The following is a 144,179-nucleotide window of genomic DNA, read 5'->3' as shown; positions in this document are numbered from 1 at the left end:
ACTAGGCTACTTATTTCTGTGACTCCACTTTCCTTAGCAGAAGAAAGAAAATGATTGCCACAGTTATGCCCAGCTCACATGGAGAACAAATGGCCTCTAAAAAGACTTCTTTAGTTGGAATTCAATTCCCCGGAAATATTATAAACCATTAATGTGGAGAAATTATCAACCATTAATGTGGTTTCATAGGCTCTGTTTGTGTGAGTTGCTTATGACACTGATCTAGCAAAGCTGTTCCTTCAAATGCAAAATTTTATTAGAGGGAATAAAATATCCATTGCTGAAAATCATGTGATATAACTTAGGAGAATGACATTTTCTAGTGAGTTTGCAATTCTTCTGTCACCCTGATGTCTCTAACTCCATGTCTCCAGCACGCTGGCAGCACTGGTTCCCAGTGCACCCCCTCCTCTGCTGTCTGCAGGACTTGAAGGACACCCAGGCTTGAAGGTGCCAAGTCCTGGAGTTGGGTAATTGTGTCATTGTAAGTCTTATTAGAGAATAATTCTTTTTTTATTTTATTTCTCCTGCTGTATCTCCAATTGCTCTTTTGGCGCGTCCCTCAGAAGATCCGAATCTCCTCCCTGCAGTGTTTACTGGGGCTTCCACTGGTTCTGTTCTCAGCACCACAGCCATCCTTAACGACAATTTGTTGTCCCTCTTTGTCACATCACTTACGAAGCCTAACTATGGGTGGGTGCCTGAAAGTTGGGATCAGGAGACAATGCCTGACACTGGCTCTTATTTATTCCATTTTCTTATTGAATGGTCTATATTTGAGTGCTGTCCTTTCTTTCATACTGAGACAACAAGCCCCTTGAGTCAGTGGCCAGCTTCCTCTCCTCTGTGGTGCAATGGACGGGTGACTCCAGGCTGCAGCTCCTGAGTCCTGTTACAAAAATGATAGCTGAGAACATTAATAGCAGCAGTGGTCACCTCTCTACGAGATTTTTCTTAAAGGGAGATGTGTGTGCCCCTGTGCCTCCTCAAAGGTGGTGGCAGGAGTGAGGAAAACTTACTGCTTTTCATGAGGATGATGAAGGGATCTGTGCTGCTGCTGTCCTTTTTCTCTGGTAGGGAGTAACCTGCCACCACTACTCCTCATACTGGAAAGTACGAGATGAATGCATGGGCTTGTGTCATAGTACGCCCAGAGATCCAAATTATTTATTTTTATTTGCATGCTTATAACATCTAGAGCCCACATCGAAGACTCCTGTAATCAGGAATTGTAGTTCTGGGCTCTGAGTACTGAACATGCAGAAAAAGGTAATCCTTTCCCCAAGAAACTATCTATCCCTCATGTGACCTCACTTGTGAGACTGGATATATTCCAGCACAGGAGAGACCTTTGAGTCTAAAATGTATATAAACAGAAGTACACAAATCCAGTAGTAATACAGATCTTAACAACCATCAGGACATTGTCTTTACAAGAATAGTTCAAGCACAGGACAGTTTGCTATGGCTGCTCTGCCTAATATGGGGAGCGGTGAGCAAAAGCAGCCCTTGGTAGGCGGCAGCATGACTCGCTGGAGCCGTGTGATGGAGAGCAGGGTGACTGCCACTTTGTGCCTCTTACCCGATAGAGCTTGTTTGCACATATATTTGTTTTTTCAAGTGGGAGATATGGTGTCTTATTTGTGATAGTGAAAGCTCCTCTGGCCTTCCGAAACACCACTACCGCCTCTGCCCTGAGAGGCATCAAGCAAGGTATTGCTCAATGCCTTGGGATGGATTAAATATAAACATCTTCTGACATGTCTGCTACCATGAGGACTCCAACCTGGCTTGTACCTGGAGTTCTTATATGCCCCAAAAGAAAAGCTTCCTCAGCCTTCAGCAATGCATTTGTGTGGTATCAAACAGGAGGTAAAAAATTAACACTTAGAACTGAGAATATTTCCTATATTTTTAACTGATCTTATTAATTGACGTATCTTCTGGATTGTAAAATGCACCAAACAGTCTCCATTTGAAAAATGATGTAGATAATGGGTGAACTAGCACTAAACATACCTTGTTATGCTTGAGAAAACCTAGAAATGACTGAAAGAACAGTCAAGAAAAGATGAGAAATGACTACCACAACTGATATAAAGATATGATAAGGCATATCTAAAACTGATTGCAACTGGAAGACACTTCTCATGGTTTTGATGTGTTGCCAAAAGGAGTAAAAGACCTAACTAAGGAAATACAAAAGCAATGATTAGTTTAATATATCTTCATGATTATTTTTCTGGAAATAAAATCAAATGAAATAATAATTCAAAATAAAAAGAAAATTGTACTTTGATTTGAATATTATTGCATGGAGAGAAAGGAAAGGGAAATTACTTTTTTCATACATGTTAGGGTTATCGATTACATAATTCAAAATTGTTTGATTAAAATCATGTAATGAAAATTAAAAATGGCTACAAAATTTGAGACTAGGGACTTGAAAACAAATACATTAAAGGAAATCGATTTATCTGACGGTGGCATAGATGAATGACACTTGGAATTCTAGCTTAATTTCTTGGCTGTTCAGCTTCACCTTTTCCAACATTCACTTATTTTTTCAAAAAAATTTTTGATTTTTTTGCTTATCCAGATGGGATTGTTCTATCCTGATTTTGTGGAGAGTGTTCTTTTGCTAGAATATGGTTAGTATTCCTTATGCTCATTAATTAGTTTCCTTGCACTCAGAGAACAAATGATAGCACTCCTATAAATAATTTTGTGAAATTCATTTTCTACTACCTGAACAGGCGTATCTAATACATATTTATTTGTTGTCTTCCGCTTCTTTTCACACTAGACACGAGAATCTCACAGCAGGGCCCTGCTCCTGTTGCCTGATGTCTAGATCTGTTACTGGAACATAACTAATATCAGGCTGTCGGGGTGGTAGACTGGCTGTCATCGGTCTTGCTTGGCAGTACTTCTGCAGATATTTTCCAGGTCGTCTTTCAGTATGCACGGAATTTTAAAACATGGCTATTGGTAAATCAGATTATTCTTTGCTGCAGAATAGGTTCACATGGTGTTTGAAGTCTCTGACCTAAGCCGAGAGAGCGGTCAGCTGCAGCGAGGGGCAGGAGAGCAGGTCAGGTATATTTCTGGTGTCTGCTGAGGACCAGTTGTGCGCCCAGGCTCAGGTTTAGCCCTGATCCAAGGCAGCTGGCCTTCAGGTCGTAGGGTGCTTGCTGGGGAACTGTGCCAGGGTGTGACACCTCCAGGCCAGGAGGATTTTAAGAGCACAGGGACCATGTGCTGCAATCCATACGCAGAAGCTTGGTGCATGCTCATGTGAGGGACCTCTACAGGGATATTTGTGTCACGTGTGAGGGGAAAATAGTGCACTTTTGTCTACCCTTCTAGGCACTTTGAAAGAAAATGGAAGGTGTAGTCTTCAGAAATGTTCCTAATTTCACTCATTTAAGTCCTTATGTAAAATTTCCATATTATTTGCATTTCTAGTAATGGCATCGGACATTTTTTCTGAAAGAAAATTAAATAATACCTGGAAAAGGAAGATTGTCCTCTCTTCCTCTTCGAAAGTCCTCCTTTGATTTACTACCTCCTGTAGTCCTGAATGTAAATAGTGTCACAGCAAATAAGTGTTTAGTGTCTGTGTAGTTTATTCTATTGGTCTATTTAGGTTCTTAACTCTGAGTTATAATGCATATAAATTAGTGGCCAGTGAGTGTTGTTTAATTATCTAGAAGCCTTGTCATTGACAAGGTGACCTGTGCTGGCTTTCTTGCCAGGAAGAGCTGAAGCTGTTATACTAAACTCTGGACAATTTGATGTAAATATTTACCCACCCAATAAAGAGGTGCTAAAACTAATTCAGCCTCAGGATGTTAACTCCTGAAGATCATACAGTTTTTCACAGGAAGCCAAGCTCGTGCTACACAGGGAAGCCTCAGATCTTGCTATAGTAAATGAACAGTTACTCTGACAAGGTGATGATAAAGAGAAGTTTGGACTTGATCATAAGCATGCCTGAGGAAAAATTATATACATGCAGAGAGGGATCCTCCTCTCTGCCTGTGCTCCCATATGGTGCCTGTCACTGTGTGCTGTGGTGTGGTGTTTTCAGTTTGGAGAGGGAAGGTCAATGCAAAGACAGATCTTGATGCCTACAGTCATCTAGTGCTATCTGAGATGCCCTCAAGCATCTTGCCTGGCTTCCACCTGGAGCTCCAGAAGGTACCATGTGGATGTCTTTATATCGGCTAGGGTTTGTCAAATGGCACAAGATACCTGTGTGTGAGCAATTGAATCAAGCCTGCAGCTTCAGTAAGTCAGAGCTATAACCTGTGCTCAAAGCCTGGCGCTTTTGTCACAATTTCTGTCAAAATTGATGCAGCGCATAGCTGGTGATTTTTGTATTAGCAGTTTGTTTCCGTACTCCTTCTGTGAGAGGCAGACTGCCACAGTACTTGATCAGATGAGTGATTTGTTGCATCTTTTTATACCAAAACCTGGATAGGATGTGTTGCTCAGAACAGTATTGGATTCAGTGGCTTCACATAGCTAAAGGTTGCTGCCAGAGAGCCCAAACCACTGTTTTCATTGCTAGTCATCACTGAACTTACCAAGTTGTGTCTCAGAATGAGGTAGTCAACTACTGGGCAGCAAATTTTTGCATAGGAAAGACTAACTTCATGGCCTTTGGACAGCAGGACATCTATTTCTGGGCTGCGCTCCCACTGCCTCCTGACCCAGGAGTGGCTAGGCATTGCCCTTTGCAAGCTGCCCAGGTCCAGTTCCCGCAGCTCTGCAGCGCGGCGCGCAGCAGCCGAGCACTTGCAAGCCCGCAGGGGCTGCTGTTGGACAAGGCTCTTTGAACTTACACACCATGCGCTTGACTCCCAGGGCCACCAGCTGTGATGTCCCAGGCAACGCTGCTCCGTTCAAGGCAGAAGCCCTACAAAGCTGGGGTCATCCTTGTCCCTCCAGGGAGGAAACAATTGCTACATTTGGTTTCCATCTGCTCCTTGGCCCTGCTGGTCAGTGAACTCCGCAGAGATGTGGCTGCTGCATGTGGCCTCTCCAAAGTTGTTTTCCCACAAACATAGTGTAAAGGATTCCTCCTTTCTCCACGTCGTCGCTCCCCCCGCCGCCACCAAGGGCTGGCTGCGCACTGCTGACTCACGCTTATGAAAATCATTTTATGAATAAGAGGACTACAGCAAGACAGAAACGGAGCAACCGTTCTGTCGGCAGCTTTGGGTAGGCAGCCTGGATGTTCCTCTGTGCTGCCACTCATGCTCCCGCGTAATATCCCAGGACCATAGGACAGCTCGGGTTGGAAGGGACCTCAGGAGGTTGCCAGTTCCAGCCCCATGCTCTGAACAGGGTCAGCTTTGAGGTCAGGCCAGGTTGCTCAGGGCTTTATCCTTTAAGGTCTTGAAATCCTCTCTGGGCAGCATGTTCATCTTCACTTCCACCCGTTATCATCCATGTTTGACAGATTAAAGCCAGTGTGGATACACCTGTCTGCTACACTCACTCCTTTGGCTTGTCCTGAAAGCTCTCATTTTTCAGTTAAATAAATTGAGGAACAGAGAAGTTTTATTGGCCTCCAGTAAGTTGCAAAACTTCTCTGTAAATTTGCTGCTTACTTCAAATCAAGCACCAGCAATGTCAAGATTTTAGAGAGAAGAGCATTTTCTCTTCTTTTTTTGGGGGGGAGCGGGGCGGGGGGGGGGAAACAGAATTAAGGCAGACCTGCTGGGCTTAATCTGCTTCTGACTTCTTCCAAGAGGGGGAGTTTCTAGTTTTAGTTTCCAGTTTAATTTAACCTCTTCCCAAAGTAGTGATAGTTGCAGAGAATTATAGCCAGCCTGTTTCTGGGATTTTTTTTTTTAGAAGCCAGTGCTGATCTGAAAGAAATGATCTGACAATGAATATGCATATTCACAACTGTGAGAATCTGTTGGCATATATTTAAAAGCACTAGGACAAGATGATTACCCCAGAACTGCTGTTTGCTGGGCACAGAGTGCATGTGTGTCTGCTCTAATTTCTGATAAATACAACAAATAGTAATAAAGGAGCAGGGATGGATTTTTTTTATTGCAGTTAGTATATGTTAGGAAAACATACCAGTGCTATTCTTCATTCATTTTTTGCTGATCCTATAGTGGAAGTGAAAGTTAAGGATGAAGCATGTACTCAAAGGTAATTTGCTTTCAGGGATTAACTCTGTTCCTTCATTTTTCACAACATACTATGTACTTTTAAATGACATTAAAATCAGCAACTGGCATCATTAGAGACAAGTTAATTTATATCCACTGAGAATCTGGCTCCACGCGTCTCAGAGTGGAGCTCCCATTCTGCGACTCTCTCTCCTTGTTTCTTTGCTGTTATCTTCCCTTGCTGTCTCGTCTGCTGCAGGAGAGAAACCAATGGCTCCGACCACCCACGGTGCACGCTTAGCCACCGAAAAACCTAGGTGCCAAGATCCAGAGTGCTTTTTTCTCCAGTAGTGGCATCTCCTGTGGCTGGCGTTAAGAACAAGGTCTGATGGCAGCGAGGAAATTTCCTTTAAAATGCAGAAGGAAGATATCCTTGTAATGTTTCCCTTGGTCTGAGTGTTTTCCCCGGGGAGTCTGCTACTCTGTGATACGTATGAAAAGAGGATCTTGGCAGGGTGGGGGGGCATGTTCCTCGTTCAAGGCCCTGATGGCTTGGGTTGAGCGTTCTCAGCACTTTATGGGAAAACAGCCGTGGCCCACCTTGGCTTTTATGGGAGAAGAGGAATGTGAATCAAAAATTAAATTCACATAACTTTGTGGGTGGCCTTCTCTGCTATGCAGAATATCTTTGTGTATGTTCATGTCTGCCATGACTTTGAGAAAAGAGCCTTTTACTTGTATAGCAACAAACTGTCGTAAGTCAGAGTGTTTACGTTCCTAAGTACTATATCATATTTCCTGACTAAGTTAATGAAACAAATTAGCCAAAACTCCACACAGAATCCTGTATTCACAGAAAGCTCTGCAAAATTCTTACAGATTCAGGTTATAGTAGTAGCTCAGTATGCTAAACTTTATCTTCTATTTGTTAGAAAACATAAGCTGACTTGCCTGCTGTTCACTTTTATATCTCAAAGAATAGAGGACCAGTTTATAACATTCTTTACAACTACCTCCTGGTTTTTTTTAACTTGTTCAAAAGTTACAGTTTTTAAAGTAATCTAATCGACCAGTCAAATTCGCTGGAACCTGACCCATATTTTAAGTTAAGAATATGATTGATTACAGAGTACTTTGAATACACGTCTTCCTGACTTGGGTCATTAAGCAAATTAATAATTTTATTCATTTAAGGAAATGCTGTAAAAGCTTAAATATATATATATATATATATATATATATATATATATATATATATATATATATATATATATATATATATATATATATAATGTTTGCCATGCTGGGTTCTTAATATGGTGTCCTCCACAGAGGAGATATCATCAGATCTTGGGAATATTCTGGTTATGGTCAGTAAAATGTGTGCCAGAGAGCTCACTCAGAGTACAACGGGGCTGCACTTCTGCGTTTGTCTTATTTTTCTGATCATCTTGGAAGCACAAGGAAAATAATGAAATACCTGTATCTGCATCTAAACTAAAGTGTTTCCACAAAATACAAGTGGATCTTGAATTTCAAACTGGTTTTGCATACCCATTTAATGTAGCTTTAAAGGTCAGGCTCAATACTGGTTACGTATTCACTTTTTGTGGCAAGGCATTGTGGAAGACACTTCGGCATACAAATGAACGAACGTTATTCAGGAGACATTTATGCGTTTACCCTCCTCAGCTTCTTCAGTAGATAGTTTTTCTAAGAAGGGACCTAAGGAAGTTCTTCACCCATCCAGTTCCCTTGACTCTGTTAGAGTAGGTCATACAAGTAACTGATCCCTGAGTGTAAAGGTGGTTCAGAAGCTGGCTTGCTATCATACTTCTTTAATCATTTAAGAGTTTCAAGTTCATTTTACAGTTGGCAAATTTTTAATCCATATATAAATTAAGAATGTGATATACAGTGTATATAGACTATGAATAATAGGTTATTCTTAAATTCTTAAACACTTTTCTAAATAAATTAAAATCTTGATATTTGGATATTAAAGTAAGGACTTTCAGTTTTTGACTGTGAGCTTTACAATGTCTTATGCCAGCTTTTTCTTGGTTTTTAGTTTTGGAGCTATTCAAGACTTAATTTACTTAGTAAAAGTTGAACTGTGCTGTGTTACTAGTCTTTCTCTAACCCCTCTAATCTTTCTCTAACACATACAATATTGCTGAAAATGTATTGAAAATGCTAACCAATATGTAATGATATCTACTATCATGTCTATTTAAAAAATAGTCCTCCAAATTCAGCACTGCATCTAACATAAAAAGAAACAATTGGATTCCAAACTATGCATACTTTCAAGAGCTTACTCTTGGTATCCATTTTTAGAAATACAGAACAATTCCTCCAGCTTTTTAAATAGCTGAGACTTAATGTGCCATAAAAACATACTGTAAATATTTCTGTTGCTGTAATGGTGTCTCAGTTACCACAAAGAGTTGCTAGGATATTATCTTTGTCAGGAAGTTTGTTGTGCCTTTATGAAGGAAAACCAACAGTCATTTTGATACATTATGCAAATAATATCCTGTTTTCTCAACAGATTCCTTTGGAGCAATCAAAAAAGCTCCCAGTCTCTGAGTATGTAAATTACTGTATTCTGCCGTTAGTATCCTTGGAAGTAACACTTTTCCTCTTTTCTGCAATGATTGCAATAGTAAACAAACTTCTAATTAATTAAATTTAGTGCTAGAGATCATAGTGCAAGCATATCTGTAGAGAGCATTTTCCAATTCAGAAACAGGAAAAATATTTAAAATGTTACAAATAATCATATTTATCATCAAAATAATTTCTAGAAAGAACACTGTTAAACTGCAGTGTCTCTGTTTTTACCTGATGGTTATCAAGTATGATATATTTGATGAAGATGAGGATATGTAGTAAGGTGCTGAAGTTAATAATTGTAAGAGTAAATGTTGCTGTAAAACTTATGCTGACTTCTAGGTATATGACATCTAAAAAGAATCTGATAGAATTTAACATTTTTAGAGTGCTTATAATAAAAAAAGGAAGCTGATTTCCCTTTAGTACACAACATTTCCTCCCGAGTTGCGCTGGAAGTTCCCAAGTCTTTTACTGGATATGCAGCAAATCCCTTTGGGCCTAGTTTAATTTCAAGCAAGCCAGAATGTTGCTGTGCTGCGTTCTGGCACTGAAGAGTGACAACTGGAAAGCGAATTTGAAATAAATGGGAAATGAAGTTGCTTGGCCTTATTGTCTTAAAATCTAGGTAGGTTTCTATAGAAAATGGAATGATTAATTGAAAACAGTAGTGCCGAAATGCTCACCTGGAAATACTAGCAATATTGAGAGGCTTATAATGTCTGGCATGTTTGCATAGGAAAGGCAAGATATGAAGTCGTTAATTTAGGACTGTGCTATTTGCTTTGGTGTTATTCTAAACAATCCCTTTAATTCCTCACTCTTCAATTGTTAGGTCCTCGATTTCAAGCTGTTTGAGTGAGGACCGAATGAAAGTGGAGTAAAGGCATCCACGTTACGGCTGTTGTCCCTTGCTACCAAAGACAGCTAGGTCAGTCTTCGATTAAATGTATATGACCAAACCATGGTCCAGACTTGAACCAGGATGAATTTGACCTTTGTAGAGCGTGGCTAGCCTTTCGGCGGGCGTGGGTTAATCGCCTGCAGGCCTGCATGTCGCTTGGCGCTGGCCAGAAGCGAGGACGAGCACGCGGCGCGGCGTCCCTGCCCGGCGGGGCTCCCCACGTCTGCAGCCTGAATGCCAGGGGAAAGTTATTCCAACAAGTATGAAATGGATGATGCTAGTTCTGCTCAAGCTTCACTCATTACTAATGTGTTTTGTACTGGCAATGTCTGTGTGGATTCAGAAAAATGGAAGGGATGAAAGGAAGCATTTTCCGAGATGATCACAAAGGAACCTGTGGTAAAGCTGTCTTTGTCCAGCCCTGAGAAGTGCCATAACGAATTCATTACATTTGTTCTTTATACTAAGCGAATTATGAAGCAGGATTAGACATCTTTTAGGGCTTTAATGACATTCTTTTCTTTGGATTTATACAGCAGTGATCTAGGAAAACTTTCATAGCTCTATGTCCTAAAGATATGTTTCGTATTTTTTTTTAGCATCAGGTATAGAAAATTATTCCCAAATGTTAGTATCAAACTGACTAATACCAATCGATCAATCTGAATTAGTTGAGTTTTAGTGCCACTGCAGAGGATATGCTTTAGAAATGACAGGAGACCATCGCAGAGTGGCTGTGAGGGCTCTCCCTATCCTTGAAAAACACAACTTCTCTTGACTTTAATAAAACCAACAGCAGGTCATGAAGAAAGCACTTGTCCTGCAGGGGTCTTGAGACTTGATCAAATGGGGGTGAAGTTTGGGTCAAGCCGGGGAAAGGGCTACGTCAAAGCTGGGCTGTGGCTGCAGCACTGCACAGGTAAAAGCCAAGCATGGTTCCCTACCACCTCCTCCCTCTAGCACGTGCTCCCTATCTTTCGAAAGTTATATCTGTTTATCTTCTGCATGCCACCTTCTCTGCAACACAGATTCCCAGATACTGAAGGGATCAATCCCTTGAGCCTGCTTGTGCTCCTGCAGGGCTAAGGCCAAAGCCAGGTGCGCACTGAAAATCCAAAATATCAGGTCCTACTCTGTGGTCGCAGCCACAGCCCACCTGCGTGGGAGGAGTGCTCCGTAGCTCTGTTTGCCCGAGTGGCCTCAGAGGTGTTTTTAAAATGAAGTTGAGGATGAAAAACTAGTCAATTATTATTTCCTCAAAGGAAAATCACTTTAGAAGAATATTTAGCCTGGGAGCTCTTTGTAAAGTGAGCCCCTGAAAGTGCCTGGATTTGGCCTGCCAAGACCAGCAATATTGAGACATGGATGTGTGTGGATACATGTGTGTAGTACCTGTTTGATAAGATGATCTTTGATTCAATACACTGGTTCTGCTTATAGAAAGCTTTGAAAAGGCACAGTTTACTGGCTTTTTTTTTAAGATAAGCATTTCCCTTAAATTTGCATCTTTCTATGACAGTCCATACTATAGAAGCCATCCTGCAAAACTCTCAGCGTACTTTCAGATAGTATTTCATCATAATTATTTGTATTGTGATAGTGGCTAGAGATGGTCCCAATTAGAGAATAAGATTTCTAGAAATTATGGCAATTTAGGCAAAAGTTCTGCTCTTAAGATGTACAGCATATATAATGGGAAGACATGCTGGAAGTATTTATCAGAACTAAATTTGCTTTGCTTCTTTTAAGGATGAGAAATACACCGCATGTATGTATTTAGCATTTTTACCATTAGGTCAATTTATGAAAAATTAAGTATGAAGTATTTACTTAAAATGCATAGGATAGACATGGAGCTGTAATGTGCCCAAACATAAACAAGCATATTTCTTGCCTATTCACAGTGTGTCTAAACTAGTAGTGGGGTGGTAGCAGGATGAGATAAAGTATACATATTGCTGTCTTTACACAACATGAACCCAGTCTAAAGACTTTGCATTATCATGCAGATGTAGAAGCTCGTGTTTCCAGAGAAGCTTGAGTAACGTACATGACAGCAGTGTGTGTTGTTACTGTAGCATAGTTAATATGGTATAGTATTTGAGTCAAGAATATACAGGAACAATGATTTTATAAACCCAAAACATTTTACTCTCTGCATTTTGAAACAGCTACTTAGTGTAAAGGGTGAAAATGATAGTGTAGAGCTATTCGTATGTGAAATAAGGAAAGCAAAAATTTGCCCTTCTGCCAGCCCGCAGGCAGCCAGCATTGCTGCTTGCAGAAACTCAGGAGTTCCTGGGAACCTCAAAGTGTTAAATGAGCTACTTATGCAAGGGAAAGGAGTTAAGCATACTGAGACAAGCTTATCCCTGGTGTGACTCAGCTGAAATCTGTCGTTTTACACCAAAGATGTCTGCAGCATCTGTTTATACCTTCTGCTTTAGTGCATTAGTGCTCTAAAGAGTGAAAATTCACTTGGAGAGCAAAGAGCGTCACCAAATACTTTGTTTGTTTTGTTGTGGTGTCTGCAGCATAGTAAGAAGGACTGCAGCTCATCATCGGATTAAAAAAATTCCAAAACACAGCTATATTCAGTCTTTATAAATTAAGTAGATACACATTCTTACTTCTTTAGGGAAATGCATTTAAAAGGAGGTCACTTTGCAGTGGGAAGTGAAAAGTAATTTCTAAAAGACAGTAAATATATAAAAGAGGGGACAATATACGCCTCCTAAACTTCTAATTTAATATTCCTATACAGCAGTTCTCTACGAGGTTTGCTGAATCCCAGATTCTGCTTCTGAGCAATAGGATTGACTGTGGGATAAATATTTTTGTATTTACAGGATGAATTTCTTAAAAGACACAATGTCAGCATCTCCTTCTGGCTTCGGTGGCACACGTATAACAATGATGATGTCAACTTGAGTTAAGACTGAACAGCAAGGATCAAATACAGAAATCCATACTTGGGCAAAAGCCCCGCCAACACTAATACTTTTTTACTTCGATAAGGATTTCAGGTTTGGGCTTTGGGAATTATTGACTTAGAATAGAAGCACATTTTATCTGTAATTGATGTAAAGTGAAGATCTGAGCTGTGTGAGGTTCTGGTACCAAAATATGAAAATAGATTAAGCTCATCTAGTTTTAGATTTTGTCACTAGCTAAAAAGACTTACCAAAAAGCTTGGGTTAGTGAACCTCGCAAGTAATCTGAACTCAGTTTTGAACTTAACAGCTGATTGGTCTCCCAGGCTTAGAAAACAGTGCGAATCATTGTGGTGTGCATACTAGCTCTTCAACATTGGACAAAATTTGGTTGAACCAGTAGACATAGTGCTAATTTATACGAGCTCAAAAAGAAATGCCCATTGTCCCGTTGTGCTAGATGCTGTAAGTAGGTATGTTCTGAGACATGTCCATGCACTCCAGAATCTAAAATCCAGGCAGGCAAAGGAAGCAAAGCTACTTTGTTTTACAGGTAGGGAATGGAAGCATAGGGAAAGCATAAGACTTGCTTAAATTCACATCAGAACTGCAGTAGAACTAAGAAATGGGCTCAGTTTTACCAAGTCCTGGTCCAAAGCTCTTCGTTTCCCAGCTCTTTATTTTTTTAATTAGTAATAGTTTTATTAAAATATTGTAATGATAATATTCAAATATGATGAGGGTTTCTAGTAAGGTACAATCTAGGCAGACCAAGAATGGGAAAGGGCATAGGCACAGAGATGCCAAAGGTCACACATTATGTGAATAACAGAAACTAGGTCCTCTGAGTACCATCCTGCTCTCCCTTTTCCTGCAAATTTTGCTGTACTTTTGAATCCTTTGAGACTCGAGATATGGAAACTCCCATGGACTAGCACTAAGAGATAAGGATATGAATCTTGAGTGCTCTGTGAACCAAAAAAGGCCAAGTTTCTTAGTTTCATTCTGAATATGATCATATTTTAGAACTACTTCACAGAAATTCATTTTTAAAATTTAGACCTAATTATACCATATGTGTTGTTTCCTGCACTGTGGATGTTTTCAAAGCACAAACCACCTTACATTGATAAAGCTCATGAAAACTAATAAGCAAGTTTTTAATGCCCTTGGTGAAATGTCTCATAAGTCAATCAAGTCCGTAGCTTGGACTGACTTGAAAAACGCTCCTGGACTCTCAAGAGTAGTTCTTACGTAGCAGCGGCTCTAAATAGCATGCAATAACATCTTTGGCTAGAATGAAGCTAGTGGTCCTTCCCTGATGTTATGGAGCTCTCTACAGTAAGGGTAAAATTCACCTTTGCAATCAGGAAAGCTTGCTTGCTCATCAGCCCAAGTTTGTGAAATGATTTCCCATAGAGCTGGTGACCATCCTGAATGTCACAATCTTCCAAGCAAAGTGTGAGGAACGTGTCTTGGATGTCAAACTTTAACTTGCATGCATAGCTGTGTGTCTCCATACACATGCCTGTGAGCATACGTGTGTGTATATTATAAAAATAAATGCCACTGTACACACTTCTCCCACTGGGAAGATGATGAAAGAGCAAATGTGTGGCAGATGTTAATCATGTTGCCTAATCACTACTGAAGGGCACTCAGACAAAGCAGGAATGAATGGGGTAAAAAAACTCTGCAACAGAAGAGTCTGTGTGCTAGATCAGAGTCCAGGAGGGGCTGAACCCACCATTGCCACCAACACTCACTCCCAGGCAGAAGCTCTCCAGAAGGAAAATGAGAAAGAAGAGACCTCAGAAAGAAATGTCAGCGTAGTCATTTTCTCATAGGACTCTTCTTGGCAGCTGGAGGCGGTGATTCTGTAATAACATGTTAAAGTTTTGAAGGGGGATTCCTCCGGAACGGAAATGTCCTTAGAAGGACCATTTCCCTAACTATATTCAAGTCTGTGGGAAACTGTTACCCTATGACGAGTTCTTCTAAACTAGATAGGATTTATATTTATTCTTAAATTATGGTTTATTTTTGGCAGCTCCCCCACTGTGACTTGACATCCCAGAAACAAGACCCTTTGGATTCTCAGAAACCAGAAAACACTGCTTACAAAACTTATTCAGAATTGTCTTTGTCAGTTTACTCACTTAATTTTTTCTTTCCATTCAGCCATTCCTTTCTATACTAATTCTGGAACTGCTGGGGTGTATATCAATATGTTAATAACCACCTTGTCGGAGACACATAATCCAAATCAAGAGAAGCAAGAAAAGGAACTCTCTATCTGCTTAATCTGATTATATTTCTATTTTATGAGGTTTGGATTTTGTAGACTGAGACTTAGAGTTATAGGCAGGTGCTGAGTAAATGATTATCTCGAAAAATATCCCCAAAGCATTCCATTTGTAAATGTGTGTGTGTGATATGAGTTTTGTGGTTCCTGAGTTTTGTGTTTAGAAGGTTTTATTCGCTCCACTAAATTCCAATTGCAATTTTATGCAGCTACAGGACTGTAATAGCTCACATCCCATGGGACTGATTGTTATAGTTCTTTTCCTTTCTCTGCAAACCTTACAATGTTAATCTGAGATCTAAGAATAAGACTGGATTATTTCCTAATTACACATCCTCGCAACAAGCGATAGATTAGCCCATTTGCCATATTATGCCTTCAGTGATATTTCTTGAACTCATTAACCCCTGGAACTCTATTAATATGAAGCATGCTCATGTGCTGATTAATTGTGCTAATTCTGCTGATTATGTGCAATGTAAGGACAGATTATAGTTCAATATTTTAGTGGTACTGGTTCAGACTTGGCAGTAGCAGTGAATGGTGAAAGCTGCTGCTGTTAGATGACGAATGACTCCAAGCACATGCAGCAAGAAGCTGATGCCTTTCCAGCCTTTCAGAGCAGGACCACAATTTAATGTGGTGTTTGGTACTTTCCCTATTACTCTTCCAGTTTTCACACAAGGTTAAGAATTCGGTGCCTCCTCTTGTCACATTTCTCATTGGACTCTTTCGCTACGCACACTAACAGCTCTTTCAAAAGTGAGTTGACAAACCGACAACAGTTGAGGAGCCCTTTTCACTGATGAAGTGAAACCCTCTCCCAAGCAAGGGACCATGCTGCGTTAGGTACCGCTCTGCACCTTTGAGGGCGAGGGAGCACCAGCAGAGAGCTCCTTTGCCAGCTCCTCTGCTGGAGTGACGGGGAATGCTCCCGTCATTACTCCATGGATGAGATGCTCAGATGCCTGCTCTGGAGCAAGCAAGCCAGAGGTTGCAACAACTTTAGACAAGCAATTTGGATTGAACCTTGCATGTAGTGGGCACAAACAAATCCAGAAGAAAATGCTCCTATATTTCAGGGTTTTTTTCGCCTGAAATAATCCTACTGTTATTTGTGTTAGAACTTAGCAAAGGCAGAATTAGCTCTTGTACCATATGTAGTCACACCAAATAATTGCATTTCAGTGACCATAATTTTCAGTAACAAAATGGAAAATCTGCCTCAAATGGTGGCAAGCCAAAAGCTTTAGTGCCTCTCTTTAGCTCAGAATATAGAGGTCAAATTTTGCTAATAACCAGGCAAGCTGGAGGTTCCTGTTAGTACGGGCAGGTTGTCACATGTCAGTAAGTAGGCAAGAAAATTCAAGCAAGTTAAAATCGGTGAACTCCCTTTGTTGTTGGAATTGAATTTGGAAAAACAATGTTGAATTTAATTTTTTTAAAAAGGTAAAGAGTATTTCTAATCTACTTTTAAAGGTGTTACCATTTTTCACAACCATCTTGAATGACTCAATAAGAACACTAGTTCTTATGGAGCCGGGTAACGTCAAGTATTAACAATCCCTTGGTGGACTTGATCCCATACCCAAAACAACAAAACGCCCATGAGTTTCAGGGGAAGAGAATCGGAGCCTTTCAGTCACTCAGTGTGTGCCACAAGGGCTATTCTTTATATGTCGTTTGCAAGATCCCACCTCTCCTGTGAGAAAAGAGGGAGTAAAACTCAGATGCTAGTGCTTTAGTACCAGCATCTCCAACACTTGTGGTTTATATGAACCTTGGCTGAGCGATGTCTTATTGAATGACTTCTGTCTCCTCAAGCTTCCACAATTGTTCCTTTTATTCCATTTTTACATTTAAAACCTGTTTATCATATATAAAGTTATTCATACATGTGTGATTTAACAGCTTGAGAATCCAGACCTGCCACCCAATGCATGGGCAAGCACTGACATGTGTCTTGCGAGATCAGCTCCTTCCCCCTGTATTAATGCCATCAGCGCGCTGGGAAGCTATGTGGTGATTCATGTCTGAATGCTGTAGAGCAGGACAGAGCTCTTAAATGCTACATCTATGTTTAGACATCGATTGCACCAGATAACTAACCTGGAAAATGAGATGCAAAGCAACGTGAAAACTCTTACACAGACTGGATGTCCAGTCACTGAATGTTGCGTAATCGAAGATAAATAGAAATCTTGGTTACAAAGCCTAAAAAACCTCAGGGACGGAATGCTTGTTGAACATAATACTGTCTAACTAATTCCTCCTTTGTCAGCTGTAAAATTCATGTCCTCATTAAAAAAAAGGGTCAAATAAACTGAAGTTTATGAAATGTATGTTTGTATTTAAAACTGTTTTGCTATTCATTTTCAGATGACTTTGGAGACATGGCCTGTGTTATAATACCACTTCTATTAAACATTGGAAGCTCGACTTTTTACAACAAAATTCACACAAACATTCTGCTCTTAATCCAAACATAGGGGTTATGAACTGAACCTTCAAACAGAAACTTTCAATATTTGGCTTCTCAGCTCAGTAGCACCAATATGGTATGCCAACTATCATGTACTGTAATTAATAATTGTTGTAAAAAAAAAAAAAAAAAGAAAAGAAAAGAAAAAAGAAAAGGTCTTTAAGGCAGAATACCCACTGCATATAGCCTGTCTGCTTTTTTTAACCAAATAAGGCAATAGGGCATTACACTGTTTATAATAGCAACATGAAATACGATGTTTCAAACTGTTAAAGAAAACACATTTAAACTTTTCCTGCCCATTTCCAAGTTTCTCTAACTTCTAAAAAACTGGCTATGAGTCTCTGGCAGATTTACAGAAACCTCCATTTTTCACTTTTCAAAACACTTTAACAAAGCTTCAGAGATGAACAACATATCACCCAAGTTCTGGCACTTATATAAGGATTGTACACACAGTTTAGAAAGAGTGAACATGCAAAAATCAATTCCAGGGACTGACAGAAAGCGGAACTAATTAAAGAGGCCTAAGCAGCAGAGATCATTTTCTAAGACAAACATGCCAATATTTGTCCCATAAATAAGGCTGGTGCTATAGTGAATCTGGTGATATTTATAAATATACATTTCACCCCATGATATTTTGGTAATTAGAAAATGAATGCTAATAAAATGAGTGTAAATACTTAAGCCCTACACTAGATGACTCTCAGACTACTGCTTTAGACTCTTATCAAAACTTAAACATTACACTGCCTGACAGCACCGTGAAGCCCTTTAATGACCAAGTGTTTATTACTATTCCCACTTACCCTTGTAACTTTATTGACTTAGCTGGAGTTGCTTTTGATTACACCACTGTAAGATGGATTCAGACTGTGTAGTTCTCATTAAACATTTTCATTCCTACGCTTTTCTTACCCAGCGAATCTGGTAGCTGCTTAACGCAGCTGCCTTAGGCGCTCCTGGTTGCGATGCCAGCCTGCCGCAGCGCTGACTGCCCCCGCGCCTTGCTGGGGGCTTCCTGGCATCAGACCTGGGACAAACCAGACAAGCGCATCCTCCAGACTTTATCCATACTGCTGGTTGGCGTTGTGTGTTGGCGCACAAGTCAGTGGGTTTCCACTCTCCGGAAGCGAGAGCACTGAAGCGTATTTGGGATGGAAAGGGTGTCTTCTTCTATCCTGACAAAAATCACAAGAGGTATAATCATTTTAAAAGCTTTTCACTGCTGAAGGTGATGCTGTATAGTCTGTCCTTTCAGATAGTTCTCGTATGTTAAGTGTTTGTTGTTCTATACTAACAAAGCGATGCTCCACCAGAAACTATCACCAGCACCTTCCTTTTTTTTTTACATCCAGGTGTTGTTCTTTTAAGGCAAGGAATACAAGAGTTTTACTATTTCGTTTTGTTTCTAGCGTGGTGTGCCACTGAAATGGAGCCACTTGAAGAGCTGGCACCCATTACATCTGCCACTGGAGAAGGGACTTCTCCACGCTGATCCCAAACATGAAAGGTGGGAAAGGGCAGGGGGGTGAGTGTATGTATATGTATGTGAGTTTTCCAAGCTCTGTGCATTTCTGCATTCAATTTCATTATCTCTTCCAGATTTCCTGGTATATCTTATTATTCAGTTTATCTGAGACTTTCAATTGCTTCTGAGTTTTGCACGTATCAAATGCATTCAGGAAATACTTTAATTAATTTTAAACTACAGCTCTAGAGCTCATGAATAGTGCAATAAAATTCTGCTCTGCAGAACAAAGTTCCTTTTGTCACCAACACAAATTCAGCATGCAAAACACATGGGAAATCTGCAGCAGACCTGCACAACACCGATGATAAACATTGTGGCTGGAGAGCTTCCCTTTTGCGTGGGAGTTTTCAGGTTTGGCAAGGTTAAGGCCACTGTAGGTACTATAGCAGCATTGCCTTGATATGACAGAGCGCCTCTTTCTATTCTTTCCATTGTCTCAGGTAGAAATTAAAATATAACAGCAAGAAGGCCAGATTGTACTCATCATTTGACTTTATTTCTACTTGCTTGGTTAGTAATAGAATTTCCTGTCTGCAGGAAAGTTCCGTGTTTTGGAAAGAATGCTGTATTTCAGGTTGATTGAAACAATATATGGCATAGTTGACATTTTAATTTATGTTATAAATCAAGGGAATAAAATAAAGTTCAGAAAGTTTGCATTTTTGCCTGAAATGAAATTTTATCAAACCTGACCTCCATAATGTTGGAAGTTTCAGTATTCACGACAGGACAGCTTCTAACTTCTCTGTGCTGCTTCCAGTTCAGGCTCTGGTTCCACATTCAGCAGCATAGTTACTTTGGGTGTCATAAGCAGCCTCCTGCTCTTCCCCCTTCTCAGAGCTGCCTCCTACTCTGGACCATTACCAGCATGTGTCCTGCAATGTTGTGGTTCGAGGAATGGATTCAGTGGGAAACAAAATGAAACAATAATTTTTTTTTCATTCAGTTCAGTTTCCTGACTAGTTTCTCAAAGGCTTGTGAAGCCATAGTGCAGGGGAAGGAGGGAGCGCAGCAGTAAAAGGCCCAGCACGGAGAGACACGATGGCTTAAGCCAGCATTGCTACCAAAAGCTATTCATGTGGAACCATAGTGGCTGTATAATCTCATTTTCACGTATGGGCTACCTTCCTTCCTTAGGATAATGTGTCCCAATCCCCAAAGAGTTGATTAATGTGTCAGAGGGAGATATATTAAGTACCATGCATGGATGAGAAACAGATGTTTTATGTGAATGTTAAAAATTCCACAACAGTTTTTGCAATGATAGGGATTGCTCTGGTGCTCTTGGCTAGTTTCCCTGGTTTTGTCACTAATATTGTATATTGTTTGGATACACTGCAGAGATGGATGCTTCAGTCGTGTTTAATGTAAGGCATCTATTGGAGGCAATGTAAATGAAAGGAAAGGAGAAAATTTTGAATGTTTTTAATGAAGAGAAAAGAGCAGGTAAATATAAAAACAACTGAACAATACATAATGACTCAAGTGAAAAGGAAGCAAAATATGAAGATGTGAGTGGATACCAATTACGGAGGCCCTGAGCAAAAGCATCAGGTGATGTCTTGTATTTGCTGTAATCCTATCCACTTATTCAGCTGTAAACCGAAGTGAATGAGCCCTTCCTGTGAATGAGCTGACTGCGACACAGACCAGCAGCATAAGACAGGAGCAGATTTGCTTGAAGGGAAGACACTGAGCAGCTTAGCACAAGGGAAAATCAAGCTTTTGCAAGTATGGGAATTAACACCGTCACCAGCATTCACAAAGAAATGTCTACATCATAAACACGGTTGGAGACACGTGGCATAACGAAAGCAAAAAACACTACTTTTTTTGGAATTAAGAAAAAGAAAGGGAGAAAGATTTGGCTTAGGCAACAGTTGGACACTCCTAAACGGACTTGCTCCTCACCTTGTCTCCATCTCACCAACTATTTCAGGTTAGGAAAGTGAAGAAAAAGCCCCTGTCACACACCTACAAAGTCTACTAAGCTTCGTTAAGCAAGAGACTTCCCTGGTTTAAGGGACTGATCAGTGCAGTTGGAGGCCATTGCTTTTTAGGTTAGAAAAGCAAGGCTTACATCTCAGGTCTGCAGGAGTGATGGCCTTTTTTTCTAGTAACTGGGCCTGTTGTCAGTAATGTATGAGGTAAACATCTCTAGATGAGAACTAAGGCACAGACAAGTTAGCCAACTCATAGTCACAAGCCGAGTAGTTAAGAGTGTGAAAAGGAGTTGGATCTCTCAACTCTCACTCCTGTGTTTTATCCACAAAACCATTGTGAAGTAACAAGATACTTTTGATTATATGATGAATATAAAGAATACATTACATACTCTCTAACACAGATATATTTACAAGGCCAAAAGAGTTTTCTGCATCTGAGAAACACAAATTTTCTGTTCTACCTACATGAAGGAAATCAAAGGCTAACATGAAGCAATATATTCACATCTGCAAACTGGAGGTTATCTGGACAAAGAAGCTCAACACCTATGATGCCACTGCAGCCAAGGTTGTACTTGCAAGCAATTAATGTGGAGGTAACTCTAGTACCAAGTCCCTTCTCCCCCAGCAGCACCCCTGCCCTGATCCCTGTGACCTGGCCGTCTGTCCCAAAGCCCTTCTGCTTTTCGTTCTGCACAGCCGTCCCTGTCTCTGCTGTTGTGCAGACAGTCAGAAAGTACAGGTTATTCGATCTGCAAGTTTCACGAGTGGACATTCACCAATAAATCCTTCCAAAACTTGGCAGACAGATGAGCATGACAGTGAACAGGCAGTTCATAAGCTATATGGATACAGAGAATGCGGAAAGCAATTCTGTGCAGGCCCAAACATGGTAAATTATCAGGAAAATCTGAACCGAGATCTGTGTCATTGTAGAATGATTTTCCCAAGCAGAATAATAGATGCTTGGAACTGTCAAATTTGGATCATCATCATATGAATGGTATGATTGTCCAATGTATGGTATGACTACACTGCTAACCCATTTTAACTCTATACAGGATTGCGCAGGGCTCAGCTGCCAACTAAACAGCGCAAAAATAGTCTGTCACTTGCGAAAGCTGCATTTCCTTCTTGTAACTGTTGTCTGCTGAACCGGGGTCCCCGTCTAAATGAGCTCTCAGTTAGGGGAGTCCATTTTGAGACCTAAAGTTCACCTGCAGAGTGTTAATTCCTTTGAAAACTGGTTCAAAGAGTGTTTGTGTGGGCTGGGAAGAGGGAAAGGCCAGGCAGATAATTACCTTGAGAACCACAAGAACACACAAAATCCAGGAGGAATGAGAGTGCGCCCAACAAAGCCGGATATGCCTAAGGAGGAAACCCCCAGTGTCTGAAGTCAAAAAGAAAAACGTGAAAGTCAGAAATGAAAGCCATTCTCTGAAGTCCCAAAGGTGACTTGTTTTCATTCATGATGCTACAATGTCGTGATCCTTTGAAAAATGGCTCTTTTATGAGCCACAGTGGGAATACAAAATGAATACTAACTGAACTTTTGCATACGTAACCTCAAAACCTGACAGAGGCTCTCGCAGTGGAACTAGAAAAGCAAAGCAGAAGTTTAGCAGTTAGAAACCTGAGCATTCAGATCTTCGATCGCCGTGTTGTAGCGACAGATCTCAGAGCATCGCAGTCCTGCTCTCAGGATTGAAGTGGTGCGTGAGCCTCGCACTCACTCTGCACTGGGACAAGTCCCGCTTGCTCGTGTGGGCATGTGAACCTATTTTAATGGATCAGATTACACTAAATTAAGAATGTTTACATCTTAATTTGTGTTTCAAGACATCCTTTTCGGCCAACCTTATTAAGGAAATACAAAGAAATTGAAAAGGGAATGCAAATTTGAATAATACAAACACCACAAACATTTCTATATTAAAAATGCTAATGGTCAAAAATGGCAATGGATCTACATTCTTCGGGATTTTCAGTGATTTTTCTTAGAAGCTCTGTCGACTCTCTATAACAGAAAGGCTTCCACCTTCTGAGAGAACCATCAGCAGTCACAAATAATCCCAATTCTAGCTAGTAAAAGGAATGAGGCAGCATAATACATATATGTCAGGAATTTACTTTTCAAATCATATCAGATAAAGAAATGATAAAGCTTTGCATTGCTTCTTTTCTTTATTTTCAACATCTGTCTCATCTGAAAAGACTGTCAACATTTGCAAGTTTCCTCTAACTTGCTATAGGTGAATAGTTTCCATCTTGCTCCACTAGCTTGTTGGTGCCCCCTTGTGTTTGAAAGAACATGATAGCTATCAGTTGTGCTTATAAATCTTCTAAATCATGAGATTCACGGAGAACTCAAATAACTATGGCTCATCAAGACATGAAAATTAAGGCAAAGGAAAAGCTTTTTTTAAGAAATGAAACAGATTTTTAGCTTGTAATTTTTCAAAAATGTTTTAAAATATTTTCAGATGTGACCAAAAACACTAATAAATTAAAGATGTTAATATGCTTACAGTAAACAGATTTTTAAGTGAAAAAAAGCAAATGTGCAAAAAGAACCTTAGGATTTATTCTCTTTATTCTATTCTGTTCCAGTTTATATTGTTCTCGTGCATGCAATCAATGAATTAATTGTAAAAAAAAAAAAGAAAAAAGAAAAAATCTCCAAATCCAGCAAACAGACCAAAACCAAAAGCAAAAACAAACACAAAGTTTCCCAAGGTAATCCCTGTGCTTCAGCAACACTACACTCATGCCTGTATGCAGATAACATGCAACCCCCTTCTTCTGTAGCCCTCCTGTCTCAGTCTCTCTGCTTCTTCCACTATGCTGTTTATTATCAGAGAGTGACAGATATCTGAGGACTTGTCCTCAGGTACCATTGTTTTAAGGTGTGTGGGTTGTCAGGCATGCAGGTTATACATGTGAACGAAAGGGTTGTGGCAGAAATCAGTCGCTGCAAGCTCTGTTACTGTGTCACTAATTCCCGTTCAGACCATGTCCCGTGCACATCACTTAATTTCTATAGCTGTCAGTATCTTCAGCTTCAAAATATGGGCTGGCACCTTTCCATAGGATCTCAACCTACTGTTAAGACATTGCAAAAAACCTGAATATGAGTCTTTTGTTTTTATTTTATCACTGCGAAATGTGATGTAATAGCTCATAGAGAAAAAGGTATGCTGCAGTAATTAATGACAAGATCTTCCCCCTACTCTTGTGCAGGAATACAGGCTGGAAAAAAATATGCTTTTCAGTCCCAGCATGAACAAAGACAGACTTGGATCAGCAGGCATGCTGCCAGGCACATATTTCATGGGGATCCTGGTTTACGGTAGAAAATTGCATCCATCATGTCTGTTGTAAGTTGGGAGCGTAGGACGAAGCATGTCAGCAGTGGAGCAGCTGAAAGAGCCGCCAGACTGTGGCATCAAGTTATGAGAAGAGCAGTCACCAGCCACAGGTTGGGTGGGTGGCAGCCATCCAAGCACAACAGAAGAATCCAGCAAATTTAAGAGCGGTCTTATGTTTTGAAAGGGAATATGCAAAGGTTGATCTTGAAAATATGAATCACCAGGAATGTGTGTGAATGGCTCTGTTTCCCACTATGATCCACATCAGCAACACATGCAGAGCCTCCTAAAACCCCGCAAGTTTAATTTTTACCTGTGGTCAGCAGGAGGCTGCTGTGGTTCGAGTCGGTCCGGAAGGCAACACGCCTCCTCAAAGGAGGGTCCTCAATCTGGCGCCTCTCGGATTGCGGTCCTGGCAAAAGCAGCAGTGAAACACCCTTTCTTCTTTTCCTGTGGGCAGATATCTGTTTGACAGTCTCCAGGGCGACTTACATAAAATTAAGTCCCAAGTGGTGCCATGAAGGGGGTTTGCTAAGGCAGGACAGAGAAGGTGAGATGTAAGCAGAAGAAACGGCCTGCGTGTTCCACCTGCCCCGAGGTGTGGGGAGAGCCGAGCCGAGAAGCCGAGAAGCGCTGCTCAGTTGAGGCACAGGGAGTAAAGGCTTTACAGAGGAGTTTACAGAGGTGTCTTGTTTTCCCTTCTTGTCCAGCCCCTTCCTCTGATCCCACCGTCACCCACTTTTGTGTCACCCCTTCCCGCTCTGCCTGACTTCCCACGCCATCTTACCGGGAACACACGGGACCTGTTGTCACCCTCTTGTTTTTAACATGTCACAGTGCAAGTGACACACTTTGCTGGTGTGTTAGTATACCGGGATGTATTACACGGGTTTGTTATTCCTAGCTATGCAGCTGGGGATAGCCAAGCTAGCTGTATGTATAGATACATTGCTGTGAAGTGTGTGCTGTGTTCACTCTGACTGGGAAACAATCACTGCTGCATTATTTTATTTATATAAATTCAAAGCATAATGTAAAAATGTCCATGTGCTTTCTTGGATGCCTTTGATATTCAAAAATATGTACATGAACATAAACAGGCTAGTCAGGTCTCCAGGATCAACTGAAATGCGTACCGACAACATAGGCAACTAAGCCTAATGATTAGGGCCAGCACTCACCAATAACATGTGATTCTCTGTCCTGCTATGTACCCTGCCCTGGATAAATAATTGCATATTAAAACATTCTTTTCCAATTCTTTTATATATTTATTTCTCTCAGTACCTGTCCTGCAGAGACACTCATATTGGAGGCTGGAAAAGCCAACACAACTGTTTCTTTAATCAGCTTATCATCCTCAAATGTTCTCATGCAGGTCCTTGGATATTCACACTTTGGAAAATCCTGGCGAGTCCATCTGAACTTCCTGTTGACTCCCAGCCCTGAACTGGGTCCTGGGTACTGTGCTGCCTCCTCTCTAGAGAACCTTCACAGAGTCCTGACTGAATTCATGCTTCGTGTGTTTAAACCTCAAAATCTTTCGAGATAAATTGTGAATATTGAAATAGATAATGCAATCAGTTAAAAAGAAAACAACTAGCAAACACCCGTTACTGGCAGTTGTAACTATTTTTAAGTATGAAATTTAACCTATCATTCAGTGATAGTTGCATGTATAATTTCACTCTAATTTTTGATGTCTATAAAAGTGCCTTATAATATTTATATGTTAAATACCTGGGAAATAATTCCTGCATATAGACCAGTGAGACTTGTGCTATAGTTATCTAAATTCTGGAAAAAAATAGCCATACAATAATATATAATACTATCCAAGTGTTAGTACAGCAGCTTCTCTGCTGTTACCCAAGGATCTAGTACTGTCAACACTTCAGTTCTTCACTGGTTCCCGCAAGCCCTGACTTGCTACTCCTTGCAAACTGCCACTATGAAATTATGGTCTTAAATCACCAGCCACCACTGTGTGAAATACACTTGTGAGCGGATCCCAGCAGCCTGGGTGCAGTTAATAAAGGCCCCCACATCTCCCCGGCCGTGGCCAAGCTGCCGCATGGCAGCACCTGGGAGGGACGGGGCAGCCCGGCGGCCGCTCTCCCGGGGGCTGGCCCTGCAGGGAGCCGCGGGGAGGGAGGGATCCCACCGCTGTGGTGGGGCAAGAAAAAGGCTTTTTGCTTCTTCATCTGTCCGTTCATTAGAGGCGTCGCGGTGGAAGCCGGCGCGGGACTCCAGGTGTGATCTCTGCTATTCACGGTGAGTAAGTGCCTCATTTAGGGTGGCGAGAAGGGTCCTGGGTGGTCACGTGGAGGGGCTGGAAGCACCAGCACGTCCTTCTGGAGGTGCCATCAAATTTCTGAGTGTTTCAGGGTCTAATCTCTAGTGGCCAACAAATCTCTAGTGCCAGTCAAACTTCCAGCTGTTTCAGTGGCATATCTGTTGATAAGTAATGAGGGTATGTGAGTATTTAGGTCCTGGCACGTAAACATGCGAAAACTGTTGAGGTTCATGTCAAAACTCTGGTTAGTGTTAATGAAGTATTAAAAAGTTCCTCTCTTTGTGGTCTTTTAGTCCACACAGGCTGCTACAATGCTATTCCTGATGCCTCTTTGCCTTGTAGATGTCGGGAACATTACGTGGGCTGCAGCCTTCCAGTGCCCAAGCCACTCAAAGGATATTAATCATTATTAGTGCTTCTTTGTAAGAAAACATTTTGCTGTTTCCTGCATGAATGGTGCAATAATTTCAGGTTAAAAAGTGAAGTCACAGTGGAGCACCTATACCAAATGCGTGCCTAGGGAGACGCTGGCTTCTATAATTGCAAAGGGTGGCACACCAAGTCCCAGACAAATACTTCACCCCTTTCTTCCCTGTAACATCCAAACAATAGTGAAGCTATAAAAGTCACTTCCAGTAAGTAATTTTTTCTTTGAACTTCATTGCTTAAGACCTAAGATATAGAGGCAGGCCACAGCATGCAGCAGCAGCTTGCAGGCTGCGGACTGATTTTGGCTTTGGACTGTACACCACAAAGTAATAACAAGGTGTATCTAAATCGTTATTTTTTCTAACCTTAGTTACCTGAAGCTTTCGTTCAAGAAGATAGTAATCAATAGCCTCTGCTAAGTTTTAGCCACATTGATCGAAGAGAAGGGAACATACACTTTCACATCTACTGGAAACAGCCATGGACTGATGGACTTGCATGGAAGTAAGGAGGGACTGAGGCTGGATTGAGTTAGACTGGACCCAAAGATGGAGAGCGAAAGCAGATGGAGAGGGCTCTGTGTCACTTCTCCACGGCTCTGCCAGTGCAGCTGGGCGAGCACCGCAGCTGTCATAACTTCCTTGCTCCAGGAGCAAGGGAAGCACAGGAGACTAACCGTGACTCAGACAGGCCTGAGTCAAAACTTCTCTCTTGCCACTCCTGTGAAAGCTTACAGCATCTTCCAATTTAATTCCAAAGTCCTGGCTGGGCTCTTGGGCAGTGTTATTTTCAACGGTAAACTGCAGAAAGGAAGAACTGGGAGGTTCCCCTAACTTCTGTAAGATGATGCGTGGAAACTCTTCACCAGCATTAATGGCAAAACCCTGCGCATATCCACTGTGGCTAAGAGTAACTAGTAAAAGCTTTCCATGGGGAAACTAAGAAAGAGAGTAGTTTTCACATATGCAGGGGCAGGGCGTTTTGTTGTCTTATTGTTTTTACTCTCATGCAGAACTGTATCTTTCATTACTCTTACGTGTCTGAAGTTGTGAAAATCAGGCATCCTATTTCTTTTTTAATTTAGGGAACCCCCAGCCCGTTTCTGTTGCTGGCACAGGCAAAGACCTGCAAAGTAGTGGGGTTTTTTTCAGTATGGACATTGTTTGATTCAGTCCTTAAACTGCATTCAGCTTTGAGCATGTGTTTGGCACACTGGACATTACTGCTTACAAACTTTCATATTTTTCTCACTCAACTTTGGAAAATTTTTAAGCATAAAGAAATCAGCAGGGAGAGTTCACAGAAGTAATATTAAATTTGCAAGCATTTGCAAGAAGCAGTTGCAAGTTTGGGGTACTGAGGAAATAATAAAATGATGTTTTCAGCAGTAGTCACTTACTAATTTCAATACAGAACTGTGCTTGACTTAAATGAGATCTCATAGCAAATAAAAAATTTTGTGCTGTAGGTACATCAGCACTTTATCAATGCTAAGTGCTATATAGCCAAAAGACTTGCCATGCTCTGTCAGGTCTGAGGTCCATCTAGCCCAGGACCCAGTGTCTGTCAGTGGTGAGTAGCAAGGAAAGGAGATAAGAAACAAAACACCTTCCCCACAAATGCCTTTCTAACAACCAGAGGCTTAAGAGCTTACTGAGCTGAAAATTATATCCAGAGTACTTTGTACAATAGACACCACTGGACCTCGTTTTTGTAAATGTTTCATATCTCTCTTTAAAAAAAACCCCTATGCTTCTGACTTTAGTTGTATTGCACGAAAATGTAATGATGCTGTGTACCCACAGTTTTATTACATTTGATAATATATAATAATTACATAATAATATAATATATTCAGTAAGTTACAAGGAAAAAATACGACTTCCTGGCTATCTCAGTATTGCCACCTGCTAATTTCTCTGGGTATGCCTTAGTCTTTATTTCGTGACTAATCGCCTCCTGTTTTCTCTCTTCCACACTGGATGTGGTGTTATGGATCGCCTGTATCTGACCCTCTGCCTCATATATAAGGCAGCTACTAACGTGTCTGTGTGTCTGTGTGTGACTGACAGCCGGGCGCGTCGTGCTGCCGGTGCCAAGCGAGAGGCGGCAGGGGACCCCGGCCTGCCGTGCCGCGGCCAGGCTTTGCTTCACCCTCATGTGACCGCGGCCCAGCAGCACGCGGCGGCTGCCAGGGATGTGGGCTCTTATCTCCGGGCGCCCCTGGCCGCCGGCCCGCTGCGAGGGGAGCGGGAGCGTTGTCCTGCCCGCGGCCGCGCTCGCCTCCCAGGCGCGAGAGCGCTCATAAACGCGGCCGGCCGGTGGGGACGGCGCTGCGCCCCGGCGTTTCCCGCAGCCGAGCCCCGGGCGACGAGCGCGCCGCGTTATTATTGTTATGGACGTACACAGTACATTTTGCAGGAGCAAACTGTAAATATTTCCAGCAAGTGCACTTACTATAGGTGCGGATGCCAAGCAGCACTGTCTCCTTCCTAAGTGTTAAGAAAGCATTTTTGTTTTATTGCACAGACGGGTAGGCTCTCCGTCCCTTTACAATCCTGCTGGGCAAGTATGTGTTGAGATGGCACCCTGGGTTTATCACACGCTAAGGAAGAGCTGCAGTTGGCGTCTCTGTTTCCTATCAGCACAGCAGCCTATTTTAGCCCACGAGGCTCTTGAGAAGACAAATGGCGCTTCCTTCCCCTGGGTGCGCAGTCACAGCCCGACCGGCCCTGCCGCTCAGCGCCGTCGCTGCAGGCGCAGAAGTGGTCCGGGGCTTCGACGCTCGTGGAGCCCAGGCAGTCTCCACAGGCAAAGGCAAAATCACGTGGAGGCGGTATCGCGATGGGGGCAGGGCGGGCTCCGTTTCTGTCATGCTTTTTCCCATCACCTGTATAGCCATTTCCAGCAGTGGGCTTTCCCAAAGCAGCTAAGGGATCTGCTAGATCTCACCTAGAGGAGTGGGAAGGAAATGTGCCCTGCCTGCTAGTACTGCTGGGCGCAGCACAGCTTCCACAACGCGTGCGGAGAAGATTTCCATCTCCACCTACGTCTGGGCCTCCTAAAATAATACTAGGCCTTTAATGTATTTGAATTTTCAGGACACTTTAAGAATACATGATTGCTCATTAACACTCAAACAGCTGGAATGAGGTGGTTCTATCAGGTCAACAGCTTTCTTCTGCTGGGTTGGTGGGGGGTTTTCAGCATGTGGCTGGAACATAAACTTGATTTTTGAAATCCTGCTGGTCAGACTAAAACTTCTAACCCCTCCCTTACAAAACGGTGTCATTCATCAGCTGGCCAGCCTTTGGCTAGGCTTTCTGCAGAGAATTACTTTTGATAAAGGGACACAAAAGGGAACACTTCTGATGAAGGGACACAGCAAGCGCCTGCTGCGGCTCCCCGTGTGTGGGCGTGCATGTGCGCCTGGGCGAGGCTGCTCATCTCTGTCCTCCCAGACTCTCCACGGTTGAGGCGAAAGCCAGCAATTGCAGCCTTGAATGGTGTCTGACCGTACATTGATGGACATGACACCAAGTGCCCTTCCATTTTGTTAAGTGGATACTTTCACACTTGTTTCAGCTTGACATTGACTGTTTCATTAGAAGGGCTTCTGATGAAAATGGGAGGCTGGGCCCTGGCATGCCAGGTTTCCTTGCACGGTCAGACTAGAAGGACCCTAGAAGCGAGGGAGGTGTGGGGGCTGTGGGCTGGATTCTGGTGGTACATAAGTAGTCGTGGCTCGCTCACATGGCTGCTCCTCAGTATGAGATAGGGTGTTGGAGTCCAGCATCGTTTCCAGACTTCGTGTTTCACATTTGTAAAACAAACATATACGTTGGTCCTGTGCCCATATTTGGTTCTGTTGCAAATCTCCATCCAAAATAAATTAATTTTAGGTAAAGGAAGAAGACACCGCTCTGAAGTGCTTCTGATCTAGAGTTAAGCAAGCCTGGTAAGTGGGGGTTTGGCACGTTGCAGCTCTGCAACACAATCTACTAGTCTGCTCTTCTGCTAATAATAAAGTAAATAACATGCATTTTAAAAATAGTCTAAATCCATACTTTCTCAAAAAAACACAAAAGTTAAAAAGGAGTAAAAAGATATTAAATCTAGCCTAAAAGCATCCTGACTCAGTTTCAAAGCCTCTAGGGATTATATTCCATGAAGAAGCAGCCCATAAGCGTAAATTCCCTTGTTTATGTATTTACCCGAATGCATTTTCTATCCATCACATCAAATCTCCAACTCGCCCAGGGAAGACTCTTTTGCCATCTTTAAAGCACAGTCTCACGAAAGCATCAGAACCATAACCTGTTAGGTTTTTGCTAACGAGGCAGATTTGAGAGCGGAATCAGGACTGCCGCCTAGCCGGGAGCGGCCGTGCCCGCCCCAGGCGCGTGGCCGGGCGCTGCGTACCGCGGTGCTCGTCCCCCGGTGCCGCCGTCGCCCGCGGCCCGGCGGCACCCTGCTCTCTGGGCAGGGGGCGAGGAGGGTGCTCTGCCCCATGGGTCTTGGTTCAGCAAGACGTGGTTATGGCTTGGCACAGTCTGCGGGAGGATAAGGGGGCCGCTCGCCCCCACGGCAACGTCCCTCCCGCGCTGGGGCCGGTGCAGGGCAGCGAGGGAGGCGAGGCCTGCGGGTGCCACCGTGCAGCGCGGTGCGGGGAGCTCGCCTGGGACGGCGATTACGCCGTGCCTGTGCGCTACCTGCCCAGAGGTAGGAAACTTTTGCTTCCGCGGCTGGTGGGTGTACCTCCTTCTGGCAGAGCCCTGGAGTCCTCTCCTATCCGCATCTCCATCTTCGGACACATTTATGAGGGTTAAGTTTTTGCTTGAGATCAGAAACAGAAAAAGTGGTCGGTGCAGTTTTTCCTGCCTCCGTTTCTCCAAAGCGGGTTTCCGCACCATGGCCCAGGATCGGGGCGGGGGGGTCTGGAGCAGACCAGGGAGCGCACCTGGGGCACAGGGATAAGCCCAGAGCTGTTCTCCCATCTCCGTGCCAGCGCCGCAGCCAGCTGCCGGTTGAGTGCGGGGCAGCGATTCCTCATCCCGCCCCCACAGCCCCCCAAAACGCGGCGGCACTCTGCGAGGGCCCACGCTTGCCGACGCGCGTGGGGATGTTCAGCGCGTCCCTCCCAGCGCGGCGGGGGCAGCAGCCTCCGAAGCATCCCGGCGGGGCCGGCCGCCCCCAGCAGCGGCAGCCCCGCGGAAGAAAACCCTGCCGAGCAGCAGGGCCCTCGCCGCGGCGCCGGGTGGGCAGAGGCTCGCGTCCTCGCGGCGGCTGCGTGCGGGGCCCCGGGCCGCAGGGAAAGGCCCTACCGCTACCTAGGCAGCGCTCCGGGCCGGGGAAGGTATCACAGGCGGCCCCAAGTTACGGCTTCTCTTGGGCAGAAAACCGAGAGATGCTTTTAAAAATATATATATATAAAATATATATACATAAAACAAAGAGAAAGCCGTGGGAGGACTTAGCACGCACAAAGTAGGGGAAGGGACCAAGGAGGGGGCTGGGCCGGTTCCACCTCAGGGAGCCGCCGGCGGGGCGCGGAGGGACGGGGCAGGCGGCGCCGCGGCGGGGCCCCCGGGCGCGCACCCCGGGCCGCGGGCGCGCAGGGCGCGCTGACCTTCGCCGCGCGGGCGGGCGGGCGGGCGGGCGGAGGCGCTCGCCGCCGCGCAGCTGCCGCCGTCGCTCCGGCCCCGGCAAGGTCAGTGCCGCCGCCGCGGGCGCGCAGGGCCGCGCAGGGCCGCGCGGGGCGGGGTGTGCGCGGGGCCGCCCGGGCCGCGTCACGCGGAGGGCCGGCTCTCCGCGGCCGCGCTGCCCGCGGGCCGGCCCGGCCCCGGCGCCGTTATTTAAAGTCGGTCCGTGCCCGCCCCGCCGCTGGCCGGGGGGCGGCGGGGCGGCGCGTCGTGTCGCGGCGGGGCGCTGCGCTGCGCGGAGCCGTGCGGTGGTGCGCGGAGCCGCTGGCTGCTGCCTGCATGAGAGCGGCCACCGAAGAGACAGGGAAAGAAAGAAGAGGAGGAGGAGGAGGAGGGAGGGATCGCCGCAAGTTCAGGTTTGGTACCAAGTTGGAGCTGGGCTAGCGGGCGTGGATAGGAGATGGATAAGGATGAGATCCACCTGCGCAGGCTGCCGCCCGCAGCGCCCTGGGGACCGCGTAAGTCTTCCGCGGCGGGGAGGGCGCGGGGCGGTGGGTCCGCGCCCGCGGCTCCTTGGCGGGCTGCGAGCGGGCTCCGCGGGCGGCCGGGGCGCTCGCTCCGTGCCCCGAGTGCCGCGGTGGGAACTTATTATTAGCGATTTATCTACTACTTTTAAAAATCCGGGAGCAATCGGCTCAAGTGCCGGCGAAATAAAATAGCTGTCTTGCTCCTCCCCGCCCCCCCCCCCCAAGCAGTGTTAAGGCATTTTTGCCTAAATAAATACAGCAATTAAAAGCTCGTCTAACTCGGGGAGCCGGGCTAATGATGAAGAATTGCTGCGATACAAAGCGCGTGAGATAAACGCTCAGCTGGATGATTGCTGTTAATTCATGCTGCGCCGCGGAAGCCTAGCGGGGAAAAGACTTGCAGGATGAGGCAGGTCTGTGTCTGATTGTCAGTAATGTTTTTACAGAACTGGCTAAATCCTGTATCTCCGTATCATTAACTAATGTGTGCAGCAAGATAAATTATATATATTGGAAAGGGAAAATACATTCCTTGGCTGAGAAGTTACAGACTGTTTAGAGCCAAAGAGTAGATCGTTTAACTGGTAGGGGGTGGGAATTTCCTTGGCTTCCCTCTAGAAATAAATCACAGCTCAGCGTGTGTGCATGCGTGTTCACCCGCATATGCATTTGTATAAAACCTTCAACGCACTGTATATGCAAATTCATGTACACACGCTGCATATAATATCTTCACGCACACACGTTGGAAAACAAATTTTATAAGCACTATGTACTGAACACATTTTTCTACTAGTTTCGAGGCTATAAAACTAGGAACTTAGAAGCTAACCAGGAACATACTGTAACACACTTGATTATCCAGCTGAATTGTATACAAATGAAGTAAATTTAGCATGGCACCATTTATAAATTCCATGCTTTACAATCAAAATTCCAAATCTAACTGTTTGCAGCTAAGAATAGCACGGGGAGCCCTTTTCTTTACTCCTTTTTGGATTCCCACGAAAACTGTTATCCTAGAGCCTGCTCATTAAATGGCCAAATATTTCACTGGAGTTCAGCCCATTTCTAAAAGAAATACTGTATGTTCATAGAACCATAGACTAGCCGGAGTGCTCAGAATGAAAAGAGAACTATGTCTTTAATGTCTGACAGAAAGCAGCTGGGCTTTATATGTAAATAAAATATGTAAATAATGGGGGGACAGGGTTTCTGCATGTCATTCCGTGCGTACTTCTTTATTTTTTTAAAAAATGGGACTTTTCAAAACTCAGCATACCGGTGTACTCTGAAATGGAAAGTGAGTAAAGCATGGGAAGCTGGAAGTGTTATCATAGTACATTAACACATCAGTAAGAGAACTAATTGATAAAATGGCACTAGAAAGCTCTACCATTACTCATGGGGCAGGTGGCTATTTATCATGAGGTAATCACAGTGATAGTTTGGGAGTGCCCTGAGAAGTTGTTTGAGTGGCTCTTTATCTTTGAGAAAGTTTACGTTATATTTTACAATGACATTCTCCATTTAATTTACTGAATCACCCATTAGCGGCATGAACACTGTGTACCAGCCCCATTAATAAATGCAAGGAGCAGCTTTGTTCTCAGAAGCACATCTTTGCATTTCTATTGCTAACCTATATAAAAAACTTGTTTGTAAAAGCTGTTCATACAAAGAAGCTCCTGTCTAATTGCATAACAGATCCATGTATTGCAGTACAATATGATAGTTCTATCCAGTTCTTTGCCAGCTTCTGCTTTTATTGCTGGAGAGGCATGTGGGAACCCATTTTTGATGGTTTTACATCGTCCTTATTCAAATAAAATTTCTGCAGACAACTAAGGAAGGAACTTGCTTGGAACAAGGAGTTAGGGAATGATTAGGGACAGGTAGAGGACAAGAGAAGACAGGAAAGTGAAGGGGAGTCTGTACCTGTGACCTGGGTAAATACTGTGTGTTACCTACCACTTTGCATCTTGCTAGCAAGGGGCTGATCAAAGTGACCTCCATGAATTTTTCTGGTCTCTGCTGGTGGCATGAAAGGACAGGTGTCTGCAGCTACGTCCATGCGCTGAAGACCAGTACTTCAGCGCTGAAGGCTGCCAGATCATCTTGTGTGATTCCTTCTTCGTGTCTTGGAGTAACAGGTGTGTGCAACGAAGAAGTGTCGGGGGCAGAGTTGGGTGGGCTCCAGGGAAAGGTACTTGCATTTAGCTTCTGAAAGCTAAATGTGCTATCTGTGCTATCGTGGTACTTCAGAGAGAGGTCTAGAGGTGCTGGGACAAGTGCACAGGATTAAGATTAAGAGCCATATCTTCATCTCCTACATTTCAGCAATCAAGAATTCCCCAGGTGAGAACCCCCTGACCCTGCTGAAGTCGAGAGTTTTGCCACCACTTTAGATGTTGTCGGAATCCTATCCTAGAAAATGAAATCTGTTTTCCCCTCTTTCTCTGGAAGAGATTGTTCAGCCCTGCACCATGACTTCCAGCACAGCTCCGTAGGTTGCTCAGATGTATTGCACTGCTTCCCATGGTAGCTCTGTAGCTATTTCCGTTAACAAGGAAAATGATGAAGCATATTAAGCTAATAATTAATCAGAGATGACAAAGGACTAATAACTGTATTGATTTAATTAGGACTTCTTTTCCAGCTCTGTAACTTGCAGTCATGCACATCATTAACTTAATATTTTAATTTGTAGTAATGATTTATTAATTTATGTGGATGGGTGCACGCGCAACCGAAGCACGTCTCTGACTTTGTGCTAGACTGCAGGCTTGTGCCTCGGTCCGCTGAGTAGCTGCAGGATGTGTGCCTTGTCCTGTACGAGGCTGACAGCGAGCCTGGCCATCTGGAAGTCACGGAGAGCTCTTCCAGAGCATATAGATGGGGGAGATGTGGCAAGGCAGAGTCAGATGTGGTAAACGTGCTGGGTAAGATGCGTGTAGCTCTATGGCTGCATGCTGTGGCCGTACAGTTGTGACAATGAAATGTGGAAGAAAAGTGGTGTGCCAGAACAGAAGGCAGGAGAGTATCCCTGGGAAGTAGCAGTATTTATTGGCATCAAGAGGGGAAAAAAGTCCCTTTTGACTGTAATTGCACCCTTTGGATTCTGGCAATTTTGAGAAAAGGAAATGCTTGGGGACATGCTGCGGTTGGAAAATGAGGCTAGCTTTAAATTAGAATGGCTTCGGGAAGAAGAAAGAAAGGAAGGAACATGACAAATTTCTGGACTTCAGTGTGTGAAAGGCTAAATTTGCTCATCTGCCCTTTGTTTTGGTGGGGATGCTTAGCACTCGCTGAGGCATGCTTAGCATCTTACGCATGTGGTGGGGCCCTCAACAAGCCGCTCTTTCTGATGCACCCGTGACCAGAGCATGGTCCAGTCAGCGAGGGACAGAGGCACTTCTCACTGCCAAAAGGATTTCTTTCTCCGTATTGAGAGTGAAATGCTAGCTATATGCCTGTATCGTGTTGTACCGGCAAGGTTTGTGGTTCCTCAGGAAGGACTTCCAGTTTGCCTTAGCTTCAAACTAAGCTCAGTAGCTTGTTCTGTTTTATCGAGTTTCTTGTAAATCTTTGCACGGCTCTGTCACAAGGCTGAACGCTCCCTGCTCGCTTCACCCTCCACAGGGCAGTCTGCGCAGTGGTGGGGTCTCTGCGAGCCCGAAGCACAGAGCAGGTTTCAGAGGGGAGCCTCTCCGAAGTACTTGGCATCATCCTTCAGCAAGAGGATGGGGAGTCTGAAGTACTTAAGCTATCAAACTTTCTTTTCACATACAGCTGTTCAGTCACTTCATAGGTAAACCATTAGACTGATAAGCTCCGAAAGCAAAAGCCACCGCTTCTTTTCTTGTTTCCTCTAATCGTTTTCAGGGATTCTGAAAAAGTACTTCTGCATACATCATTATATTTTATTGTGTGGGCCAAGTTATCAATAGTATCGTGAGATAGTTCTGCATACCTTTGGAGATTACAAAAGTGGTTTAGCTAGGGACAAAGCATGCTGGTAAGGGAATATTCGCCTTCCTGGCCTCACCCATGTTTGCTGCAGAACTTCAGATTACGGTAGGACCTGCAGTTCTGTCACAGGTAGGGCAGAACCCCGAGAGTAGTTTTACAGATGACAATTTTTCAGGAGTTATCAGCCTACATGTCTTGTTGGGACACAATCATGCTGTTATTTTCAGTAGTGCTAAGTCAGCTTGTACCAGCTGGTAGATCTAAGCGATATAATGCAGTAATGTGAGTAACAATGTACAATTTTTTTGCTGGACTTTGAAGAGAGAGAGGATAGTGGTGTCTAAATTGTCACTGCAAAGTAATTTATGGTAAATAGAAGCTTTTTAGAAGTAACCACAGTGGCTGACTTGCTTGCAAGGCTCCGAGTATGCAGGAAGTAAAGCTCCGCGTGCTGAACCGCATTAGTCACTACCACTACTTCATATGCTAGCCAACGTACCATCAAGGGACCTTGCTCTGCTGGTGCTGCTAGCCCGTGTGCCGGCATTTTCCCTTTCTTCCATCTCCCACATGTTCACATCTCTTAACCTTCCGCTGGCAGTCTGTCCTTCCGGCTGTTGTGGAAGCTATTTCCGAACTTGCATTGATAAAAAGGCAGTGATAGTGTTAGATCCCTTCTCACTTCTCCACAGTATCTTTGTCTGCCTGCTTTACCTGCTTGCCTTACTTTTTCTTGGCAGCTCTGCATCTATCCTAGAATCTGGTATGTGTTCTTATTCCTATGTGTGGAATAGTAATAATGTATATTAATAATCACTGAAACTGTTAGACCTAGTACAGATTATTTATCTGAGTAGGATCTCTCCTTTCAGACTGCAACTCCATAAAATAGAACATTAAAAAAAAAAAAACCTAATATGAACGCCTGTGACTTTTTGCACACAACTGTAACTGTTCCGAGGGAGTTTTAAAATACAAAATCTATTATGAGAAGGTGAAGTGGTTTACAAGCGTTAATGGCTCTTTTTACATCTTACAAATCATTTAACTCATATCGTGACATCAGTGATTACAGGCTGTGTTTTCCTATCTCCCAGTCCTGCTGTCTTTCTCCTTTTGTCTGCAAGCTGATTGGGATGAAACTTGATGACTCTACGCTAGAAAGAGGAAAAACTTTGTTTTCTAAACACATTGCAAATATTTGTTGCCTCTTTTACATCTTCATTGACATCAGTTGATGTCCCGCTTGCAGAACAAACTTGGAATAGGCAATAGAAATCTGTGTGTTGATAAGTAAGGTTCACTAAGTGAAATTCTGTCCAGAGAGGAAAAAAAAATCAAACATGTTTTGCAGTGCTCAGTTAATAAAAAAGGGAAAAGAATGGCAATTTAATTATGTTTCCAGTGCAGAATAAGGGTGCATTTTTGAAAAGTAAGTAGGGAAAGTGAGCAGATACCGACTTCAGCAGCACTGTAGAGGTAAAAGTAACAAACAGCAAGTCTTTTGCATTTGTTTTAAAAATCTTCTTTTTGACATCAGTCTTTTTCTTCTTTGCTGCCATGGGAGTTTTATGATTGGTCTCAATAAGAAGAGCCAAGGTGGAAGTTGCAGGGCTAAGCATCACTCAAGGTTTAATTTTCTTTTTAGTAATTTTTGAAGTAAGGAAAATGGCAGAAACTTGTCCAGTGCAGTGTTAACAATCAAAGAAAAACCTGTTCTGTATTTACGCGTGATCAGTTGTACAAGGGCGTCTTGGCCGACAACATACTGCAAGATACGTCAATGAATGTGCATTGTGATTCTTCCCGCATTTTGACCCGCAGAGATTCAAAATATGGTATGACTTTATGCTTGTGGTATGAGTGGCCAGAAGAAGTCTACTGCAGACTGAAAAAGATGGAAGCTTTTATGCAAATATCACTAAATTCATGCCAGTGTGTCACAGCACTATTGTCTCAAAAAGGATTTGTACTGATTTACACGTGCTATTTCAGCAATGCAGCAATAGGAGGAAAAAGAAGGGTTGTGTGGGTGTACTGCATTTACTACTCTGTTTCTGGAAGCTGAGCATCCAGATCCATTTTAAAACATATATTTGTTTTTGTTTAGCGTTGGCATGTTCTGCTTATATGGAGGCACCACCGTAGGCCTGGGGCCCTTGGCCCCTGTGTTTAGCTTGGTCGGGACGCTGCCGCTGGAAGGTGCGCGTGTAGCAGTCGGGGAGGTGCGCGAGCGAGGTATCGCTGTGGGGCCGCTGCGAGGATAAGGCTAAGCAGAGCCGGTCAGAGGAGCCGTAGCATGTGCAGCGAGCGGGCTCCTTGCAGAGGCTTGCTAGTGGAAACTACTACATTACTGTCCATATCCTGTGTTCCCTGGCACAGACCCTGAGACTGGGCTGAAGAAGAAAAACGGTTCTCTGTGTGTAGTCTGAATGCTGGTATGTGGTCAGCAAACCTCATCCAGATGCTTGTATCTTGATGCATATTTTTGAATGTTCTTTTTTTGATGAATGGCAAGAACAGGTTTCTAAAAATAAATTAATGGTTTTCCCTTTTTTATTTCCTGTGACTTAATATACTTTATTTATCCATATAGCTACTAGTCATCATCATTCTTCAGCTCACAAGAGTATAAACAGAAATGAGTCTGAGTCAAAAAGTAAGGATGTGGAGCCAGGCTTTTTCCAGGTTTTAAGCCAGGTGTAGAAGTTACGGTCTGGAGCTTGCAGTCTGTTCTTAGGTTCTGGTTCCAGGTTCCCACGCATTAAATAGGCAGAATAAAGGTAAAATGCTCTCTGCTATCCTTTTCCACCTCTTATTCCAAGATGTTGCAAAGAAATGTCTGGGCAAACCATTCAAGAAATTCTGAATGGATTTTTATGGTCAGTTTATCATTAAAATAATAAAACCCCACTGAGATTCCAATTAATTTTTCCTCTAGCACTAGATTGGGCCAACATCCAAAACAACAATTACTTTCATTTAATCAACTTGAGCAACCTGTTTTAACAAATACAGTCTCCTGAGGCATACAGTCAAATCATCATGCTGCTGATAGTGTCTCCCAAAGAAATCATAAATGTGAACCAAACAGATCTGAAAAAATTGTTATTGGGGTTTTTAGGGAAATGGTGTCCTTCCTGTGGTGACTGCCAACTAAAATACAAGGTTCTTCTATACTACAAGAACATAACATGCTATAACTTTGTTCGTTCATGAGAAATGTGTAGTGTCTGACCTGAAACATGCTGAGTGTTGTTTCCGTTCCCAGAACAGAGCTTGGGAGTACCTCTTTGTTGCTAAGCACCACATCTATATGTTATAATGTATGTTAAATGGAAAAGCAAACCTTAAAGTGCATGCTGTACAATATCTGAAGTTGTGCTTGTCTGGAGCTCTGTGTATACAGGTATGGCTAGCAGGACTTACTTTGTGTCCTGTGGGAATAGAGGGCTTGCTAGCAAACAGAATAATGCAGAGAGAATGTCAAAATATTCAACTTTTTTTTAATCAGAATGACTGATTGTATGGAGAACACGAATTGAGTAATTCTTAATTTTCTCTTCAAGTGATTAAATACATTCAGTTCAGCTCTGCTAAAAGTTTGTGCGGTATGCTGGGACATATCATTTGACCTTGTATTGAGTGGAAGATAACATAAGGTTTTCCCCCCTTGACTATGTGCATGCCTTTTCTGAGCTTACCAAGACATAACATTTTTGTATGTACTGTGTATCTGTTTTGCTTGTTATGGGTAGCATTTCCTTGAATGCCCTGTTACTTAGTATACTTTCTTGGGAAGGGGAAATCCTTCTCTTGTTTCTATTCTTGTTATTAACTATATTTGTTTAGCTTTATCCACAGCTATCCTTAAAATTGCTGTTGGATTGTTCGATGAAAGTGAATGTTTCTGAGTACTGTCTTGTAGGATACTCTGAAAGTCTTCTCTGCTTCGCTCTTAACTGTTGTTAATTAAAAGGAACCAAAGCCTCAAAAAACAACAGTCTTCTCCCTGAAGCCATGCTTGCAGTTCCCCTTGGGTTAAGTGAAAGCCTTCTGTAAGTACACAAGGCCAGTATTTAGTCCAGAATCTGTTGCAAGAGGTTACAGGTTCTGGGGTATGGATGCCAGAACTGTACCATACTATATAAATACTGTAGTATTTATAGGCTCCTTGAATTTGTCTGTGAACAGTCTGCTAGGGTTTAATGTTGATGTTGACAGGGACAGAGATCTGAAGTGTTATTTCATCTTTACCTTTGGTGTCAATAATCCATTCGGCAGATAGCTGAGACTAGCTAAAATGCGTGGGAGAACGGCTTAAGGTACGCTGTGAGGATGTGCTTCAACTAACCAGGACAAGGAATTCCATGTTACGAATTTGTATTTCAAGTTCGGTCACTTTATAGAAATATTTCACTCCTGTGTGCCCAGAGACTTAAGAGGACGTTTGAGCCCCCCGAGGAGGAGCGGATCCCATTTCGGAACAGCGGCACTCGAGGACGTGCAGCAGGTTCTCCTTTCGCTCACGTGCTAAGGAGCCAGCTTGAGAGGCAAAGGCTGAACACACAAGTTACTTCCTAACCAAAAAGTGCAAAGTATTTCTTTACTTACTGAAGGACTTTATAGACCTTAGTGAGCTTTCAGGTTATACGGGAGAGTCCATCAACCCCCTTTTCATCATACTCATTTGCTGTTGCAGAACATGTATTGTATGATGAGAAAAATTTACTTTAAAATCTGTTGAATTTACAGGTTTGACAGGTAACAGAAAACAAGACTTGTCATTTCAGTTCACTTCAGAATGGGCTCAGCTGAGAGAAGATAATACTTGTGCAGAGTGCAATAATGTACATTGTGTGCTGAGAGGGGAAGAAATAGAGCAGCATGTATCTGCCCCAGATTAAACAAGGTAAAACTGCTCCAGGTGCTCCTTAGTTAAGAATTGTATTTAAGACTATCAGGCCATGTTTATTCACTTCGCTATTTGCTTTCAAGGGGACTGCTGAGTGTTGATCAAATTGTAAAATCTGGCCTAAATGAAGTAACTTGCTGCTTAAATTGCAGCCTATATGTAGAATGAACCTAGTCTCTCAAACAGGCTAATAATGACAGGTCATCAACTGGAAGAGTTGTGCTTCATCATTACCGTTCTTATGCTGCTATAGTACCACGTCTTTTGTATGTTGTTACAAAGTATTTTAATTAATCTTACCAATTTAAGTCCATCTGACAATATAACTGAATAGTTAGATAATAAGGCCACATACTAATTACCAATCAAAGAGCAGGAAGATGTTTTCGTTTAGATTTTGAACATTTTGTTGTTGTACCAGAGGCATAGAAATTAAATTGAAGCCTTTTAAAGCTAATTGTTTCTAAATGGCAAATTAATGAATTTCACTTTTAAACTTTCTCCTTTTAGCATGTTGCTAACAAACTTTCAGTTAAAAGAGACAGGCTCTTGTTTTCAAAACGCAAGATCTTTGTTGTCTTTATAATACAAATTAATGAAAGCTTCCCTCATTTCTCTCTTCTCTTTTTCTTCAGTATATTTTTCTCAAAATAGTTCATGGGGGCTGTATCTTGCAATTTGCTGTGCACTCTGGCCCTAGTCCAATAAAATACTTGTATATGCAGATAGTCCTAATGACTGGTTTTGGTGGAAAAACAAGGGAGCAAGTGAGTGAGAGACCCTGCTCTATGCCCCAACAGCTTGCATGCCGCTGTGTTTCCGAGGGACTTGCACACCATGCTCACCACTCTGCAGAGGGCTTTCTCCACCAAACATGGCCAGTAATTCACAATATCGTCCTGAGCCTTTATTCATGCATCTAGTCAAGGGGTTTTGAGAACTGTTCAGTCCGAGTAAGATGTGGAGGATCTTCCTTAAAGGTCCAGTGCAGCAAGACGCAGAGCATGTTGCATTTCAGGTAGCTTTTGGTAAATTCTGTTCTGAAATTCAGGGGAGTTTTTGCCGTTCATCTTAATTTTGGAAATGAAGCACATGGCTGATGGTAGTTGAGAGGTTCAGTGTCTCACTAGATATAGCACTAAATCTTTAGAGTAAAATCCAGTGAAAGCAGTTCTGGGGGGTATGAGCCTGCGGTTGACTTCAGTCCTGCAAGTTCTGTGTCAACTGCCTTGAGCACGTGCCTCTGTCAGGAGCAGGAAATCCCCACAGAGACTTGGTGGTGGGAAGCTTTCCTGTTTTTCAGGTGGAAAATAAAACCAGGGACCTCAATTAACATATTTCAACCTTTACATGGACACCCAAATCTTTAAAAACATTTAAATCTCATGGACTGTGTGAAGCATGAATATGTGCTGTCATTTAATAATATAAGTAGGAAAATAATGATTTCTCATAGCCAGATTATTACGCTACATATATTTCCCCTCTGGAGTTTGGATATTGCTATTAGACCAAAACATGGAATTATCATTTTCAGCCTTTACCAAGTTTGATACCATTGCTCTTTTTGTTTCTTTGCACAATGTCTTTTGCAACTACTTTCTTTTCTACTCTCTTTTATTTTAGGATTCTGAAGGGGGAAGAAAGGATGGTATTACAGAAGCAGAGACAGAACTGGGCCAGGGTAGGGAAGGCACCCAAGATATCCACAGAGAGGAAACTCAACCTCCTTTGGAACCTGAATGAGTTCTGGAACCATCTCATTATTTTTATAATTTTATTCCCCTGTTTGGCTATTCTGTCTGCTTTTTCCATGTTATCATCAAAGCGGCCCCAGAAGGGACAGTTGTGAAACAGAAACTATTTGTGACTAGAGGAACAAAAACGGAGCTTTTGTTAAGCGAGAAATGCCTTGGTTTTCACAAAAAAAAAAAAAAATTAATTGTCATAAGTATTTGCAAATGTTGCTGTTCTCTTCTGAAAGTGTGTTAATGGGAGGTGGGGGGAAATAGGCAAAGGCAGAAAGAGGTGCCAGTGATGGTCCTCTTTCCTGGAAATTTAGGTTGAGCCAGTGCACTGATGGTGGTTTCTCCCTCTCCCTACTTTCTGGCCTTGCCTAAATGCAGACAAGTTTGTAGTGGTGAAGCTAAAGGGAAAAATAGTTTCTTCCCCTGGTTCACATGAACTGCTCTGAACTGGAACAGATGTGGATGTACAGAACTGTCTGCTTACAGCAACTGTTCCATTTATAACCACAGACTTTCTATTCAGGTCTCTTTATCATTTTAACTTATTTTGTGCTTCCACATCCTTTTCCACAATAAAATATTCTTAACTAAATGGGTTTTCCGCTCGCATCCAAAACCTTTGGAAGTACTATTCCTTGCATGAACTTACAGTGCTGACGTTATTGTTCAGTGACTTTTTCTAATAATGATGGCCTGTGGAGGCAAGGTCTAATTTGGGTTGTTAGTATTTTTGAGATGGGGTTCAAAATATTGGCTTATTACCAAATTGGGAGTAGAAATCAGAGTCTGATGTAGTGGCGATAAAATCTCACAAAAGGTGGCTTGTAATATCTTACTTCAAAGGACATTTCTATTAAATTTCTGATTTGTTGAGCTGTACATGAATTTGATGTACAAAGTAAATTTGTATTACAACCCTGGCCAAAATTGTTCCAGTGAGTACGGATAAGAGATTCAAATTCAACCACAAAAATTCAGGCAATAGTATTCGTCTTGTTTTGTATTTTTCATGAACTGCTACTTTGGAGTAAGTTCATTTACTGTTTGGCTTGATTAAGTGTTCGGTAATTAATTCTCAAAATGCTCTGTTAAGGAAGAAGGTGAGCACGGTAGTTCCTACTGACGGAGACATGGGGATGTGTCCTGAGATGAAGAAAGATGCCACAGATGAAACCAGCAGTGATGTTTGGTTAGAACTAATCTCCAGCTCTGCGCTCCCTTCAGCAGACCTGTGGCCTTTATTACAAAATTAGGAACTCATTTTTTTAGAACTACTTCGGTTTCTCTGTTCTCTGATTTTCTATGGAAACAGTCAGTTGTTTGTATATTGCAGACTGTGCTCATCAAGCTCTTTGTTTTAGTTCGTTGCTTTTGGCCTTGACACGGAAAACAAGAATTTCATCAAAGTTGTGGTGACAGATAGGATTTTAATCCAAACCGTATTAAAAGTCCAAAGCCTCCATGACCGTGGGGACTCCTAGGGTTCAGGCGTGTGCTGCACCACCTATTCTGACACGAATGCCAGAGAGTTTTCTTAGTAATCTGAAGACGCTTTTCCATTTGATTCAATACCAGCCTTAAAACTGGATTATGCGGTTCTGTAAAGCAATGTTTTGTTAGTGTTTGGGTGCTCTGAAGAGCAGTCCAGGCAGGCAGGGTGTCCCAGTGCCACCAGCTACAGCTTTGGCACAGCAAGAAATGCATTGCTGTTGCCTGGTTACTTTGACTTGCTCAAGCTGCATAAAGATAAATGAAAAGTAGGTATTAGCAATATCTAAAAGAGATACATGCTTAGAAATGCTTCTAAATAACAAATAGATGAAGAAACAAAACAAAAATGTGTGCTTAATCTGTTTGCGCTAAGGTAAAATTGGTAAGATCTTTCTCTTCATTTATTGAGCTGATTAGCTGTGGGCAGTTTTCTAAGGCACAGCCTGCACTTAGGCTCGCTTCAGCTCTGGTGTAACTGCACGTGGGGGCACCTTTTGGCGTGAGGTGTTCCTCTCGCTATTTCTCCCTTTCCATTATCCTTATATTTTTATATCAGTTTATATGTGAACAAACATACATGATAATGAACATCGAAATCAGAAGCTGCGTGGAAGTCAGACTGGCTTTTGGACAGAGACCGAGTGGCAATCGACCCTTGTGGAGCTGGTGGCTGCCCCAGGAATCCTTCTGCTAGGGACTCGGTAAACAACCTTTTTCTGGGATTCAGGATGGAGTGACATCTCCTAGGCTGTCAAGTGAAGTGAGAATTTTGCTTCCATTACTAGTGCCATGATGAAGGCCCTTATAAGGGTGTCCTTATGTAAGCAGAACATGAATCCTGCTTAGTGAGGTTCTGATATAGCACAGGAATGCGGGATCGGGTGATGGGTTGGCTTGTTGCAAAGAAATGGAGAAAGGATTGTGCTGATCTTGCATGCTACCATTTTGTTTGTTCAGGAGAAAGCTAGGCCATTTGTTGTGGTCCCCTCTGTCCATTAGCTGTAGCTCACTTTATTTGCTTGTTTTAATTTTCATTTAAAGTTCCTTCTAAGAAAAAAAACACAAATATTCAACTGCAGATAACTTTTAAATTTTCTTTAAATCTTTACAGTTATGTTACATACTGTGACGGTACAGAAAACCCATCCCACATTACCCCAAGCAGAGCTTTCCTCCTGGATGCTGGTCATGTCCTTGCACTACGCTGCTGAAGCTTTGCTTCTCCCATGAGCACATGCCCAATCCACAACCACATCAAAGCTGTGGCGAAGCCCAGTTTTCCAACAACCCCTGAAGTTGTCCAAATCTGGATGTTCAGTTTTGATTTGCTATGTTATACAGAGACCCTACCTGCAACATTCAGTAAAGGCTGAAGAGTGGACACTGAGCTCCCAAACGCTGATTGCTTTCTGGACTGAGGCAACATCTCGCTTATCCATTCCTGTAACTTCCCCACGAGTTATTTTATCCCCCCCCTTAGTCAAAGCACTGCGTAATTTGTCTGGTTTTAATACTGTCCAGTACTAAGTTTTTAATGTTAAGAATGTGCAGTGAAGGAAAATCCGTTTACAATTATTTGATAGATCAGTTCCACTTTTGTTTGCATTTGCCAGTTTTATTGACTTTATTTTTAAGGACAAATAATTATGTGGAGTCTGGTTTTAGTCGAGAACATTCCTGCTTTATGTGAGGAGCAGACAAAAGACCTGCAGCATCAGAAGAGTAAAATTAGGTGGGGGGAAAAGAGTGTTCTTTCCTTCCAACAAATAAATCAGCTGCTTCCACCCTACAAGAATATATAATGATGTAACAAGTATGGGCACTAAGGATAAGCAGACATATCAACAGAGGGAAATCTCTGACTAGTTTTAGATATGTCCCTTGAACATGGGATGTATCTTTGCAGACAGTCTGTCACTTTTATTCCCTAATAACTTTTGACAAGAGACAGATAATACTGCAGAGTTTATTTTAAGGTAGATTGTTTAATTTCTGTGTCTGTTCTCTTTTTTCTTTTCTTTTCTTTTCTTTTCTTTTCTTTTCTTTTCTTTAATTTTCTTTAATTTTCTTTAATTTTCTTTAATTTTCTTTAATTTTCTTTAATTTTCTTTAATTTTCTTTAATTTTCTTTAATTTTCTTTAATTTTCTTTAATTTTCTTTAATTTTCTTTAATTTTCTTTAATTTTCTTTAATTTTCTTTAATTTTCTTTAATTTTCTTTAATTTTCTTTAATTTTCTTTAATTTTCTTTAATTTTCTTTAATTTTCTTTAATTTTCTTTAATTTTCTTTAATTTTCTTTAATTTTCTTTAATTTTCTTTAATTTTCCTGGATACTTTTCTTTTTCATACAAAAAAAAGTCCCCTGACTATTTGTGAAGTTTGGGGATTTGGGGTAAGTAACGGGTTATATTTGGGAAGGAAGCAATGGATGCAGAGAGCAGCTGGATTATATCCGAAGTGTCAGTTCCTTGGCTTTCGGAGGAGTGCCCTCAGCTCCCATGCTTCCCACGTGCGGCACTCCCGGGACGCCAGTGGGAGTGTGGGGAGCTCGGCGGTGACTGAGCCTCCGTCTGCGGGAAAGGGGTGATATTCCTGAGTTTTCTGAGGTTCAGAAGGAAGAATGCAGATTTACCATCTTTTTTTTCTTTCTTTCTTTTTTTTTCCTTCTGGATGTATGTCACTTTTTGGGCAGGTGAGCACCTGAGAGTATTGGCTAAATCCTTAAGTCCTCCTTCACAGAGCTGTGCTGGTCAGTCGCGGTGCTCTCGTATCTGCCAGCCCCCAGCCTTGAGCAGGCTCCCAAACCGTATCGTAGTTGTACCCTGGATCGGGTGTCTAGATACATCAGTGGAGCAGCGCTCGTGACCCCAGGAGACTGAAAGATGGGGGTCTCTGAAAAGGACAGGCTGGGTTGTCCCCTGGTTTGGTGCCTGCTGAGCATTTGGAGCGCCGGCAGCGTTTCCGCATCTCTGTGTTTCCAGCACGGTTCTCGCAGCCCGTGTGCATCCCATGGCCGAGCGCTCCGGCGAGGAGCCGAGCGCCCTCCGCCCCGGCTGCTCCCCATGCTCGGGGTGCCGGCAGGAGCTGGGAGTCGGAGTCGGCAATAGGCAGCAGCGCAGCCGGCAGCGGGTGGAGGACTGCTCCTGGGCTAAGCGGGGCTGGGAGCACAGGCTCGGAGCAGAGGGAAGGCAGGAGCCCACGTGGGAACAGCACGGGAATATCGGACCCATCTGGGGAGGCTGCACCTGGGAGGAAGGGGGTTTTAAAGCTCTCTGAAAGGAACAAAGTTTTGGTGATGCTGTGTCTCTGCTAGGGTCCCACCTTATGCAGACTGATGTATTACCCATCTGTGGCACAATAGAGCGAAAAGGCATTAGAAAAATTACTCCACAGATTTTGAAGGGCGCAGGAATCGGCTGTGGGAAACTGGCATGTTCTGTTAGGCCAGGAGCTCGTCAAAACCTGCAGCCTGTCCGCAAAAGTGCCCGGCAGCCTCAGTCCAAAAAGCTGCCAGGATTGTTCTCCCAAACAGATGCGGGGTAGTTTGACCCCGAAGAATTTTCTTGCAGGTTCGAAACATCGGAGTTTCGGGTTGTTTGTATGTTTTCAAGTGGTATTTGAAACACTGTTCTTAAAAAGACACATCAAATCCCTGTTCAGATCTGGCAATCTCTTTGCACTGGTTATGTCTTGTAGTGAGAGTTCACCAAAGTTTGTGTGAACAGGTGTGTTAGTTCACATATTCTGTATTTTACTGATGTTTTACAGAAACGGGAGTTTGCAGCGTAGGATCAAGGAACTCAATGTTCGTTAAGAAAGAGGGAAAGATCCATGTTGTCTCACTAAATTTATGAAGTAAAATGATGGATCTGGACCATAAGAGTTATGAACTGTAGCATTTCTAAGCCCTCACATCAGTTAAGTGTTTTTCTGTACATTGTTTGGGGTTTTAGAAGGGGAAATCTTAAAGCAGGACCAGCTTTTGGCTAATCAGAACAACTTTGACCTCCTCTATGCATCAGGCCTCCCGGCGTTTTTGAGGAGATTCTCCTCTGTTCATACAATTCTCTCACTTAAACACCCGTTCAACCATTTATAAGTCTGGCAAATGCAGCCTGCACCTTTTCTTGAACTCGGAAATTATTTCTTTCAACTCTAACTTAAATAATAGCTTTACAGCTTAAAATGACCATCCTGCTATTCCTTATTAGATGCATTTAGAACTTAAACCCAGTGAAAAAATCCCAATCAAAATTAAACGGATGGATGTGTAATAGGCATATACGCAAGGGAAGAACTGCAGAGAGTTTATCTGCTAAGAGACTTCAAATGAGCCAGAAAAAAACAGTGCAGAGAGGTGTTCTAGCTTGTGCAGGGCCTCTCATTTTTGGACCTATTAATTTCTTGCAGTCTCACCAAAATGGAAACACAGGTGCCTTTTCTGATGATACTAACACTTCACTTTTGTCCTTTAGGCCTGTTTCACAGCTGTCTAAATCTCATTTTTATTAAATACCTCCTCTAGTCCATTACTCCATCCAAAAGGTGGAAGACACTACACGAATGTCTAAAATCTATTACTATACTAAACCTAATATTATTTCTATGCTTATGCAAGAGTAGTAAAGATAAGCTTATCATTTGTGCTATCTTTATAATGCTTTACTAGGGAGTAACTTTTAGATGGTTAGCTTCTATTTTTCTGAGGGAGGAAAAAGGTTAAATAAAAATCTCTCTGCAGTAAGTGAAACTGATAGTCACCAAAGTATGTGTTATGGTTTGGAAAATTCAGTGAGAAGCTATCACTGAGAACAAGCCAAAAAGGGAGCCAGAAAAAAAATCAGAAAGAGAGTGGAATGTTATTAAAGTTATAATTATAAATATAGGAGGCAATTTAATATGTTTTTGAAACTCTAATGTGAGCAGGACTTGCAGTCTGAGCATCTGCAGCATAGGGTCAAGGAATTCTGTGTTAAGAAGGGGAAAGACCCATGTTGTTTCACTAGGTGCATGCATTAAAATGATTAATTTGGACCATAAGTGTTATAAATTGTAGGATTTATAAACCCTTATATTGGAGTATTCAACTCATTGGAGTTGTGTTACAGTAAGCAGGTGAATTTTAATTATTCATTTTAAAAAAACAGCCTCCCCCTCTACTGGAAAACTTTTCATTCCTGACCGGTTCTGAAATGAGACTTCCCTTGTTTGCCCCCAGTGTCACGTGGGATGTGAACATGCTCCGTCAGCTGAGATGTGGAGATGAATATTTTGGAAAAGGCTTTAGAAAAGTATTTTTCCACCTCTATTTTCCTTGGTGCCAGCTGCTGTTGCACCCTGAAAAGGAAAATGTGAGTTGATTCCTTTGCCTCTTAAGGAAAGGGCATGTTAAACTAATGTTTATAATGGTATGTGTTCAAATTTCATACACTATTTGTTTGGGTGGCTTCAGAAACATTAAGTTTGGAGATAGGCACCAAAGCTTCAGCAAGGTCAAGGGATGGGCACTAGCTGTAAGCTGTGTATGTGCAGGAAAGGAGCTGAGTTAGCCCTGTGTTCAGGGTGATTGCCACTATCCGTGTCCTTTCGTCTGTAGGAGAGGACTCATGATGTAACTTTAATATTCTGAGGGCTGCTATTGATTGCTCCGATGCAAATGCACCCTTTCCCCAGCAAGAAAAGCTGGGGTGGGGGACACGTCTCAACGTGCAAGTCAAAGCAGCAGTGGGTGCGCAACACTTACGCCATGTAATTAAACACTTGGGCAGTGCCAGTGGGCAGCAGCTGCTTTGCAAATAACATGATGGAAATGTGCAGGGACGTTTTGGTGGCAGCAAGCCCGGACATACTTGCAACTGAGAGCGCCCTGTCTCCTCTTTGATGCCCCACTCGGTGGCCTCGTTTCAAATGTCCTTAAGGTTGGCTGTGTTAAAGAGAGCCAGTGGCTAATTTGCTTAACTATTAAAAGCTGTAGTTTGTCAAGCATGTATATACTTTAAGGCACATGAGTAGTCCCATTCAAAAGACTGGAAGTGCTCACGTGTTGCAGTCATGCTTGGAGCTATTACGGACTCGCCTAGTCGCTGTTCAGCAATGTAATTAAATCTGCTCTTCGTGATGGGCAAGTGAGATGGGCTCTTGTCCATGTTCTGAAGTGTTTAAATTTAATGGCGAGTTTCATAAACAGTCCAATAGAGGCTGGCGCAGGTTATTCCAGCAGAGTAGCCCTGATAGCATGTGCTGCTTTGTAGTCTCAGGTTATAGAGCATTTTTAAGTGTACTCTACATCTTTCTGTTAATTCTTTGTAGAGCTTAGGGATGTGTTGTTCTGGTTGTGCTCCGTGTGTGCCCAGTTGGGGCTTTTGTAGAGATTTTGAACTTAAGAACACAGGAACTGGGGAGATGGAAATGGGGGCAGGAACCAAGATTTAATACCAAGTTGATTTTTAATACTAACTTCAGAATCTGCATGGTATATCAAAGATTCTCTTACGCTTCTGTGTGACGCCAGAGGTTATCAAAGTTACATTAATGTCTCTCTCTTGATAGTGAGAAACTCCTCTCTTAGTGGCCTGGATGCATAGAGTGCCAGTGAAATGTGTAACGTTAACATTATTTTTTGTGTAAATGGGAATGATGGATGTTGCTTTGGAGGGTTTTTTCTTTTCTTTTTCTCTTTCTCTTTTCCTTCCTGTGTTGGCTTTTGTGTTCACTTATCTAGCTCAGTTGCTGTCTTAGAAAAAGTTAGGACATCTTTTTATTTGTGTGTCGAGTGCCTTTCAGGTGAAGGGTGTCATAGAAAAGTGTTTTAGTCCTAGATGGGAATACAAGAACTTGTATGTTTTGGAAAAGCCTGCTGGACTCCAGATCCCTGTCCTTTTGCTTTGAGTTCTGCAACACTGATGCTCCTGGGAATACCTTCGTGGCTTGGTCCTACAAGTTGGTCAGTAACGGGCCAGACCCAACAGAGGGTGTTAACTTCTAGCCTAAGCAATCTTCTGTTAGCATCAACAAGACAAGTTGTCTGCTTAAATATGTACACATTTGTGTTCTTCTCGATCAGAATTGCCGTGCTTTGTCCTAATTTTACTTATTTATTTTCAGTTTCGTTATAAAGAAGGCCTTCCAGCAGGTTCCTGCCAGAGCAGGAACTAGAAGTCTGGTCTGGGTTGTACCCGTGACTCAAATTTCACTGAGTCAGTATGCATCTCTGTCAATCCACACTGCAGACTGAATTATTAAAAATTACTTCAGCAAAATTTTGCATTTTGATTTCATGAAGAAGTGATTTTAAATGCTGCTTGAACACAGGGAGTTCTAACTGAAGGATCTTTTTCATATCCATAAGCGCTTGTTCTGCTCCGCCATGTATTTATTTTAAAATCTGGTTGTGCATCAACACATTCTCAATCTGAAATGTAGATCTCAGACTTAGATGTTTTAAATGTTTGAACTGAATCCAGTTTTTAAGCACCACAGTTATCTAAGAAGTACATCAAAGTTTCCTTCTCAGTATTCATTTCTCATTATTATCTATTCTGGAGTGCTGATTGTTTTTCAGTATAATTAGTGCATGTGTCACCGTAAGTTCTCTTTCTGATCTTCCAACAGATGTGCTCTGGTGTTTACAGAGAAATATCTCATCCCGTATCTATGAAGCTAAGTTTTACTGTGTCGAAAACAAACTTTTGCCCTGGTTCCACAATTTTAGATGTCAGCTCTATGTAGTATCAGGTCACTCAGAAGTACCAGTTCGACTTTCTTTGGGTATGGACACATTCTTTGGATATGGATACCTACACTGCATTACTGTCAAATTAGCCAAAACATACAAACAAGAGTTTATGGTAGCCCTATTTTTTTATGCCAGATTTAGGTTGGCTGTTGTTAATAGATCTGCAGTAAAGCCTGCTGATGCTTAATTACACTAGCAGAAATTTCTTGAAACTTGAACCAATAAAGTGACTGTATTTCCATTTTGTGATTATGGAGTTCTGGATCTGGTACTAGCAGCTGTAAATCTCATTGTTAAGCCACAGACTCATTGTTACTCATCTTCCTGGAAAAGGATGTGCTCCTGTGGCTTGTGGAGAGAACCAAACAAGCGCAAAGTACTCCATTTGGGTAGGAATAATTAGCTGAAAAATTGCAGGATGGGAAAACTGATTAAATTCCTCAGAAAAGACTCTAGGAATTGCAAACTGAACATAAATCCACAATATCCTGTATTGTGGGGGGAAAAGAAGTGATGTGTGCAAGAGATGAAGTAGTTCTGCTCAGGCCTGGAGTACTATATCCAGTTTCCTACATCTTTCTGCAAGAAAACTGTGAATTAAACAGCTTACAGCCCAGAGAAGAGCAAGAAAAATGAAAAGAAATCCACAAAAGTATGTCTTACAAGAAAATAGTGGAAGAATGGCATTTGCCCAATGGGGTTTATCCAGTCTGAAGAAGGGAACATTAAAGAGAACTGTTAATATTGGAATATGCAAATGATACTGCAAAGAGAACTGTTTTCCATGCTTTGTACAGCAGGTTAAAAAGCTGTGCGTTTAGATGGGCAAGGAAGACTTAGACTGAGCATCAGGAAAAAAACTTTCAAGTTTTCTGAATTTGAACATAGTGCCTAAATTGCTGGAAGATTTTAAGGGCAAACGAAGCAGATCTCTCAAGACTTAGGTATAAAGATGTTAAGTTATAGGGCCATCCTGTATACTGGGACTTGTTCACGTTGATGTGTTTTTTAGACTGACAGGTAGATGAAACTTTGTTCTCTGCTTTCTTTATACTGTAATATGCTACAAATTTCCAGTTGGTTTTCTAGGTAGAATTGTAATATGTAGGAGAATATTCACTATCTACTTTCTGTCCTGTAGTGCCTTATGTTAATGTAGGAATCTGTTTGGAAATTGGAGGGAAAAGTCCATTTTTAGGAAGAAAAAGAAACAGTGGGAAACCCTCCGTGTGCGCATGGCCTGAATGCCAGCAGCTTTCAGGAACTCTTGGGTCATCATGTCCAAATCTCTGCTATTTTGGGCAACCACATCACAGAATCCCATTCATAAATTTCTCCAGTACCACTTTAAAAATAGTTGATATTTGTTTTTTTTGCCTCCATTGCTTTGATTCAAACATCATGCTTCTGATTCAGAGCCTCATCTCTAATGACCATCTTTGAGTGTTTTAAATATTGATGTAGTCATGTGCACTTTATCTGTACTTCATTGCCCTTTGACTTCATGATCACCAGAGTTGGGGGGGAGAGAGGACGGTGATGAGAGGGATCCATCCATGAAGGATGGAGTAATTTATCCATGAAGGATGGAGTAATTTAGAGCTAGTTTTCTCACTCAGTATAGTCAAGTTCTTTTATTGTCTTCTGGAAAGACAAGCTTCTCCCTCCAGCGCCACCCCAGTCGTTCTGTATCTGTTTAAATTTGAGTTCATCTTTTCTGAGTAGGGGTGATAAGAACTGTAGTCAATATCCTGGGGAACACTGCTGTTGCTCTTCTGTCTTTACGAGAAATACACCTACATTGTCGTTTGCCTTGTTCTGAGCTATGTCACGTAGAGGGATGGATGTACTGTGATCTGCAAATATATAAAAAGCAGAAGTCCTAACGTATCCTGCAGTGCTAAGGAGAACAACTGTGTGATACCTCTGCAGAAGAACAGCAGAGATTTGAGTAGAAACTACATCCCACTGCATCAAGAGCCCTGATGGACTCGTAAGGGAACTGCGGTCATAGAAAAGATATTTTTGTTGGTGTTTCTTGAAATGGAAGTTCTGTTGCTTTTGGGCATAGGCTGGACAGACAGTAGTCATGTAGTTTGGTTGTAACCGAGGTGTCAGGAGTGGGTTGTTCTGACACTGCTTGAGTATGTGCTATTCTACTTTGAGAGCTCCTCTGCTGCCACTAGTGACTAGATGTTCTCAACATAAAGCATCTCCCAGGAGCAAGGTACATGTGACTGTGGGAGCAGAGGAGCGTTGTGGTGGCACTTTAATACCAGCACATGGAGGCTCAGGCGATCCAACAAACTGAAGTTGGGCCTGGGGTAAAACCAGTTCCTGCTTCATTTGCAAGGCAGGAGAGATTCAGATGGTTTTCCCCTAACTTTTATGTGAGAGAGGAGCTGATGTAGCGGGCAAGGCTTTATAATGGCATCAGGCAGAAGTATAAAGACTCAGAATATTCCCAGCTAACAAACCTCACCAGCTTCAGTGAAGGGAATCACACAATCTGTGTGGATAGTAATTTTGGTTTCTGAGAGGAGGTATTCCTAGCAGGAGTTTAGGCAAAAGACCAGAATTAGAAAACTGCAGCAATGTTTGGTTAGGTGTGGCTTACCTCACACATTATATGTGGCTATATTTCACCCACTCTGAAAATTTTGAGTGATTCACTGTCGTTGAAGCCTGAACAGAAAAAGCCTCCTCTTTGGCACCTATGAAGCAAGGAGAAGGCAGACTTGTCGGTAAAAGGTAGAACCAAATATGTCATTTCACAAGCCAGAAGAGAGGGAATCCAGCTCAAGGACTGTTAATCCAGCAGTCCCTGCTCCCAGGAAGACGCGGTCCTTGGCAGCCTGGCAAGGGGGTGGTGGCGGGGAGGCAGGACAGGCGGGCGGCAGTGCAGGGCTTGGAGAACAGAGCTCGTGGCGACAATGGGGAAATCGGGGCATTTTAAGATATTTCTGCCCCTGTTGTCCCTCATTCCCCATGGCAGAAGAGCAGATTGAGCTGTGCTTCAGACACCCTGGTGCAAAGGCTTAGCATCCCTGCTTAAACTGACAGTAAAGCTTGAACCCGTGAGGACTATGAATGAGTAGTTTGGATGCTGCCAGTGTATCTAGTTTTGTCACATTGCGTCGTTCCTGATGAAGCAACAGGCTCTGTTTAGAAGGGCAGTTTCTGAAAGGTCATTGCTGGATGGAAATTTTTATCTGCAGAATTGAAACAATATTTGGCAATTTGTAAATCTTAAAACTGTTTGACGTGCCCCAGTGATGCAGGTGGATTAATGGAAGAAAAATGAATGTCTACACAGAAAGATCCACCTTTTCCTCCCCCTCTTTTTCCTAAGGCATGCTTTCACTTTGGATGTGCTGCTACTACAGCGTTTCCATATTTAAACAGTACTCCAGATTGTTTATTGAAATGGGTATGTGATACGCCGTCGAAGCCTCTGGGAATCACATCATAAATTGCCCAAATAAATAGGCATAAGGCGAGAAGCCAAACAGGATATGAGTACTAAAAGGCCTCAAGTTTAACAATATATCTCTGTATCTGTCAGACCAGCAAATAATTGTTTTACTATCAAAAATAGCATTTCAGATGTGGATTTTTCTATTATTGGCTGATTTTGGTGCTTAGTTTGTTACATCTTGTTTAAAAGGTCGTAGGCTGAGTCTCTTCTAAGAGCCTGAGGCCTGATTAGCAAGCAAAAACGCAGAGAAACCGCTTGATATTTTCTTGTCCAAAGTTCCTGGTAGGGCACTGCAGGAATTGTTACACAGGCAGGAGTAGGTGCTATGAGGCTTTTTTTCCCTCCTTTCCCTTGGAACATAATGTTCAGTGGTAACAGCATCGGTGTGTGGATACATTCTTCTGTGATAGCTGGCACCCTACGGCTTTGGGGCTGATCAGGTCACGTCTAAGTTTATACTTGCTTCAATTTTCATGACTATTAGAGCATCCAGCCTTCTACAAAATACAATCTTACTATGTATTTTTAGCCTCTGCTGTTCCAGGACATGAATAAAGCAGATTTTTTTGTATGTTTTCTGAAGTTCCCTTGGAGTATATTGTCAGACTACTTAGTCTGGAGTTGAATCTTAGTTTAGTTTCCTTCCCATCTTTGGTCACTAGGGCTTCAAAGACAAGAACAAGCCCTGCAGGTAGGCAATGACTACACAAGATAAACTGATCTCAGTTATAAATACTTCCTGAAGGAACATAATTAGAGACAAATCTTACCAGGAAAGAAATCTCAATTCCATATAAACAAAAATCAGCCTCACATTAAAATTAGGTAAAGAAAGCAGAATCAAACTTTGCATTTACTGTAATGTTGAAATATTTCTTCATTTAATTATGCATAACTATTGACAGAGACGCAGTCACTATCTAGCCCTTTGGGGCAGTAATGTCCCTTATGTATACATTGCTGGTGTGTAAGGTTTGTGGATCCCATCCTCTCTTCGCTGCTGCCCCAGGAACTGCTTGGAAGCTGTTCCTTGTCAAGGATTGTTGACTTGCATTTCTCTAACCAAAACCCCTCCGATTTGCCCCAGTAAATGGTCTGTTATTAGTTATAATGCCAGGGAAGCCAACTGTGCATGCGTTCTGCCCCAAATGCTGCTGCTGCTGCTCTACAATGGCTCATGTGTGGGCAAGAAACAGGTGGGCATCGTTTGGAAAGCATCGTCTTGTTTTTAGACATCTGGCTGTCCTGTAATGCCAAGGAGGCAAAGCGGGGTGGTGGTGGCCGTCCTGCGTGTCCTGGTGCGTGGCATGCAGATCGGCATGGACGCGGGCTGCCGCATGGGCCTGGCCGTGCTGCGAGAAGGGATGGAGGCGTTCACGTGACGCCGCCGGGGGAACGCAGTTGGGCTCGCAGTGCATGACTGCGTCCATGTGTCTTGAGTGTAAAGACGCCTTGATCTTGAGTTGGGCTGAAGAGTGACAGTGTAAAAATAATTATTTAAACCTAACCCCTTAGAAATTTTTTCAACCACTATAAGTGGTTCAAATATTTTAAATATCGTGTGGCTCCCAAATTAACGCAGTGTGCAATAGCTGATCTAGCGTTATGACACCTGTTCACTGTAAGCGCTCTTGCTCTGTCATATCACTTCACAGAATATCTCCAATACCTAGCCAGTTGTAATAAAAAATAGCAACAGCTATGGGTTCCAGAAATCCAGAAGGTTAGTTTGCTAGTAACGTCCTTGAACTGTTTGGTTTACTGTCTCCATTAGACTTGAAATCAGTCAGAATTGCACCACCTTCATTTATATTTATCTAGTTGCCCTCTAATCCTGTAAATACTGGTATTGACATAATTATTGTGGCCAGAGAGAAAGAAGAACTATTTTTTTTCCTTAAGCAACACCAAATTTATTGCAGCTTTAAAAGCCATCGTATCATGGTAATTTCTGGAGAGCAGGAGTAATTTTTTTAATCTAAAAAGCAAATATTCCTGAGAATAGAAACCTAGCTGGCAAAAATGCATCATGCTTTTTGTAAACCAGTTAAACTTACCAACCAACTTAGTGTGTGTTATAAAGAGTGATAAAGTTTGCAGATTGCAGTTTATAATATATTTTTGAAATGTTTATGGAATAACAGATATGCTAAAGGAGAGTGTCCAAATAAATTACTTTTCTAAATATTTTGGTAAAATAAAAACTTTCTTTCATATGGAATATTGTTTTTTCTAAATGTTTCTATGCTTGAAGATAAGCAATATATTAAAGTTTAATTCCATTTTATTCCATTGTTTAGTTTTTTCACTGAACTGATAAACATTTACCAGATAAATGAACAGAACACTTTTCTTTTTGAAAAAAAAAAAAAGAAAAGAAAGAATGACAGCAAGTGAATTGTTTCTCTATTAACCAAAACAGAAAAAAACCAATAAAACTTTGCCTTAAGCTTATAAACTTAATCACACATTGGAGGAAAATAAATTCTTCTTTTAAATGCCAGAATGAAACTTTGGCCCTCTATGAAAAACAAGGCTACAGCATCTTCAATCTCTTCGCCAGGAAATATGAAAACAAATTATGTTTTCTCTCCCTCTTTATATCTGTGTTTTTGTCAAATGCTTGCTCTTGGCTGGAGGTACAGTTTCCTTTCTCACCCGGTGTGTCTTCAGAGGGATCATCACAGCGCTCGTGGCTGTGGTACAGTCTGGTCTGCTTCATGAGTACATCTCCGTGGAGACTGGTGATGGTTAAAATGCCTTTTGACTGTTAATAATTCTGAGTGACACCTTGCTCTCTGTTGGGGAGCAGTAAGTTTTCTGTACACTGTAAACATTGTTTAAACACTTTGTGTCAGAGATGTAGAAATAAAATAAGAGAAAGATGTATTTTGGTGGAGCCTTACGTTGTACCATACAGGAGCTACTGATACCGTTTGTTTGCCGGAGACAAACCGTTCCATAGCGGAACAGTTATAGCTTGGGAATTAACAAAATCTGTGCCTACAAAAGAGATGTACTGTTTGAAATTGAAGGCATCATTTCTAGCTTGTGTTTTGGTGGGTCGTATGTTTATGGTGCCCACAGCTGGTTGTTTTCTTAAGGAAAGATGATTTGCTCATAGTACTAAACAGACAGAATATTGAGAATATGTCATATGAAGACGAATGTCTCCCTGCTGATACTTGTAGTTATGGCTCTGTCTCTATGGATAATTTCTTAAGGAATAATAAGCAAGATAGAAGCAGCTCTCCCTATTGCTATTTATCTTGCACTTTTTTGAGTTAAAATACTGGACAACAGTTACCCTTTATTAGTTCTGGTTTCATTAGCATTCATATAAAGTGTATAAAATGATCATCTTACTGGCTACAACAATTTTCTTTTTTTTGGATGATATCGCTTAGCTTCTGCGCAAAGATGTCCTTGTTTATACCCAGATGTTCTTTCTAAATGTGATGTCTCTCTTATGTTCTGATTATGTGAACTCACAGGGTTTTTTTCTGGGGGCATCTATATGCTGGCCGTGGCCAAAACTGCCTTAATGCAGAAATATGCTTCTTTAAGGGTCATACATTTGGTATGGATTCTGATCTCCTTTTGGGAAAGTGCTGCTGCAGAGCAAACAAATAAGGGCAAGATGAGAACGGAGCCTGGAGATGTGAGATTTTGGTGCAGTTGCCTTTGGCCACCTGCAGCCCCCGCAGAGTCCTCCATGTCCTGCTGGCTCTACTGCTTACAATTTTACTGGGAACTTCATGACAGTTTCCTCTCCTTTACTCTTTTTGGTGTGGGTCAAGTAGCATCCCTATGAATAATCCAGGCCTTTTAGTGAGTTTCTCACTAAGCCTACCAGGACAGCAGTGTACACTTAGACTGGGTCTTGACTGCTCATTTGCTCTAAGGATGTAATACAAAGATTGTCAAAGGCTTGTTAAGGAGGAGACCTGGTGAGTGCAGGCTCGTGTCTGCTGTCACTCTCAGCTACCCTGGCAAAGGTACGAAGAACGTACCTGTCTGCTCAAACATGTCAGGTGTGCCTTTCGCTGGGCATCTCCAAACGCCCTACAGATACGCTGGCCCACTCCTTGCCCTTGCCAGTGCTGAGGGGAAGCTGGCTATGCCGACAGATTTGTTTTCTGCCCCAAGAATTTTGCTGCCCAAGATGGGACCACCAAGGGTGCCAAGCAGGAGTGTCTGGTTTTCCTGCAGTGCGTGCCAGGGTATCCTCTGGGACCGGGCAAGCTCGCGCTCAGCGCAGGGCACCTTCCTGTAGCATCTTGTCTCTGTGGCAGTCAGATATCTCAGCACTGTCTTAAAAGCAAGGAAGAGACAGCCTGGTTGCATAGTCACTTCTTAGGTCTTCTGCCTCCGATGAGCCTAAGCTTAGTCCAGTAAGACTGGAGAATGCAGAGAATGGTCTCGGGCAGAAAGACTTAATAGCACTTTTCACCCTTACTGTTTTATGTTCGCTTCCTCAGTGAGAGATTGTTAGAGATCATTTCAATCACTAGTGAAACTTAAGTTTGTGATCATATAGCAGTGCTGCTCTGCATCCAAGTTAAAACTGCAGGCCAATGGAGAAAACTTACCACAACTTGGGCAGCATAACATGACTACAGCTCTTCCCCATTATAAAAGTGACTTTCAAGCCTTGCTTAGCAGAGGATTTTAGTTTTATTTTCTGTAGAAAGGTACCTCAAATAGCACAGAGCTAGAGACTGCACCAGGACCTGGGTTGAATACCACCTACTGCTGTCTCCCTATCAGATCAGCTCCACCAGTTCTGCACACCCAAAACCCATATATAATGTGCAGCTCAGCCTAGGTGGGGTCAGGTTTTTCTGGCAGGCAGAGGGAGGGCCCTGGCTTTTGCTGTGCAAAGGTGGAAGAGCTGCAGTTCCTGCACATGGTGACTCTAGTCAAAAGTCTCTTCAACAAGTTAACAAAACTTTCCAAGACATTGGGACTCATGAGGAGGTCCAAGGAATTGTAGCATCTCAGGAGATGTCCTGTACAGTAATGATTATCATAAAAGTATCATTTCTGACAAGACGTATTGTCTATTGGTAGGAGTCTTCAGACTTAAGTCTATGCAGTCTGAATGCCTTAGGGACTTTGATGTATGGAAATTTAAGCAGGAGTGCAAACGTTTCAGGATTAGAACTTTAAATTGGAAACCCTTGGATCAGTAACAGCTTTACTGGTCAGTATATGCTATGACTTCAGTCCCAGATTGCAGTTCATGACTAATATTTTAACAGTAAAATTGATGATTTTTGGATCCTCCTTTTCACATGTTCTGCATAAGAGGCTATTTGTAATAGCCTGTTAAAGGAAAATGTATTTATAATTTTAAATGTATTTGGATAGCTTTAAAAAGCAGCTGTGAGAGTTTAGCTATGCATTGCCCCAATGTGTACCTCAAATCTGCTGAAAACAACTTTCCATTACAAATGACCCATTATTTTTTCTTCCTTCCTTCTTACTGCACCCATTAGGAACAACAGCCTTCCCTCGGAGCATACAAACAAAAATAATTAACATCAAAATGTCCTTTATAATGTACCTAACAGGATTCATAGAACGCAGATGCTTCCTTACCTAATCCATCCTCTTGTTCCCACGGTATGTGTATCGGGACCTGACATTACAGAGTATGTTCAAGAAGGTCATCTTTAGCTGTTTTGGAAGTCAAAGGTAACTCACATAAGTCAGAGAATTACAGCCTTCAGTTTCAGTGAATTTCGTGTTGAGACTGCAGTGGTTCTGTTCTCATTATGCTCAATATAAATACAAATAATGTTGCAAGAATTATTCTGTATGTATATCAAAGTAACTAGGAGCAGAATTTGGCTCATTTTTTCTATTTTGCTGTAAGGTACATTCAAGTTATGGAAGTAAAAGAATAATTTATGATACCGTAATCACAGTTTGCAAAGAACAATCTGCCGTGGATTTTAACATGGCTTTAATGCTACTTTGTGTGGAATGGAAAAAGTAGCAAATCTGAAATATTTTCCCAATGTCTGGTGATAGAAGAATGCTTGACTTTCATATTCTACACAGTTACAGTAATTATCTGAAAACAGATGTGCCTAATAAACCATGAAACAGTTGTTGATAATTGGAAGAAATCAAGTGTATTTTGTCTTAGGTGCATGTGGGGGAGTGTTTTTTGTAAAATGTGGGATGTTGCTGAGTTTAGATAAACTGGTAGTATGAGCCCTATTACTTACATGAGAACTTATATTTGCAGGTCCTTTATGTGAATTAATTATCATTAAATATTTTAGGTGAAGTGGCTCTTTGTTTTCAGATTTCACGTTTCACAAGCTGTTGCATCGTATTACAGATGTGTTCAAATCTAGGGCTTTATACTGTAAACAGGGTAAATTAATCTTTGAAAACAAAAATAGAAGGGCAGAAATAGAAATGATATCATAGCTGTGTGTCCTTCTAGCCTTCTTTTAACATGTTGCTGATGATAATAGATCAATAAGTTTAAAGCTGTGGACAGCCTTCCGCGAAAGCTCTGGTCCCACCCTGGAGACCTGCTGTTGATAAGGCAGTACTGAGAAACAGAAGCGAGTAAGCCGACGTTTCAAACAAGCTTGCCAGGAGCTGGATTTTCTCCACCTATGTGACAGGAGTCGGTCTTTCAGGCTCCCAGACGCTGCACGTGGTCTCTGAATGGGCTCTGCCATTTGGTGTAATTTGAAGTGCTAACAAAGCTGTCAGCTTCAGCTATATTAAGATTGTCCTTCATTAAAAATATTTCTGTTCTGTAAAGAAAACTGGCCTTGGAATCCCATTTTATTTCACTGTTCGGTACTTTGTGTAATGGATTGGATCATAACTTCCTTTCTGTTCACTTCATTAAGGTAATACTCTGTACCGGTCTAGGCTACAGCCAAGTTTCTAAAATAGATGAAAAGTTGTGTAATGTCCTGCGCAGCACGGTGCTGCGGAGGATCAAAGGGCCTGGGACCCGAGGCTGCGGGCAGGCGACAGAAGATGTCAGCGCTGCTGGAAGCATTAATGGTGTCTGGGGGTAGGTCTTCTAGTTGTCTTTTACAGCAGTCCTGTGCCTTCCAGGTCAGTTCATGTTATTAGTGCAACCTCCTGCATCTGCCCAAGTAATGCAGCTCGAGGGAACATCTGGCCATTAGCAAATGGGGATGCAAGGGAAAATTTAAATCAAATGATCCAGCTGTGGATCTAATCAGTTCTTAACTTCTGGACTTCTTACAGAACAAAGTTCAGGACATGTCAGAGTGCTCCGAGGGGAGCACTGTAATTCCTGGCCAGGCTGCTGGTCTCAGGCCACGGCCTTGTAAACAGGTGTCAGGGTCCCAAAAAAGATCTCCGAGTTTGCCAGCAGTGGGTATCCTCGCTGGCGTTCTCTGTGCAGAATTTAATGGGTCAGGAGGAATGACCCATAGGTCAGAGAGGAGGCGCGCTGGTGTGACGGGACACCGAGGCTTCCTTGACATTTGCCTTGCCTTATTTTTCTGAGGGCAAAGCAGGGATTTCAGGCTCCAAATCTGACAATCTAGGCCTTTTTATGTTTAATGGAAAACAAAGAGGAGGAAATGAAAGGCGAATCATTTGTGAGAAGGAGGGTTTTTTCTTTTTTCTTTTTTTTTTCCTCTTCAGCCCAAGAATTAAGCTGTAACTTTGAATTTCGAAGATATATAGAAAGTAAAGAAATGGTAAGAATGTGCTAAAGGAGGATTCTGCTGCTAGGGGGCAATATATATTAAGCAAAAACACACCAGAGAGATTTCTCTCAGTGTCTAGCAAAGTTCAAAAAAAAAGAAAAAAAGACATTTTGCTACAGTACTGTTTCTTCTGCAGGAGCACCATAGTTACAAACAAAATATGCAACCTTTGTATGCATATTTACATACGTGTGTGTGTGTGTGTGTGTGTGTGTGTATGTGTATGTGTGTTACAGGCTACCAGTAGCTTTCTTAATATGTTCGCTCCCCATCACACTAGGATCCTAATCAGTTCTGGGGCCTGTGCTCAGCACTTCTCCATGATAACTGTTATGAAGCAAATATCTTAAGTTTTAGGATTCTAAAAAATAAATGCTAGTACTTCAGAAGCCTTTGTGAAGTACAGGTGCTACAACTTCTTTAAAATGAATAACTCATGTAACTAGGAACATCTCTTATACTGCATGATTCTCAAATTTTCCAAGTTCTATCACATTTCATATAAGGCAGAAAGATAATTGTTTGGAGATTTAAAAGTCTTCATTCACATGGTCATCTAAATGTCCTCCTTTTTCCTCGCTGAGAACAACTGGCACATCTAACTCAGATGTCTCTATGACTTTTTTGCTCCAGACGGTTTCTTAAACATAATCCTTAAAAGAAAACAAAGGGAGATAAGAGAAACCAGCTTCAACTAAATTATTGGTTTCAGGTTGAGGAGTGAAATAGCTGTTGGTTTGTTTATGTATACGCATACTGACTTTATGATGCTCATTTTAGCACTGGTGGACATTTCTGTAAAACTGCATTGTTTGAATGCAATTTTCCATTTATTTTAATGAAAAATCCATCACCTGAGAATACTCAGTAGTTATAAGTAATTATGACTATAACATTAATAAGCTGGTTGATCCAGTCTGAGACTAGGGGTCGAAAAAAAAAATACCCAGTTGTAGAGCAGATTCTCAGTGCTTGTTCACATGGTCACTTTCAGACCACCAAAGTCAAATGAAGAAGCATTACTGAAATAAGCAATGGTCACAGCACCATGTGCCAGGTTTCTGTGGTAGAAAAGCTGCTGTTAATTAGTGTTAATTATTGCAAGAGGAGTTTGCCTGAGAATGTTTTACAGCTGCATCTGAAGACTGAACAAAAAACCAGATGTTTGCCCCCCTTTTTTTTTTTTATGAATTGAATCTTGTTTCCCATATTATTCAGAGTGAGAGACATTGGAGCTTCAGGAGGAGAATTAATGGGAGCAAAGACACAAGACATGCACGTGCCCTCCTGCTTAGTATTACAATGCAGTTGTCTCTTCTGATCTTATTCGCCAGTTTTTACCCTCAGGCTCCCACCTTTGTGGTTCATATAAGTTTATCTATTTCAGTTGAATATAGAATTTGCTTTTTTGTGTGTTTTTTGTTTGTTTTCATAGCAACTGGTGGTGGCTTGCTTTTTTTTTTTTTTTTTTTTTTTTTTTTTTTTTTTTTAGTGTTAGTAAGTCCATCATCCCTAACGGAAATCTGAGAGAGCTGATAATTACCTGTGTGGTATTCTTTACAACAGTATGCACCCTACGTTTGCTGTCAAGCTTGGCTGTATGGCAGATTTGGGGGATGATTAGGACATCACATTTTATTTCTTCTCCATCTTTTCCTTTTGAAAGGGGGGTAAAAAAGGAATTAAAAAATAAAAAGAAAGGATGGAGTGCAAGCTCAGTTCTGTTCCACTTTTTATGAGTAATGCAACTTTTCTCCATACATGCTACTCTCTACTGGTAGTCACTTTCCTGAGAACAAGAAATTGCTGGGTTTCCAGAGAATCATAAATTTGCTTCAGGTTAGTGACTAAGGGCTTTTCATGAGGTTAGGATTACTGAAGGATTCTGCTGTTCTTTTTTCTTTTTTCTTTTTCTTTTTTTTTTTCTCCTCCAAACAGGTCAGGATTTGTCACAGTTTATTAAAGTAATTGGGCAGCATCTCTAGAGAGTAAGGTCAGAGTAAGACAGCAGATTATGTTTAATGGCTGGTGCAGGACATTGGCAAGTCCCTCCCCAAGCGAAAGAAACAGAAGAGGAGTTTGCCCAAATGATGTGTCTCACTGCCGGGCGTGAGCTGGCTGTAAGGTCGCTGCCTGGGTGCTGGGCGCAGCACAAAGCTCGTTGCGGCTGAGGCGTCTTGCGGAGAAATCATTTTGGACTGCCTGGGTATCTCTAACTTGTCTGCAGTCTGCAAGGGCATTACGGCTCTTGGGCACCTCTGTGCACTGCACGTGTGCAAAACCCTGTGCTCAGCGCGGTAACCGATGGCTCGGTCTTGTCCATCGCATCCCGCGGTCTGTGGGGAAAAAAGCAGACAGGTAGCTTGAGAGCTCCTACAAAGATCTGTATTTCTGCTTCATCTTTTTCTTGCTGTCTCAAGTTACCTCACTCCTAGCAATAAAGGGACTGCGATCAAAATATGCGTGTGATCCGTTACCCTGTGGAGTGGTTCTTAAACGTAAGGGCTGCCTAAGAGCCTGTCCTTCGCTACTAGGTGTGAAAAACGTGGGGTTGTTGATAGGTATTGGAATTAGCTGGCAATGCTTGACCCAAGGAAGGTGGAAGTTATTCACGTGTGACATTAACCAAATGCTTTCTCAAGCCTAGTTCATCGATACGATTGAAATCGATATCAAATGCTGTTTAGCCATATGCGGATATCAAATGCTGTTTAGCCATATGCGTTCTGCACACATACAGAATTTGTATGCTTCAGGACAGGCAAGGAATACTTTAGAGATTTCATTGTATGTTGCATGCTTGGTGGGTTTTTTGAGATGCATACCAAACTTTAGGGATTAACAAAGCAATAGATAATAAAGTGTAGAAGAAGGATTGGGCGGGTCTGAGTCTACCTTCCATGGGTGTTAGGAACTTCTGCTTTCCTGAAATCTGTGGGTTTCAGAACAACATCAATTGTGAACATAGAGGGGAAACAGCTGGTTGGTTATATGGCCATACTGAGATATGCTGAATACTTCTTTAAGTCTTTGTCTCAGTGTTTTTTGCTAAGCAAATAGAAAAGAGTAGGTTAGCCAAAGGATTTTGTGGCTAGAAGGCAGCAACGCTAGCAGTTTTCACAATATTCCTCCTCTTTTAGCTCCCAGCATAGAGATTAGGATATGTCTGTAGCTGAAATAGCATGTTAAAATGCTCTTTGTGCTCTTCATATTATGTCTACTAACTTTACATAAAGAATTCTGAATATGAATTGCTTTGAGATTAAATTATTTTCATTGTTTAATATGATTAACACAAAATGCAGTTTTACATTTTTAAAGTCTTTAAAATATTCTGTTCCATACCAAAGAAAGATGTTCTGCAACAGAATGACCTTACCTTCTCTGCCAAATCGGCATATGTGAACTAGTTATAATCTCTATGTGTTCGTAATTACCAAAGCGGTTTGGATTGCTTTACTTAGTATTAAGTCCTGAGATCATCTTTAAGTAGAGAAATTACTTCAAACTTGTTGTAATTAAGATGGTATCAATAAAGCTCTCACATTTCACATCTTTTCCAGTAGTCATAATAAGCCAGAGTTTTGTGATTCGTTGCCTACCTTATGTATTTGTTCCTCCAGATATTGCCAGGATACTGATGTGTAAACAGAGATGTAAATATATACTTGCAGATGGGTGATTGTTTGAGCTTGCACAATAGCACTGAATCATTTGAACAGGTCTCCCTGCTCTGTACTGTAGACTTAACAAATGCTGTTTAGAAGTGCAACTCCAGAGCACTCAGCTCTTTTGAATTCACTTAAGCATGTGTTTTTCTGTACTGAAACATTTTCTATCCTAATTGTAATTTTTAAACTAGCACTTTTCAGTTCGCAGGCCCATGATGAGGTATTCAGATTCATGAAGTCAGTAATCAGTGCTTGTCTTCTAATATCCTTCGTAATCCAGTAAAGTAACTAGGGTTTTATTTGATGCATGTGAGAGAGGAGGGGAAGGGAGAGAGGACTTTGATAGCACTTCAGCTATTGTTACTAGAAAGTTATTTCAGGCATTCTTCCAAATCCAAACTTAGGTTGTTATATGCAAGAGGTATAGAAGTTCCAAAAGCTGCTATATGATTATATGAGTGTTTTACAGCTACAGAGTAAAAGCTTGAATACCCTAGGATTCTGCAGCTGATCACACATATATCTATTTCCATGTGTTCAGGGAGTGTGTGTATCCATGTGTGTGTTGGGAGAAAGAGGGTGCATATTCATAGGCAACTGGTACAAACATGCTGATTGTTCCTAAGCTGATCTTCCCATTCAACAGCTGATTTCTGGTTGCATCTCTACCTTTCCACATAAAAAGGTTCTTTAATTATTAGAAGTTATTTGAGTGATTTACTGAGTTTGAGGATCCTGCCCCAAGATCACAAGTGCAGCATCAGTTATGAAATAACCATCTGAGAATTTTAGCGGCAGCCACAGATCTGCAGAGGTGTGGGCATTACATGCTGTGTGCATGTAATACGCAAGGATAATTACAGGGCAGATTTTATGCAAAGGTGGTGGTATGATCTGAACAGGAGATGGAGGGGGAGATTAAAATTCCATGCCTGGTACAAGAGTGATTTGCTAAGGGTATAGAGTTACGCAGGAAATTCACCTGGGCGAAAGGCATCAGATCTTTGAGCACTGACACTCCAAGGGAGCCCAGAAATCATGCCTCAAACTTCTGACGAAAAGTGTAGAGTATGTAGGAAGTAGCTTGAGGCAGCAGATTTCCCAAATACAGGAACTAAAGTCAGGATCCACAAACTCGTGGCACTTCCTAATTCCGAAGAAGCAGGGTAATAGTCTGAGATCTCTGATAAGCGCAAGAAATGTGCGAGGTGTTGGCCACACCTTCCTCCTCTCCTGTTGCAGGCTGTTGTCTATGCTACCTCCTGTGTGTGCTGCAGATTCGTGCCACCCTCTCTGAGCCAAACCTCCGCCTTTAAAGCTGGGTCAGATTGCTGAGGGCCACGTCCAGTGGAGTTCTGGCCATCTCCGGGGATGGAGACTCACAGCTTCTCTGGGCCCTTTTTCCATCATGTAACCACCCTCACTGTTAAAGGCTTTTTTGTTGTTGGGTTTTTTTTAATGTCCAGTCATAATTTCTCCTGTTGCAACTTGTCGATTGCCTCCCATGGTTTTGCTGTGCACCTGTGAGAAGAACCGGGCTCTGTCTTCTCTGTAACTGCTCATTAGATAGTGGAAGACAGAAGCCGGATCCTGTTGTTTGCCTTCTCTTCTTTCGGCTGCATAAGCCCAGTTCTCTCAGCCTCTCCTCATGTGTCGTGTACTCCAGCCCCCTAACCATCTTGGTGGCCCTCCACTGGACTTGCGTGGGTTTGTCAATCTCCTCCTTGTGCTGGGGTCCCAAAAACTGGAGACAGCATTCCAGCTGTGGTCTGACAAGTGCCAAAGAGAGGAGAAGATCGCTTCCCTGGACCTACTGACTTTGCTCTTTACTAATGCAGCCCAGTGTGCAGTTATCCTTCACCACTCACCACTTCATCACTCACTTTCAACTGGTCCCCCAGGACCCTCAAGTCCTTTTCTGCAAAGCTGCTTTCCATCCAGGCAGTGCTCATAGGCTGTCGTGTAAGAGTCCATATACTGTTGCACGGGTTAGTCCATCCCAGTGCAGGACTTTGCCATTGATTTTGTTGAGCTTCATGAGGCTGCTCTCAGCCTGTTTCTCCACCCTGTGGAGATCCCTCTGAGTGGCAGCCTTGCCCTCCAGCGCATCAGCCATTCTCCTCAATTTCATGTCATCTGCAAACTTGCTCGGGAATGAGGTTTTCCCCCTTTCTCCTCCCCATGTCTTCCCCGAAGTTCAGCCGAATCCAGGAGGGTGGTTTAGTGAAGAGGTGTAACATTTGCCTAGGCTAAGACATAGCTGATACCTGTGCTTACCTGAGCATAAGCTTAGCAGCTGCTCTAGCTAGAAGGGAGGTATTTTCCTAATGGGAAAGCTTTGTGCAAGGACTAGGTACATTACATGTAATTTGTTCAATTTCTCCTGATGATCTGCTCCAGAGACAGAGTATTGAACCAGCTGGAGCTGCTATTAGAGTCTGCGTGTTTTTGTTGTTTGTTTTTTGGGGGAGTTATGCATTTAGTAACCATTCAAGGCTAAATCCTGAAAATCTTGCTCTATCTTCATTCTTCAGACAAGCAAATGCTGTTCTGGTTGTATTCTGAGTGGTTTAAAACAGGCATTATACTGCAGCATTTTATTTCAGTGTCAAAATGAACCAAATGTTGGAAAACTTTGCCTCATATTGAGTGCACGAATGCATATGTGCAAACAAGAGTTTGTATTTCCTCAGTCATCCGACTGCTCAGTTTGTAGCGAAATTTCTACATGAAATCCTTTAACTTATCTATATACTTATTGAACTGGAAGTGCAAACAGTAAGGGTGTCTGGCAGGTCAAGAAGGAGGAAAATAGCCTCTGATTTTCAAAAGGCTACTTTAATAAGGAGTAGAATCACATACAGTGGTTCAGTCAGTGCATCATATGCAATACATATGCACTTGAAGGGAAACACAGTATTTAGTTTTCCAGCATGAAAAAGTGAAGCTGCTTGTTGAAGGAGCAAATGCCTGCTATAAAATGGGAGAGCATCATGCTGCCTGTATGCACCGGCTAATTCTGACTGTTTTTCTTTTTTTCCACTCTTTTGCTAAGAAATATGTTCAAATCTTTATGAGGCTAAGAAGTGGCCATTAATTAAATAAATCCTGAGACTGCGTTGTAGAAAAGCTGCTAAGCGCACATCCAGAGGAGAACTAGGTAGCGGTTAAAAGGGTTGTGGGCTCAGTTTGGTGGCAGGAGGGAAAGCGGAGAAGGGCGGTGCGGGCGAGGGGTGGGAGCGCTGCATGAAGGCTCATTGGCAGACGAAGGCAGGAACAGGATATGTTTCAGCTTGGGTGCCTCTGGGAGGAGCAAGTGTTGGGATTAAAGTGTCCTGATGAAACTGCTCCTTTTCTTTGCAGACGCAGACAGTGAGTTTCATGGGGTGGAATTTCTGCCAGAAGGTCTCAGTGGGGCCCCAAACAAGATAGGAATGAGGGTGAACGAAAAATATTCCTGTCTACCCGCCGAGGAGAAGGGGATCCACATTATCAACATCCGAGCTATTGAAGATATTGGATATGTCCAGCATGAAAGTACAGTGAGTAAAGAACTTTCCAGATGTGTAATAGCTGATGTACTGTGCTTTGCTCCATACATTATTTCTATTTGCTTCCACTCCCAGGACTCTCTGAAATCCTCTCCCTCCCTTTTTCAGAGGTAACGAGGAAGACTATCACCCGCCACCGTACGTGCTGATCTAGTGGGTTTTGTTGCTTCATGTATGGGCTGAAGAAGGAAAGCAAGGGCTCTTGTTCAACCTATAGCCAGAATGGGGTTGATTAGTCTCAGATTAGGTAATCTGGCACTAAGACTGTGGCAGCCTTTAAATCTCTTTGTCCATACAGAGTAGAGCCCACATGTCTAAAATTTCATGCAAAAGCTATTGTTAACTTAGATAACATTAAACAAATAGTCTGTAGCATACAATAGAGGTTTTCTTCCCAGATAGATTTTCACTGTTTTCACTGTGCCTTGGTTAAGCACCTTAACAGGAATTTTAAGAAAAGTCAGTGACATGAATATCAACATGATTAGGAGTTGGTTATGTTATAAGCATATAAAAATGAATTTATTCAGGTGAAAGAATTGAGGTGGAGTGGGTTATATAACAAATATTGCTGAGGAAATATGTAGCATAAAGGCAATGCTTTCCTCATTGTAGAAAATGGTGCTTAACTGGAATTGAGTGGGGAGGAATAATGCTGTCAGAACATAAATACTCCTCTTCCTGTTTTAAAACTACAATGTCCTTTCCGTGTCTTTCATTTGCAATCAGAGAGACAGGGGCCTTACATGGTCTAAATCAATGCATCTCTATTCTATAATCTATATTTCTGCATCTATATTTCGGTGCCGCAGCACTGTAAGAAAGGATGTGGCCGGTGAGTACCTTTCAGCATTAATACCACATCCTTAAAAAAAAAAAAAAAACTCACCATTATTTATTTAAAACAGGACTGACAGGCTTCTTTGAACTCTTCATCTGTACTTCTTTAGTTGTGGGATATAACTATTCTCATATATTAATAGATTTATTGAGACTATATCTTTAGCATCCACAGTTTCCTAAATTTTCTCTCCTAAATACTGAGTCCCTTTCAGGGTCAGCTTTTCAACAGGAAAGTCCAGAGAACTGCAAAGACCTTCATTCAGCATCTGTAGTGTAACCTACCCCCTTCCTGGTGGTAGTGGCTCAAAAAAACCCAAGAAACTAAAAATTTTCAATGCTGCTTTTTTCAGCCTCCATCAAAAGAGTGCTCCAGGACAAGAAAAGTTGTGGCCAGAAGGTACTGATCTCTCCTGATCTCCTTGAACAACTATAAACCTCTGGCAAACTTATTGCTGTAATCTTCAAGAGCCATCTTCAGTCCTGTCTGCCTCTGTGATTTATTACTCTCCAGAACAGACATACTAATTGGTGCTGACTGTCCCTCCTGAAGGCAGGCCAAGGAGCATAGGAAGTGCTTGGGGTCTGATTTGTTTACCTGTTTTATCTTCCTGCATTTACCAGAACATCTATCAGTTGATCCCAGTTTTTCAGAAATTGATGTTTAATTAATAAGATCAACACATCTTTAAAGATAACCAGCTGCATTTATTAAAAAAAAAAAAAAAGTGTTCCCATATCTTGTTTACAGCTACTGTGCATTTTGGAGAAGCTTTATATACTGAAAATCCAGTTAGTTTCTATTTCCTAACATTTTGTTTCTATAAAAAATTGCACAACTGAGTTATCTGCCAGAAGGAGGCCGTCAACTTGCTTTAAAAATATTTCTGAATTCACAGGTTCTTGCCATTCATCATGAAGCAGTCAGAGAATAATAAATACTGGTATCTTCTTTGTTGTAGTAATGTGTAAGAATTAAATGGGAAGGTCTGGATACAGTAGAAACACAAGGAGTCTGTGCCTCGTATGTATGTTTGTCTGCCTTGAATGTAGGGTTTTCATGGATAAATAAGGTAGATGTGGAGCACAGGAAAGAGGGGATGGTGTAAAGACTGAACCCTGTGGTGGCAGCAGATGCTGTATTTGTTCCATGATTTTATTATGTATCTATATATTTGGAGTAGAGGGCATAGGTTAAATGGAAAAGAGGGACAGGATCCTGAGGAAAAAAGAGAGAGCGAGGGATACTAAAGGCAGGTACGGGACAAAGGTGAGATCCAGGGGCCGACAGGGACTGAGGAGATGGGACCTAGAGTCCCGCCGGCACTAGGCAGACGCGTCAGGTCAGGCTTCGAGAGCGACGGGTGCTCAGGTGTCCCTGCCTTGGCAGCCGCCGCTCTTGCGCTGCCCGCTAAGCCGCATCTCGGGCTGGTTGCCCCCCGTCGTGCCTTCTGCCGGTGACGTGGCGGGGAGGGAAGGAGAGACACCCTCCTAAAGCCGGAGCCCCCTGTGCAGCAGTTCTCGGCACCAGTGCCACCCTGGGACCTGGCACCGTCTCGCGCGGCCGAGCAGGCCTCGTTGTGGCTGCTGCCGCAGCTTCTCCCCTCGGCCGGCGTCGAGCGATGGAACGGCGTTTACTGCGCTTTCCAGGACGAAGGTGTAATCCTGCCAGTGAGTAAGTGGCACCTTCCCTCAAACTGTTAGCCTTACGCTCTCGCCTGATTGCGCTGGTCTGACTCCTTCTTTAGTGTCCTTCGCCTCTCCTTTCAAGCTGAGGACGGCAGGGTTTGTTGCGTGAAGATAAACCCAGCGGAATTTGTCGTCTGAAGTGAATGCTGCCCGAGTAAAAATCGCTGGAGGTTCGGCCATATGTAGCAGGCAAAACGGCAGAATAGAGTGTCCCTTGAAGGCATCAGTTTATAGTTGTGGTGGTTGGGACACGTCCTCCTCAAAGCAGCATTTAGAGAAGTCTGCCAGGTTTGTGTAACGGCAGGGTGATGTTGCACCACTGCGAGTGGGACCTGCCCACTGGCACCAGGACTCGTTGTGGCTGGAGCGCACAGGACGCACTTTTGAGGAATCGGGTGGAGAGGGCACAGCGACTGCTACTCTGGAAAAGTGTGACGTCTCATTTATCAGAGATCACCTTTTCTTATTATTTTTGTAAGCTCTGAGGATGCTGTTTTGATGAAGTTTCAGGCATGTTGGGTCTGATACGATGTACAGTAAGATCGTAGGTTGCTCTTTTCATCTGGTTTTTAAAAATTGGACTTAGTGGCAGCTGTTTGCAAATAACCTACATTCACAGCTTTAGTTGTGAAACAAACAGAAGGTTTATGCATCCCAAACGGATTTTGACCAGTATGATTTGCAACTGGTAGCCAATTGCTGCTATTTGGAGCCAGAGTCCTTTTCCCTATATAGAGGCTTAAAATTTTTCTGTGAAATTACAAGCCAGATAATGTCTCTGATCTCTGAAAGGTCACTGCTGTGATAAGTATTTAGTGTAAAAACAAGTGCAAATTAGTAGTCAGTTTGCACTCTAAAAATGGTCCATGCATCTTTGAGGGTAGAATTAGGAATTATGAAGGAAAAGTGTTGTCGAAGGCAGAAACCAGTATTAATTGGTATTTTTGTATGTTTCTACAGCTGTCCTGTGTAGTTTTCGGATAAATGCTTGAAAGTGGAGTTGTATTTTAAGCCTTACATTTTTCGCATCTTGCAACACTGCAGAGCAAATTTACACAGCAAAATTCAAGACTGGGATAAAGCCTTTGCCACCATCAGATTGCAAAGAGACATGGTTTTATAAGAGGGGAAGAAAGTGATGAACTCAGTAAGCAGTGAATCCCCTTTCCTGGCTACAGCCCATTTGCGTTTTTGGCTGTGCTTCATGACCAGCTGGCTCCCTTCAGTCTGCATCTAAGATGATCTCTTTCTCAGATGATACAAACATGCAGCTATAGATAAGAGAAGTGAGAAATGCTTGCACATGATATTAATCTCTTTGTCAGAAGTGAAACACAGATGTCGTGGGTGGAAAAGGACAGATGATCTTAGTGGTGATTAACCCACAAAGGAGAAAACCAAATCCACCAAGTAGCTGATTTATGAACTAGCATGCTGGTAATTAGATTAAATCCCAGTCATTCTATCTATTTATTTCTGGCCCATAGAATCCCAGGTGGCTAATCAGCAAAACCGCAGGTGTTAACTTGCAAAATTGTTTTGAGGAAGTAGCACATGGGGGCTCCTCCTGTATGCTTACTGTTTGAAGATGGGTTATTGTGTGCTCGCGGCAAGAAGGAGTACTTAATAGAAATATGTGGTTTGTATGGTGTCCGTCAGCATGTGCACTAATTATTCTTCTCCCCTCTCCTTCTCTCCCTGCATTCCCTGGCTTCTAGCTGTTAAATTCGCTATCCAGAGATCCGGATGCGGACTGCAAATATGGACTCTACTTTAGAGACGGCAAGAGAAAAGTGGATTACATCCTAGTTTATCATTACAAGAAGTCCTCAGCAGGGAGGACACTCGCCAGGCGAATTCATCACAATGATTCAAGTGCCCGAAGCACCAAGCAGGATCAGCCGCTTCCTGGGAAGGGAGTGCACCTGGAGATGGAAAACGAGCCTCACGTGGACTACCACGAGGACGACAAGAGGTTTCGCCGGGAGGAGTACGAAGGAAACCTCATGGAGGCTGGTCTGGAACTGGAACGAGATGAGGATGTAATGAACCATTTCCAATGGTTAAAGATAGGGGAGATAACTGATGGCCAGATCCTGGGAGATGCTGAGCAGGTCCTGTGGACCTGACTCTAACTGAAGTTGCATGGGCTCAACACTGCCAGGATTGCAACCTTGCCCACTGATGAAATTTGCTTCACAGAAATAGGCCCAGTGTTGGTAGTGCCCCAGCGAGGTGAGGTTTCTCACCTGGCAGTCTGCTTGGCTGTAGCAGGTTGTGGCACACAGGTTGTTGACGTGTTACTGTATCTAGAAGCGGGACTTAAATTGCTCTAGACACTAATCTAAGTTTGGTCAGTTTGCAGTATGCTGTGGCTTGGGTCCACCAGTAATTCTAGTTCTGCTGGAAAAAAATCTGATAAAGACACTGAAATTTTTATACCTCAGTATAGCCTTCCAAAGAATGAAACCTGTTCAGAAGGTTTTAGTAAATGCTCTATGGGTCTGTGTTACAATTTGTCTCTCTGTTCTTAGATACCAACAGTACAGCATATAGCTCCTTTCACCTGAACCCCCAAAACAGTGTAGTCTATTAAAAGACCATTGGACTATACAAAAATGGTGCGTGTGAAGTACTGCCAGTGTGCGATTAGTAGAAATAGCCACAGCCATATTAATTTCAAAGAAAGCTATTACACTGAAGTGATCCAACTGATATGCCTGGAATTATTATTGTGAGAGAGGGTAAATGTTTTTGTTAGTTTTATTAAACAGGATCTACAAGTCGAGGTTAAACATCTAGATCTGTGATCAAAATATTTTAAAAAAATAGTGTCTGTTACCTGTTATTCACAAACTACAGGTAAAGCCAATGGTGCAATGTAAAATACTCGTACTTGTCCCCAGGTGTAAATAAGAACTGCTTTCTGTCAAACTTGAAAATTGTTGTAGTAGATTGGAAATCCCCTTGTGCCAAGTCGTAGAGATCTAAAAATATTTACAAGATGGGAGGTCCCCACCTGTGACAAGCAATACGATTTCAAATGATGCAGAAGGCTTCTGAGTTCATGCCAGGACGCCATGACCACCCATCCTAGGGAACACTGTCCTTTCAGTACAAGATATCAAAACAGATCAGAAATGTACGGAGATCAAAGCCCTGGGTATTTGCATCAGCTTCCATGTCCAGCATGTCAGTGTAGGGAAAAAGCCTAACATCAGTTGAGCTTGAAAGGCATGCCATGGAATTGCATTGGAGGCCTTACTCATTGCAAAAAGAGCAACTGTTTCTTAAACAGATGATGTTTAGTAAGTCACTTAAACTCTCTTTGATGAAGTAAATTCAAAAATGGTTTTGAAGATGTGCCACGTTTGAGGGCTGGCAGGTATTTATGGCCTCTGAGTAGGATTTCTAGAAAGAAGGTGCAGAATGTTGGTGTCTGAAAACCAGTTGTTATAACTGCCTGAGTTTGTAGAAGAGCAAGATTAGAAAGTTTCATTAAAGTTTCTTACTCTTCTGTTTGCTGAGTGTTTGCTAGTTTGATATCATTTGTCCAGTGTCTTTGAAATGATTACTCCCACGAGACTGGCAAACAAGTACAGGTGTACTGGAGAGTGCCAGAAGCAAAACCCCAGACCCATGTTTCTGGAGCAGACCTCAGATAAGTCGTAGGATCCAAGCATACTATTAATATTATCATTATTATTTTTTAAAATTCTTCCTACTGATTTTCCAAATGAAAATGCTTAGTGTTTTAACATAGATATTCCTGTCTGCATATGAAGCATCTGTTCTTTTTTTTACTGCAGTTGTGATCCTTTGAGATATGGGCAACTTAGGCAGTAGGGACTTTCTCAACTCCATTAATTACAAAGCACTCAAGAAATCATGGCATTTGGCTGTATGCCTGCGATTCAGATTTAACTGGCTGAGTCTGTATTTGTGTCCATAGACATTAGTCTCTGTTTCCCAAACAGTTTTTATCTTCTCCGTTTAACCTTGTGATAATTGTTTTGGAAGACAATGGTATGTGTGATGGGAGCATTTTATAGCGACTCAGCAAAGAGAGGTGTTCAGTGATTGTCCTGTTGTGAGAAGCTGTAGTTGTCTCAGACAAATGAGATTGGTAGCACTGTCTGCAATAGACCCTTTGTTCCTTAAATATGGATGTAACACAAGGGGGAGAGAGGTATTTAATTGTCTCTTATCAGTAGCATTGTCACCTTTTCTCTTCCTTTTTTTAAGACTAAAATCCATGGGGTTGGATTTGTAAAAATACACGCACCGTGGAATGTGTTGTGTCGGGAGGCAGAATTTCTGAAGCTCAAGATGCCCACAAAAAAGGTGAGTGCTGATTCCACCCCCCTCCCGCCCCCGGGAAAGCACAGTTCAAATGTATGCCTATCTTTGTACACCTAAAAAAAAAAAGTAGACGTTTCTTCCCACAAGCATTTTTAAAATAGTTAACTAATCTTCACAGATGATCTAGCAAGAAGGTCAGTATTCCTCTTGTATTTAACGAGAAAATGAGGTGCAGTTACTAAATTAGCTCAACAGAAAAAATAACTAGAGGGAGGAATGGATATCAAGAATTCTTGGCTCCTGCACTGTCTGTACATGATACAATGATTTTGTACGGTACTTCATGAGTTTTATGTGTGCGTTTTGGTGAATGTTTTTCTCACCCATAAGTCTGGACCTCTGAAAATGAGTGCAAGAGTAATACTTTGTGTGCACTGGGTTTAGGGGACTGTATGCACTGGGTTTAGGGGACTGTTCATATAGTCACATTTGCAGGAATTAGGACTATGCTACCACAAAATAAATTACCTTTCAGAATATTTGAAATATCATTAAAGAAACTGTAGTATATTTTCATCAGAAGCTAAATTCTCAATCATCTGTGATAGATAGCTACCTGTTCGGTGAGCATAGCTTAGAGATGGATTAATATTTAATGACATACTAAGTGCATGTCCCAGACTGCAGAGAGAAGTCTGTAATGGAACAAGAGACAGTCTCAAAGCCCATTGTCATTTATTACAAAACTAAAACTGTGCTTTTGGTTTGGATTTTATATTAATGTCCATTATTAACTCACTTATCACCAATTGTGATCAGAAGCGTAATTAAAGTAAATCGAAAAGGCCTATTGTGCTCATGCAGGTAAAGCTGTTTTGCCACAGAAGAGAAGTTAGGGTGGGCATTTGGTCTGTTTGCAAAGAGGCCACTGGGCCTTTGGGCATAACCCAGGAGAAGCGCGACGTGAGCCTAGTGTTGTGCCTGAGAGCCAGCTCAGACCTAAAGCCTTTCATTGGTTTATTTCCCCACGGTGCAGCTCCCCGCGAGCTGCAGGTAGATTTTGTCACTCAGACTGTGAGGCTCATAGTTTTCTTCTGCAACCTGCTGCCACAATTCCCATGTCTTTGGTATTTGTCTTAGCACTGCAGAACTGCAGTAGACTTAGTGTCTTCACTGTTGTTGAAGGATATGCAAGATATTATCGTTCCTTTGGGGAACCATAATATAGGTTATTAATTTTCACCCATAAGGGGTGAAACTCCTGAAACCTGCCCAATATTCACAAGAAAGCCCCCGATATAGCACGGAGAGGCGACCACTTCTCTTGTTTTGCGTGGGACGTTACTGTAACTCCTTCCTCCCTTTGTCCCAGAAAATACAAAATGCTAGAGGAGCCGGTGTCAAAGGAGCAAATACAGTTTGCCTCTGTGCAGCACCCCGAGCTAGCTGGAAGTGAACAAGGGCCGTACCTTGGCTCTGACAGAATAAATAGACTTCTTGTGTTTGCCTCAGTTTGACTTTTTCAATCCATCTTTGTGTTCCTGAATGTTTTCAAAAAGGTAGGCTACACTTCTTGTTCCTTTGTTGTATTTGTTTAGTTGATCTTTTATTCCTTACAGCTCAGTCTCTCTTATGGATAACTTGAAAGCAATAAAGTTTTATCGTTTTTTTCTGTTTGTTTTTACCCACTCAGATGTATGAGATCAACCAGACCCACGGTCTTCTGAAAAAGATTAATTCTGTGATTCAAAAAATAACAGAACCCATCCAACCAAAAGTAGCAGAACACAAACCGCAGACAGTGAAACGCCTCTCCTACCCATTCTCCAGAGAGAAACAACACCTGTAAGTGAAAGCTTCGTGTAAATATTCATGTCAACAGGTCCTAGCCTTTCTGATATCAACTGAGGCATGAAAAGGTGAAAGAAAAATGAAAGCCAACACTTTGTTAATGATTACTATAAAGAACGTTTCTTCTATTTTGCAATAATTTTTTTTGGCTCACTGGTGAAGAACAAGGTTTTGTAGATCCACTCTGTGAAATCTGTGTGTATTTTAGTCACCATTATGGTATAGCATGGTGTATATTACACACACATATAAGGTATACTTTTAGGCTGCAGAACAGAATTAATAACATAATGTGGTTTACAGTGGTCTTTTTTGGTGTAAAATAAATTTCTCAGTAAAACTTGTAGGCAGAGGTACAGGTTGATAAATTTAAGAAGAATCTCATTCATCTTGTACGAGCACTCACCTGGACATATACTGCAAACCAGGCTTTCTCTTTGTACGTCGTATGAAGTCAGTGGTAGCTTTGTCATTGGTTTCAATGATCAGATCAATAGAATAGCTGTAAATGTGGGTGTAAAACAAAATCCTGAGGCGGGGCACAACCAAAGTTTCGCCTGCTTTGGATTGCTTTGCTGCTGCTTTTCCTTGGATAGCATCCCAGAGGAGAAGCTTTGAAGACTGTGTTTATGTATGTGCCAGCTGGAACAAATAACAGTCCTAAAGCAGGATTTCTTCACTGTACATATGTTCTTTTTTTTTTTTTTTTTTAATAAAGGGACACAGAACACTAATGGAGTTGTGTATTAGATACATGTTAGAGGGGAGAGTCAATGCATGTGATATTTCACATATTCTTAGACTTGCAGGAAATGCGTCTACATGGTTTTTTGCATGTGGGATGTTCCTACAGCAAACCAGCCTGCTGGCTCAGAGAAAGCCCAAATGACGTTCCTTAGCTTAGGCTAGGACGTGCCTTATGCTGTTTCCAGTGCTGGCTGTTTTCGGTGCTGACCCCCTTGGTATTTGCCGAGGGAGGACAGAGGGGCCTCGTGGGGCTGCAGGTGCAGCCCAGGTGACAAGGTCATGAGAAGTCCTAGGCCAGCGGTGGCAGGAGTTCAGCTTAAATGAGCATCAACAGCCTCTTTTGTACAGAAAAACCTGACTATATGAAACCAGTGAAACAGATAAGCAGCCTCTTTAAAATATGAGCGTTGGAATGGACTTTCTTTTTAATGAGGTTTCTACAAGGTATTCTTTAACGTTAACAGTGAGGGTTCCCCAGGAGAGATGAAAATATTGAAGAGGTCAACAAGAGCAGGAAATTACTGGCATTTTTTTTTTAACCTAATGAGCTTCCTTCTAATCTTTTAACAGATTTGATTTGTCTGACAGAGATTCCTTCTTTGACAGCAAAACTAGAAGCACTATAGTAAGTACTGTATATAAATAATTTATGGTGGATAGTGTCTTAATCATGGTGTTAATAGCCCCTTTGCCAGCTTTAGTACAAGCCCATTACAAGTTTGTCTGTCTTTACCAAATGCCAGGAATTGCCTATGACATCAATTATTTAAACGCTAAGAAAGCATTTCCAGCTCTAGCTTATATGACGAATAGTGTTTGATGCAAACAGGTTGCCACCTTTTTGTAAAATAATTTAGATCCTCTTTCTAGTTCAGAGTTAACCTGGGGCATAGTTTCCTAGTAGAGATATCACTAGAAAGGAATAGATTTAGATTCAACCACTGGTTCCGCCAGTAGCTAACTGGAAAAGCAGCTGTAGACCTCTGTGTCTTGGTTACCCTTCTGCAACTATACATTGCTGTTTTTATAAAGTGTTCTGACATCTTCCAACAAAAAGTTCAATGAAACAGCCTGGTATTAATAGAGAATAATATTTATAATTTCAAAGGCAATTCAAGGTAGAGAACAATGTTAATATATTGGGGTTTAAGTGTTAACATCAAAATTTACATTAAGCAAACACAACAAGGACAGGAAAAATGCAGCTTGTTCTGATTAACTGTTTATATATCTGTTAAGTTGTATTACGTTAGCTAGTATGATGTACACATACCCCATACTGAGACTGGGCTGAGCCATTCCTGCCTTCATCTTAGCGGTTCTGTCTGTTTGTTCAATGCTACTACGGGACTTTTACTCTCATAATTAAACTTCTGCAGTTCCCTCACAGGAGTGAAGCCTAGTATAGCAATGCTGTATCACAGACTGCATTTGAATACTTTCTTGTGACTTACAGAACACAAAATAGAGTGGGTTGATCAGGGAGTCTTCCACGTCTCCCGATCAGGTTTAGTTTCCCCTAAAGCTACTGAGGGAGTAATTGTAAAGAAAGCTCATGTGACATCCAGGGCAATTGGAAGGGGTTATGCCAAGTGCTGCAACACTATTGCAAAGTAAAATATGGGCCCTTTGCCCCATTCCTGTGCTGCTGATGGGTGCACAGGAAGGTGACTGTGAGCATGCCATTGTCTTATTATTTAACTTTATTCTTTCGGATGCTAAGTGGTTCTGAGAAGAACTTGTATCACGTTACGGCTGCCTCTTATTCCTTCAGTGATAACGGATGTAAGATTTCTAGCTTTTTCCTTCTTTGAAGCTCCAGCATACAGGCCATCGTGATGTAGCTCCCCTGTAGTTTGAAGTGCAGGTTTTGGCTTGAATGCAGATTATCCTAGCTAGGTGAATTTGGCCAAGGAAGGCAGATTCAGCAGCACAGAAATGGAAGGAAGAAGACAAACATTGAATTGACTTATTTGCAATAAAACATTGCATTTGAGATTGGGAAAAAAGCATAGCTTTTGTTTATAGACTCTTATACACCTAGAAATATAATTTTAAAAACTTGAAGGAGTATGTGCTGGTAAGAAACTTAAGGGAGAAAGTGAAGAGTTAAAATTCGTGAGAACAAGCTGTCTGAGAAAGGCAGCAAGACAAAATGGACAAAGGGATGAGCTACCTAGGCTAACTGGACATGGGGCAGAAACACTGGAGCTAGGAGCAGAGGGCAGGAGGGAGATGAGGGGTTTTGTTTGTTTTTTTAACCACTGAGGACCACTGACACATAACAATAATGTCTAGTATGTTGCTTTGTTGGAAATCCCTGTAGGTAACCTAGTACTAAAAGGCACGTTGAGTGTTTCTCAGTATCGCTTTATTCTGCATGCATTTTTCTTTCTATTCTTGTTTCTTAAAGTTTTCTCCTGCCTTTCCAATATGTATTTTTAAACCACAGTGCAAATATTGACCCTTCCGCCTACTCCAAAATGAACAGGAATCTAGTCACTCCCTGTAAGTCTGTTGAATAGAAACTAAGCCAAAGACCTTTTACTTATTTAAAAAAAAAACCCAAACATTATATAGCTGAAAATATCTCTGTGACAGCCCTTTAACTCACTCAAGGTGGAAGATAACACGAGGCAAGCTGTGAGGGGGCTGGACCTTGGGGACTGCCTAGCAGGCCCTGGCCGCTTCCCCCTGTGCCGCTGGCCCATAGCTGAGTTGCCACCTGGCTGGAGAGGCCAGAGGCATCTCTCATCTGTTCCTCGCCTGCTTGGTCCAAAGCGGCAGGTGTTTTGGATGAGCCAGGCCGAGTAAGCGCACAGATTAATGTGCATCCCAAGCTCTGTGAGTCTCCGGACAGAGGAGACAAAGGGTGGGCCGTGCGCTTGCTCACAGCGAACACCTCTGGTTTTCTTCTGCTCCCACCACGACCCCAGGCTGGTGCAGGCGGCGTTGCCTACGAGCACATCTCTGCAGCAGAGCAGCACAGGGTGAACGTTTAACCACTCAGGCAGTGTGATAAAATGTGCAAAGGTTATTTGACAATAAACGAAATAAATCGTAAGATAAACACATCTGTGTTGCCACCAAGATCATGCAAACTAAGAGATTTTAAGGTCAACTTGTTTTATTTAGTCCAGTTTCTGATAAACTGCTGCATACTTAGAGATATGCATAAACATTATGGGCCCGAACCGCTGGCAATGAGATGTGTTTAGCTCTGTTGAAGTCGGTGGAGTGAAGCCAACTTGCACCATCAGAGGCGAGCCCGTACACCGCTTACGGCTGAACGCCGGATCCTGCTGGAAATGTGGTTCTGGGCTTTGATCGATGTCTTGTCTAACAGGAGTGAAACAGCATTTCTGCTAGTTGAATGGTTAAATGTAATCTTGTTTCTGTCAAACAAATGACAATCAGATATTTTGGTAACTGGCTATTTAGTTAAGCCTTTCTCTCTTGTACAGTGCTGTGCATGGAAATCTTTAAACTCTGCTATCCTGAATGCCATGACTTTTATTAAAGAATGACGACTTCTTCAACATCTTGGTTTTGCCAATACTTGTATTTCAGCTGTACACAGAAAGATTTTGCTTTTTGCTGGCAGTATCTGAAGTAACCCTTTCCTTTCTCTTATTTTATTTGTGTAGGTTTATGAAATATTGAAAAGAACAACGTGTACCAAAGCAAAATATAGCATGGGTAAGGAACTTTATTTAGGTTTAAGACTGATATTTCAGATACTGAAAATAATTACAAGTTCTAACTGGCTGTGGAGTTTAGGGTTTTCCCCTGCTATCTAATTTGATGTATATGGGTATAATTGTTTTATTTACAAATTTAATCTAATTAACGTGGCCAATTGGAATTTTTTTCAAATGTGAATACAGATTCAACTCTAAATCAAATGGTAAGTGAGCACAGGCCCTGCGGATGTTAAGTAGGTCCTTTACAGCAGGACTGGATGATAACATAAAACAGTAAGATATGCCTTAGGAAGCAGATAATATGTGCTTTGCATTGGTTTGGCTTTACACTCACCAAAATGGATCAGAGTATTACCATGGGTTTCAGTAATTGCAATGAAAGCATATATAGGTTGGTCCAGTCCCCTCAGTAGTGTCCTAAAGTTTTAATCACAGGATCTTTTTTCGATCACTTGAGTGAAGGAGTCTTAATAGATGACTGTCCGAAACACTGTTATACCAGGAACTGTGACTAACCCAGTAGAACAGCCCAGGACTGAGGTGTCACTGAAATTCGAGTGACCTCTTAGCCCTCAAAACTGTTGTTGCAGGTCGGTGGATGTGAAGTTCGTGCTGCCATGACCCAGAGTTGCAGGTGTCAGCTTTAGGGCTTGAGTTCTAACAACCGAGCTCGTAATGAGGGCAAACATGACTTGCGAATCAGGTCACCTCAAAGAGTTGCTAGCCATTTCTCCTATTCGGCTGTTCTACAGTTTATTTTAAGCATGTTATGAGTTATAGGTATATATCTGGTTGTGCCACCAAAGTTAACAGATAGTTAATAGTAAAACAAAATATATAAGGTGGAAGGCTGAATTCCCTCGTGTCCAGTCTTAATGACAGACAACCAACAGAAACCAATGTGGATGAGAAAAATGCATGAACGTGAGAGAAAATATTTGATAACTTGGGATTTGCTGAAGTGTTTATTTGCCTACAAGCAGTTAAATAAAACAATGGAAACTTGAATTACAGGTAGTTCTGTTCAATATTGACCCATAAGCTGCTTAGAAATCCATCAAATAATAGAAGAATAATTATGCCAGAAATTAATTCCATGCTTTGACTTTTCTGTTGAAGTAACAACATACAATGTACAATTGTTGAGTCCTTATATACACTAAATTTACTTGGTGTTCAGCCAGTATTAACAGAAGTACTGTTTCCTGTAGCATGGGGAAATCCAAATTCATTTGTGACTTTCAGGACCCTGTTTTGAGTTTGGTGCTGGATCATTTTCATTGGAATTATGTATTTGCACTCTTGAAAGGGGAAGGTCGTAGAGCTCAATCTGAATTCCTGCCTTGGAGTTGGTTACTCACTTTCTTTTTTTTTGGTCCAGAAATGGGGAACAGAGGTCTGCTGAATAGGGCAGAGACTAAAGGAAGGTAAAGCATTAGAATTCCTGGATCATTCTTTTTTCCAGAGTGGCAAGGTCACACAGTATACTTAATAAAAATGTCATTAGGCCATAATGTCCATGTGTGTAGTCAGCATAACTCAATCAGGTCCTTTGTGTTCCAGCGCTGGAATGCTGGGTTACAACCCAACAAAGATTTCAAACAGATCTGAGCAAACACAGATAATGCTGCAACATTTCTATCCAGCAGGAAAAAGGCAGCTACACAGTGAACACTACAGTCTTTGTTATTTATTTTGCAAATTTGTGAAAATGCGACTATATCTTAATCTTTTACAGCTGATATGTAGAAGGGTGTTGCATAGCTCTTTGGTAGCACAGCCCTAGAAAAATAAATTATCTGCTTACCAGTTGGTTCTGTCAGGCATGTAGAAACACTTGTAGACAATTCGTAGTACTGTGTAATCTTAAGTAGGACTTTCAGAACTAATGATACTGCAAGATTCAGAGCACTCCTGGAGCAATTCCACCAGCAGGTGCTTAGTATCTTCAAAATACTAGTGTATTTGAAAAATCCTCCCTTCAGGAATAATCAAAATGTCTTCTGAACCTGCAGTGACCTGTTTCCTGGTTCATACTCACTGTTCCTTCAAATGTAGTCCCACCCTGTTGTTAGCAATAAGCTGACAGGCAACATGAAGCTCACTGTAGCACGTTGTTTTTGTTTTCTTTACAAGTGCCAGTGGCCAAATTTTCTTTTGTTGGTGTTATTCAGCTTAGCTTTGCTCAAATAGAACTACTTGACTTTGCACTAACTGGCCTGAAATAGCCCAGATTCAGTACCCAAGGCCGGTAGGCAGAATCACCAAATGTGTCTTCATAGATAACACAGCACCTTGAGATGTGGGCAATGCTCCGTAATTGGCAATAGCTGCATTAGTGCCAGTGGCTCTAACACAACGTTATTAGAGAAGTTGCGTGCTGCAGCCCTCCAAGGTCTTGGTCCAGTCCAGCAGCCTGAGGGGTTTCTGCAGCAAGCTGAGATTTCTAAGCGCCCCCATGCGTTATGCTCTCCCAGCTGGACAGATGAATTCTCCTGGCCCACCCTCGCTTCCCTTACTCTGTCCCAAAGGATAAGGAGTGATACCAGACCTGAGAAGGCAGAACTCCGCAGAGTGCCTTATGCCACGTACCTTTTGTAGATGAAGCATTTACTGCTTTCAGGCTCATGCATGTAACTAATAAACGGATGTGTAAACAGGGAAAGGAGAGGGAAGAAAGAAGGAAACTACACTTTTAAATAAAAGACGAAAATGTGATAAATATGGTAAGTATTACGCCAAGGTCTTTGCAAAGGCTTTCCCTACAATTTCTCTAATCAATCTGAAATCTTAATGCAAAACTTTGTGTGTATGATGAGTTTGTATGTGTGTTCCCGTATGCCATCAATTCCAGCCATATTCTTCTTGTGATCGAGCCTTCTGCTACACACTTTCAAATCTGCAGGCTTGCCCTTAAATCAAACTGACTTTTCAGAAAATGTAATTTATTATAATGACTAATTCCAAGTCATTGGCTTCTAATACTTGATTCTCAAATATATATGACTTCCTCTTGCTCTCTGCAGTTTTCCATTTCATAAAATGAGTCATGTTTAATAACCTATGTGATTAAAAATGAAACTACATGGAGAGGAATGAGATGGCAGAAAAATCATTATCTGACCAAATGACTGTTATTTTGAGGGAAATCTCAAGGAAGGAGGATAAAGTGAGACTGTCTAACCTCGAAATTGTGAATAACTCTTATGTCTTTATTTTTCAAGGGATCACCAGCCTGCTTGCCAATGGAGTTTACAGTGCTGCATATCCTTTGCATGATGTAAGTGATCTTGGAATATATTTTACAAGTCTACTATCTGACACCAAGAAATCCTTAATGTGTTACGTATTAATGGCATCATGCCAAACATTAGTGTTTAGGAGCCTAATTTCCTGCTGGCTTTTATGATGCCTGCAATAACTTCTGCTGATTGTTTCCATTGCTATGCTTGCTTTTAATGAATTTGCCACCTTGGCTCTACCCTTGATGATCATAAGTGATGTCTTATCAAAACATTAGAAGAGTTGTTTTAGTGGCTTAGCAAATGAAATGCTTGTGTTAGTTTTTGACCTTCTGTTCCCAAGGACTGTGGCCTTGCTGCTACGATACATATTTATTTCTGTGGCACTTCTGGCATTTCTGTGGCTAGTTTCCTGACCTGAATCTTCCTGACATTCCCTTGCAAATAGGGAGATGTCAGTGACTGTGTGTCTGTGTGATTGGTTGCCACTGGGGAAAAAAAGCATGAGCTAGAATTCAAAGTGACATTTTTCATGAGGCTAGGTGTTACTCTAGACCTTGTTAGTGTTGAAATCTGCTTTTGATCAGTTGAATGAGATGTCAAAATCTGTTAAACTGTAGTGTTCATTGAGACTGAGAGGATTAGAGACAAGTAGGGAATTTTGGTGGCCTTCATACCTGAGTTTGGGATCCCCGTCCTGTCACAGCAGAGTGGTAGGTGGACAGCAGTTGGGTGCTGATGAAGTTTTACTCATAATTTCGAGGTGTGACTAGGACTGGAGAACATGCACTCTCAGCTAGACCCTTGCAGAAAGGCTTAACAGGTATCAACGGGATGTCACATAGTGCTGCCTTAATGTACTGGTTGGGAAAGTGTATAAAGAATACTGAGCCTGATGCAGATTTCACAGATGTTTTTCCAGTGTGTGGAAGTACAGGAGTGCAGAAATGAAGTGTATCTCTTTAGTTTTCTGCTGTTCTCATTTTCACTGATTTTATGTTGGAACTTCTACCCTAGCCATGAATGTTTCATCTGAGAGTAACTGAGATGAGAACAGGCTCTTTGCCTACCCGGTGTTTATTGTGAATGTCAGACACTCTTTCTTGAACTACAATGATATAATTTAAAAATCCAGACCACTTAAATAAACTGCTCTGCATGTTCTTGTCTAATATCTTTAGACAGCTACTGATGTATGTAACTTATTTATTGTCGTAGTTTACTCCTTTATTGTATTTAAAAATAGCTCCAAATTAAAACCTCAAATCTAATCAGCCCTGAATGTTTGGAGAGTCTGGATGTGGATCAGCTCCGTGCTGGGCTCTTCTCTTTAAAGTGGACTGAGCTGAACCCCAAACACCACGGAAATACCACATCCTTTCCCTTGACATTTTTAGGCCACCTTTATCACTTATTCATTCCTTTTTCCCCCATGACAGACATTATTACTCTTTCTTAATGTGCTTGATGACAGAAGACAAAGTGTGCTATGACAAATGAACTCCTAAAATACAGCATTATTTTACAGATTGCTTTTCTGTTTTTGATGCATTAAGTGAGTAGAATACATGGGTATGCAAGATGCATAGCATCTCTGGGTGCGACTCACTGGATGACGCAAATTTTCTTTTTTTTGAAGGGTGACTATGAAGGTGAAAACGTTGAACCTAATGACAGAAAAGTAAGTTGATATAAGGGATTTCTGCATGTTCACAAGTGTCTCAGCCTGAAGTCACCTGTTGGAATCTGGAAATTCACCAAGATTTCACAGACAATACCATGGAAAGCCACCAAATGCCATGCAGTAGAAGTACTTAAGCACTTTTCAGTGTTTAAATCTGCCCCGGTGTGGAATGCAGTATTGATATGTACAAATTACCAAGCTGATAATGGTACATTTCTCTCCATATTGGTACGAGTATTGATAGCATTTGCATACAACTCCTCCAAAAGTTTGGGTGGTGTAATTTCAGGCCAGATCTGATAAGAGTGTACTCAGCTGTAGTCTGATACCACATGTGACGTAAATCCTGCTCCACTCCACAGAGAGCTCCGATTTAAGCACTCCAACTTCTGGTGAAATAATGAGTTGCTAATTTGGAGTGGGAGGATCAGAACCAGGCTGGTGGAGGAGCAAGGAGGGAATCGAAAACATAAACAAAAAAAATTATTGGGAGGGACAAAGATTGTCATATTTCTGATAAGTATTCATTCTCTTGTATCTCAGCTAAGTTCAGCCAGAGCCTGCCCAATGGCTGTATGTGATACATATGTACCACTTTTCACATAAGTCTGTGGTTTAAATTGTGTGGCTTATGGGTTGTTTTTATTGTCCATGTACTAAAAGACATTTGTTTACTGTAGTAAAACTAGCGGGAATTATTGTAAGGAAATGCTGTTCATCAGAAAACGCCGATTTATCTGTACTTTGCAGAAAGCTTGATTTCTTAAATTCAGAGTGGAAGTATTACGTATTTCTGATCACACTTTTCTAAAGAAGACATGCATTTTTTTCTGGTTAGCAGACAAGACCTGAAGCAGAGAGGTTAAGGCTAGTTCTCTCAGGAGAAGTTACTAAATTTGGGTGCTGTATGTGCTGGGCTCTCGGACTTGAAATGCAGTAACTTTGCCTTTCAGACTTGCTTCGTGGTCACATCTCCAAAGAAAGTCTGTGGAAAAATGTGGACTCAGGTCATATGAAAAGCAGATCTAGAGCCCTCCAAGTTGGTCATATAGAAATAGGCATTCAAAGTTAAAGGCCTGTTGGGCCTTAAGGTGTAAGTGGCTCACCAAAAGCCAGCTGCTGTGGTCAGCAGCAAAGCTAAGCTCCAGGTTTCTGATCCAGGTTCCTGATTTTTCAGGTCTAGGAACAACTTTTTTCATTCTTTCTTTCTTTTTTTTTTCCCCTCCCTCTGTTGATTTATGTTAAAAATACCACATACGTGTCACTTCATTATTAAGCAACACATTGCTCAAACAAAAATGGGATGGAAGTGCATGTTTTCTCAAAGCATCTGGATTATCATCTTTGTTACTAACTTTCAAAACCTCACAAATTCACTTATTTCACAAGTTCACTGTGTGTTCTCAAATGTTTACCTTGGCTTTTGACTTCTGGTTCCTTCAAATAATCTTTTGGCATGTTTTGGCATGTCTCTTCTGGCTTCTTGAAGCTTTCATTAATCTAATCAAGTGCTAGGCCAGGCTGTGCCTTTTTTACAACAAAATTAAAGATTTGAGGCATAGAAATGAAGTAAATATTTAGGGCTAGTGTACTGATCTCCTATAATCATGTCTTTGAAGCTGTGCTTTGAATATCAGGCTGATAAATGTCAGGATAAATGAGATAATTCATTTGTATTTTAGCTACAAACTTCTATGTTATCTTTACGTTTGAAGTGCTGTACAAAATTGAAAAATGGCACGGATGCAAAATCTCCTTAGTTCAGTGTTTTCCTGCTTTACTGGACTAGCTTAGGTCACAGAAGAAGGATCAGCACAAACCTAGACTGTAAAAAGGAAGCAAATAATAAAAGGATAATCTCAGCTAGTGCACATGAATGTTGAGGTGTCCCAAAGCATTAATTGTTCCCCAGACGTAGACAGTTGATCTTGAACTGTAGGAAACATGGTTGAAAGAAATCTCTATATATTCTAAAGCAGAGTAAAAATAAATTTCCAAGAGTGTTGAAGTTTATTAAAGGCCTGCCTTTCAAGCTTCAGTTTCTGCTCTTACTGTTGTTAGGAAACTAATAAAGATTAATTAATTTGGCTTGTAGAGAGGAAAATGCATAGTTCACTCTCTTTTTGACATCCTATTTTCATAAAAGTAAAAACACAGTTGTATTTTTGAATGGTTTAAACCATTTGCTTGAGAAATACAGCACAGCAGTCCAGCTTGGAAAGTTTGTATTAACGATTAGGCAAGCGAATTGCAAAACTGCTCTAAGAACAGTGTGCACTGTATGACTTTTTTGCGATAAAATGCCAGAAGCAGGAATGCATATGGGCAGAAATTGGAATGTCAGTATGTCTGTCTTTTTCTTTTTTTGGATCTCACTGGAGAAATGTAGGAGGCTGACATATGTCGTTTCTCCCTATCGCGATAAAATAACCTACTGACTTCGACACTGTCATCCTGTTTGATCTGTCCTTCTGTGTCCAGGATGAATAATGCTCGCTTCCCTGGTCATAGCGGTGATTAGTGGAAAGTGTCATGTTTCTTAGGTTGTGGCTCCATGTCGCAGTTTCCTCCACAGCAGGCCTGGCCGTGCACCCTGCAACTACCCACAGAGGTTACCATCCTTTCCGTTGTGCCAAACCAGTACTTGGTGTAGCTCTGAAATTTTCTGTTATCTGGTTTGAAATGGTGGTGGTGGTGGGGGGGGTGTCTTTGTTTTGTTGTTTTTAACTTGGCTCCTTCACAGACTCAGTGTAGCACAAAGCTGCAGAGCCACTTGCACAGTGGCAGGATGGTCTCTAAGGTGGCTGCAGGGAGCAGGTGGGATGGCTGCAATGGGTAGCGCTGGAACCACTTAATTTAAGTTGTTTATCCTTAAAAGGAGCATATGGAGCCACAGCCCACAGCACAAAAATGTAAGAATGACCCACTTGTGGATTTTGTAAATAGGCTAGCATTCATATATCCACCTTAACCCTCCACACCTTAATGCTTTACTTACTATTTTTTTTAACAGTTTAGAGATAGGTTTAGGTTTAAAGAGTGGTGTCGAGAGAAGGTGGTGTGCCTGAGCGCATGCCTGTGCAATACACAGAGCTATCAGATTTTCCCTTAGTTTCTCCATAATTCAGGTGAGGTTGTTTGCTGATGGCCCATGCTCCCCATGCCAGTCAGCAAATCATGATCTGCTGAGCCCACTGATAGTCCTCACTCACCTTTTGACAAGGTAAAATGAGTGAGCATCAGTATCCACTTGCTCTCACACGTTTAGGTCCAAGATCAGATAGTCCAAGCAAGAAGGTAAAAGAGATTCTTACATCTGGGTGAGACATTCTCAACTGAGACGTTCTGCCTATTCATGGGTAGCAGTCCATCCAAAAGTTGCTGCTTTTCCAGTTATTTCATTCATTTCCCTATCAAAATCTGAATTTTATTTACTTATTTATTTTTTCAGGACAGTCTGGGTGGGGTTTTGAACAGTACCTTGATGTTTCAAATCCCAGTAAGGGTGACTAGCCTCACTTTTGAAATTCTGCCATCTGGCATATTTAGTTTTGGAAGCTCCAGTGCTTCACTCTTACTTACATAAAATCCCCATGATCTTTCATGGGAATTGCAGATTTAGAAAAAAAGGAGCATGTTAAAGCACTGCAATAGTAAGTGTACAGTAGATGTGGCAAAGCATTATTGCCAGCAGAAAACTGGATTTTTAAATGTTGTGGGACTAAGGGATGACTGAGATTCAAAAGCGTTGTACAGTTTATCCATCTGTAAGTCGAGCAGTAAATATTGGCTCTGCGCTTTTGTACCTTTTTCTGTTAAGAATTTGAGACCATGAGTGATGACCCAGGAATAGTTTCTGGGCTGTGAAGTTTCTTAATCTTATTAATCTGTTTGCATTTACATGATAAATATTGAAGGATTTATCTATTGTAACAGAGTATAATATTAAATATTAAATGTGGTTGTTGCTTGAAGTAAACCTTCCCTTTGCTGATGGCATTTAGCATAGGTACACTGCTGCTAAATACGATTAACATTACAAATAATCTTAAAAAGAGTGAAGACAAAAAAGACCAGCTGGCAGCAAAACTTAAGACTTTTACCTGCTTTAGAACTTCAAAGTATTTCCTATCTAACTTGTTCTAATTCTCCATAGTCTATCTGCTTTTTGCTTTTTTTGCCAAGCATTCTGTGAGAAGAAATATCTCGGCAATAATGAGTTCGTGCTTTTACATTTGAGAGAGCAGTAGAAGAGAAGGAGATTATGTTGTTGCCAGATGAATTCATGAAAACAGAAGTGACCATCAAAGCATGTCCTTTAATTATTAGCAGTCTGTCCAGGAACATCCTGTAACCTAGTTCATGTCACCGGGTCAAAGCAGGAAAAGAAGCAGAAAAGGAAGAGCTGCATTCATTCACAAGTAGATCCAAAGCTTCTGTTCTCCCTTGTTCCATAGAAGCTGTTATGGTAATGGGAGAGTATGCCTGGTGGTCCGTGAGCACCATTTTATCCAAAATTTTTTGTACATGCATACTGATTTCTTGTTCGCTCTGTTGATTTGAATTTAAAAAAAATGGATCTGAAAAGTGCTATTTATGTATTTTACAGAGTAAAGGATAAGTTGAAGGTCTCCGAAGAACCTATTTTTTGTGAGGGATTCAATTTTATAAATGGCTAATGGGGATCGTTGTTTTCCTTGGCCCATATCCTAACCAAAAGGATGAGCAGAAATCATCACGTTCATCTGAACAGCTCTTAAATGCAGCCTTCGAGGCACTTCTGCACCTTTCCTCTTGATGGATGCTGAATATTAGCATAGTGAAAACAAACCAGTTTATTCTAGTTTGCTCCGTCTAACAACTCAAAGCATATTCATCCTTCACATCCATTTTGCTAAATACCTGCTACAAATCATAGAATCAGGACTACCCTGCCTGTCTCTCTGCTGTAGTTATCCATCAGCCCTGTTGCTGAAGAGCCTTTTGATGCACTAAAACTCATCACTGTATTATAGCATGCCAAATCATCAAATTTGATTTTAATACTTAACACAGATTGCATGTATCAGCAGACTGAGTTATGTGTTGAAACCATAAAGTGGTGAGACAGGATCACAGTGTGAGCTCTGCAGTTTGCTTGAACGAGAGGAGAAACTGGTTGTTTGAAGTGCTTTAGCCTTTTTTTCTGTTTTGCAGCTCCTGTGTGAGGAGTGGGCAAGCTATGGAGTCTTTTATAAATATCAGCCCATTGACCTGGTGAGGTGAGAATTGCGCTGTAATGTTGTGTTTCCATGAGGAAGTTTTGAAGTTATGTAAACTGATGCTTTATTATACATGCTGATGTACCTGCACGTGATTCTGTCCTTGGATACCGCCCAGTGGGACTCCTGAGAATGGAAAGTTCCTCGTTTTTTTTCCTAAAAAAAAAATCAAAAATTTTCCACGTGTTTAGAAACCAGTTGCTGTGTCCCACGTAGTGTACAGGCTTGCAGGGGATGGGGCAGGGACAGGCGACTGCTGCCTGTGGTGACTTTCCATGTGGAACAAGTGGTGGCCTCCCCGCGGGGGAGTCACCAGGGAAGGGAGGACATGTCTCCGTCGGGCCGCGGCACGCGGTGCAGAGCTCTGCCAACCAGCGTGGCCCAACAGGACCTGGCAGGGGCGTTAATTAGGGTTCCAGAGAGACGGCAGCGCAGTACTGCAGCCAGGCAGTGGTGTTTGATCGGCGTATCGGCAGTTAACCTAGCGGAAACGAGGCAAATTGGGTGAGGCACGGGAGAAAGCTGACCCGCCAGCTCTGCAGCTCGGGCAGGCAGGGCGAAGTCGGGGATCCTGCGCCATGGTTTTGCACAGGATATGCACGCCCTCACAGTGTTCCTCCATTCTGGCACTCCAGCGCTTCCTTGATTGCTGGGTATGCAGCAAATGCATAAGAACCGGAAAAAAAGATGCATTTATTGAGTTGTGCTGTCGCAGAATCATACTTGAGTGATTTCAGACAGCAGGTACACTTGGGCTGGCAGTTCTGCTTAATTGATAGCCCTGAGAGAAGGAAGTCCCACTTCTGTGTTCTGGATATCTGCCTGCTTGCCCCACACATCTAAAATCACAGCTTAGCACAACTCAGAAGTTTTAGGTGCTCAAAAGAGTGCAGAATTTCAGTATCCTCAAAGAATTCTGTTTGCTCACGGTGAGAGCTGAGACCCTCTGGAATAAACATGTTAAAGAAAATGAGATGCTTTTTTAAAAGGATTAGGTCTCACAGAAGATCCAAAGATACTAATTTACGCAGCAGAAAAGCAGAAAAAAGTGACAAGTTGGAATGACTGGCTGTCTTGGTGCCTGTATCACTAGATTAACTCCAAGCATCATGAGAAAATGAGTCCTCTGGGGCGGGGGGGGGGGAAATTCCCACAGGTCATCAGATCTTACTTTCTCCATGCTTAATCCAGCTGTGATTCTTAATTTTAGCCATGTTATATTTTAAGAAATAGGAAACATTTCTCTCTCTCTCTCTCTCTCCCCCCCCCTTTTTTTTTTTCTTCCCTTTAATGTATTTCAGAAAATACTTTGGAGAGAAGATTGGACTGTATTTTGCCTGGCTGGGAGTTTATACACAAATGCTTATTCCAGCTTCAATTGTAGGGATTATTGTTTTTCTTTATGGCTGTGCAACTGTGGATGAGAATATACCAAGGTAAAACAACATCAAAAATTAGCCTTCTGTGGGCTAATTTAGGCCACTTACAGGTGATGGGAGAAATTTGATTTTGGGGTTTTGTACAGGGGGAGCAATAGCATTGTGGGTTATGCAGAGCTTCAGCTTTCAACATGGGCTAATCAAAGGATTTTCTGCTAAACGACAGATTTTTCTCCTATTATTTGAGGCAACTAGAAACTCAAAATAAAACATTACCTGTTGGAATAAATGCATTGTCAGTAGTGTCTAGGGTGAGCACAACTAAAGCTGTGGCTCCCAATTTGTAGGGCTAGCCCTGTGCTGTCCGCAGTGTGACAGACTGCCGTAATCTCTGTTTGCTGGCCATGGCTTCCAGGGGTCTGTCTGCCAGCGGGCGACTGCCAGAGTACAGTGTGCTCTGCCCACTTTCTGTCCTCGTGCCCTGCATGCTTGATCTCTTGGAAGCTCCACACAAAATGAGGCAGCTCCACGCAGATGGGCTGTCTCGCAGTCCCACTGATTTCTGTTTCCAGTAAGTGGTAGAGCTCTACAAAGGGCTGGGATTGGGTCTCAGAACTGAACCACATCTTTAAATTGCTAATATTACTCCTAATATTGCACTAATGTACTAAATAAATAACTCTTGGCTGGTTGCTCAGCTTTTTTTTTCTAACTCAGATCATTATGTAAATTAATGTTAAAGCGAACTAACAAAATGCTGCTAATGATAGGTATTGATGCTTCCCATCACAAAATGGTGAGGAGTATATTGTGTGACATAAAGATAAATCAAGAATATACCTATCTAAAATAGGCAACTGTGGTTAGATTAACAAAATTTCCATGTCCTGTTTTCAGTTCTTCAGTAAGTCTGTATTATAACATTTTAACACCCTCTGCTTTTGCATTGTTAGTCCTGCATCCATCATCAGCTGTAGATGAAAATAATATAGTTTGAACAACAACCATAAACAATGAGTAGCAAAGCAGATTAATGGATGTCAGAAACTAGACACTTTTGTTTATTAAGATTGCTTTATACTACTTCCAATAGTTGGAGAAAGTCAAGGGGAGTGTCACTATTGCGATTGCATGGATGGAGTACAGAGGCGTTCAACTCCAGAGTCTTGATACTCCACACTTTCTTTGTACCTATACGATTCTATTCTATTAGTATTTTGAAACAAGAATTTTTTTTTTTTTTTTTTTTTTTACTGTAAGATCCTGTAATAAAAAGCATACGGCCTTACACATCTCCAAATGCTATCTGTAAAGACACCATTACTCACTGGAATACAAGCTCGACTGAGGATGGAGCGAGAAATCAGTCTTGCTTGAGGAGTCTGACCCCTACGACGCTGTGGGTTACAAACGGGCCTGTTCACTGGGGGCAAGATGTGCAAAGCATTATGAAAGCAGTATTCGAGGGTCCTGCAGACCAGATATGCATTCAAAAATGGATACTGTGCAGAGGAGAATGGTCTGTCAGAAAAGATTGTCGGAGCAGGCAAGATGAGCTATGCTGACCTTGCTTTTTGCCTGTCTTGTTGCTTCATTGCAGTATGGAAATGTGCGACCAGAGAAACAATATCACCATGTGTCCCTTATGTGACAGAACATGCAGTTACTGGAAAATGAGTTCTGCTTGTGCAACTGCTCGTGCAAGTCATCTGTTTGATAACCCTGCAACTGTCTTCTTCTCTGTCTTCATGGCTCTCTGGGGTAAGAAGATATATGACTTGATGTTAAGTTTTTAATTATTTAAAGTACAACAGGAAAAAACAAAAGAGATAAAGCAGTATATTTATACTCAGACAGTTAATTATATAAAGGACTATTCTTTTTATTTTTTTTCTTCCTTCCCATGAAACTGTCACCCCAAAATTTATTTTCTGGACTGAAGGCTAAAAATTCAAAAAGTTGCTCGAGATGAATATCAAATGAAATTGTTAAGCATCTGTCATAAAACTGCTGCGTGGTATGTCAAAATTTCATTAACAGGATTGCATAGCTTGCCAGCAAAGTCTATTTGCAGAGCCAGCTTCCACTTTAGAACATTACAGAAAAAATGTATTAATGTACTTTGGGGCTGAGGAGGGCTCAGCAGGGAAGTATAATGGCCTTTAACATCTCAGGACAAAGCATGATTGATTCTTGAGTGAGCTCTGAGATGCCATTAAGTTTATCAGGAAACAGACATCATACGTGTAGACCGTGAACCTAGAACTGCAGCATTATAGGTGTGTTTCTGGTGCTGACTGCCCCTGTATTTTAAGCAAGTCATTTAACTGTTCTGTTTCTTTTCTCATCTGTAAAACTTTCAAAAGATATTAACCCCCTCCCCTGTGAAAGCTTTGTGTGTTCAGGGATGGCTATGGAGGGCTCAGGGATGGTTATCAAGGGCTGTGTAAGGGCCAGGCATCACCGCTGTTGTCCCGGTGTCATTCCTTACTGCAGGCAGGAGATGGGCTCTGTTGGGAATCCACCAAGCAGCAGCTTCCCTTCGAGGGGGACTCGGTGCTCAGGGACTGCCAGGCTCCTCCCCTCGTCACATACTGCCGCTATCAGTGAGAGCAGCACAAGATGGTTTTTGCCCCTCCTGTAAACTTTGTTCAAAGAGCCTGTTTCAGATTATATTCAAGCCTAGAAACGTAGCTCGAGTTTTCATTTGTTCTGGCTGAACTAAACCAGTTTTGCAGCAGAGTCTTAAAGATCACCGCTGTCTTAAAGATTGTCTTGCCATATTACATATACGGAGAAATGTGATATACCGCGAAGCAGGATGCCATGTCAGAGACTTTAAATAGTCTGATTTGCTCATGCAGAGAATCAAATATCAATTTCTCGCTCCCTCATTTACTGTCACTGTGAAGAATAAGGCTTAATATCTGAGATAGCTTTAGAATGGGAATTGCATCATCTTTAAGTGCAAGTCTGTAAGTATGTTCTCTCCCTGTCTGTAACAGAATGAAAAATTCTTTTTTGGGGAAGCAAAATACCTCAGGTTCTTCTGGGTCAACATAAAATTTTATTTTGGTGTAATACCATCTAAAATAATTATGGTTTCAAAGAAAGTCTATCGGAGTTGAGAAAATCAAGACTTTTTCCAAAAAAGTCCAATGTTAAGAGTTTGCATTACTGCAAACTTCATTTCAAAGGATTTGTCAAAACAATTTTTTAAAATTAATTTAGCACTTTATTTTTTAAGGAAATGATATCCAGAAAAATTGGTTATCTCTAAATGTAGGTAGATGTATATTCTCTGGTGCCATTTCTGAGCGCTTCTACATCTAAGGAATAGTTTTATTATGTTCATATAAAGTTGAAGAATTGAGACAGAGGGAACCTAAGTAACCTGCTAGAGTGACACAGGGAGTCCTTAGCATAAGAAGGAAATTATTCCAAGTTCAAGGGCATCATTGCGAGCAACCATTTGGCCAGGCTTCCTTTTTATGATGAAAGTATTTTGACATTCTGGAGAACTACACTCACATGAGAGTTAAAACAGCTTTAGCACTGAATTGGGCCTCTGTCACAAGTTCTTTGCTAAACATAGACCATAGCACAAAATGCTGTTCCCCAAAAGAGCAAGCTGTCCTGGGCCCAAGCCTGAATCTTACCTTGTATTGCGTGGTACTGACTTTTTCTCCTAAGGAGTAGACCTGAAGCTTCGGTATGAAGAGATATTAAAAATCTCAAAGAATCCAGATGAGACGATAATCTGGACAATAACCTTTTGGAATTTTTCAGCTCCATTTCTGTTTATAGGCCCAGATGAAATATGAAAAGGCAGGTATACTTGGCAAAGAGGTGGTGCTTTGCTACTGCAGTGTATCTGGCACATTCACTCACTGCTTTCCAAATGAGCTAACAGCTGGCTGTGTTTCAGATGTAATATTTTCATTTTACATTTTTGTAAGTCAATGCCGTAAAATGATTTCTAGTAGCACTAAGAAACAATATACCTTTCATTTTTCGTATTTCTCACTGAGATGGAAGCCGTAGGCCACAGTGCAGGAACTCCCAGGGGTGAGAAACGGGGAGGGAATTCCAGGATCGTGACACAGGCTCTTTTAAGATATGATTATGACAATACTGATTTACAGGAAGCATATGGCTTGCAAAGGGGCTCAGTTATAAGTCTTGCACATGAGAGTTTCACTTGAAAGACCAATGAATGTTATGACCATAACCTGGTTCCAGTCATCATAGTGTCCTTTCCTCTCTATTCAACTTTGTTACTCTCTCCCTGCCTCCAGTTTTTCTGAATATGATGGCAAATGTTTCTGAGCACATCTGTTTATACTCACTGCAGAGAACTCCCCTGGGGACCCCATTTCTCGGTAGACTTGCCTCTTTCATAATCACTTATTTATTATACAGTACTGGTGCATTCCCAGCATCTAAATATGTCCTCTGAGAACTTCCTCAGTCTCAGAGGCAGATAGACTGATACAAGCTAGAAGTATTTGTTGTGACTCAAGAATTGCTTTAATGGTGTTTCTTTTCTGTAAGTCTTCCCCAGTGAAAAAGAAAATGTCAGTGTTTCTAATGCTAAACACACATTAAAGGATTCCTCTTTAATCATCTGCCCACCTGCAGCTTTTACACTAGCATGAGTGTGACAGTTTGGGTGTGATTATTAGCTAGCCAGACCCTTGTAAGCACTAGATGGATGTAATTATAACAATATACAATGCTTTATCTTAATATATTTAAGGGAGTAACTATACCACTAAAAGCACACATAAAGAAACATAACTGCTTTAACATGCTAGACACAGTATAAGGCTTTAAATCAGCTATATTTTGTGACAATAAGAGCCAATTTTGTTCAGATTTATGGACAGATTTATATACAGATCAAGACCAACCATATCATTAGTCATGTGTGCAAATTTAATTAAGTTTGGGTGTCTGACTTTCTTAGACCCCTTAAAAATTGTATGCATCTTCCCACATGAAGGTGTGGATATAATAAATGCTCTTTCTTTTAGCTTACATTAAAAAAAAATAATTGGCTCCCAGAACTGATTATCCCTATTTCCCAGACAGACATTACTGCTGAATAAGAGAGTAACAGAAATGGAGTAAAGTTAAACTGGCCCTGTGTACTATACAGTATCGTACCTGCTGAGACCTTCCAGGCATCAGAACCTGCAGATTTACACCAACCTAAGTGAAAATGAGTTTGGCCAGCATGCCTATTCGTAGCAGTTACAGATTTAAGACAAATTCTAACCCAGGCTGGTACAAGTTCAAAGGCTTTTTATAAAATGTCCCAATAATTGTTTTTAAAACTGTTGTTCCAGCTGCTACATTTATGGAACACTGGAAGAGAAAACAGATGCGTCTCAACTACAGGTGGGACCTGACTGGGTTTGAAGAGGAGGAGGTTTGTCCCTTAAGTTCTGACTTTTTGACTTCCATCATTGTATTATAAATAGTTTTTTGCTTTGAGCTGCTAGACATTGCTTCATGGAATACTACTCCTGCAGTATTCCATCATGTCAAAGAAAGGAAAATCCTCTATGTGAACTGTTTGAGGTTTTTATAGCAAGGGTATGACTAGTACACATTGTTGCCATAGAAACATAATTGTATAGCCACAAAATCTTTTTTTTTTTTTTTTTTTTTTTTTTTAATATGTAGTCAGGTCACACCTAGCAGTGCAGGCATGGAATATACAGCTCACGCGTTACTCCCTGGCTGCTGTCAGGGTGCTAACAACCAAGGACCTCATTCAGCTCACGGCACTGTAAATCAGTAATGAACGTACTGAAGTTGATAAAGTTACAGCGTTGTAAAAGAGCTCTGAAAAAATCCCATTAACTTTAATGATGCCGGATCAAGCCCTGACTTGGCAAATATCTAAGAAAATATTGCCAGACATGTGGGCTCAGGGCACTGGGAGGGACACAAATGTGGAGGTGGTATTTTTTGCATATGCCAAAAAAAAGTCCCAACCAGATTTATATTAAACGTGCTAAATGGTGTGAAAGGAAAAAGGGCTGAATCTGTACAAAAAAGGGTATTAAGAATCAATGAAGTTCTAGAAAGAAAGGAGAGAAAATATTCAGTCACTCGAGAATCTGTATTAGAGTCACCTTTTGATTTTAATTTTGTCATTTTACAACAAATAGCCTCTTCCCTAGCTCATAACCAAGGAACAGCCATGGCAGTCCTGCCTTTGACTTCAGTGCGTTTCAGAAGGGACTGTGGCATGCTGTGCAGGTCTTCTCTATTGTCCCATGCTATTCAAAAAGCTATGACAAGCCCACCACAAGGCCTGAGCGAGAACTCACACTTTGTGTAAAAGCTCACTGTTTTGCTCTCTGTCTGCCTGGATTTTTTACTATTGTTATTGTTAAAACAAATACACCTGTACCTGTCATATCATTCAATGTTCTAAATAGGTGCACAACAAATGTTGTTTAATTTGTTGAAACAAATACTTCACGGCCCCATTGCTATAGTGTGCCATGCAGCTTGGTGAGCCTGGTACAGTTAGTTTTCTGGTGGCAAGGGGAACAGTTTTTGCTAGAATTATCTCCTCTTAACACATACATCTCCTCCGTAATATACTGAGGCACACTATAGAAGCAACCTCTATGCCATGCACTTTGCAAGATCATACCTACTTTACTGGGAGACAATATGGGGATTTACTTCCTGGATACTATACTGCTCTTTTATTTTTGGTAACTTGTTGTTAGCATACGTGAAAGTGGAAAGGATTAACTGTATCTTTCCGATGGCTATCTCCTTCATGTCTGAGTTCAGAGCTCTACACAGCTACGATGTTCTGTGACCAAAGGCAGCAGCTGTTAATAAAGTATATTTTATACTTTGCTTTGTATAGTTAACTCTAGATAATACAATCTAGAGTTCAGCAAAGAGTCTAACCACCTCCTATTTCTGATTTTGGTGATTAAGTTGGTATCATGTGCTACAGAAAGCAAGGGTCTCAAATGATATACTAAAATAGCTATACTAAAATAATAAAGTCGCTCATCTTCTGGATTTTTTTTAGGGACACTTAGTTCATGCAATGTTTACAATAATGTTAGTAAATGTCATTTTAAAGCATGGGTCGACTGAATTCCTCTGGTAATGGCTAGCCATCTGCTGTGTCTATGATTTAGTTTCATGTGATTTTAAAATATAAATGCAACATAATCTACAACAGTTCAGTAATTTTTGTGTTTTGTTTTTTCTTGTTTTTTTGTGGAATTTTTTCTGGTTTCCTGAAGGAGGCAGTCAAGGTTTGGAAAACTTTTTTTTTTAATTGCTCCTACCTTTTTTTTATTACGTCTGCTGGTGAAAACCATCTTTTGATCTCAGCCTTTTCTTTTTCCAGCGTCAGATTTTCTTTAGAACTCCACTGATTCTTTTTTCCTTTACACCCTTCCCTCTCCACTTGTTCAGACTTTTTTCAAGTCCATTCTATTTTCCATCCAATGCATCATTTTGAGCACTTTCTGAACCTTTTAGCTGTCTCTTTCTTTGTATTTCTGGGTGTTTCCTATATCCTCTCCTCCAATGTGGGCAATCTGTGGGTGTTGTCAAGGACAGGACTAGAACATCTAAGCTTGGTCCACCTGAAAACCAGCTGGCAATTCTGTGGGTTCCCAAAGCTGCATAATTTGCATATTTACAGCAGTTAAGTTTCCCTCATGAGCTGAGGATCACAGAAATTACAGTCAACAACAGGTAAAATCTAGTTTTTATCAGTCATTGAAATCCAAGCATATCACATGCTTTGAAGCGCACTGTCTGCAGGTTGTGCTGTATATTCTTATGTATTAAATTTAATCTACATAGGGTAGACGTATCACCTGTACACCATGTACAGGTGTCTGATAGGGAGTGCAGATCGGTGATTTCTGCTGTAGAATTTAGAATGGTCTGGTATTTCTACATTTTCTTTAATCTACAGTCAACTATCAATTGATGTAAATGATGTCTCAATTGAATTAGAATTCAATTAGAAAACTTGGAAATTTTCAGGAAATCAACCTGCCATTCATTCATATGAAGCTGATAGAGAAAATAGATAATTTTGCTTTTTCTTAAATATGACTGACTTCACAGGATCATCCAAGAGCAGAATATGAAGCTAAAGTTTTAGAAAAATCACTGCGAAGAGAATACAAACATAAAGAGGTATAGTAAAAATATTCATTTTTTGACCTATAAAAAGCTTTGAAAAAGGCCAATTATAGCAGGCGCTGTCCCAAGACTAGGGGAAAAAGAAAAGAAACAGGAAAAAATAGAGACATTGCATATTGTGTTTAAATTGCAAGTATTTTCAATCCTAGCATATATGTAATAGTCTAGAAATATATATATATATATATATAGCATATATGTAATAAATATATAGCATATATGTAATAAAGTCTGGAAATGTCTTCAATAATAGTCTATGGAAGCATATTTTAAGAAAGTTAATCCAGCCTGATTGAATGGGAGTTCCTGTTAGGCTAACGAATAAAGTTGGAGAGAACTGGTAGGGAACATCTTATCCTATGCTATTATAAGTAACTAAAGTGTCTCGGGAGAGATTCTTCTGTGTTGCTAGCATGCATCCTTGTGACATCCTCATTTTAATCTTAGGGCTAAAATGTGAGGTTCTGTACATATTCTAGTTGAAGATTTGAATACATGAGGCAGCCTCTTATGGTGTTCTTCTAATTTTTCCAGTAGAACTCCACGATTTGCTTTTGCTTTCTCACTGGAAACGTACATCAGCCGAGATGCTACTCCAAACTTTCAAATTGCTCTAAAACATGAATGTTCTGCTACTGAATTCAAATGTGGCTTTTTTTACTGTTTTTGTAAATTATCTTTTTGCTGGAGTATTAATTAGGAGTACTAACACCAATTTCCTTGCCAAATTCCAGCTTTCGTATTAACTCTCTGTCTTTTAAAAACATAACTTCCCTTTTGTTTCACTGAGTAAGGTATCCCTCACTTCTGCATTTAATTTGTTCTTTTCCATCATCATGATGAAGGTGCTGCCTGTCTCACTAGTGGATGGTGCAGTTCCTCTGAGGAGCTTCCATACCCTTTCACTGAAGGCTGTAATTACATATTGCTCTTTGTCAGCAGCAGACCACTTTGAAAAAGCTCCCTGTCTCCCCCAAATGCTTGTTTCAAGGCTACTTCCCCCTTTCTTGCAAGAATTCAGCTGTTTGTGGCTGTATTTTTAAGCAGAGAAGTAAATGCTCTGGCTTAAACAAAATCTGGCAAAAAAGCATTGGCAGAAATTCCTCTTTTGGATCTGTTGCTGGTGGAATAGTAGCATGGAACCGTGGCCAAAATTAGGGAGTTAGATGGTAGAAAGCCCTATGAAAACATAACTGCAGTAACCATGTTAACACTGAGTATGCTATAAGAGACACCATCCATAGATAAACTGGATTAGCATTGAATTAAATGTGTCTAATTTTGTCATGTGCTTAGACTTAAGGAATGGTGTGCCCTTAAAGGATGCTACAAAGCTGATACTGATATATTGTAGTTTATTTATAGAACGCAATGCATAAGCCTTTCAGTGTAGTGTGGAATACCTTACTTGCAGCATTGCTTTAAAATCCCTTGCAGAAGAAAAAGAATTTGGGTTGCTGCCCTTTTGCAGGATAGATAAACAATGTTTGAATACAGATTCTTTGTATTTAACTAAACATCTGTAACTTGCTGTACTTTTTGGTATATTAGGAATTCAGACTTTGAGTGTAGAAGACTGTAGGATAACTAGACAATTAATGAATCATGACCTCAAAATATCAGAGTATGAAAGCCAAGCAATTAGGAGAGGATTTTTTTAAAAACAGATTATTTATAACTTTTTGGGCTCTGTTCAATTTGGATGTTACTAATTTGGGAAACGTGAGAAAATGAGTCTTTATGAAAAACTCAGTAATTATCTTTCATTGGATCTGGAGCGTTAAAGTTCAAATTCAACAGTTGTAAGACAACTGGGAGATCTTTGATAAAAACTTTCTAAAGCCAACCTAGAAATTCCTCATATTTTTTCTTCAAAAGTCACATAAAATGAAAGTTATTTTTAAAGACAAACTTTTCAGGGATCCTTTACACATCATAAAGAAAAAAGAAGGTTGCAGTCCTAAATGAAAAGAAGAAAATCCTTTGCCAGGTCAGCTTGAGCTCCAAACCTTGAGCAGAGGGTTTGGGGCAAGGAGAGGAGTTTGGTGGTGGTGGTTTTTTTATTAGCCTAAAGCTGAAACATGAAGCATTGAGCTAACTAACAGAGCATTTGCTTGTTGCTAAACTGCTGTGTACACTGACTCAGAGAGCATAGAGATTAATTTAGCAGTGCTTTGTAACGCTGTGTTGCACGATCCCTTCTTGTTTCCTTTAATTGCCATCAGAAGCATCGATATTTTCCAGAAGAGACAGCAAACAAATGGAGACAAAGAGTTAAGACAGTCATGGCTGGGGTGAAATTGGTACTTTTTATTCAAACTTATGAAGAAATTCAATTTATGAGTAATTATGGAAGACTCAAATCAATTGTTTTTTCTCAAAAAAAAAACTTTGGCTGTTGAACCTTTGTGTAATATTCGCCTTTAGTTCTGGGGGTTTTGTCGTTCCTCTGCCCCCGCCCCCTTCTTCAGCACTCCTTTAGTCACCGTTTCTGTGTGTTGGGAATGGCACTGCTTGGCTAATCTTAGCTTCACTGTGTTGGATGGATGTTGCGCTTTGCAATGGAGCATGGGCCATGTGTTTGAAGTGTTGCTTGCTCTTCTCTGAGATAACATGCATGTGCCAAGAATAGAATGTAGAGTAATATTTTTAGAATTGAGAGTAGTATTTTTATGTTCATTATAATGTGTGTGTTGCCTTCTGTAATGTTACTTTGTTGTTTACTTTCTGGTGTTTAGAAACAATTCCTGGCTTCAAAGTTTATGAAATAATCCAGATCAGCAATATTATTCTGTATGAGATTTTCATACCCAGACAGAGAGTGGGAAGAGCAGTGGGTGGTTGACTGCATTTACGATATTCTACAAAGAGTTATTTTACCTGCCTGTGTGAACTCCTATCGAAGCGTCCTGCTGAATGCAGTGTGGATAGTCAGGTGGTTCACATTACTGCTATTGAAGCAATCTGAAGTCTATCACACAGCAAAACAAAAGCTTCCCTGACCAATGGGCCTTGATCCTGCAGGTTTCCAGCAGCATACTTAATCTATATTTCAGTGGCACCAGTTGTGTAAATGCAGACACCAAATTTGTTATTTGGGGAGGAAGAGGGGAGGGAGGTGAATTTTCCCAGGGAAAGCGAAAGAAAATATTTAACAGTAGAAGAGATCTTACTTCACAGATGACGCAGTACTTGCACATGTCCTTCAAAAGGTATTTAGAAAAATCTGTTTGATTTCTGCTCATGGTGCAGATGCTGTACCAATTTGAACCTAGATATGGAGTAAACAATTTTCCGGTTTGGAATTGTAACTGTAAACACTGCATCTTTGCATCTTCTAACTGGCTGTGTATTTGTAGTCTTTCCTCTCTGTGTTTTTGTCACATGCACAAATAGAAGATACCTTTTTGGCTGCTCTGTCCTTATTTAATTTCAGCCTTTTTTTTTTTTTCTTCAAATTTTAGACCGATAAAGAAAAACTGACATGGAAGGATCGTTTTCCAGCCTATCTCACCAATTTTGTTGGCATTATCTTCATGGTAAGAACATTTGAAATGTACGTTACTGAGGCGTTGCTTAGAGTAGAATTGATACAAATGTTAGTGAAAGCATGACAGCCCATCAAATTGATATGGTTTGCAGTGACTTTTTCCCACTGAAAAGATCCAAATGCTTTACTGTTTTATAATCAAAAAAACTTTTAAAGAGACTGAATTACTAAATTGCCTCTGCTATCAGTGAAGAAATAACTGTATCTGAAAGTGGTGAGTGAGAAATGAGGGTGTGGCGATGGATATTATCACCACCATCAATGGAACAAAACTTCAAAAGTACGCAGGTCTAGAGAATGGCATAATTTTCTTTCTGAAGTTTTCTGAAAGAAATGGCACAGCAAATTGCAATCCTGATTGCAAGGATTTTTACCTAATCAGTCAAGTTTGGAGTTGTACTATACAATGGGAGAACTGAAAATACGGAATGCAATTCAAGAAAAAGGAAAAATACTGATTAGACCAACCTTTATCCATTTGCTGATAAACCTTTAAGCCATTTGCCTTTAAAACAAATTTTGAAGGAAATAATAATTCAAGATGTGCAACTGAGTGGCAGATGAAGAGAAAGTTTTAAGCCCTTTCCAAAGGTAGGATATGCCAGACTAACTTTTGTTTGTTTGCTTGCTTTGGTAAAATATCTGGTTTTGGAAAATGGAGATGCAGTAAATCCAATCTCTGGATTTGTGCTACATGGAAGTGATTATTTAAGGAGGAGGGACTGGAATTAATATTGTTATTGTAAACGGAGGAATAGCCTGGCTCAATGAGATACTAATGAAGTCTTTCTGTAGGAAGTGCTGGAGTGAAAGCAGGTTCCTTTAGTGGGCTTTCCTAAAGAAGGGGTGCGAAAGGGCCGTGCAGCTGATGGTTGAGTGAGGTTAGGATGATTTGGGTGACAGACTCCTCGCTTCCATCTGGAAGGTGTGTGCGAGTTAGGAGCAGATGACAGGAACACCCTTGTCACATCACCTTGCAAAGCCCAGGTCTGAGGTATTTTCTGTATCTCCTGCAATTTCACTGGGAGCTGAAGAATTGCTACTTTTTAAGTATCATGTTTTTAATTTATTCCTCTATTTAAGCAATGAAAAAATGAGTAAGACTCTTTTTTTTTTTTTTCTCCCACATACCTTTTTGCCGTCAGCTCCTGTGTCCAGCATTTGGTGTTCTTTACATTGTGCTGAAGCATTAGATTTAACTTCAACTTGGGACCATGTCAGAATAGAGAACCTTGATAGGGTATTGGAAGGCTTGTGTGCAGACTTAAACTGAAACACTCCTCTGCTTCAGCCTTGCCTTTCCTTTATTATAAGGCAAATACTATGTGTACATGCTGTTGCTATTAGAACTGAAAGGAAGTACACTAATATTTTAATATAAACAAGTAGTTTACATTTGGGTGCCTCTTAAAAAGCCTTTTGCATGTGAAGGCAGCATTATTGTATTACTGTTTTTCATGTGATGGTCACATTAGTATCAAGAGAGGATCTCATCGTTCTGTGGCTCACCAAAGCCACTGGGGAGCCTTTATACAGAATTTGGTGGACTTGGGATGTGACCCAGAGATCCTGTTGTTAAGATTATTACTAAATCCAATGCAAAGGAATTATAGTTAATTTTTTTTATAAGAAACTATGCTATTTTTATTTGCAGGTCGGGCTGACATTTGCTATCGTGTTTGGAGTCATAATATACAGAATCTCGACTGCAGCAGCTTTAGCAATCAGTTCAACTCCATCTGGCCGGTCAAGCGTTAGGGTCACTGTCACTGCCACTGCCGTCATTATCAATTTGGTCGTCATCATCATCCTGGATGAAGTATACGGCTGCATAGCAAGGTGGCTAACTCAGATTGGTAGGTTCAAATCTTCCAGTCATGTCCATTAGCGCAATTATAAATGAGAGGACAAAAAATGGCTTGCTGTTATGACCAACTTCAAACTGATAAGCAAGCCCAGGAATTTCAAATTTAAGGCTAAAATCTTGCCAGTTACTTAGAAATGTCAAGGTGCACATAGACTCAGCTTTATTTTTAAAGTTTTTCTTTCAGCTGTGGTAGCACTGATTTCTAACCCAGTTATGGGTGACATGGATGCAGCAGAAATTCCTGTACCTAAACTTGAACTTGAACTGGACTCTTCTATATCACACAATTGCTAATTTCATTTTCTACCATTGTTTATTTGGCATAAGACCTGTTAAGAAATGAAAAATAGTGAATGCAAAAAACACTGTAGAAAAAATATTCTGAATGATTTGCAAAAACATCAGTGACAAAACGTCCAGAGGACTTTTCAGATAAGTATTTGCCCGTTCTGCAAACAAATATTATAGTGGAGGTCAACTAGATGTGAAATGAAATTGGAATTATTGTTGTAATGCAGCTGAACAGTAGGACCCTTACTAGGTTTACCTCTGACCTCAGTAAGGTCATATTGGTTTAACACTCCAAAGATATATACCCCTTTATTTAAAGGGTGGCTGACAGCTTCCAAAGTACACATTTATAAGATTTTGAAATGCTCCAGGTAGGATAATCCCTTAAAGTTTCTTACTTATGTCATATGGTTTCCAGAGGTTCCAAAAACTGACAAGAATTTCGAAGAGCGTCTGATTTTTAAGGCTTTCCTTCTGAAATTCGTCAATGCCTATACGCCCATTTTCTACGTCGCTTTCTTCAAAGGCCGGTGAGTATTGGAGGGCATCGTTTAGGATTCCAGCTTGTTTTTTGTGAGGCAGCTGTAGCTGGGACTGAGAAGAGGGCGGGATAATAAAGTAACTGTGGCTTAAAAAAATCCTCAGTATTGGATTAAAAACCCTGCAGCCTTATGGGATAAAGCAGTGATCTGTGTGATTCTGCTGTTTGAAATTTGTTAAAGCCATTTTGCCAAGTTAACCTTGTACATTCAGATATAACGCCGCATCAGGCCATGTCTATTTATCATGCTCTAATCTTATGTCATAGCAAGTAGTATCTCTCCTCTTGCAACCAGCATGAAAGCACAAAGCTAAAATGAACTCCATATCACATGTTCTGGCTAATGCAGCAGATGTGAAGTTGGGTGCCCACATGTAGTCCAAATGCCTTTAAGATGCACCTTAGAAGATTTCTGCAAAGATGTGTCTGTAATATTAGGGGGCACATAAACAGCTCAGTAAAAACTCTAAGTCAAGTTAGCACTTTTGCTTTAAAAATCAAAAAAAAAAAAAAAAAAGAAACAAACAAAAAAAAGCCCAAGAAAACTCCAGAATTGGAAATACCTAATTACTTTCCTTTGCTTTTTCAGAACTAAAAAATAACTTGTCCCACACAAAGGTATAACATTTCACAGTCAACTTCAGGAATCAATTATGAAAAATGTGTTATATATGAGGTTTTTATTTCTAACCATTGCGTTCTAGGTTTGTTGGACGTCCAGGAGACTATGTCTACATTTTCCATTCTTTCCGCATGGAAGAGGTAATTGCATTTTACCCTGTCTATGATCGTATGACTTGAGAACAGCATCTTTCACTGGCACAGCGATGCAGATGTTCTGATTTACATTTCCTCTGTCCGTTTAGTGCGCTCCTGGCGGCTGCCTAATGGAGTTGTGTATCCAGCTCAGTATTATCATGTTGGGCAAACAGCTGATTCAAAACAATTTATTTGAGATTGGCATCCCGTAAGTCGAAAGGTTTTTTTACACGTATACATGTGGCTTTTTACTATGCGTACAATACAGTATGTATTAGTTGCCTGTTGATATGAATTTGCTTCGTAGACTACATAAAAGATCTTTACAGTAAGGCTCTGCCTGCTCTATATAGTAAATAGTTTTATTTTACAGCACTGTTGACCAATATTGTAACATCAAACAATGCCGATGTCTTTGGAAAGTGTTAGGGGATCTCTTCATTTCCTCCTGGTTAGCAGTGGGTGTAATTCTGAACATGTGATTCAGCTATGACAAAATTTGAGTATCTGTATATGCTGATCCATGATATTTCCTTTTAGTATATTGTAACTCTTGCATAGTTTTTAATAAAATAATATACATAGATCTTGTTGTGTCTGTTGATATAAAATAACTGTCAATCCTCATCCACCTGAGTAATGGGCATTGTAACCAGAATAGCATGCTAACTGAATCAATCCATTTCTTCCAGAAAAATGAAGAAATTTATAAGATACATGAAATTAAAGCGTCGACGTTCTTTAGACCACGAAGAACACATGAAAAAAAAGCAACGTTATGAAGTGGACTATAACCTGGAGCCTTTTGCTGGACTTACCCCTGAATATATGGAAATGAGTGAGTAAGGTGGAAAGGAGGCATTTTAAGCTATAATTAATCTGATTAGTTGGGACAGAGAGCTGAGGTTTTTCAACTGCAGATCTGGTGGACAGTGAATAAGATGCATGTTAACTTAATTATTAAAGGGTATACTCTGGGACTGTAACACATTTCAGCCAACCACTGGCTGCTACAGTGCTATCTCATGTTCGTGATCCCTTGCTATAGCACTATACGTTAGGTATTTTCTATCAAGCTATGTGACATGTTACTGCCAAGGTTTAAATGCAAATGATTTAATAGCATAACATTGAGATTTTTAGGCATATTTTGTTTTCAGTTGCACGTAGGTTGGAAATAACTTTAATTTAATTCAGATGTGACAGTTTCCACTGTGTATTGTCACTCCAGATTGGCTCTGTTTTCTGAAATCTGGACTGAAACTTCTCAGAGAGATTTGTGCCTGTTGACCAGGTTGTACTTGACAGATCACATTATATATATTTTTTTCAATTAATTCATTATGTTGAGCAGCTAAGCTGATTGCTTAAATTCCATATTGAGTCAGCTCTGCACTACTGAGGCTCTAAAACTGCAATTCTTCTTCTACCTCCAAACTTGGTACCACCGAAAGGCTGAAAATAACTGCTGTATATAATGCTGTTTGCAACACTATCAGAAGTTCCTGAAGGATCAGTCAAAAGAGCAATATTAGCTAGTATTTTCAGGAACAACTACACAAAAATATTAGAAAAGAGTAACGAAATATGTTAATACCGAAAATTAGTGTGTATAGTAAAAACAGGGGCAGATTAGAATATCAGGTGACCTGAGTTTCAGCGTAGTCAAAACAGGGTTGAAATTTAATAGTACAAAATATGAGGTCATGTTACCAGTTCCTAAGAATAAGAATATGTGCAATTAGTTACATCAGCAGTTGGAATTAATAGCAGAAGAGAATGACTGGGCTATAACAGTAACAGGATGAGCATGATGTCAACATGATGCGCTCGTGAAACAAAAGCAAATATGATCGCAGGATATAGCAAGCAAGTTATTTCCAGTAAAGACAGAGAATCAGTAATGTCATTCATGGAGCAGGGTAAGAGCAAGCTAAGCTAGAGCACTGTATAGAGTCCTTTTCACCCACGCTCGGAAGGGATGAGCGCAAACTGGAACAGGTGCAAGAAAGGCTGCTGAGATGATCAGAGGAAGAGAGAGGTGGTTATGAGAGTACCAAAAAGATCTTGGCTTCTTCTAGAATGCAGAATGACAGATCAGGGGAGCTAGAGATCACTCTCTTTAAATACATATAGCGAGTTAACATTAGGAAGGGTGAAGACCTATGTAAACTAATGAACAAGGTTAACAAGACAACAAATAGCTATACTCATGAGTGGATTCAGGCTGTCATGAAGAGGGTTTTTGAACTTCAGAAGAGAAAGCTTCCAGGGGGATTAGTGAGGGCTCAAAGCTTGCCTGGTGGAGCACATCAAGTTCACATGAGACCTAGTATGGTCCCTGGAGGCAGCAGGTGACAGGACTCAATAACCCAGAAGAGCTGCTGTAATCCCATGTTCTTCACATCACTCCTACGGTTGAGGATTGTTGGGACAGGGTTTAGTCCAGCGCTGCTTCCCTGGCTCCTGCCCTGCCCTGCCTTGCCTGGAGGGCAGCACATGGCGCAGAGCAGATAGTGCCAGCTTTGCCCATGGGGGAAGGGTATTAGACGCTTTCCCACCTTTCTGGTTACCTTGCCTTGCCTGAACCAGCCCTGGCTTTTGAAAGAGGGGCAACTGGCCCTAAAATGTCTGCATGGAGTATCAGTCACTCCAACTGTGTCTAATATAGAAAATATGGTTTAGTCTCCCAGCAAGTGGCATGTTGTTAGGATTTGGGGGAATGGACCTGACACGATGCTGCATGCATTTGACAAATACAGACCACATCTATTGAAATTGGTTTTTTTCTTTTCAGTTATTCAGTTTGGATTTGTAACCTTGTTTGTTGCATCCTTCCCACTGGCTCCACTGTTTGCTTTGTTGAACAACATCATTGAGATCCGTCTAGATGCAAAAAAATTTGTTACTGAGCTGAGGAGACCAGTAGCAGTCAGAGCAAAGGATATAGGTAAGTGCACCTTGCTGTTGTTAGCCCATGTTTGTTTATTCCTAGATTGATGGCAGGATGTTACTATGCTGAGTTAGTTTCATTAACAGGAAGGTATTTATAGGACAATTCAAAACCTTATACTGTGGCTTTTCTGTGAACTCTCATAATTTATCAAGCCTTTACTTTTAAAATAGAAAGAGCAGTGCTTTAAATTCAGATTAATATTTTATTAAGTAAACAATATCACTTTTCAAATCAAAACGATCAATGCCACAGTGAAATATGTTGCAAGGTTCTGCACATCAACAGCTCTTCCTGGCAATGCAAGTGTCTTGCAGAAGCAAAAATTTCTGCATTTAATTGTTCTGGACTGAGCTGAAGAAATACACTTGGGAAGGAAGGAGAGGAGCCTGTAATGTCTGTGGATAAATGTATTCCTTCCTACTCAGCATGCATGTCAAAACTCAGGAGCTTGAAAGCTGCAGCAATTCTAACTGGAGCCAGGGTCCGCAGTTGTACAGTGACAGCAAAGCAGTCTGCCTTTTATTGCCGAGGGGCTGAGAACGAGGTATATATGCAGTGATGAAGCTACTTTTCCTAGCTGTTGGTTAACCAGGATATTGGAAAGTTATAAGTAAAAAGCTCATTAAAACAATTATTCATATTAAAGAGGAAGTCAGCAAGAGCAAAGAAGTTTACTGTGAGTTACCAAACTCTGTGTTATTTCTGGTATTGTGCACAGCAAACAGTGTTTCTGAGTGCTCATCCTAGTGCTCTAAGATTATCCTAGTACTGAAGAACATGTATTTTGTTGTGCTATTGCCTTCACCATGACATTGCTTTTGCTGTGCCCTGTGGTTGGCTTATTTGGAGCTGGGGACAAGGGTTTTTGCGTCCTCCCCCCCTCCCCCCCAGGGTATTAATTGCAGTTTATTGCCTTCCAGCCCCTCAGAGAATTCCCAAAGTCAGAGATCATGAGATGACTGTAAGCGAACCAGGCAAGTTTTTAGGCAGGCACCAGCAGAATCAGTAAAAGGAGAAGGTTGTACCTAGTAAAGGCTGTCCGTAATCACTGGCAGTGAGCAGAGGTCTAGCTTGGCTGCTGCTGATATTGCAATGTATTTTCCTGACATTAAATTCTCTGCTCTGTTCAGGCTGACTTACATATGCTGTGCCATAAGACCAAAACTATATGAAGTGTAAGTAAGTTAGTCATCAAGTGAAGGATTCTGTCACCCCAGAAGATTCTTCCGGAGATGTAATATTGTATAAAGCCTCCTACATCTTCCTTCCTCTTTAGTTCCAGAATAGCAGATTGGCTCATCAGGGCTGTAACTACACATCTGATAGCAGCCCTCAATTTTTCTGTCAATCACCAATATTTTGCAGACCTCAAAGGTCAGAGATTCACCCTTTCAAGTAGTACAGGATCAGGCCTTACATTAGTTTATATACATTACTTGCAAATGTACATGGTAGTTAAGAAAGACTATATTTAGCCCTTGATTTAACAAAGATACCTTCTACCTTTCCACTAACTACCAGTTGTTGCTACTGATTCTGACTGTGAACAAAGATATGCTTTGGGTAGGTTTTAAAGAAATAATGGAAAAGGGGAATCTAGCTTGCTCTTACTAAGTATATAGTACTGAGTCCTGTATGTCCTGTATCTACTCTGCCCTCCAGGATGAGTTTCACCAAGGGCCAGAGGAGTCCAGATCCAGGCAGCTGGGTTTTTTTTTATTCTGTGGTTACACAGAAGTCATACATGAAGTACATACTTCAGAGTCATTAGACTCTGTAGTTGAAAATTAGGTGCCTAAACATAGCTTTAGAAAACAGAGTTGGGCTTCCTTTGCTTGCAAGGTCTTTAATTTAATCTGTTGTAAGTTGTTCTTTTTTATTTAAAATATAACTATAGTTTGGCATAGGCATAAGTGTTCCTAACATTGTTAACTGAAAATGTCATTTATCTAACTCTAATGACTAGAACAGCATTCACATGTTCATCTCCTTCCTTAGGAATCTGGTATAATATCCTCAGAGGTATAGGAAAGCTTGCCGTCATAATAAATGTAAGTAACTCTGCATGAATAAAATTTTTAATTCAGTAGTCTGGCTCTTACATTCTCTTCCATTGGTTTTATTTCAGCTTAAATCCCTTAAATTGAGTGAAATCATGTGATACAGAAATTTTCTCAAATATTAGTGAATCCAGTGGATCCAGTGTTTTTTGTGAAAGCTGTGATAGTTTTGCATATTGATGCATCATGGAGAGAAAATGACAAAACTGAAATACTCAGAATGATAGGGAGAATTGGCAATCTGAGTAGTAGCAATAATATTCAATAATGAGTAGCCGTTGCAGCTTTTTTCTAGAATGTTGTCATAAAACGGTCTTGCTCTTTGAACAAATAAGACCACAGCTGTCTGCTTAAATACTTTTTCTTCCTACTTTACTATTATGAAATATTATCACTAAGACTATATATTTCTTAATTTCAGTGACAAAACCTATTGCCACAGAAGCTTTTAGGGTCAGGTAGTCAACTGGATATGAATTAGTTTGGCTCATCTGAGTGCAATGTCCCTCCATTGAAAATCTGGCCTCAAAAGCATTACACTCTACTATCTGGTCTGGTAATCAATGAAAATATTATTGTTTATTTCAACAGTGAACACCGCAGCCCGTAGAAAATGTCACACCTTAATATCAGTTTTCACTGGATCATCTTGATTCTTCAGAAGACCTGTATTTTGTGGCCATCTGAGAACAGATTCTCTCTCACTTTGCTTCTGTTATATTCATTTATGTAGTTACCTCATATTCTGTATGAATAGACACCCACCTTGGTCATCCTCAAGAACGACAAGTAGAAAACATGTTTATAATGGAGCAAAATAGAGGCCATGCAGGGCTTACAGCCATGGGCCATAGGCCCCCTCATTTTCTCGGAGATCTGTTCTGAAACTGCTGCTTCCCGTGAAATCCCTGGCGGCTGGACACGTGTCACTGCCATGTCATTCTCCAGCTGGGAGATAAGGAGAGGAGACCTCCCTGGAAGTGGTCAGGGTTGCTGAGGCTTCGCAGCCCGCAGGGCTCCCACGGTGCAGAGGAGCTGCTGCTTCACTCGGTTTCCCCAGCCCCGGGACCGAGCTCTCGGTCGGAGCAAATCCGGCCTCCCGAAATCAACAGAAACACTTCTGTTGGCATCTGGGGGCTGGATCAAGCTCTTACTGCTGAGAGGGGAAATCCCTTCACTTTGCCAACAGGTGGCTGTTGTCCTACAGCCAAACCATTCTTACATTTTGATATGCCACTTTAATTTGTCTTTACCATTTTTCCTCTTTTCCTTTAGAAATAATTTCTTTATTTTTCTGTTTTCTTCTATGTAGTCTCTCTTTGTCATTATCTGGTGTTATTTTTCCCTCTTTGATCCATCTACTGTCCCCCTTTATCATAAAAAAGTAAAACATTTTGTACTGTGTGTGTTCCACATGTACATGAGATTTATGCCAGTGAGAATGTTTCATAATAATAATAAATGAGAAGGGCCAAAGTTATGAAGAACTCGGCTGAATTGGCTGTCTTATATCTTGTGGATGACATTTTTATAAAACTTTTTTAAATAACCAAATAACAGGAAATTTTTTGTGACCATGAAAAAAAACTGGCTCAGTCCGCCCATCCTTTTATCTTGATGCAGTTAAACGCATAAAATAAATTCTCATTGCATTGCAAAAGCCCATCATTAAAAGAGTCGATTCGCTGTAAGTTGTTCACAGAACACAAAAATACATCTAAATGAATCAATTAGAGCTTATACAATCCATCAGGGACAAGTAGTAATTGGAAACAGCACTGTTTTTTCCTTTCCTCTGATGTAGGGGGGCACGACAGCTTCATTCTGCAGATGAGTTCAAGTGGTTATCCACACAGAAATCTTAGTCAACATGGAACTGCTCCATTTAATATCCTTCAACTCAAAAGGATAAGCAGTAAATACCACCTTGTTGCAGCAGTTATTAGTCTATTTTTAGGGCTCTGTGGGCTGGTCTCCCCCTTTTCTTTCTGAAGCAGCCCCCTATACAGCAGTCCCTAATTCACGTGAGTTGTTTGGGCAAGACATGCTTGAAGATATTAACTAAACGCTGTCTGAATATTGCGCTCATTTTTTACTCTTATGGCTTAGGCATTTGTGATCTCATTCACATCTGACTTCATTCCACGCCTCGTGTACCTGTATATGTACAGTGAGAATGGCACCATGCATGGCTTCGTGAACCATACACTATCCTCTTTTAATGTCAGCGATTTTCAAGCAGGAACAGCTCCAAATGACCCTATGGATCTTGGCTACGAGGTCCAGATATGCAGGTATTCTTTTGAAATGATAACTAATTTTAAGTATTTCCACAGCTAAGAATGTGACAAATTTTCTTCATTCCTGGGGTAAATCTAGGTCCCTCGTTTGTATTTTCAATACCTTCTGAGCAGGTCAGTAGCCTTTTGTGTCAGGTAGAGCCATTGCCTTGAAGTCTTGGCTTGCAGATAAAGTGAGCACAATGCTTGAATATTCAGTACCGCTTCTTTGCGGAAAGACAGGTTAGCATTGTTGTGTTCAGTGTTTGTCAAGGAATTTGCAAAGATTTTGACTATAGATTATGTATTCACTTTTTTGGAAAAGGATATAAATAATGACAAACATCATAATGATCCTTTACGGAAACAAAATGACATTACTGTGATGTCCAATTGTTGTATCATATGCTGCTGACATAATGACTGTGACTTCACAGTACACCTCTCACTTTTGTCTGGTTTTGTAGTAATTCCTGATGATATTAATAGCACTGGAACTTAAGGCCTACTTAAAATGTTATTGTACAGGACATTTGCATGTGTATAACAAGTCCTACATGTTATTGTCATTGTTAAAGGAAAGTTATTGTTGCATATTTCAGCTTATCAAGCAATCTAGGTCAGTGCTGAAATCCATGCTTTGCCTAGGCTTCCTTAGATATGCATCATCTTCAAAACAAATGTTTTAAAGCTTATGATTGGGGACCAAAGCCAAAAGTAACAGTGAAAGCACTTGGAACAGCGAGGCAGTAGGGGAAAATGGGGGTGAGAAGAAGAGGGGGGAAAAAGAAGGCAGAGGCATTCCAAGGGAGAAAAATAAAGATAATTTTGGTATACACGTACTGGAAAATTACAGAAACTAGTGGGGGGGAAATACCTATATAATTGTATTATGTTTTAATTTATGCTCTTTATAAATCAGAATAGAGCAGGTTAATCTGCAAAAAAGACTGCTAAAAAGAAAAATCACTGTGATGAAAGATAAAACCAACAAGAATTGCATAAATCTTAGCTTTTGCTCAGTTTTCCCTTTCATGGTTTCCTTCTGGTGATCTTTGGGGACATGAGAAATTAGTTCGGCAGAAATGTTTCTGGCACAAAACTTATAGAAAGGAAGTCTTAATGTCATGGTCCAATATGCAAATGGCAATTTTATCTACTTTGTAGTCCCAGCCTCTTTCTTCTTCCCATTCCATCATTTCTCTCATGTTTGAGGAATTTTTAAATCATATTTGAAAATACAGAGGCATAATTCTTTCAAAATATTAGCAGGATGCTGTGGTTTAAATTTACTTTATTTTTCTTAGTCCCATTTCTAACAAGTTAATTAGCTCATAGATTTTCCATAAGCCATAGCTAAGGCGAAATTCTCCTGTTCTCTCTATACAGCAGAATTTGGCTGCAGTCTTTTGCTGATCTTGAAAATACAGAACTCCACATAGTATACTACACTTGATAGATCTGAGACTAGTATTTTCATCTTCAAATTTAGGCTGAAGCCTTTTTTTTTTTTTTTTTTTTTTTAACCAATTTTAAAAGGGAATAAATCATCTGAACTTTGTCGTTAACCCCCTCTTTATGCAGAGTTGCTATTATTTGTACTAATCAGAGGGTATTAAGATTGAATTTTGATTAAAACTGGAAGGCTGTGGGAGGCTGTCAGCTTTGTCTTGTGTGTGGGGGGTTTGTGCAGTTATGCTGTAATAGCAAATTTGCTTTTAGACAGTTCGATTCACTGAGTATTAAGTATTTAATGCTCAGTGTGCTAAAATTTCTGAATGACATCACTGATTTCCTGAGTCTTGTTTTGCAGATACAAAGATTATCGAGAACCTCCTTGGTCTGAAAACAAGTACGACATTTCAAAGGATTTCTGGGCTGTCCTAGCAGCAAGATTAGCATTTGTGATAGTTTTCCAGGTATGTTATGCAGCAGGCACTTTCTATATAAGAAAGGAGTTAACACTTTCTGTATAAGAAAGAAAAAGAGTTATATTTCTTCAGCTAAGTAAGGCAGGCCACCTTTGGAAATAATTTATTAGGGCAAACAAAATATCTCCTTTCACAGCTGCTTCATGTAATAGCAAAGGAATTTGCCCATCCTTATTCACCCTCTTTCTCCCTCCCACCCAGCCCCAGATGGGTAATTTCATCCACAGGGACTGCCTGAACTGCTTTGATGCAGAGCAATGTAATGACCTTAGTGAGCAGCAAAGCACAAGGCTGATACTAATTAGGTCCCACCAATTTCTCCAGTAGGATATTACATATTTACTGAAGAAGTGTAAGTTTTATCCCAAATCATTTCTAGTTCTGGCCAAGATATAATAATTTCTGAGGTTTCCAAATTGGGTTTTATCTCAAATTTGAATGAGATGGCAAAATCTTGTAATTTTTCTCTATATAGCATTGTTCAATCACAACAGTTATGTTGGTTATTGTGATGTAGGTGTTTCAAGTCTGCCTTATTTAAACAACTTGTTTCAAAAATTTTCCTTTTTTTGACAAAATATGTATCTTTCTGTGAAAGAGTTCACTTTCCTTAAATCAAGATTTTAAATCAAAAACATTTCAGTGAAAGGTTTTTGCTGCCTTTCAGCGTTTTACCTTGTTATTTGCTTCTGCCTTGCTGATATAAAACTCATAAGCCACTTATCGGTTCTAGTATTTCCTCCTAAGCGGCTTTGACAGTATTTGTACATAAATTAAAAGATCTGTGCCTGCCATTTTTCTGTCCCTTCTAGTATTGACAGGAAGTTGAGGTAAATTTGGCTCAGGATCAGACTTGTGACGTGCAGTTGAGCCCAACTCAAATGTTGTCCTTCATTCTTCCTTCTAAAGTACACTGAAAATAGCCCATTCCCTCACAGTCATCTTTTCATTTGACCCTGCTGACATTTTCTCACAATTTCGTTTTCAGAACTTGGTCATGTTTATGAGTGACTTTGTTGACTGGATTATCCCAGACATTCCCAAGGACATTAGTCAGCAGATTCATAAAGAGAAAGTTCTCATGGTGGAGGTCTTCATGAGAGAAGAGCAAGGAAAGCTGCAAATGCTAGAAACCTGGAAAGATAAGGACACAAAAAAAGGTGAAAACTGTAACAGTCACAGCCCCAGACTCTCCAGGAGCCACAGTGGGAGCTTGCCCTCCTGCCATTCGTATCCCGTTGACGTATAGAAGAGGAGGGAGTTGAGCGTATCGGGGCATTCCACTGATGAACAGGCAATCATGGAAAGGGCAGGACTTCATTAAGAATGGACGACCTGGTGCATGTTTAAGGATGTGCTGCCATTTTGCGCCCATCTTTGTGAGAAATGCTCTTCTTACAAATATGGAGGACCACGTTCTATTTCTGATCTTTTTTTTTTTCCTTTTGCACAAGCAGTAATGCAGGGAATTTTTATATTTCATCGTTAGATAACACTATTGATGTTGGTGTGCATTAATAAATGCAGGTACTTAGTACATCTTGATAGAGATATTCTCTGAGAATTTGACCTTAGCCTATTAATTAAGTAAATAAGGGTAAATTTTAAGTAATAATACTAATAATAATTTAAAATATTTTTGGAACCCCAGGCTTGAAGGTCTGTGGGGCAACTCTACAAAGTATATTCAAAGCAGTTTTAGAGTGTGCTTTCATATTCCCTTTGGCAGGAAGAGAGAAACGATATAAAGCTTACCAGGCTAATTCACTTTCAAAGATATGGTTTAGCTCTGCTGACAGACTTCTGTATTTGAACCTGCAGGTCCAAGACAAAGCTGCCATTGAGTCAGCTAAGGCGTAGAGAGAAACAAATGTGTGGGGCACTTGTGGTAACTTGCTGTGTACTCGAGACTTCCACTGGGGCACTGTTCTGTTCAGAAACACCAGAAAATTGCATCAAAATTGAATGCCTTTATCTTCATCCCAGTTCTGAGACCATGGAAAGCCGCTTGCTTCCCAGAAAAGCTGTTTTTACCAATGAACAACTAATGTGGATGAAGCTACCTCAGTGCCCCAGCCTGCACCATATGCGTTTGAGCAATGCCCTTGAGATTCCCTGCTAGTAGCAACGCAGCAGCAGCACAATTTCTGAGAACCTCCCAGCAGGTAGATTATCACAGCGCATTTTGTTAAATGCCCTGAATTAATGAGCACATGTAGAACTACAGTGTCTCACACTGCCCTGCCTAGTACTTGGACACTGTTGTTCCTGAGGAGTTACACATTTTCCCATTATATTAGCACATCCCTTCCTTAGCCAGGTTTTTCTCTGTAGCCCTGTGTTCTCTGCAGGAGAAGGGAGTCCACACCCATTTTCACGGCCAGTTGCCCCTGCACACTTTGCTATTGAATGGCATCTCCCAGAAGCCATGCCAGAAGGGGTAAATCCAAACCATATACCACATACTGTCTTCAGTGGAAGTTTTGCCTGCACTGGGGCTACAGGACCAGACCTTCAGTTACAGGACTTTTATTTTGTCTTAAAATACCCTAGCTTTTGTACAAGGAACTTCCTTAAAGTGTAACTTACTTATGAAGCCTATCTAAATCTCATCAGTGCAACTCTTTTTATGTATCGTACATTTTAGTTTTGCTTTGTCAATGATAAACTGCACTTCCAAAGAATATTGGTGCAATTAATCTCATTTCTTTTATTGCTGTCTTGTCCATGGCACTTACGTAACAAGTATAAAACTGAAGAATAAAATAAAAACTAAAGATGTTCTTTAAAGTCTAACTACTGTATGGTTTGTTACAAAACCCAATGTCGAGACTGTTTTCAAAACAAGTTAGTTTCTCTTTTTCCATTTCTTTTTTCTTTGCCAAACTAATTTAAAGATTAATGCTAGAACTTTAAAAATGCCATATTTAGCTTTTGCTATATTTATTTGTTTTAAAGTATGTGATAAACTTGATATTTTTCTGTGGTCTGTCCAAAGAAAGTACCAGAAAAGAAATTATGTGGAAGAAAGAGAATGATATTAACCAAATACTCTTGAAGCTAATTTAAAATATTGATCCAACCAAAGATTTTTATTAATAAAGGGCTTATATTTTGCTAACTCTTGTTTCTGTTGTATTTTGACTTGCAGGAATGTCACTATTTTTCAAATTTATAACTTATGATAGCTTACTATTATGGGGCCAAATCCTGCCCAGTTTATTCACATGAAAAGCATTATGCCTGGTAGTAAGTGTTTACAGGATCAGGCCCACTGACTGCAATAGAACTGTGAATGTGAATAAATTAAGCAGAATTTTGTCCACAAATGCTGTTGGAAAAATATTCTTCCTTTCATTCCTTGGTAGCCCAAAAGTTCTACAAGAAAGCCACATATGAACTACCTGTTCTGAAGACAAATGTTAGGGAACTTCCTCTAAAGGAATTTCATCTGTAAATATTTATCTAAAAGTGTTCCCGGCTTAATACTGACATTCCTGTAAATAGTAAAATTATATCCTGAACACATACGTATCAGAATTTTTCTTTATTTGCTGAAATCATGAAATAGTAACAGTTGCTTATACTTTCTTTTGTACAGTAAAATGTTTGAAATGGAATTTTGTATATAAAAACTGTATTACTACTTAGATAACGATAAGACTCTTTCATGGAATCATTTTTTAAGAAAAGTAAATATATACTAAATCTCTTCAGTTGTTTTTTTCTTTGAAAATTTACTTGAAATATACTTAAATATGCAAAAGTTTCTCCTGTGAGACAGGTTCAATTCCCAGTGATCCTTGTGCTCCAGGTATGCAAACACGAGTATTAGATCTGAGTTATAAACCAAATCATGTCACAGTTTGCATAAACAGGTTCTTTGATACCCTTCACAGTGCTCCTTATCTACTCAGACAGTAGCGACCAGAACTGAGAGATTTTTTTGCAAATACTGGCCAATTCATTTGTAGACATCTTCCTGACAGAGTGCAAATCCTGCACTCTGTCTGTTTTAGGCACCCATTTGGGGATGAGATGAATCCCGCCTTAGATGTGCTTGTCTCTGTGTCCACAGAGGGAGGTTTGGCTGCTAGCACAGACATAGACACTAAATCCTGTCCTGGGAGTTTTAATTTTCTTTTGTTTTGGGCATTTAGCAGAATGTAATGCGTAAGAGTTTTCACTAAGTTATTTGAAATGAGCTCCTAACAAGGAAGAATGTTGTTTGGTTCATTCAGTCAAATTGAAAAAATGTATTTGTTATTTGAGGAAAAAATGTTGAATGGTTAAACTAAAGTAATAAAACTCAGTGGTTCCTTCAAGTATGTCTTGCTGAACCCAGCTCTGAAGTGCAATAGTGCAGGAGGCAGAAAGGCTCTGCTGCGTAGTTCACAGTTTTACTGGTGCTGTGCGACTGAACAAACAAAGCTGGGCTCCGAACCTGCCTGGCAATTTTATTTTTTCGTCTCCTTCCCGCCTTTAACTGTTCTGTGAGAAGGCAAAGAGGGACGTTTCATACCATTTCGTCCTTTCTAGCTAGAAAATATTCGTGTTTCTAACTCTAATCAGATTTAACTAGAAGGTAGGAATTATGTTCCAGGATAATGAATATGAAAACCTGTTCCTAGACTACTCTCAAGATCTTTCAGCTGTTTACTTTTAAGGGATAGGTACAAGATATCCAGCAAAAGACTTCACTCAGATCATGTGTAATCACACTGAAGTCAGTTTTGTATTATGCTTGGTTTGTGATTTGTTTGCTATCCAAATAAAGGTAAGGCCTTAGTTTTATAGAAAAGATGTGTCATCAAGTTAAGTCAAACACAATGTTGCCCATGTCGAACACAAAATTCTGATCCACAACACTTCATCATTGTGAATAACTTTTGTAGAAGCAGATGAATCGCTGCCCATGTGGTAACTGGTTTGGTTTTGTCACTTCTTAATGACAAAATAGTAGGTAGAAGTTCATTAGCTATAAGATAGTCTTCCATAAAGAGATTTGCACTGCGAATGTGTAACCTTAATGAAAGTTTTTTTCGTATTATTGATGCAAATAGAAACAGGTTTTGCTCTTTTACCAATAGCAAATTTAAGGAATTATTATGCTAATAAGGATTCAATGGAAGATGAGAAAAGCACAGTGAAAGTTAATTGAGAGGAGCAGAAATCTGGAAGTGCCCCCAAGAAATAGCTGAAGAGACCTGGATGTGACCCACAGCTACCATGTGGACCAGCTCTTATGTCCAGGGTTTGGAGAAAGATAAGTTTCTGTATTTATCTTGTCAGCTGAATTCTGTATGGATTTGACAGCATTCAACCTGTTCTTGGCATGCTTCTGGCAAAAAATTATAAATACAAAACCTCATTCCCTCTGCCCTTTCATTTAAAAAAAGAAATAGGTTTATTAAACAGGAAAATTAGTGTACTAGTTTAGTCAAAGAGCAGATAAAGACAGAATAGTAGGATAGATTATAGTTGGAAGTGGCTATATAGGACATGTTTGAACTACTGCTACAATACACTGCTTGCTTTATGCTATCCAAAGTTGCGGAAAAGACACAATTTTGATCAGTACTTTTGAGGAGGAAATCACACACACCCTATTGTGTTGACAGGGCAAGTCTGAATCTTCTGGATTTCCATGTCATTGTGTTTCCAAGATACTGTATTACAAATATTTTGCAGTCTTAAATAGCTTAAGGGTGAATAAGTCTCAAATCAAAGCAAAGATATGTTTCTATTTTTAACCCCTCAGTGCTCTCTAGTGCTGAGCTGTTAATGATCTTTGTGGCTCTTGTGATCTCCAATAACCAACAAAAACAATTTACTTTTCATCTTGTTACCTCTGAACTGTCTGGAAGTTTTGAAGATCATTTGAGTGCATTCTAATTTTCCTACAAAGTTTTCAAAGTAAACAACTCCTTTTGCCACTGAAGAAGCACTATGTCTTAAAACTTAACTCTGGTTCAATTATTTTCCCATTTGAGCACTATTTATTCCATGACCAAACACAATATGCCATTTTTAGTACAGTAGAGAAAAAACAAAGTGTTTTCTTTTTCTTTCCTTTTTATTTAAAAGCGAAGCAGGCCTTTCGGAGAAAGAAACTATTAAAGTGGCCTTTTTTCTTTTTAATTTTAAACTCTTCCTTAATTTTTAATACCATGAATGCAGCCTCATTCAAAGCCACCTAAAGCCAAAGAAAGTATTTTCTTCAATTCCCTTTGACTTCAGTGCACTTTACATGAGACTCTAAGCATTGCTTATTAAACAATTGGTTCCACTTATAATAAAAATTGATAGTACTTACTATATGGTACTTTCATAACTTTCAGAGTGTGAGCTAAAGCCAAAATATATTGATTCAGATGAGTTGTGCAAGCAGTAAAGAGATTTACATGCTATCGTGTTAGCTATCACGAAGTAAAGGGCTCAGAAAACCAAAGGCACTGCACAGTCATGTTAACTTAGCTAGTTAAACAAGTCTGAAGGTTTGGAGGTCATAGCCTTCACTCTGCTTAGTACCACAGCATGCGTATGAGAAAATTCAAGCCAAAATGGGGAATGTATCCATCAAGTTACACAAGAGAAAAAGAATCAAAATACAACATAAAGCATTTTGAAAGTGCTTGTGCTGAACAAACTTCAAAGCTTGACAGAGTCCATTTTTCAGAGCAGGAGTTAAACTTCTGTAGTTAAGCAATCTTCCTTAGTGCGGAAATAAAGGTTATTCCATATATTTATTTCTAAATGATAAAAGAGTGGCCATCTTTTCTACTTGAAACAAAAGAGATGGATGCAAGGGGAAAGTAGCAAACAGGGAAGGGAGAGGCAAAAGGCTGAGGTTCTCAGGACCCAAGTTAGCTGGCAGATCAGTCCCAGAAGTTGTTTTCCTGGTCTCTGAATTGCTTCCCGAGGCGAGGCCGTGTTGTAGATAGGTTATCTGGTAGCCTTTACTATTCGTTTTCTGACTGTTTGCAATCTCGTCCTGCCAAGCAATGCAATGCTGTTGATCTTATTTATCAGATGCAAGCTGGATGGCAGTGGCGAATGGAACGAAAACAAAATAAGAAAGGGGACATGTCTCAGGCAGCAGGGAAGCCTTGGTGACTAGGCATTGTCCACTGACTGACAGAACTGCAAATATAACCACAGGCCTTGGCAATCAAAATTAAATAGGTACAGTGAAAGCAACACTTTTCCCTGTGAACATGCCAGCCACCTCTTCCACTCAAAAGGTGTCTTTATTTCACTGACCCAGAAAGACACAATTACCCAAATAGTATAATCTATCATCATTTTGGTCACAGATTAAGTCTAAACTCTGGCATACCAATTTCAGTCTAACTTACTTTTTTCTCTGAGACACCATCTCTAAGCCCCTGTAGGCACCAGTAGGCCTTTTTGTTTAGACTAATGCAATTATTTTCTCTCTCACGTGTTCCTCCAGGAACATGCTTATTTTTAACACTGATCAGAGGAATTTATAAACTCTCATACTGTTTCCAACATCGAAGTCAGGCCCCAGTTATTACAGCCCTTTCAGTTTTCTGGTAGCTAAGTCTCCACAGTTTAAACCCTTAAAGGGAGTATGCAAGTCAGTGGCTAATCTGTCTCTGTTGACTGCTTTGAAGGAGCAAAGCAGCACCATGTCATCGCAGCACCATTCTCACAGGAGGTAAGTCCCAGCTATCCTCACAGGAGCCTGTCATTATCTAAGCATCTCACATTTCTTAATGTAGTAATCTTCAGTCATTAGTATCATCAGTAGGTAAAGAAGTGTAATTACTCACAGGTAATCAACCATCAAGTGGGCAAGTAATAAATCTCAGCAGACTAGACTACTCCAGGTTTACTGATAGGAAACCCTAAGCCCATTGGAGAAAGTAAGCTTTCGGCCCTCCCTGAAGCTTAACAACTTGTATAGGCCAAAGTTTCATTCAAAGTGGAAGATTCCTAAAGAACAGGTCTCATTCTTTTTAAAATGGGGACACCCATCTTTTATAGACTGGAACATTTACCCAGCAAGTTGGAGAACTGAGGTCTAGGCCATTTTTAGCTTGGTAGGAATCAAGGCCACATTTCCATAGAGAGGCTTTCCCCAGGTCAAACCACAGAGTGGTCTTCAACTGCTGCTCTCCCTCCTCTGCTAGCCCTCTGTGCCACCAAGAACACAAGAGTTTGCAGGTCAGAAAGAGACCATGCGTGTAAGGAAAGGGCTCCGTAACTTAGTGGATTCCAAACCCACTCCTAGAATTATTTATGCATTTTGCTCTGCACAGGCATTGCTAGGGGTGGGAGGGGGTTGACAGCAGGGAGAGGAACAGTGAAAGTCCTGAGAGTAAATTAATGTGCATTTCAGCTGCATCTTCTTCCTGGCTCCAAAGAACAAAAGAAGTAAAACTGGAGTCAGTCCTGAAATTCTCCTAAATCTCACTACTTCTAAGGATTTTAATTTTAATTTTGAACCCAAATTTCTTCCCATTTTTACAATGTTTGTCTTTTAGCTCTAAGCGAAGAGAGCTGTAGAGCTAAGCTCATAGCGGTCTTTGTGTGTCCTTGTGGATAAGAAACGACAATCACTTCCAGCTTCAGGTATTTGGCAAAGGTGTAAAGAAGGCCTCTTCTGCTTTAACAGGTCTCACTCAAAAATCGGTGAAAAAACAACATAGTTACATGTGTATTGCAGAGGCAGAGAGTGAGCATGGGTATGATCTTATGTTGCAAGCCACTTAATTAAAATTATGTCTCTGAATGAGAGCTCCTCGGGAAAAAATGAATGCAGTATGTTATTTCTTTCAAGGGTAGGCAGATATATCTGTAGTGTGTATAACTCTTCCTTGCTTTTCACTGAAGTGTACACACTGTAGGCAAAATATATAAATGCTGCATTTTGTATTTCATTGATCCATTGTTCTCCCAGTATGTCATTCCTTCCTAGACTTTTCATCTCTGGGAACAAAGACAAAAAGTTTCCATTATGTTTGTGTATGCAAATGAATTCCAAATTGTGGCTTAAGACTAATCTGATCTGGGTCTGAATAAAGCACTGGGGACTAGCTCAAATTAAACTGTTTAGAGAGCAGAAAATAATACTTTCCTCTGCCCACCAAGGATCAAGAGAGGGGCAGGATGAAAGCAGATTGGCTTATTTATTTTTAAATTCCCGTGAGTAACTAACCTAGCCATATCCTGTGTCACTTAACGGTTGCCTAAAACAATTCACGTTTTAAAAGGAAATGACTTATTCAGATAATAATTGTACTGTGTTTGAGCAGGCAGGACACTCCCTCTCTAATCAGATTTGAAAAAAAATTACACCTTCCAGTTTCAGTGAAAGTGAGATAATGACTCAGATGGGAAATACTGTAGTGGCACATTCTTGAAGGGAAAAAGAAAAATCTACTCATCTTTCCTCTGATAAGCAGTTCATTGGTAGTTCTACTGCTGATAAATAATCACACGTCTGAATTAACACTTGGTTTTAAGAAATACAACCCGCTCTTGGTCTGTTGCTATCTGCAGTCAACATAGTGAGCTCACTACACCTGAGTTTAACTCAAAAATTAAGCAAGTGTGGCCAGGCTCATTCTTTTATTTTTTTTAAAGAGAAATCTTAATAACTCTGGGAGATATCTGGAAGCCAAAATGTTTTCTGATTTATGAATGGGCTATTCTGCAAGATGGATGCAGAAACCTGTTTGGGAAACATTTTATTTTTACAATTTCTGCAGTAAAACTGCAGAATAGCAACGACCAGACGCAAAGGAGAGTCTGATAATTCAAAAGAGATAAGAGAAGGAATAGTCACAGACAAAAATTCCTCCCACTACATTTTCAAGTGTCCATGCAATGTAGCAGCCAGCTGAGTACTGTTATACTCAGTGAGAGTTGGGGCAGGATTGCAGAAGATGAAGTTCAAGGGTATGGGGCTATTTGCATGCTTTTATAAGAAGTATTTCCCAGTGGTGCAAACTGAGTGTGAAATCGATCTGTTTAATACAAAATAATTAATTGTAAGATACGCTAACCTTTTTCATAGCTGCTCAGAATGTTGTATTTTCCGATGAAAAGAAGGAGACAAATAACATCCTCTACTATCCATGAAAATAAACCTTATGTGGTAAGTATTTACCTTTTCTTATTTTTATTGGGCTTGGGAACTGGAAATACAATAGCTCAAGAAAACAGAGAACAAATACATGCACTCTGCAGGAATTAATTAACATTGGCTTTGGAGTCCAGCAGTCAAAACTGCTGGGTTGTAACCCTAGATGAACAGCAACTTCCAGATTGTACCCTAATTTCTTTTGCTTCATTCTCAGTCAGTCACAGAGCACACCTTTGCTGTGCGATGGAGCACAGTCTCCAGTATATGTATGTGAGTCTATGGGTCTGACCAAGTGTTGGACTCACAAGTTACTTAGATACAGTGGCTCCCCACCACACTAATTGAGATGTTTTGCCTTCAGACCCACACTAATATCTCTTCATGGCACTGTAGAAGACATGCATGAGGACGTGCCTTGGCATAGAATAACACAACCTTTGCTGTCACTGTATCATATTCTGCTGTAGGTTTATCTTTGTGAGGAAATTGCCCAGAGTAGCTACTTCACATAGCTACTCTCAGGTAACTCGCAGCGGTTGGACACCAAATGTCATTGTTCAGGTTAGTTTCATCTAGTTCCAGCAGCAACGGAATAGAATAGAAAGTGCCCAGAAAGAGATCAAATGATAATTCGCCACTATTTGGGGAGCTTTTTCTGTTCACTCCCTGACTTATTTCACAATAACATTCCTGTATAAACAACCCATGCTTTTTCTGTTCTTCCGCTTTTCCAAGTGCAAAATTGATGTTATATAGCTGAAGTAACAAATACAGTTGAAAGGAATGAGATGTGCTAGTCTACTATATACATATAGTTTTATTGACATGTGAAATGTTTGTCTGGATGGCCTAATGCTTACATGGTATGATGAAAATTCACTACAAAAATAGGTAAAAAGTCAAGTCAGAGGTTTTTAGCTGGACAAAATAAACAAAAGTCTACAATTTACCCTTCCCCTAAAGTTAAACTAACTTCTCCTGCCAACAATAACACAACAGAATTATTTCAACAGAATTATACCAACACTTCTTCTGTTTCAATATGAAGTTCAAGCATCTGTTAACAACTTATTGCTTGTTGTTGTTGTTACTTGGCCAGATCCTTTATCTGTATACAACCTATTCATGCTGCAGTTCACTTTCTTTTGAATACTTATTTGCTTTTCCCACAGTCCACTTCTAATTTGCTCTCTTTCAACCCACAATAATTTGACATTTCTTAAAGTCCCTTTTGTTATGGACTCTTTTCTCCTAGGATCTTAAGTCACTTCACAAACAGCTTTTTTACTGTAGAGCACTTTTTTCTACCTTAGTCATTGTAGCAACAGGAAGAGGTAATATCTAACAAAAGAAACATGGACAGATCAGTTCATTCATAATAAAAAAACGCAGAAACTATATTTTATTTGCCAGAAATATACATTCTATGATTTTGCAAACAATTGAAGAGGTATTGAAAAAGTATATGAATAAATTTTATGGAACTCAGCTTATTCACCACGGGATTAAAAAAATGAACAAACAAAACCCATTGCTGCCCAATTAAACTACTGGGGAGGGGCTGCAGTTTTTTAATATTCCTCTTCTCTTGAAAACGACAAAGAAAAACTGAGGTGCTTCTGAACTTCTTGAGACAGAATGGAACTTATAATAAAATAAGCGTATGGTTGACCAGACCTCAAGAGATAAACAGTTTCCCAGCCCTGTTCTGAGACGAGATTAAGTGTATCTAGTCTATGCCAAGAGGTCTGTCTAACCTGTTCTTCAGAACTGTCACTGATGAGAGTTTTAACTTCTCCCTGGGGTTATTTGTTACTTAATTGCCTGATAAGTTAGAAAAGTAGCTTATCAAAGGTACTTCCTTCAAAGAGACTATACCACCTACAAACTCCAGCTTCTAAGGACTCAGGCAACTAGAAACTACACCCAGTCATGTTTTCTCGTTACCTGGTCAAAGAGGCAAGACTGCTCACTTCTTATCCCTCTCTAGCTGCAGGTCTTTTGGAAGCAGTATGCAATCCACATGCAAGGTGTTCACCAGCATATCAATTTATCTTATCATGAAGGAATGCCTGGAATTTCATTCTTCCCTTTCTTCCTTCCACTTGCTAAAAAAAAAAAAGACAAATACTGCTGTGACAATTTTACCTCTCTCTTGAGAATCAGCCTAGCTGTGGAGTCACAAGAAGTGCCACGGAGCACTTCTACTTGAGCAGAGAAAGAGTATGCTTCCCCTGACTTGATTCCAGTTTCTACCTCTCAGGATGCTTGTTGACTGTCTCTTCATCCTGCACAATATTTAAAGTGGCTAGGACATCAGTGATAGGCCTTTATAAGTCTGTAAAGACATAGTCATGATCCACTCAGACTTTCACCTCTCTCTGCTCTGTAAAACCAGCCAGGAATTCCTACAGAAACGTCTTAGAAACCTGGAAGCAGGGCATTACCCTCATACAACAGAACAGAACTAATTGCAGTGACTTAAGCTTTAAATCTATCAAAGGTAAGCAAAGTAAGCACAAGCAGGATGTGTGTAGCCCAAAACAAAAGCAAAGAAAAAACACCTGCATTGACATTGGAAACTGTTATTTGTGCATATCCCTCACCATGGGCATCAGAAAGAAGAGAGACACTTTTCTTCATTACATACTTGAATATCTTCATTACTATCTCTGACTTTGAGCAGGCTGATCAGTGTGCTGAAGTGGTAACACTGCAATCAGCACCTGAAATAGCTAGTTTAAAAACCAGTTCTAGTGTGTCAACACTCCACTACAAGCACATCCCATGTTAGAGGAGAGGGACTGGCTGAATAGAGAAGATGAGCTATTAATATTTACAGAAAGCTATTTGTCATATCAAGAGTAAGCTGACAGTAACAGAGAAAACTTAGTCATCAAAGCTGGATTTAGCAACTCATATACTTGCTAATGAGCACTATTAGCAAATTAGATTACATCAGATGGATTACAGCTCCAGAGAAACCATCACACATTTTCACTCCATAGCAGATCAGAATATAACTTTATTTTAAGAAGAGACATCCAGAAATCTAAGTTGCCTTGGCTGGAAAATAATAAGTTTCGATGCAAACAGACCTCAATCACCTGTGGTTCTGTACAGCAACACTGATTTTATTAAAACTTTATTATTATTCAAGGCATATAGATTAATATACTGCTTCTTAAAGCAGCTGTTTAATAAGTCATGAACCCTCCCAAGCAACCTTTCAGCTATCCCATACTTATTCACACAATGTAACTGCACATAGACCCTGAGAAAGACAGCCACATGCTTTGCTGCTCTGTTGCTACATTTTCTAAATACGTGTTTGTTGCCTGTGTGTCCTGGTGACCGACACCTTACTGAAGTCACGGCAGAAATGAATCAGTTTGCTCTCTTTGCCCTACTCCTCCAGTGGAGATCATGAAGTCAAAAAGCCCAGTCCCGAACACTCCAAAGCTTTGAGCTCCCTCTGCTGTATTTTGGATGGAATCGTCTTGCCTCAAGAAACCTATAAATTATTTGGTTAGTAACAGGATCATTCTTAGCACTTAATTTCTGGGAAATTTCCACTGAAATCTGAGCTGGTCTAATAAATCATTCCTATTAAATTTTATTCTGATGTGCAGCAGTTATGATCTGTTGACCCTGGCAAACACTTCCTTCACTAAACCCCTGTGAACTGCCTTCAGAGGAAATAACTGGAGGAAAGCAAGTTGCTTCAATATTTTGATCTGTGAATGCGTCAAAGTAGAGTTAATACGTCAGACATAGACATAATAAAAGGGATTACTAAATCACTATGCCAGTTGAAAAGCATTTAAATGATGATTTCGATCTTATTTAAATGGTAATTTTTATCTTTTAGTTCCTTATTTGTTACTAATTTAGACTCTCTTAGAATTACACTGATGTATGGAATTGCTATCACACCTCCTCATACATCAGTGCTGAATTTGGCCACTAAATTCATAAAAACCCGTTAAAGCCTAAGTTTATATTGGTTTCAATTGCATGTCAAGGGAGCCAGAATAAAGGTAAGAACTATGCTGATTTAGACTTCCTTCATGTAGACTTGTCTCTGAATTTGGCCCTCTGACATCACCAGGCACAAGCTGTGCACTATGCACACATTGTTTTGTAGACTCATCTCTCTTTGCAAAATTAAAATGAGATGTTCATTAACTGGATTTTATACTTCCTATATTGTTACTATGGCTTATATGTGCATTCCTAATTTATCCACACATAGCAAATACATTTCTCTTTAGCATCATACTATCCCTGTTTACCAATGTTCTTCCTCTCTTCTGATTAAAGTATCTTCAGGACTATGGAAAGAAAATACTTTCATCCCTTAACCCAGGTGCATCTCATCCCAGCTCAGATGCTCAGTGCCAGTTCCTCTCTCTCTCTACTTTCACAACTTCTCCATGTGATTCTGCAGTAGGTTAATTCCCTCCAAAGTGCTGCCTTTAGGGAGTCCACAGAATCTCTCATTTAAACAGGTTTAATATTTCCTCTGAAAGACTAGGAGTAACATGCACTTTAGGTGTCTTTTGATCTGCATGATTAGATGACTTGTTATCTTTCCTGTGTGAGGAAAAGAAGAAGAGGCTGATAGAAGCCCCATTGCACATCATCAATTTTAGGATTAGTTGGTTGAAATCAAAGAAAGCATTGCTAATGCTATAGTAGAGGAAACGATTTTAAGGGAATGCTTCTTTGGAAGAGATAAGGTTGTCCAATGCTCATATAACCTGGGAGGACTATATGGGAAACAAATCTTGTATTTAGTATGAAATGCACATTTTCTCATACAGTTGTGGCCACTGTTCTGGATGTACAGATTGGTGTGTAGCTAGCCCCAGATGCTGGCTTTCTTGATCATGCACAAGACTGGCTCTGTGTAACACAGTGAAACAGGATGCTGAAAATCTGGCAATTCTATCTAAGGAGGGCTTGTGCTTGTGGGAGTTTTATAAATGTTTTGGGAGTAGGAGTTGTTCTTCAAGCTGGAATGTGAGACTGGAGAAGGAGGAAATGTGGAAAATGATAACTGTTAAGTTTGTGTATCTGAGACTGTAATCTCTTTATGGCAAGGACCATAGTTCTATTTGTGTTGCAGCAATAATAAATTAAAGGATATACTGGAAAGAATTTAGTAATGGGGGTAGCGTGGGGTATCAACATGCTGGTGTTCACTGAAGGAACAAGGAAACCCCTGAACTACCTATACATCTTGTGAAGCAAACCAGTATGGCTGTTCTGAATTTTAGAGATCTACAAAACAATGGGATGAACTTGAACTTTCACATTTAAGAAACGTTCATACCCTTTCACCTTGTGTAAAAATTGGCCTTAAAATACAGGGACTTCAAGTTTGCCCCATCTCTTCTTTTTTAAAGGTCGGGAGTTATTTCACATCAAGATTAATCATTGTGAGCCACGAATGCCATGTCATAGGTCCCATGTTTCTAGGGAAAGGCTTAAGTCTCTGGAGGCAGCGGAGGCAGTGCAGGGAGGGCAGTGTGGCTTTGCTGGGCAGCCACAGGGGACATCAGGGGAGCAACAACAGCTCTTTTGAGAGTCGGGCTCTGACACTGTATTTCTCGCTTTTCGTCAAGTCCTTTCAGCATTGTATTTGTCTCCTTTTTCCCCTTTGCCAAAAAAAAAGTAACCCTTGTGGATTTAGGTGCTAGGTAAAATCTTAGTAAATGACAAACCTCACCAGAAAGCTGATAATTCTGTATGAAATGGGGGACATAGAGACCCCCCAGCTTAGTCACAGACACACCACTAGAATTTTGACTCAGCCCAAGCAGAGACGGAGGCACCTGCCTCCCTCCTGCAGCAGCTCCTGCAGCAAGAACAGGCCTGCCTCATCAAGGTTGGCTCCAGGCATGCATTTTGTATTCAGTGTAACAAAACCAGCGGGTTAATCTTTGTGACCTTCCAAATACCCTGCGTTCCTAAATACTTTTAAATTGCACCGTGACTGGCATTTCTACGCTGCCGCACAGGGAACCCCGTGCCCAACAGTGTGGCAGGGCTGCCGCCAGCCCTCTTTGGCCCCCAAAACACCCCAGTGGGCCTCAGGGGTCGCTTTGGACAGGGCCTGCTTAAACGGACAAAGGTGGCACAGATTATTATTCTGTTAAGCCGTGTAAAGCATCAGGGAGGTGGGAGTCCCTCCTCGGAACAACGAGGCTTCGCCCCCCAACTCCGCCGTTGCAGTGGGGAAAGGCCGGCGGAGGCGCTTCGGGGCACAGGAACACTGAGAGGAGGGGGCCGCTCCCCCAGCGCGCCCTGCCGCCTCTCCGCACACCGCCCTGCTCCAGCCTGCGCACGCGGCGTCCCTCAACGGCCCGCCCCGCCCCGCCCAACGGCCGCCTAACGGCCCGTCGCCTGGGGGAGGGGAGGAGGAGAGCGGGCGCTGCCGCGCCGTCACATGACTTCCGGGCCGGCGCCGCGTTCCGCCATCGCGGCGGGGCGGCGGTGGCGTGAGGGGACTGGGCCGGGCCGGGGCGGCACCTCCCGACCCGACCCGGCCGGGACTCCGTCGCTGCCGGCCGCCCGGGGAGGCGGCTCGTCGGAGCAGGAGGGAGCTCCTTCTCCGGGGGCGAGGGAGATCTGCAGGCCGCCCGGCCTGCCCGCGGGTGGTGCGTCGTGGCCGGTCGCCGCCGCCACCGCCATGGATCCGTTTCTGACGCTGCTGCACTCGTTTTCCTCGAGCCTGTCCGAAAGCGAGCTCTCCGACCTGAAGTTCCTGTGCCAGGACAAAATCGGCAAGAGGAAGCTGGAGTCCGTGCGGAGCGGCCGGGAGCTCTTCAGCCTGCTCCTCGAGCAGCGGGCCATCGCCAGCGACAACGTCGGCTTTCTGGAGACCATGCTGAGGACCATCAAGCGGGAGGACCTGATGGTGCGGCTGCAGCAGTTCGTGGAGGGAGGGGAAGTCAACGCTGCCGAGCTGCCAGACGCGAATGAAAAACGTAGGTGGATCTCCCCCCCCTCCAAAAATAATCAAAGCTATACCCGCCCCCTGCCCTGCGTGTGCGCGGGGCACGGCTCCCCTCAGGGGCCTGCCCTGGTGACCGCGCTGGCGGTGCTTCCCTGCTCGTTCCCGCGAAGGACTATGTCACACCTTGGAAATGTACCCCGAGGGCAGCACCTGCTGCAAACAGCTTTCCAGGAGGGAAATGTCTTCCCTTTTATACCTAGTGGTCGCTTGGAAATCCTTGGTGTGCTTGCTAATGTACTGTTCTTAATACATCCAGCAGCTTCTCAGGCATGATGTGATCTTTGGTATGTGACTTAGGATCGTAGCAGAATGCTAAACGCAAACAAAATCTGGTATTTCTGATGTCTGTAAATCCGTCATTCATTTGGTGTAAGTGGTTTGTTCTGCTTTTTTAGGTTTGCAGAAAGCAGCTATTGAAGTCATATGTGAAAACGTTGGGAGAGACTGGAAAATGCTGATGCGAAGTCTTGCCTTTCCTGAAGTGAAAATAGAGAGAATTGTGACAGCCCATCCATTTAACTTGTATGAACAATTGATTCAGTCACTTCAAGAATGGCAGAAGTGGAAGGGAAAAGATGCGAAGGTGGCTGACTTAATAAAAGGTCTTCGGGATTGTAGTATGAATCTGGTGGCAGACAGAGTCGAACAGAAACTCTTGCAAATGAACACTGAAAACAAGTGAAATCAGTATGAAAACATTTTCATGTCACATGGATATGAATGAATAAAACAGAAGTGCCTTCTATTCTTCTGAACCACAATCAACATCATTGGTTCTATTACCTATTCTACCATTAATTTATGAGCCTTAAGGTTAACAGGTTAATTTGTTTTCAGAAGACTAACATTAAAAAAAAAGAACTTTTAGGTAATGCTTAATAGTTTGGTGCTTTGATTGTAGGCATTTTAAGAGAACTTAACTTTTTAGAGTGCCCGAGCTCTATTTTATAGAAATCTTTACACTTTTGTTCTACCTACCCTTGAATGTAGGATTTGCTTTGCTGCTAGCACTTTTCAGATGTGTTCGCTGGATCTACATGCATGGGATCATTTCTGATGATTCCAAATTGCATTGGATTCCTTATTTTTACTTACACTTTTTTGGTGGCATATTAGTAACTGTAGTGTGAAAGGGGGATGGAGATAGAGCTCTTACCTGTGTACTGGGGTTGTAGGGGCTTGTTTGTTCTGCGCAGCATAAGCTTCTGTCTTCTGTGAACTGCTGAATGCCTTTGCCCTCCACAAAAGGACACTAAACAGATTGTGACCCCAGGCCCTAAAGCTGCAGTGCAAGAGGGCTAGTACATACTGTGGTGGCTGTTTCTCAGAGGAGAGCATGCCTGGTTTGAGAATAGAACTAGCTGAAATCAACAGTCTCTATCAAGTGCCTTCATCACCCTAAAGGGAATGTTCTGAAACAAAGAAATCATATGTATATCACAGATGTTTACAGCAGCCTCTTTTCACTACCTTGAATGTTTTAAGATTTCTTCCAGGGAAATCCTTGCATAACCCATACCAGAGTCTTCCCATGTCTGCTGGAATCTGCAGGTCACTTCGTAAGAAAGGTACTGTTATCTGTGCTCTTGGTAACAAAGATATATGTGCTAACAAAAAGCTGGAAAACAAGCTCGTTTCTTTTCAGGGGTAGGGTGTGAAAGTTTACTGAATGCAAATAAGCAGTATAGACTCCTCTGTGTAGTGATGTGCTGCGAAAATCACCTCTTTTGCCACAACTGATTCTCTTCAAAGGTGACTCCAGATTCAACAGCACTTCCTTTCATTCCTCTTCCTTTATATCTCTTGAAAGTGGTTATAAGCAGTTCATAGATAAAGGAGGATTTATGAACAAGACCTGATTCAGTTTTTAGCTTTAATTTGGGACGGAGTTCAGAATTGACCTTCACAGCTAAGCTAGGCCTGGGAAAACTGCACACAGTTCCAGACATGCTAGGATGCAGAGGCCTCCTAGGATGGAGACCATCACCTATGCTAGTGGGAAAAGGCCTCTGAAATCTTAATTGCTTGAATAAGTGGGATTGTTTGTGGTTAGAAGGATGTTTGCAGCAATATAAACTCATACCTGAAGAGGAGAGGCTTCTTTTTGCTACTGTACCTGTGTGACTTTTAGCTCCTTTCAAGTTCTCATTTCACGGTGCTGGAGGCCTGGTGTTAGCATGTAATACACTAGTACTCTGTATACACTAGTATTCTGTAGAAACGTTGTGAAACTCAAGATTTTCAAGTTTTTATTTCAATTGGCACTTCTAGTTTAGAAGATGATACTTGAATGCTTGGTTGTGGTTACTGGAAAATGATGTAATGTGAACTTAATTTCTTTTTTATTTGGATTTTTCTTCAAAAGCTGACCTATAAATGCTTGATACAAATATTTTTATGATCATTATTTACCAACTATCGGTGATTGTAACTAAGAAGAGGAGTAATGGACAATACGGAAGCTTCCACTTGTCTGCTTTTGGGGCATGTACAGTTTTCTAAGTACTTGCTCCAAAGTAGAATGTTTCACTTTGTCAATATCTTATCAATCTGGGGGTAGATAAACAAATTCCAAACTTCCAATACCGGATAAAAAGCTGTGCTTCAGCTGAATGACTAGTTCAAAAGTTTTGGAGGATTTTGTTTAATGAATATTTTCTTTAAACGCTGCAGAATGAAAGAACTTGTTCATTTCAGACTTTTTGCTTTATGTCCCTAAATGATATTTGTAAGGAGAGTGGAGGAGAGGTGATGTTAGTAAAATGAGTTGTGTTTGTGGTAAAACAGTCCTGCAACACTTCCAAGTTGAATGTGCCATGATCTGTCCAGTAACATATGTTGTTCTTATCTACTTGTTACAAGTTGTCTTGTTCAAAAAAGATCCATATATCTGGAATATAAAAAGTAGTATGTCATCTACTGCATATAGCCAAAATATTTTAAGAATCAGTAGGAATAGTTAGTTGTAGCCAAGTGCTCATCAGTTACAAGAAATCTTCTGCTTCAGAAGATATAAAACTCTTTTAGAATTTGTACATAGTGGAAGTTCTATTGCATATGAAAGCAATGAGCTAGAATGCATCGTTGTGTTCGGTACCTCAGGACCAATTAAAACTGGTTTTATTAGCGATTAAAAAGTTGATCATGTGAGAACAAAATCAAATGGAACAAATGGAACAAAACCCTTTTACTGTGAGAAGGGGTGGGGCAGAGGGTGTAACTCATAAGGAAATGTGTTGTGATCAGTAACAACCTTATTTTCAAATTAAATATTTTAGTCTCAGGTGTGCATATTTTTAGAATTAAAGATTTCTATTGGATAGTTTTGTGCATATATATAATATTATATAGATTTTTATATATAATATTTCATAAAAATATTTAAAAAAAATAAAATGGAAATGTTCATTATACTGATATGATTGCTGTCTATGATGGGTTCTCTAATTAGAAAAAAATAAATGCTAAGCATACTTTTAAAGCAAGGAGCAGTGCTAAACAGGCCTTACCTTACCAAGGTACTTCTCAGAGTATCCTCCCCCCCAAAAATTCCTCATTGAATTTTTTGTAAGTGCTACAAAGACTATAGTTTTCCTAGCTGGAGTAGCATTTGAATGCTGTCATTCATGGAAGTGTAAGAGGAAAAAAGGACTCTCCCAGCCCTTACGAGCCTAAAATTGAGTTGGCCTCATTCATAGGCCTATTCATAGGCCTGCTATGAATAACTGCCTTAGAAATCTTTTCCTTATTTTTCTCTACTAGCCATGTTGTGGTAAGGGTGCTGTATTTGTTTTATGATTAATTAAAAATATAGCTCATTCTAAACCTGATCAGGCTTTTAGAGATGTGAACGTGTTCAGAAGTTAAATTGGTACTGTCTTCAGTGTTACTGTGAAGTATATACCAGCACTGAAGTGTTAGTGTGTACCTAGCACTTCGGATATGTAAGATAAGTGACTTTACCCATTTTCTCAAACTCTCTTTATGATACTCTGCAAGAGCCAAGTAGCCTATGAGGGGTTACTAAAACCTTTTCTTCTAGGTCTCTTGAAAGTCTTCTTTCCTTATGGTCTTGAGACAAAAACACCAAATGTGTTAAGAGCAGTAAGTGTTATCTCAGGAGAATTCTCATTTTACAGGTTTCTTTTTATCATATTCATTTGCAGGGAGATGGTGGGGTACCTCCTTTTGATACATCCTTACCATTTTCTATGCTACTTGAGGATGTCAGTTAAATATTACATATTAAATTAAAAAAAAAAGTTCCATTATTTTCATGACTAAGTTAAAAGAAGTTTTGTATTTGTCATGTAGACTGTAATTTAAAGTTCCTGTTACACAAACTGGTTGTCAGGAATATTTCAAATACAGTGTTTGTCTTCCTTTTTCTCTATTCCCCAAACACAGGAAGCTGTATTTTCTCTGGCCTTTGTTTCAGTTCTAAAGTAACTGGCTACTTTATGAAATCTGATTGCTTCATTTAATTGTCTAACACAAAAAGCTTAGTAATGCATGTTGTATCTTTGAGCTCTCTCTAACATTCGGCTTGTCCTTAATTCAGACTTTTTGGCTGAGTATTTTTGAATTTAAATTTTCCTAATGATTGTCTTTTTTTTCTCTTATAATTATCAAAATATGTCTTGTGCTGTTCTTCCTATTCCCTCCATGGATCATGTCTGTCCTTAAAATGTGCTCCATCGTGGAAAAGAATTTTTCCAAGCTGCTTTCCCTCTTTGATTTAATATTCTTTCCTATGCCAATGTTTTTATTGCAAGTTTTAAGGGTGCACTGGTAAAATTACAGAAATTAGTTTTCTGCTTCAACTGTATACCATAAAAATAAGAATTACGGGGGTGAGATGAGAGGGAGGGGAAGGAGTTTCAATAGTTATGCCTGTAAGTAGTGAAAGTTCAAGAACTTTTGAAGAATCTTTGTATTCATAATGATTTTCATAATTCAGGATTATTAACTGTTAAGAGGCAATGATGCAATGGGTTCTGGGAACTGTCGGTTTAGAATAAGGGAAGCACAGCTTTACTCAGCTGCTGGGAAAGTTCAGATTAATGCAATATGGAAAGATGGATTTCTGTGTGGGAACTTGCATGGAATAAAATCACAGGCATTCTTAATGATTAAATAGGCATAAGTTTCATCCACACAACTATCTCAAGAATTAAATAGTAAGGAGAAAGAGTTACCTAATCATTTCCTAAAACAAACTATTTAAAAATAAAAGAAAAAAGGTTTCTTTTTGTAGTATTTTGTGTAATACACATTATTAAAATATATCAGTTGATAATACTGGGTGAGTTTAAATCCAGTAATTCCTGTGAATTGGTAAGTATTGGAAGTTAATGTTTATTTTTATTGTTTTCCAAATATGCCATGTGCATGGTTCTACTTGAATTGTAGCTAAAATACCTTTAAGTTTCTTTGACTTTGGAGTTCTAGTTTGTCAGAGAAAGAGGTAATACTGTGGTTATAGCTGGTCACAGTATTTAAGAGCCTTCAGTCCACAAACCAACCAGCTATTGTAGCAAAGTTGGGGTGTTGATGTGTACTCCCTAGGACTGTGAAGATATTAGTATATAAAAATAAAACCTATAAAACAGTTTTTGAGGATTACATTGCTAATATAATGCAAGTACTCTTGCTAAGGCCAGCAGTTTAATGTCAACTTTGTATATTATGAAGGTATGAAACTGGCGTCTTTATTTACTTCATAGTATTGGAGCCTTTAGGCCAGGCTATTGTGCTGTGTGAAATTGCATGGAGATAAAAGTTGGACCATTGACATCTGGGGTGTACGAAATATTCAACTGGGCTTTTTCTGTTCCAGGTAAGCCTGCTTTTACATAACTTTTACGTGAAGCAATAATCTTGCAATTAAAAATATTCACAATTTTTATGTTTTCACTTCCACTTTTCTTCTTAACTCCTTTATTCCTATTGAATGCAGCAGGACTATTCATTTTAAATAATTTGCAGAAATTAATCTGAGTATTCACTGTCATCTACTTCTGAGAGTTTTAACAGCTACCCTGTGTGCGCACACTACCCAACGCAAAGTTTTGTGCAAAGTGATGTATGAAAACTGTGCCTCTGTACGTGAGTTGGTAAGTGATTTTTGTATGCAAACCTGGTAGAGCACACAAGAAAGGTTTTGTATGAAAATGAAGCAACAAAACTATTCTCGTAATTAGCTTCATGAAGTTCTGATTATTTTAAAGTTTTTAAATTTATTCTACAGTTCTACTCAAGATTACCTCATCTTATTATTTTTTTCAGAATCTGTAGTATTTGTTTAAAAAACACACAAATCTCTAAACAGATTTTTAAGAAATAGGTTCCCACACCTATATCCATCTGTTAAATAAAAAAACCAAACAAAATATCTGAACAATAGAGGTAACTGTTTTTTTTTCTTTTTTTTTTTCCTCCCTTCCCCAACTAGTAGTCTCACTGAGGGATGCTTCCCGTAG

The 144,179-nt window shown here is 40.9% G+C and overlaps 2 protein-coding genes across 9 annotated transcripts; both read left to right on the top strand.

The window, feature by feature from the left end:
* The first annotated feature begins 26,268 nt into the window (after nucleotides 1-26,268).
* On the top strand, nucleotides 26,269-124,268 carry ANO1 (anoctamin 1). 8 transcript variants are annotated; one of them, XM_064512819.1, is made up of 28 exons: nucleotides 32,684-33,116; nucleotides 35,115-35,278; nucleotides 71,225-71,403; nucleotides 75,660-75,983; nucleotides 78,187-78,285; nucleotides 79,937-80,088; nucleotides 81,412-81,466; nucleotides 84,489-84,540; nucleotides 87,206-87,271; nucleotides 87,770-87,825; nucleotides 89,427-89,468; nucleotides 94,668-94,732; nucleotides 96,034-96,168; nucleotides 97,712-97,872; nucleotides 101,463-101,545; nucleotides 103,404-103,415; nucleotides 104,245-104,316; nucleotides 107,787-107,861; nucleotides 109,527-109,728; nucleotides 110,449-110,560; nucleotides 111,276-111,333; nucleotides 111,438-111,538; nucleotides 112,023-112,168; nucleotides 114,128-114,280; nucleotides 116,285-116,337; nucleotides 118,456-118,640; nucleotides 120,439-120,544; nucleotides 121,545-124,268. In XM_064512819.1, exons 2-28 carry the CDS (start codon nucleotides 35,140-35,142, stop codon nucleotides 121,803-121,805), a joined length of 3,144 nt encoding a protein of 1,047 aa, XP_064368889.1. In that variant the 5' UTR covers nucleotides 32,684-33,116; nucleotides 35,115-35,139; the 3' UTR covers nucleotides 121,806-124,268. The 8 variants fall into 8 exon arrangements, with proteins under 8 accessions (XP_025950347.1, XP_064368891.1, XP_064368894.1 ...); XM_026094562.2 differs by lacking the exons at nucleotides 32,684-33,116; nucleotides 35,115-35,278 and adding an exon at nucleotides 26,269-26,505; XM_064512821.1 differs by lacking the exons at nucleotides 32,684-33,116; nucleotides 35,115-35,278 and adding an exon at nucleotides 32,520-32,666.
* Nucleotides 124,269-137,085: 12,817 nt separating this feature from the next.
* FADD (Fas associated via death domain) lies at nucleotides 137,086-138,452 on the top strand. Its single transcript, XM_026094544.2, has 2 exons — nucleotides 137,086-137,668; nucleotides 138,093-138,452. Exons 1-2 carry the CDS (start codon nucleotides 137,128-137,130, stop codon nucleotides 138,377-138,379), a joined length of 828 nt encoding a protein of 275 aa, XP_025950329.1. The 5' UTR covers nucleotides 137,086-137,127; the 3' UTR covers nucleotides 138,380-138,452.
* The last annotated feature ends 5,727 nt before the right edge of the window (nucleotides 138,453-144,179 follow it).

The sequence above is a fragment of the Dromaius novaehollandiae genome, chromosome 5, assembly GCF_036370855.1.
Source record: "Dromaius novaehollandiae isolate bDroNov1 chromosome 5, bDroNov1.hap1, whole genome shotgun sequence".
Classification (NCBI taxonomy): Eukaryota; Metazoa; Chordata; class Aves; order Casuariiformes; family Dromaiidae; genus Dromaius; species Dromaius novaehollandiae.
Note: the sequence above shows the minus strand (reverse complement) of the source record. Positions and strands in the feature narration are given on the sequence as shown.

Excerpts from the sequence above, each read along its gene's own strand:
- ANO1 (XM_064512819.1), top strand. The coding sequence starts at position 35,140 with ATGAATTTTTCTGGTCTCTGCTGGTGGCATGAAAGGACAGGTGTCTGC. Across the intron at positions 71,404-75,659 it reads ATGTCCAGCATGAAAGTACA|CTGTTAAATTCGCTATCCAG; the intron begins GTGAGTAAAGAA and ends CCTGGCTTCTAG. Across the intron at positions 109,729-110,448 it reads AAGGTGGCTAACTCAGATTG|AGGTTCCAAAAACTGACAAG; the intron begins GTAGGTTCAAAT and ends TATGGTTTCCAG.
- FADD (XM_026094544.2), top strand. The coding sequence starts at position 137,128 with ATGACTTCCGGGCCGGCGCCGCGTTCCGCCATCGCGGCGGGGCGGCGG. Across the intron at positions 137,669-138,092 it reads GCCAGACGCGAATGAAAAAC|GTTTGCAGAAAGCAGCTATT; the intron begins GTAGGTGGATCT and ends CTGCTTTTTTAG.